Below are 121896 nucleotides of genomic sequence, written 5' to 3'. Positions count from 1 at the left end.
TCTCCCTGGCTGCTTTTCTTTTCTTTTCATTATAAATCTAGCTCTCCAGACACATGTACTGGCTAAATGAATGTTCGTTGACTGACAGGTGGACACCAGCTTCCACATAGGCTTCAAGTTGTGGAGTTCATGCCTTGAACAAAGGTGACAGCAAGACGGGGCGGTAGTATTTTAAATCTACTGGCAGTTGGGTCAAGCCTAAAAGAATAAGCATCTTTTCCTAATGTGTCCACCCCCAGGGCAGCTCTTTCCTAATTGATGGGTTTATGGAGAGGGTCTTTTTTTCTGTTCTGTCCGCCCCTAAGGGATACCTTTACTAATTCCAAAGAGCTGTGATGTTGGAGTTCCCTAAGTCAAGATCGACTTTGAGGAGGGACATCTCATATAGAAAACAAAATACAGACAACCACCTATTAAAAAACAACTCATGCAATTAATGTTTCCTGATAGCGTACCCGGAGATCAGGCACCCCCTAGAGCCAATCAGAAGGAAAGTGGTGGTCTGGGGATGCAGTTCAATGGTAGAGCGAGGCGCTGGGTGCAATCTTCAGAACGGAGATTAGAAAAGAAAAGAAAAAAGGAGAAGGCGGTGAGACACTACTTCACCTTACTACACAGATGAAGAAACATCTTAACAGAAATTAGATCACTAGTCCCGAATCCCTAGCTTGGCAGAGCCTGGGAGCAGCTCTGCTCGCCCGGGAATCCTGGATACTCTGAAACTCTCTCACGGAGTCCAGCTGGGCACCTCATACACACCGTTCTTCAGAGACCTGCAGCAGTCAAGTGTACCCAGGTCCTCCTCCAGGACCTGCACTGAACTGCTCCTCGCTTGTAGGTGTGAAGACCCCCTTGTGGAAGAAGGAGCTGGAGGAAGAGACTTGGGCCAGCGAGGCGGCGCAGGAGAAAGCGGAGGAGGGGTCGGAGGAAGACGACCAGAATCTGACTGCAGATAGCGCGGCAGAGGACGCGGAGGAGACGCGCCAGGCAGAGACCGAGGGCCGTGAGCGGCTCTCGGTGTCCTACTACCCGCTGCGCCAGGAGTCCAGCACCCAGCAGGTGGCGCTGCTGCGGCGCGCGGACAGCGGCTTCTGGGGCTGGTTCAGCCCGTTCGCGCTGCTCGGCAGCCTGGCTGCTCCTGCTGACAGGTGAGGGTGCTCCTCCGCCCCGCCCCAGGACCCGGGCGCTGACCCCAGGTAGGAAGGAAGGCCCAGAGCACTGAGAGCTCGAGTCCCCCGCCCGCAGGAAGCGGAGCCTCCCGGAGGAGCCGTGCGTGCTGGAGACACCGCGGCAGTCGCGCCGCTGGGGCTGTGCGCGCTGCGAGATCCTTTTCTGCAAGAAATGCAGGAGCCTGCACAGCCACCCGGCTTACGTGGCGCACTGTGTCCTGGAACACCCGGATCAGGGTAAGGCGGAGACCGCTGGGGGCTCTGAGCAACCCCTCTCGCAGCCTTTATCCTCCATCCTTGCCTGATCTCAAACTCCTGGCAACTTCTCTCTCCCCTGAAGCAAGCCCCCTCCAGCATGTTCCACAGAACTGCCCCTTCTCCGAGCCTCTGTCCAGAGCGCCCCACTCTGGCGAAAAGTCCCACTGTACGTGAGGGGTTTCCACCTGTCATCTAGCGGGGCTCTAGGTTATGCTAGGTTTACATGGGGGAACCCAGCATAACCTGGAGCCCCACTACTATCATAGCGCCCTCGAAGGCACCCAGCCTTCACCACCACCTGATTCCGGTTCCCACACAGTTTCACATGCATTTCTTTCAGGTCCTCCTAGCCTGGTGAGCAGAAGCATCTCCTAGAGAAAGTAACCTCTGGGTTCCCTCATCCCTCTGAGAAGTTGCCCCTATCCCTCAAATCATTCAATAAAACCTCTAATCAAAGTGTCAGTGCCTTGAAGTGGGGGCAAGGTGGCTTCAGGTAGGAGTAAGGAAGATGGGACCCTTTTTCCCCTCCCTGGGTTCAAGTCAAAGAGAGAGGGGCTGGCAGGGAATCCCCTCTCTTGCCCCCCAGGGACAGGGTAGTACAAAGCCCTTGTATCCAAGGACAGTCAAAGGCCAGTCTCCCCACTGCACAGAGAAGAAAGACAGGCACAGGGCCAGCAATGCCCCTGGGGAAGGAAGGGAGGAACCCTGCCAGACCGTTCTCCCCTCCCCTGGAAGTCACTTGCTGAGGTCAGTGTGTGTGCACAGATGAGGCACTGGCAGGTGTGGAGGGGAGGGAGAACTAGATGCTAAAATAAATGCTGAGCCTGGCTGAAGCTGAAGACGGAGGCTGGGAAGTTGGTTTCTTCTCCAGGAATCCCAGCTATTCTTGGCCAGACAGCAGGAGCTCTGGGAACGCTGTGTGTGTGGCCTGAAGAATGGGGCCATTGTGAGCACAAAGCCTCCCCCAACCTGCACAACCCTTTTGGAGGCTGCATCCCGAGGGCCTGCAGCAATTCAGAAACCCTGCCCCCACCAAAAGCCCTCTGACCTCACCCTGCAGGACACACCCAGTTCTCCAGCTGGGTGTGTGTGTGTGGCGGGGGAGGAATGAGTACATTTTGCTTTTTGAGCAGAAGAAGCCCCCATCCACACATAGCTGGCTATCCCAGTCTTGGATGGAAGAGCATTTTACTACAAGTTAGTTACATATAGTAGAGGGACTGCTAAAGTCCAGCATCCTTGCCCACCTGCTCTCACTGGAAAGGATGGAAGAATCGGTCCAAGGAAGGTTGCTTCCCACCTCAGGCCAATCAGCTAGAAGTGACTTTTTAAAAATTTTTTAAGGAGTGACTCTTTATTCTTGTCCTAGACAAAAAACCAGAGCCCTGGAGATCTATAGCAGTGTCCCTCTTGTTCTGCATCCTGAACCGCTGAAGGGCCCCTGAGATTAGAGACCCTGAGCCTTCACCCCATCCAAGCTTACTGGGGTAAGACACATGACCAAGAACTGAGCCAAAAGACCCTGAGAAGAACGGGACAGTCTTGCAAAATAGTCTCCAACCTCTGGAGTTTTGCATCCCTCCTGGTTAGATCCCAGCGCTGTCTCCTCGCTGACAGAACCATTAGCAGAAGAATCATAATCTCTGAGGCTTGGGAATGAAAGAGGTCCTTGGGGAAAAGAGTCATGGGGTCCGGGACCCTTTTTTTCTTCCCCTGGATTGATCCCACCCCCACCTCCACGTACTGGGAACAGCAGTGTTCTCCCAGGAACAGAAGCACACAAACTTCCTGGTGGAGACTCTGCTGCCCAGTCTTCTGCAGGGAGGCTGGGGCTTCCAGTTCAAGTTCTGCCCCTGGGGCAGGGATGTGAATGGACCCTCAAGGCACTAGGGTTCATTAGCTGGTGGGTTGCCTTCAGAACAGGGTGCCTCCTGAGTTGGCATGCCAGCAGCCCATCCAGGGCAACTCAGTGGCCCAGCGGCCTGAGGTGGTCACTCGCAGTTTGGTTTGGTCCAGGCGCCAGTAGCCGTCATCTCTGAAGAAAATGATGGAGCCATCCTTCCTTGGCAAGGCACCGCTGACCTCTTCAGGGACACCCTTCCAGTCCTGCAAACTGCGGGGGTAGTAGGGCTCCACTTGCAGTCCCCCTTGGGCCAGCACATAGTAGCGGGCACCCTTGAAGAGGACAATGCGGTGCAGAGGAGGGAAGAAGAGGGCCGCATCAGGATGGCGGGGCAGGCTCCCAGTCCGGCACAGCTGTGAGAAACCCCACATTGACTTGGTGCCCCGGAACCTCCAGCATCGGCTCCCTGTCAGGCATTGAGAAAGACAGGGTGAGTTGGAGCCCACAGGTCCTCACCCCAGCTGTGTCTCCCTTCCTCCACGCAAGTTGGAGCCCAAGGTTGTTGGTTAATGGGGATGATCAAAATGGATTAAACTACAAGTTAGTTATAGACAGTAGGGGGGCTGCTATAGTCTAGACTTCCAGCAGGTGTCAGCAGAGAGCCAACAGCCCCAATGAACCTACCAATTCCATGTTGCAGGGAAAGCTGATTGGGGCTTGGAGTGGGGGTACGGTCCCCTCCCCAGGTGAGGAATGGAACACCAGGAAGGCTTGGAGCTTTCTTCACATCTACTAATTATATGAGGGCTAGGGTTTGTTTTGTTCACGGCTATGTCCCCAACACCTAGTGGTGTGGTGCATAGAAGGCACTCCACATTGGTTTTATGAATGAAGGAATGAATGAATACTTTACTAAAGAATTACAGCATATCTAGCAACAAACTGCACACTCTTCAGTCATTATTTTTATCCTCCTTCCCCCCCAAAACAAGGTATTGTTTTCCCTATTGAAATTCAAGCTCCCAAAATTAAGTGACAACCCCAACTTCACACAGGATTCTTTCCCTGGAATTGCAGAGCTCAAAACCAGTCCTCTGTTTCCCTCTAGACTCTTCTCTAAAATGCTCCCAGGATAATTTCAATCCTTGCTGCTCTCCACTCCATCACTGAGAGGAATCTCCTAGTAGTGTCTTCCTGGGGTCACAGGTTCAATGTGGAGTAGACTCTTCCAGGGACTCACTGCATGAGACTCCTCCCCTCTCTTGACCTTGGGCAGGACACCTCCCCTATCTAAGCCTCAATTTTCTCAGCTGCCTCAAGGCTGGTACCTTTGAAGAAGTAGAAGTCTCCATTCTCCAATGACACTGCAGCAGCCTCAATGTTGGGGGGCAACCCAGCCCACCTGTCCTGTAGTGGGCGGGGCTCTGAGACATTGCCGTCAGGCGCCACCTCCCAGAAGTAGCTCCCTTTAAAGATGTACAGTTGTTGTTCCCCATCTGCTTGGAGACAAGAGAGACTTGAGGAACAACCATTGACCATCTTTCAGGGAAGGTACTATCCAAGAACCCAGCTTCCCAAACCAACGAGCAGAGGGTGTGGTGTGCACAAGAGGGAAGTTGGGAGGAGATGTGGACAGGAGGAAGTGGTGCTTTGCTTTGTGTGAGCTTGCTGCTGTGCAGAATGCTTGTAGCTTGGGATTTATGGCTTCTGTAATCCCTCCCTGCACCTTGTACTCCAGTTCTGGAACCATTGGAGATATGGAGGAAAAGGAAAGAAAGGAGCCAGGCATGGGTGGGACCATCTTACCTGCAGTGATAGCATCGAAGGAAGAGTGGCAGTATTTAGGACCCTGGATTTCAGGGTGCCTACCCTGGGAGTTATGGGGATTCCAGGCCTCAAAGTCGGTGAACAACTTTCCTGGGAGTTGGATGGCCATTGAGCCCCCTAGGGGCTTCCCTTTGGGGATAAAGAGAGAAGAGGGAGAGAACAGACTGGATATGTTGAGTACTCAACCTTCCCTTTGGTTCCTTTCATGATTATCTCATGTGAGCGGCAGGGAGACTTGTGGGAGTGGAGGTAAGAGTTGCCCTGGTTGTTGGTGTTAGTAATAACACTAAACCCGCAAGTCTTGTCTCCTACCCAACAACCTGAGCTACAATTGGAGCAGGGAACAAAGCAAGGATTTGGAACCAAGAAGGGCAGGGAATCTTCTCCAAATCTTGGGCAACACAGGTGGCATGATGGCATGGCTCAGGGCCCCAGGCTATGATAACTACAACAATAATAATTACCTTACTATCTTTCATTTATAAGAGGAGTGAGGCAGAAATTTGGGATCAGCTCCTGAATCCTGGTCTGCAGTTTCCTAGCTTTGCCACCTTGGGCAAGTTATCCTCTCTGAGTCCCATTCTCCCTATCTGTGGATCAAAAGATACTTCCATGTGCTTGTTTTGAGTTCAAGTACTTGGCCTGTGGTAAACCCTAATAAAATTGCAGACATCATTGTGACATCGTGCAGATTATCCAGGCTGCAAAGTATGTTCAGACCCACTAGCACAACTCTAGGCAGGGTAAGCAGGGCCTCTATTATTCTCCCTCTTTACAGAAGGTAAAAGTGAGGGCTCTTAGAGGGGAAGTGTTTTTCCTAAAAACAATTGATAATCAGGAATGGCCTCCTAGCTCTGCCCCTGGTTCTCTGAGGCAGGTCCCAAAGCAGTAAGTAACACTGCCTGATTGATCTGGCCTGGCCTGCTCTGGGGGAAGGACCTTATCTGAGCCCACTACCAGGCCGAGGCTCATGCTGGGGGAACAAGGGCATCAGCAACACGCTGAGGGCAGCATTGAGCCAGCGGGGTTGTGGGGAGGGATGAGGGTTTTGGGTTCTGGAATGGGACAGAGGTAAACTGACTTAGTTCTGGGTGAGGAGCAGGGATATGATGCCAGAGGAGCTGCCAAAGCTTGGGTTTGGGCAGGAATTCAGAAATTGGAATGCAAGGGAGGAGGCGGCGGAGAACCGCACCCAGGAATTGATTGGGACTTATGGGGAGGTGGGAGCAGAAGACAGGATTTTCAGGTTTGAGGGGAGCCTGGGGCTTCAGGATTGGGAAGGACAGGGACCATTGGGTGACAGGAAACCAGATTCCTGCGCTTAGGATGGAGGACCCTATTTGAGGAGTCAGTGTCCAAGGTCTGGCGGCTTGCATCCCGGGACAAGGGCAGAACCAGAAGCGGGGCTGGGAGGCTCACCATACAGGCTCTGCACCGCCAGCACGTCGTCCCAGCTGAGCAGCGCGTCGCGACCCAGCCTCTTGTAGTAGGGGGCCATGAGCGCGCGCGGCGCCGGCGAGTGGGTGAGGCCGAGCGTGTGGCCAATCTCATGCGCCAACACCACGAACAGATTGCGCCCGCGGCGGCGGCTCAGGGACCAGCGCTCATCCAGATCGAAGTGCGCTTCGCCGCGTCTGGGCAGGAAGGCGTGCGCTAGGGCGCCCCCTGCAGGCGGCGCAGAGGATCAGAGGAAGCAGCGGCCCACAACTCCCTCCCCGACGTACCCGAGCCAATCGCAAATTCCCTCTTAATGAAGTCTGGTAGCAGCCCAAGTGTGGAGAGGTAGGCAGATGACTAAGCTATGCGGTGTGAACTTCTAAGAGGCTCCATGGTGTAGATTCAGCTTGGGGATAAACTGCATAGATTCCAATTCTAGTTTTACCATTACTACCTGTGTGACCTTGGACAGGCAACTTAACTTCTCCTTGCCTTAGCTTCCTGATCTGAAAATGGGAATGGTGAAAATGAGCTTCTTCCTCAAAGTATTGTGAAGAATATGTGCAAATGCATATTCTTACTTAGAACAATGCCTTGCACATACATGCTACATAAGAATTATTTCAAAAAGATCTAGGAGTAAGGAATGGTGGTCACCCTGAGAAGGGAGCATGCTAGGTCCTTCCATTGTTTCTTTCTTTCTTTCTTTCTTTTTTTTTTTTTTTTTTTTTTTTTTTCCGGTATTGGTAATCGAACCCAGGGCCTTGTGCTTGCAAGGCAAACACTCTACAGATTGGGCTATCTCCCCAGCCCCCATTCTGTTTCTTGATTGGTATACTGGGTATATGAAAGTTCGTCAATCTGTAAACTTAAATGTGGGTACACTTTTATGTGTACGTATATTTTCTGAGTATATGTATTCTTGCTTTCTCGCCCTCCCAGAGCTCTTTGGGTAGCCCCTATCTTTCTACTTGTCACAGGAGTGAGCAGAGGGAGTTGGCTGGATCAGGGATTTTAGTGGAGCCCACATGCAGCCTAGATCCATGGTCCCACCTCTCACAATTCACTTTCTGCAGGAGCAGTTGACTGACACAGGGGTCAGCACATTGCTCTTGATAATGTTGGTCTAGAAGCTTGTTGAGGGTCTTCTGGTTTTGCCTTCTTGGAGCTCAGACCAGCTGGGATTGACAGGATTGGGAGACTGACATTAAGAGGGCCTTGTGGGGGTAGAGAGTCAGCCAGGGTTAGGAGGAATTGGAATATGCTTAGAGTGGTTTCTAGAATGATACATGCCACACAGCTCTCATTGAGAGATGGAGGGACAGGTCTCAGAGAGGAGAAAACCTTTTTTGTCAAAAAAGACAAAGCACCTATCCCAAGTCAGAGAGCTGCTTGGGGAGTCCAATGTTCTGATGCCTAGACAGAGCCATCTTAGCTCCTGGAACTCTGGGTATGGGAGTAAACATGTCATGTAGATATCATGAGTGACATGCATTACATGTAAGCATGTGTGTGTGTTACTTGTGGATTCTCGCAAAGTCTAGATTTCTTGCAGTCCTAATCAGACTCCCAGGAGCAGGACCTGGCAGTGGGCCTTGCTACAGGTGGGTTTGATGGAGAGCAGGAAAGTGCAAGGGAGGTGGAGGCCCAAGTTCACAGGCCACACAGGGCTTAAGTCCCCACCCCAAAGGGGTCTGATCACACTTCCTTTCCTCACTGGGAAAGAGGAGACACCCTGTGGCGGGGACGGAGGGAACCATTTGTGGCTAGGATGTGAAGCACTTCTGTAGCTATCCCCAGGTAGAAGGCCTCTTACCCTACAGCAGTGAACTGGCGGGCAGAGGGTAGGAGTGGGGTAGTGGTGACTTCTGGTTGTTTTTTAAGGGTTTGATCTAGAGAACAAGAGAGGCCCAGGCCTGATGGATGATGGGACCTCAGAAGATTCTCCTGGAATAAATAATACTCTTTAGAATTTGCAAAGTACTTTCCAAGCAGAACCTCATCTGACTTCCCTACAGACATGTGATGTGTAATAGGGCAGGGACTACTGTTTGCATTTTATAGATGTGGAATCTGAGGGCTCTCCTAAATGGGGTGTAGCTTGGCCATGGCCATGGGGAGAAGGGATGTTCCCTTGTCACCCACAGACTGCCTCTCTTAGTTGGGTTCCCCTCCTGTCATATGGGTGAGGTTTGGTGTCAGCACCTGGGCCATCAAAAGCATTGTTCAGCCCATCGTTGTGGTCCCCTTGGAAGAAGGTGAGGCGGATGTCAGCAGGGCCAGTGGCTGGGGCCTCCCAGAACTCCAGCGCCGAGACGTTGCTCCACAACTGGAAGGCAGCACGCACGGCTCCCCGAACTACTGGTTCAGGCAGGCGCTCAGGCCAGTTCACCAGGCGATAAGAGAGGTGCTGCTTGTACCATTTGTTGCCTGTCAGCCAGAAAGGCCACGTCAGTCACACCTGCTGCTGAGTCTGAGCCTGGGTCTGTCCCCATGCACCCAGTATAATGGGGCAGGGCAGGGCCTGCCCAGGGAGCCCCTGATCTGGTGTCCCCATCACACCACTCGTACCCCCCATCAGATCACTCGTGCCCACCCCCATTTGACTGGAAGATACAGCCCCTGCTGAGGGGAATGTTCGGACTGAGAAGACTTGCCCTGGAGTGTCCCCAATCTAGTGGGGAGGTCCCAATATGATAGAAAAGGAGTAGCCTCTACCCAGGAAAAGCCTCTACCTGAAGAAGTCTGTCTGAACCCCTGGTCCGTGGTCTTATTCTTTCCCACAGCCAGGACTGAGTCTGAAAAAGCTCTGTGTCTCTTGCTGGCAACAAATCTCTGCCCCTGCCTCCAGTGTCAGGGCAGAGAAGCCGGAAGGTCACATCTGTGATTGCCCCATCCACTCTGTCCACCCCTCACACCCTCCAGCCATCTCCCATAGGCTCCACCCTGCTCTTTCAGGGTCTGGGGCCTGGGGCTGACCAGCAACCATTAAGACCCATTTATTTGAGTCCTTCCTTGCCCTCTTGCCCTCCTCCTCACTTCGTCAGGGACTCTGGAGAGGTCTGAGGTGAAAACAAATGAGAACAAAGGGTGTGTTCTGTCACTGACCCAGGCAAAGTTTCCCATCTCTGCTTAGTTAAGAGCTTCTCTCCCTTTGCCCCAAACCTCAGTTCCTCCATGAGGGCTAAGGCTCTGGCCTCTGCCCTAGCCCTAAATCAGCTGAGCTGGGCCTCTCTGCAGTTCACTGGGCACCCAGGAACACGGTGACCAGAAGGACCAGCCCTGCGTTTCTCAACCCTGCAAACTCAGGTGCTAAGACTGTGACCCCCCACACGGAAGACTTGCAGCTTGAAGACAGGACTCCTGGGCCCAGAGTGGGGTAACTGAGACCAGGGGAAATGGTCTGCCCAAAGTCACAGAATGAGTGAGTAGCTGAGCTGAGCCCTGACCCCTAATCCAGCGCTCCTTCCATGGAGAAGCAGGACCATTTGCTAAGACTCCAGCCTTTGTAAATCTGCCTGAACATCAGTCCTTCAGGTCAAAGCAGCAGCCCTGCATGAGCTAAAATTCTCCAGATGGAAGGAGAGAGGCTGGGCTCCCTTGCCCTCCCTACCCATTGGAAGTGGGGGAGGGGCATGTCCCTTCTCCCACCCCAGAGCTGAGCTCCATTCAAGGCAATGCTGCCTCCCTGGATTTGTTTGGCCTGGCATCCATCCAATCTCTGCCTCCCAGCCAGTGAGCAACCCTCAGAGAAGGAAGAGAGAATAATTCTAAGGAAGGGAGGGAGACAGGGAAGGCAGTACGCTGGGGTCCAGAGACAGCAGTAAGAGTTCATTATGTACCAGGAACACTTTGCTAGACTGTAAGTCTTCCCTAGACACAGACCAGCCAGAGCTGGGCTCCTTCACACCTTGCTGCAGGCGACTGACTCCCAGATTCCTCTCAAGAACCTTTAATCCTTTAGCAATATGTGAGGTGGCTGCTTCTGCTTTTTTTCTGTTTTGTTTGTTTGTTTTGCTTTGTTTTGATACGTGTCGAGGATTGAACCCAGGGGCACTTTACCATCAAGTCACATCCCCAGCCTCTTTTTATTTTTTACTTTGAGACAAGGTCTTGCTAAATTGCTAAATCTGGTCTCAAACTTGCCATCCTCCTGCCTTAGACTCCTGAGTTGCTGGGATTACAGGCATGCGTGCACCTGGCTTCTCCTGCCTGTTTACAGTTAGAGAGAGGCCCTCACTCCATGGGGAGAAAGAACGGTAACCAGTGAAGATGATAGATCTCAGGATAAAACTCCTCTGTGAAAGTATGTTTGTGGGGTGGTGGGGTGGGGAGGATGAATAGGACCAGGGATTGAGAGAAAATGACTACTTCTTTGGGAGTGGGTACATGCTAGGGATGGGTGGCTGGTGAGCCCTCAGGAAGAAAGAAATGGCTCAAGGTACCGTCCTCTTTCAGGTCAGTTCCCTTGAAGAAGTCTGGTCACTTCAGGACCCATCCCAAGTTCTTGGATGGATAGAGCTGGTTTTCACAATGACCCCCAGGCTTCAGTAGTACCAGGCATTGTACCTACTACCCCAGGTCCTTGCTTCAAAGTCCCAAAGGGAAGAGGAAAGGTGGGGGTGGGGAAGCTAGACACTGTCTGGGAAGGACCTTGAAGTCCTAGAACATGCCATGGGATCCTAGTACCTCCGCCTGTGAACTTACATAAATTGTGGAATTTCTCACATGCATGAGTTAAGTTTGAATTTTAAAATAGAAACAAAATTTAAATAAAATCATTTGTATTCACAAATGAAATTCAGATTTAGCTGGACATTCTATATTTTAACTGGCAGCCAAGTGCCACTATCTTCTGTCCAAAATGGATGCTCCAAATTGACTAGGGACAAAGGCACCCCATTAGATCCTTTCTTGGGACAGAAGAAAGTGAAATACAGCCAAAGGGAAGCATCCCCAGAGCTCAGGCCTCCAGTGCAGCTGCTGAGACTGTTTTTGGGGCTACCCCGCTTTCCACTGCACTCTTACAACAAGACTTTCACACTTGGTAGTCAGAGACTGGCTCTCCTTTGGAGCCTAGAAGACCTTCATCTCAAAGGAGGGAGAAGGAGGGAACAAGAATCTAACCCAGGGCCTGGGGCTGGTGTTTCATCTGTTCTACTGGTGCCTCCTGAGCTCACACCTCTCCTTTCTCACTTCATGCTTCTCCTCTGCTGCCCAGAAACAGTGGGATGAAGAACATGTTGACCCAAGGACACCTTGACCCTGAGGTCCAGACCCCATTGCTGACTCCTTGATTTACCAAGAATGTGACCATTCTGTGCAGGGTACCCCAAGTGGCCTGCTATGTGAATGCAGCAGATTGCACGTGAAAACGCCTGGAAAAGGCCACACTCCAACTGCCCACGATTTCCTTATGGATTAACTGAACAATGAAAACACACTCCGTGCCTTTAATCCCATTCATATGAATATTATCAGTAAAAGTAGTTCACATGACCAGTAGTGGCAATGGCCCAAAGTGCTCACAGTAAAATTAACTATACATGGAAACCTGGCAGAAGAAAACCTCATCTTGTTCACAATCACGAAAAAGCAAAAAACTGACCAGAGAAAATTTGACTTCGTAAAAGTCATCATGATAGTAAAAGGGCACATAGCTTGTTATTTGTGAAAAACTGATAGAAGAAGTATCAAATCTTCATAAATCTTAGATCTGTATTATTTGACTCTGGAATATTTGATTTGACCAAAAAAAAAAGGAAAAGGGGCAAAAGAATCAAGAGGAAGAGGAGGAGGAGAATGAGAAAAGACAGGGCTGGGGTTGTGGCTCAGTGGTAAAGAGCTTGCCTGGCATGCATGGAGCACTGGGTTCAATCCTCAGTGGCACATAAATAAATAAAATAAAGACATTGTGTCCATCTACAACTAAAAAATAATTTTAAAAAAGACAAAGCTAGTGCTCGCTTCAGCAGCACATATACTAAAATTGGAACGATACAGAGAAGATTAGCATGGCCCCTGCGCAAGGATGACACGCAAATTCGTGAAGCATTCCATATTTTTTGATAAAATTATGGCATTTGCAGGCAAATGGATGAAATTGGAGAATATCATGCTAAGTGAGATAAGCCAGTCTCAAAAAGCCAAAGGACGGATGATATCACTAATTAGTGGAGGATGACACATAATGGGGGGGAGGGAAGGGTTAGTGTTAGGGTTAGAGTTAGGGTTAGGGAGGGGGGCAAGTATGGAGGAAGGAAGGACTGTATAGAGGGAAAAGAGGGGTGGGAGGGGTGGGGGGAAGGGAAAAAATAACAGAATGAATCAAACAACATTACTCTATGTAAATTTATGATTACACAAATGGTATGCCTTTACGCCATGTACAAACAGAGAAACAACATGTATCCCATTTGTTTACAATAAAAAAAAAATAGAGAAAAAAAAAATGAAGAAGAAAGTATATCATATAAAATGTGCTGTGAGAAATTCTCAGAATGGGCAGACCCTCAGAGACAAAGTAGATTAGTGGTTCCCAGAAGAGCTGGGAAGGAGACAATGGGGAGCTACCACTAATGGGCATGGAGTTCCTATTTGGGGTAATTAAAATGTTAAGAAATTAAGAATTAGGCTGTGACAGTGGTTGCACAATTCTTCAAATTACTAAAAAATCACCAAATTGAACACATTAAATGGGTAAATTGCATACTACATGAATTCCATCTCAATAAAGCTGTTAAAACGTATTTTGAACAAAACAAAACAAAACAAAGATGGATCATGTCTTTGTTGAACAATTGTTATGAAAGAATTGATTCTGGTGAATTTAATATAAGCGAAAAATGTTGGTAGTAGTTTAACTGCCCTTCATAGAAAAATGGATCAAGGAATTCAGCGGACTTGGGTTTGATCTGGAAAGTACTTGTATAATGAAATTCATCAATGTAGGTATAATTCTGATTTAAATGCCTATATTCATAATTACGGTCCTTGTGTCAAAATGTCCTAATTGCCCACCCCTCCCTGCCCTAGGGAAGAGAGGTTACCGACAAAGCCCAGTCCCAGGCTGTTTCCACCTCTGGGCTTCAGAACGTTGGGTAGTTTCAACAGTGCTCACCTTGCTTTGCAAAGCGTTTTTTACGCCTCATTTTGGCCCGGCGTCCAGCAAACAGCGCACTCATCCTCTCTGTCCAGGTTGTGTGACTGTCAGTATCTGAGACCCCACAGCGGGGACGTGTCATCTGCTGCAGGGTGGCATGGTCGAGCACGCCACTGATGGGCAGTTGGGACACCCACTGGAACTTTCTGTCAGGAGGAATTTCAATAAAGGACCAAAAGGAGAGTAGGGGTGGTTGTAGGAGAGAGGACTGACTTCCTGGGTGTGGACTACCCGCCTTCCAGGAGGAGGGGGAAGACAGGCGCTCTGCACCCTGCATGCCCAAGTGCTTCCCATCCCTGCACCTTACCTGATGGCATTGCTGAATTGGGTAGAAGTGGGAGCTCTGGAGACATGTTCGCTGAGGTAGCCGTACTTCTCCAGGAATGCCTGGGGGAGAGAGGAACACCAGCTTTTCCTACCAGCCCCCATTCTTTCCCTTCCCTTTGTATCCAAAAGTCCACAGCACGTACATCCTAGCTCGATATTGCCTCTTGTCCCAAGAGCTTCTGTAAATTACAGCAGAAAGAATTCTGGGCTTAAAGTCAAAAAGACCCAGACTCAATTTCAGGCTACTTTTGGCTTCCTCGTCGTCTTATAGCATTGTTAGAAATCTAGTGGGCGTGCTGGACCCTTATGGGCTCTGGGCTTGAATTCCAGCAAGTGAGTTACTTCTCCTAGACTCAGGTTTCCCAACTGTATAACCAACTTAATAACAGTATTTTCTCTCTAGGGCGAGGGCTAATTACAATAGTGCTTATAAAGCACTTGCCATAGTGCCTATAAACCGAATAGCTATTATATGTGGTATGTAAAATACACCATTAATATGCATCAAATTTGATCTGAATCAGCACAACTTGTCTAGAAAATGCTCAGATATTGATCAGGAGCTGATCAGATACTGTGCCGTGACTAGATTGGGAATTCTTTCTCTCATTCTGGTTTTCTTCCTAAACAATTATCCTCCCCTGCCAAATGTAGACACATTTAAGGCCCTGTGATCATCAATGTGCTTAGCCTCAACCTTATGACTGATATAAAATCTTGACTTCCTCGAGGTGCATGTTTGAATTAGAAACCTGCCATGTCTTCTTTTATTCATGAGTTTGTTAATTAATGCTTGTGTACTAGGGACCCTGCTGGGTATAATGGCAAATAAGACATTCTTCAAGGAGCTTATACACGAATGGATAGAGACAGACAATAAAAACACTTGTACTAAGTAAATAAAGGAGATAAACTGGTGCTTTAACGGAAAAAAAACTGAGTGATATAACTGAGAGTAACTTAGAAACTTCACAATCAGGTCAAGGAAGAGGCCCCTGAAGAGTGAATATTTGATCCGGGGTGTTTGTAAGAATGAGACCCAGCCAGCCACCCAAAGAGGTGGGGAAGGGTGGTGCAGGCAGAGGGAACAGCAAATGCAAAAGCCTTGAGCTAGGATGACATCAATCTGCCTAAGGAACAGCAGGAAACATGGTAAGTGTGAAGAAGCAGGACAGCTATGAAGTCAGAGAGGCGGGGCTGTCGGCCAGGGTAAGGAGTGTGGTTTTATTTTAGTCTTGCTGACGGATTCGTTGTAGGCAATGAATAAAGAGAGGAATCTGGAAGACTTCTGAATTTTTAGCTTGGAAGATGGTGCCTTTTGCTGCCTGAGGATACCAGAGGGAGGCACAGATGTGGGAGGGTGGGAATCATGAATTCGATGGTGTCAGAGTGGCACTGTCGAGTGACCCTAGAGCTCAGAGAAGCCTCCAAGTGCTTCGCCGTGTAGAGGATGTAAAGGCAGGACCTGGATGAGAGCTCTGGGGAACTTAAGACATCAGAGAACATTCCACAGTCAGGGTGACTTTTCCTCCTCCTGTCCTCACAGACCTGGAAGCTGCTCTCCCAGACACCAAGTTCTTGGAGGCCAGGGGAGAGAGTGTTCGGCTCATTATCCTCACCTACCACAGTCCTACCCTGTGGGAGCCGAAGCACCAGCCCATCTCATTGATAAAGCCCCATAGATGTCACCTTGTGTAAAACTGCAGCCCCTCGGCCGCTTAATTCTTATGCAGACACACATGATCTCTTGTTATGTTACCTGTAAAGAGATAATTTTCTGTCTTCCTTGTTCTCTTACCCTCACCTTATTTCTTAACTCAGAATAATTCTGATCATAGCTGTTGGCTCAAGGAAAGGATGCAGCTGGGAATGAGTCTAGACTCTAAGAACTAGGATTGGCAAGCCCCTAGGTATTTGCTACTATCCAGCCTCCTTCTTATGGATTTCAATTACATCTGTCTTCAGTCACCCCTGCTGAAGGTCACTTTCATAAAATAAAATAAAGCCACTTGCCCTAAGGAACCCCATTTTCCAGGCAATAGAATACTTCGCAAGTCAGTTTCATCGTTTTTCTGTGTTATTAGCACTATTGTTTTCTTCTTCTTTCCCTTTATAAATGTACACTATTTTTAGTTTCACAATGGTTCCAGTGGCTTGATTGAGAGAATGATTTATTGCTCAAAATAATGTGGCATCATAGACTAGCCCCAGGGCTTGAGATTGAGATTCTCTTCCCAATCCTGACTCTGCTAGGTGTCTGGGAACAAATTGCTTAACTTTGTTGAGCCAGTTTCTTTATCCACAATGTGAGAATAAGGTAAACCTCACAAGATTCTCAGAAGGACAGAATAAAACAATGCATGCTTAGCATAGCGCCTGCTACAAAGTAAATGCTCAACAAATGTCAATCTAGAGGGAAAATAAGCAAGAGACTTTGGAATGCCACCCATCTGTAAGATGGAAACTGCTTTGAACAAGGCAGTTATACCTCTGGTCTCAGTCCAGGGGCTTCTACCTCCTACTTGCCTTACTCAGCCAGGTGCCGGTCCTCTTCCTTGCCCTTTCCCTATTCCCTGGTGAGGATGGACAGCGGGCTTTCTAAAGGAAGCCAGGGAATTAATGTCTCCTTAGAAGCAGTGTTGCTGGGCAAGTCACTTGGGAGAGACTGGGTCACAGGTCAGCCTGGCTGGCACGCCCTTATTCCTCTCCCCACAAACCCACCCAGTCCTTATCAGGGAGTTGGCTCCCATTCTGGAACTGTGAAGCCTTGGACAGGGGGAGGGAGGGAAATAGTCTGGCGGCTCCCATTTCCTGGCGGGCTGCTGTGCAGGGTACTCTGGCAGGCAAGGTGGGGTGGAGGCCTTTTCCAGGGGCCCCATCAGAGGGAAGTTCTGGGCTCTGGGACCCTGCCATTGCAAGGCAGAGCTGAACTCCCAATAAACACAATCAGCACGTGCCCAGGACGCCAGCCAAGCAGAGGCGTCCAAAGAATGGGAAAAGAATTTCATATTTTCTATTTCCATAAAAGCACTAAAGTTTTAAAATAGAGATTATCAAGATTATGGACTCTCCAACTTAGTTTATACTTGATGTGCATATATTAAAATTTCTCTAAATGACATTACACCGGAAGGGGCTCCTTACCTCTGTCACCACTGACAGCTCTAAAGTTCTGTTGGAGGTGGGGAGGCAGATCCACATGCCTCTGCTCCTGGAGCTGTCTGTCCCTAAACCTCTTCTGTTACATTTGCTGTGCCTAAATTTTCCCCTGAGAAGGTGGGAGAAACACCCAACTCTGCATGAGAGAAAGAGTAGGGGTGTGGGGCCGGGGCAGAGGGTGGCAGTGTGGTCAGGGTCCCAGGAAAAGACAAGGACTGGCAGGCAGAGCTCCTGTTTGTAGGAATCATTTCTTCTCCTGGCTTTTGTTTTCTGGGGACTTGTCCAGTGTGTGTTTTAGGGACTTGGAGGCCGATCAAAGGTCATCCCGGCCCTATTCTCTGAGGTGGTGCCCAGGCTGCTCCTCCCTACCTCGAAGGACGTGATTGTCTCCTGGGGAGCCCAAGGCTTGAGCTGAATGGAGAGGAAGCTGGAGGGCTTGTCCCTGGGGTGACTCGCCCTGCTCTGCCCTCAAAGCCTGTGCCAACGCCTCGCCCACTTGGTTAAGGATGGGGCCACTTTCCTGGGGAGTTGCCTCTGAAAGTCCCTGGGAGTGGCTGTGGTGTCAGGATAAAATGAAAACGGTTCCCTTGAAACCAGCCAGGCGGGTGGGACGGTGACTCTGAGAGGTCTAGTCTTGCATCTGTCCTGACTTGTCCTGGGAGGGTGCATAGAGCCCAGTCCATTCAGTGCCTGAGGCAAGGGGAAATTCTGGTTGGTTCTGAACAGGAAAAGACCAGCAATGAGGTGTAGCCAAATGAATCCTAGGCCTGAGTCAAGAACCCTGAGTCACTGGGCTGGCAGGGCCAGAGCCCTGGACCCAGAGGCTTGAGCTTTATCCACTGCCAACTGGGGGTCCTTGGGCAAATCCTGCACCTCAGGTTTGTCTTCTATAAAACAGTGGGGTGGGGTGTACTAGAGCCCTTGTATATATATTCCTGCTCTGTTATTGTAGCCTTGCTTTTGAAACTGCCTAGCTGTGTGAATTATGAGTTACTTAACGTCTCTGTGCTTCAAAGTAGAAAAAGAGGGAAAGAATGCTGCTTTACTTTTCTTACAAGTGCATCATGAAAATTTAAGAAGATGCCTGGGGAAAGCTTCATGACAGTTGTCCTATTAAAAATGTTACTTATACCTCCGTGGCCACAAAACTTTATTGCTGAAAGGGACTCATTCTCCTAGAGACTTCTTCTGCATTAAAGAATTTTAGCAACAGAAATGAAACCAACATCGTGTGTGTGTGTGTGTGTGTGTGTGTGAGAGAGAGAGAGAGAGAGAGAGAGAGAGAGAGAGAGAGAGAGGGGATTGAACGCAGGGGTGCTCTAGTGTGTGTGTGTGTGTGTGTGTGTGTGTGAGAGAGAGAGAGAGAGAGAGAGAGAGAGAGAGAGAGAGAGACTGGGGATTGAACGCAGGGGTGCTCTACCACTGAGCTACATCTCAACCCTTTTTATTTTATTATGAGATAGGGTCTTGCTAAGTTGCCCAGTTGGTCTCCAATTTCAATCCTCCTGCCTCAGTCTCTTAAGTAGGATTACAGGTATGCACCACTGAGCTGGCTGCAATCAAGAATTTAAAAATCGCAAAATGGCAAACTCGTGCAGAAACCATGTTGCTTCACCTACATTGTAGGTGCATTTCCCGATGATTTTTGTTTCTCCATAGTGACTCCGCAGGTCTTGTATAGGCTTTGGTACATGTGTAGTATTATTAGCCAAGTCAAGATGCAAGGGATGATAGCCGCTTCCTGCCCTGACATGTTCTGTACATAAAAGCATTTTCTGGTAATCAGGAGCACAATAGACTCTTGACAACTACAGAGTTTTTAAAGGGATTATGCCTTTTTTGAGTCTCACAATCACCTTGCAAGAACATAGATAGGATAGGTGTTGTTATTCCCATTTTAAAGATGAGAAAATGGAGTCTCAAGGAATACTGTGTCTTGATAGAGTGTCCTAGAGAGTGATAGAACCAATACTTGAATTCAGATCCTCCGACATCCAGCTCAGGATGTTTTGTTTTGTTTCAAGTGACTCCAAGGCTTGACACCAACTGGAGAGGGCCCAAGCTGCTCTCCCTGCAGGGGGCGACTCTAAACCAAGAGGAAGGTAAAGCTGGGGTGTTTCTGTTTGCCTGTCTCCTGCCTCCAGGGAGGTCCAGGGGCAGAACAGAGGGAAGAAGCTGGTCAGACAGTGGACTCAAACAGAGGTTGGGGCCCCATCTCCCACCAGCACCCCAAGCAGGTCCTGCAAGCCTCAGGTACTCAACAGGACTGAAGAGTGGTCCTCCACAAAGGCTAGCCTCTGCTTCAGGAGGCTGCATGCCTACTCATGACTCTCTTTCTCCTCTCCTTCTTCTCCTTGTCCCTAGTCTCAGGTTCACGAACTCTGTCTGGGTGTAACCTAAATACCTTTCATAGTATTCTATTCCTTTTTTGCTTTTCTGTCCTTAAGGCAGTTGGAAAATCCTAGTTGACTAGCCTCTATCTACATCCCATTCATAGTCTTTATACTATGAAGCAGCTATACTATGTGGACTCAAGGATCTTACTAGGCCTACATGTCTGAGTTTGGGGCATCAAAAATGCCCTCACCAATGTCGAGTTTAGGGAGAAGTTGTGCAACTGACTCTCCCTGCCACATTTCTGCTTCCATGACCCACTCTCATTAGACTTGTTTATTTTTAAACTGACTTAAATGCTTTTCTACACCAACTTGTGGTCCTCTGGGACCCTTTGGAACCTCTTCTAACTTCTATTCACCCTGTACCCATGAGTCACTATGCTGAGCTCTGGGGAATGGCTTCCGCACCCAGGCTTCTGGGTTTCTGATTCATAAAAGTCAAATGAATGGCTCTGGGGTGTGAGAAACAGACACTGCATCTCAGGGTGAATATTTCCCGGGAGAAACAAATGATCCAGCTCATTGTAGTACTGGAACACTAGAAGCAGCTGAGTGGGAGGCAGGTCTTGGAACTATTGCCTAGTTGTTCTAAAGATGGTCCAAGTAAAGCAAATGGTAGACAGATCCTCTGGGACAGTCTGTCACTAAACCATAGGACAGGGCCTGGCTGGGAATGAGAGGGGGCTGGAGTGATGACATCATTCATTAACTTTCAATCTTGCAACTCAGCAGTGGAGGCTCTTCCTACTTTTCAGTACTGTGAGCAGTTCTTGCTTTCCTAAGTGGGTGACAATGAACTTGTTCATAGCACAGCTTTGTAAGTGGTAAGCCTCCTCCCAGGCAAAGCCCTGTGTGGAAAATCCTCAACTTTATTACTTGGTGTGCACACAGGGGACACATAAAGTCACCCACCCACACAAGATGCAGGGACATACCCAGTGACATGGAAACACAGACACATTCAGACAGATGATACACACACACACACACACACACACACACACACACACACACACACACACAGGCATGGACAAATAAATATACCAAAGCCAAACAACACTAGAGCTAGAGGGAATCTTAGAAGTCATTTAAGAAGTTCTCAGGGTATGGTGGTGCACACCTGAAATCCCAGCAATTTGGAAGGCTGAGGGAGGGGATTCCAAGTTCAAGGCCAGAGTGAGCATCTTAGTGAGACTCTGACTTAAAATAAAAAATAAAAAGGACTGGGGATGTATCTCAGTGGCAAAATGCCCTAGGGCTTAATCCCTAGTAAACAAAAAAAAAAAAAAAAAAATTTTTTTTTTGTCCTCTTATTTTACTGAGGAGGAGCTGCAGCCAGTCCAGAGAAGTGAAGCAACTAGTGTGTGATCACACAGCTTGTTTTATTTCTTTCTTTGGGTTCAAGCTGTTTTTTTTTTTTTTTAGTTTTTTTAAAGTAAAAGTTCACATCATTTATCTCAAGCCTTTCTGCTTTTCACTAGAGGCATTTCAATCTCTAGAGTCTCTCTAATCACTGATTTTATCCCAAAATGTTGATATGGAATGGGTTTTCATTGTTACTTTACTTCAAATATTTTCTGATTTCCCTGTGGTTTCACTGATCTGTGGGCAATTGAGAAGTGTACTGTTTAATTTCAAAATATTTGGGACTTTGTTAAGTATCTTATTGTTACTGATTTCTAATTTAGTTTTGCTTTGGTCAGCAAACATAACCTGCAAGATTTCAACTTTTGAAATGTATTGAGACTTGTTTTATGGTCCAGCATATGGTCTATCTTGATAAATATTTCACATGCACTTGAAAAAATATGTATTCTGGCTATTTTTTTTTTTTTTTGTATCAGGGATTGAACCCAGGGGTGCTTAACCACTCAACTGTATCCTGCAGCCCTTTTTAATATTTCATTTAGCCTAGTGCAGTGATTCTCACCTGAAATCCCAACAGCTCCGGAGGCTGTGACAGGAGGATCACAAGTTCAAAGCCAGCCTCAGCAAAAGTGAGGCACTAAGCAACTCAGTGAGACCCTGTCTCTAAATAAAATACAAAATAGGGCTGGGGGTGTGACTCAGTGGTCAAGCGCCCCTGAGTTCAATCTCTAGTAGCCCCCAAAAATAAAAAAATAAAAACATATTTTATTTATAGACAGGGTCTTGCTGAGTTGCTTAGGGACTCGCTAAGGTGCTGACACTGGCTTTGAACTTGTTATCCTCCTGCCTCAGCCTCCCAAGCTGCTGGAATTATAGGTGCACCTTCTCACCCAGCTTATTCTGGCATTCTTTTCAATTTCTGTGTTCGAGGATGACCCTGGTGTTTTTCACAAAAGGCCGTGGTATATATAATAGGCTTACCTGCTGGTGACAGTCTTTTTTTTTTTTTTTTTTTTTTTTTTCTTTTTGCGGTGCTGGGGATTTGAACCCAGGGCCTTGTGCTTGCAAGGCAAGCACTCTACCAACTGAGCTATATCCCCAGCCCCTTCTGGCATTCTTAAGGGTAATTTTTCTATCAATATCAGTTAAATCAAGGTGTCTGATCGCGTTGCTCAAGTCTTCTAAATCCTTACCAATTTTTAAAATCTCCTTATTCTACTCAAGATTGAGAGAGGGTGTTAAAATTTCCAATTATCTGGTCACAAAAAAAGATCATGTTCTAGATGATTTATATGGAATGTCCAGGATATGCAAATATGCAGAGGAAAAAAATTAGTCTGCTGCAGATCTTGTCAAGATCTGGTTTTAAGTTGTGTATATGTGTGTAATTTCCTGAACCTGTTTAAGTATATACTTAGCCTAATTTAGTCCACTTGGAGTTAATATTGTACCAATATTATAATACTTTACACTTCCCACTTGACACATTCCATTTCCTACTTCACACCTGACACTTTCGATTCACAAATGCATTGATCCACAACTGTAGAGTTCCATCCCCCACCCTGTTCCTTGTGCTACTATCATAACCTTGGCCTGTGTTATAACATTCAACTTACGATGCTATTTGTTTGCTTTGGACAGTTGGCTTTTAAGGAAATTATGACATGGGAAAAAGTACTTTATGTCTACCCATTTCTAGGCTTTGTTCCTGCGGGGCTTACCCTAGGACGTGGTCCTCACCCCTAACGGCATCACTTAAGTTTCAGGTGGATACCTAGGGTGTTAAAGATTTTTCCATTTTGGCTGGGCCAACCTCCAAGATTTTCCAGAAGTGCTCAACTTCTAGAAACTTTTTTCTGTTCTCAGTCACATAGCAGTGGTTCTCTGGTAAGTGCCTCACATAGTCTCCAACTACATATGCCACCACAGTCCTCAGGCAAGGACTCGTAGTGAGCCCCCCACCTGGGCATGTGGGAGTCCCTTCAGTGTTCTTCCCTCCTGCGTGGGACACTTCTCCAGAGTCCAGCTGTGTCCAACAACCCTGAGCTCTGACCTATGTCACCTCAGCTCAACACGACTCTGTGCTCTGCTTGGGGTTGAGCTGCCCCCCTCCCCTGTTGAAGTCAAGGAATTGTCCTAAGAGTTAAGAGCTGGGGTGACCTGAGAGTTTCCCTTATGTGATGACTGTATTTCCCTAAATGACCACAGTGATCTCTCTCAGGCTAGTGCTCTTCTCACCACGTACCTTTCAACACGGTTCTCACCAGGTGTGAGGTCTCTGTGGAACCTGGGTGGGGCTTGAGACTGCTCTAGCCATTAAAGTGCACCTTGCTTTGCATGGTGGCACAAGCCTGTAATCAGTTTGGCTATTCTGGAGGCTGAGGCAGGAGTATCGCAAGTTCCAGGTCAGCCTGAGCAATTTAGTGAGACCCTGTCTCAAAATAAAATTTAAAAAGGTCTGGGGATGTAGTTTAGAGATACAAAGCCTCTGGAATTCAACCCTAGTACCACTAAAGGAAAAAAAGAACGTGATACTGGGGGCTGGGGATGTAGCTCATTTGGTAGAGTGCTTGCCTGGCAAGCACAAGGCCCTGGGTTCAATTCCCAGCACTGCAAAAAAAAAAAAAAAAAAAAAAAAAAAAAAAAAAGTGATGCTATGCAATTTCTAATAGGCTATAAGAAGGATGCAATCTAAAGCTACCTCTCCCCACCACCCGAACATTCATTCTCAGGACCCAGTCACCATACTGTTAGGAAGCCCAAACTAGCCTACAGGGACAGAGCATGTGGATAGGCTCACAAGGAGAACTGAGGCCTTGAAGCCTTCAGTTGACAGCCAGTATCAGCTGCCAGATATGTGAGTAAACAGCCCTCAGATGATACCAGCACCAGATACTGCAGGGCAAAGACAAGCTGGCCTGACTTGTCCTATTCAAATTTTGACCCTCAGTGTCTGTGAACTTAATAAAGGATTATTTTACTTCACTAAGTTTTACTTCACTAAGTTTTGGGGGTAATTTGTAATGTAGCCATGGTAACTGTAACACCATCTCTTAAGAATTGTAGCCCTGTGCTGCCCATTTTCCAATGCTGAAAATAGTTGCCTTACATATTTTGTCCAGTGTTATTGTTGAGGGAAAGCTAGTCTTCAAGCCAGAACTTTAATCTGAAGCTCTGTTCTCTAAAAAAACGAGAAGGATAATTATAATATCAACAATATCAGTGAGAGCAACTTCTTTTTAGAGACTGCTTTCTGTGTACTGGGTACGGTGCCGAGCATTTTACATACATGATCTCAATGAAACCACACAATGATCCTGTGAAATAGGCATTATGACCCCCTGGTTTGCATGCAGGTCTGGAAGCCAATGCAATCTCTCTCTCTCTCTCTCTCTCTCTCTCTCTCTCTCTCTCTCACACACACACACACACACACACACACACACACACACAAATTGCATATATATAGATATAGATATAGACATAGATCTATAGATATGTATATGCATAGGCATTCTGAGACACACATGCACCCGTTACACATTTCCAGAGCTTTTTATGCTTTAAAAATATTTCTTGTGCTCAGAGTAAAAATTCCTTTCCCCCAGTTTATGCTAAATAGATTGAAAAGGATTCAATCTGCTAGACAAAAAATTTCCCAAGCATACCCCAAGATGAAATCCTCCACCGTCATGGGCAGTAGAGATATTGTCTGTTCCCCTGCCAAGGATTGCCCAGGACACAATTTGGGGATGGGTGGGGTGGGACTCTTAACAAGACTTGGACTAGTAGGCAGAAACATTCTCCCGGGGCCTCAAGGACTCTGCACTTGATGTTGTAAGAGTTTAAATTCGGGGAAACAAAATGATTTCTTGAATATGCAAAAGTAGAAGCACAGAACAAGAAACCAGCACTTGGTAGGGGAGGGGCTGAAGGAGTCCAAGGGAGGATCTTCCACAACAGTGACCAGAGCAGGCTGTTGGAGGGAGGGGTCACAGAGGGCCCTCCTCATCCTGCAGGTTTCCCAAATTCAGTTTGCCCCTCCCAAAGAAGGGGAGTGTGGTGGATACTGAGAATCTCTCAACTGGCAGTTTTAGGGCAGAAATGAAGTGTTTAGAGGAGCAAGAGTCTCAGGACAGAGGGCTGGGTTCAGTAGTTTAAAACTTATTTTCACTTCTTCACCTCTTTTTTTTTTTTTTTTTGCGGTGCTGGGGATCGAACCCAGGGCCATGTGCTTAAGGCAAGCACACTACCAATTGAGCTATATCCCCAGCTTCACCTCTTTTTAAAACAGGGGAAGCATGTGTCCTATTCTTGAGAAGAGATAAGAACACAGAGATGCTTCCTTGGAGAAGCAAGAAATGACACTGTTGTGTAATTACAGTTACTTTTTATCAAGAAAACAGACACCTAAATCTATCCCCAGCCCTACCTCACAAAAAGTTCCCCTTGTGCAATGGACAGTAAGCAGTTGAGTCCACCGTAGGAAAGTGAAATGGGAAAACTGAGATTCACTTTGGCCTCCATGTCCACTTTCTCACGTTGTCTTGAAGCATTTTTTAAAGCTCCCTATAGGCGCTTCTCCAGAGTGTCCTATTCTTAGCCATTTTACAGATGAAGAAACTGGTTCTGTGCAGTTTAAATGGATTTTACAGATGAAGAAACTGGTTCTGTGCTCTTTAAATGGCTTGCCCCAGCTGGGCAGGGCAGTCCAGGCGGGGAAGCCCGCTCTGCTCGCGAGTTCCAGCCAGCCAGCAATACCCTCTCCATCGCTCTCCCGTCTGGGCTTCCCCCTCGCCCACCACAAGTGGGACACCCGATGAATGAATGTCAAGTCTGCTCAGACTAGGCAGTGAGGGTGGGAATTCCTTCTCAGCTCTTGTCTCTCTGTCCCGTCTTTGTCGCTGTCCTCACTCCGGTCCCCAACCAATCAGTGCGGATCCGCGCTCGCCTGTGTGGTCCCAGCCCTGGCACGGGAAAGAATTGTGTCCCGGCTCTTTGTGTGCAAGTGTGAAGGGGGCGTAGGACAGCGAGAAGGTAATGCAGATTGTCTGCTCGCAGGGACCGCCAGGTGGCCTGTCTACAAAGTTCTGGCACGTCTCGAACCAAAGTTCTCCTCCTCGCCCCGCACACAGCGCTTACCTCTGCCTCCTTGCGTAGCTCCCGGCCTACGCGCTCCGCGGGCTCTGCGTCCAGTACGCCCCACAGCAGCAGCTGCAGGGCGCGCAGTAGGAGGCCGAGCCGCGCCACCATATCACCGGCGCTCCAGTTCCCCCGGCGCTGCGAGCTGCGGCGCGCAGGGCACCCGCCGGCGGTCAGCTGTGCGCTGATCCCGGGGATGCGCCACTGTGCGCCGTCCCCGCACGGACAGGGACGATCCCTGTCCCCAATCCAAGCAGGGGTTCGCACTGTTCCAGCTGTGCGCGCTAGGCAGTTCTTTCACTGCGCTCGTCCGGGGCCGACCGGAGGTCGTCCAACCCCAGTAGTGCCTGCCCACGGGTCCGCCAGCCCGAGGACCGCGGGAGGGAGGAAGGGAGGGAAGAGGGGCGGGAGTGCCCGGCTCGCGCCCCACCCACCCTTTGCCGCCGCTGGAACGCGCCGCGGTCCCGGAGCCTCTTCCGCTGGCTGCACCGCCTCGCCCTGCGCTTGCCGCCGCCCAGCTCACCCGTTCTCTCCCTGCCACCTTCAGTTGATTCGGATCTCTGTAGGGAGGTCCGAGGAAGAAAGGTCTGGCAATTGTGACTACTTAAGACTTCGACGGAGAGGGGTCCTGGCCTACCTGAAGATAGTTGATAGTTTCCATTAGAGTGAGTCCCTGGAGTGTAGAAGGGACCCTGGGTTTGGTCAGGACTGGGTTTGAGTTTCAGATCTGCTTCTTTGGTAGCCATGTGAATCCTGCACCAACCACCTTCTGGATGTGTGGTCTCGGGCCAGTCACTCACCCGCTTTTCTTATCAGTAAATGAGGATAATAAGATACCTTGTGATTGTTAGGAGGATTTCGTGAGCTAATAAAGCCTGTAAATAACTTGAGTGTGGTGCCTGGCATCGTGCAACACACACTTAATAAATGCAGTCGTGTGATCTTTAGCAAAGGATTTAACTACTTCAAGTGCCAGTTTCATTGTCAAGAAAATAAGAGCAGATAACATTCAGTTCCCAGAATTCTGGGGAGAGGAACGAGTATAAAATTCTCTATATATCCCATGCAGTTATTATAAGACTGGAATGAAAAAATTTTCATGAAAGCCTTCGCTAAATTCTTACAGAACAAAAGTAAACTTTTCATTGTCTACTTTTCCAATTGAGGGCAGGTTCTCTTTTATCCTCAGTCACTCATCTGTAAAATGCAAATGAAACAATCATATTGACCTTTGGGGGTCCTTGTGGGATCCCATGAGTTGGTGTATGTACAATCTGAAATCTAAAAAATGCCAAACCAAAGTAAAGCAGGGTTCTAACCCTGAGGCTTGGTAGGACCATTTTGTGCTATTTAGAAAAAGTTGGGTGGAGAAATTGGAAAATGTTCTTTGAGTAGACATCTTAGAAACAGGCATTCTTTTGAGGACACTAATTGGAAACAGCCTCCCGCTTCTCCAAACAGACCAATAAGAAAAAGGGGCCTTCCATGCTATATACATACCAGTGCCAGGGATTCCACAGGAGCAAAGAGTTGAGGTTGGATTTCTTTGCCCATCTCTAAGGATGCCCCTGTGCACATCTGTAAGGAGCATTCCTTACTGGGTGGACATCTCTGAGATGCTGGAGGAGGCTTGGGCCTTGCCCTCAGAGAGCTTCCAGTCCTGCTGGGTGGTATAGAATGAAAGTTCTCTGCTAAGGACATAAAGTATTGTAACAAAGCTGCTGGTTCAGACACAATCCTGTGGTGGTCCCTGGAAGAGATTCTGAAGGGGAGTGGGACAAAGTTGCTAGAGCACTTAAAAATATAGGATCCTAAGTTAAACCTGAGTATCCCATTAGTAACAAATAGTTGTTTAATACAAGTGGGTGCCACTCAATATTTGGAACATATCTAAACTAAAAAAATATTCATCATTAATCTGAAATTCAAGTTTAACCAGGCTTCCTCTATTTGATCTGATAACTCTAGGGCGGGTGTATATAGGTCACACGTATGAAAATGGCATATGGTGGCCTTGACCAATGGATAAATTCTGACAGCCCAGAAAGCCCTACTTTGGGGCAGAGAGTTCTGAGAAGCATCAGCTGGTAAGAATACTGTGGGCCAAGAGGAAGTTCAATCTGGGCTTGCCAATTATTTCTCTAAGCAGAATCTCTCTATCCTTCTTACCGCAAACCTCAGAGGTTCTCTATATAGCTTCACTGCAAAGAGAGAAGAGGGAAACTGTGGTTCTCTAATAAGGCTGCATATCTGGGGGGAGACAGGAACTGATCCTGCCTTTTTCTGCACTGCAGGTTAGTCCCTGTTCCTGTTAGCACCACTGCTGCATTTGAGAGGTGATTTCCTCTGTTTCCCTTTTGTCTCCTTGGTTATTTTATCACATCTTGGCCTTTTCCCACTCCTCTTGTGCTTGTGGTCTCTTTGAGGTGCCATCGGACTTGAAGTGCCTACAAGAATTTAGGCAGAACACTTCCCGCCCCACACTCTACACTCACTCTGGGCTTCAACCTTGCCTTCCACAGGATGTCTCCATTTCCCAGGAAGACAGAGTGTTTCCCGGGTTGGAGCTTGGGTAGCAGGAGGCTTTGGTTTCCTTCCATTTTCAAAGATTACTTATGAATCCTCAAGCACCCAAGTCTGTGATCTTCAAAACCTAGAAGACCACAAACCCTCACAAATGACTATGTGGTCTGTTTTTACTTTCTAGAACACAAACTGAGCCAAATCACTTTGAACTTTGTGCATGCTGCGGGGATCGGAGGGGGATCCAAGGAGGAAAGAAGATGAGAAAAGGCTGGTCAGTTGATTGGAAAGAGGCTCACTTCACAATGAGAGTATCTGGAGAGGGATGGAGGGAGATGGCTTTGGAGCAGGGATATTCAAACATGCTCCAAAGTTGACCCCCCACCCCCGTTCAAAGCAATACTGTGTTGAAAAGCCCCTCTGTTGATCCAGTATCATTATTTCTTCCTGTGGTGGGAGTGAGAGAGGGGGTAGGAATGGGAATGAAGAATCCGAACAAATAATAATGATTAACACTTGTTGCAAAAGGAACATATGCTGTATGTGTGGTTTGTGCTTCACATAACTCATGTCATAGAAAGCTACTGTTATAAACATCCTTACTTTAAAGATGAAGAAACTGAGGCACAGTGATTATATCCTTTGTTTGCAATAAACTTAATAATGGAGCCAGGATTCAAACACCAGATCTTGGACCCTTAAACATTATACTATCTTGCCTCAAGTCCAATTTATAGAATGGGATTCTTAGGTCATTTGAAGTGAATCACCTAGAAGCACTTATTAAAAATTCAGATTCCTGGGCTGGGGGCTCAGTGGTAGAGCTCTTACCTAGCATATGTGAGGCCCTGGGTTCAATCCCCATCATTCCTCTGCAGCAAAATTCAGACTCTAGACCCACAGAATCACTAACTACTAATTACCAGTGTCTAAGAGAAAGACATCTCTGGATTTTCTAACGATCTGGTTCTCACCTCCCTTCCCACCCCATCTTGGTTGAGTTGTTTCTAACCAGCTTGGCTGGCAGTCCTTTCTACACCTCCTCTTCAAAGATTCTTTCCCCCTCCCTTCCTCCTTCAGCACTGGGGTTTGGCTCAGATCCTCAGTGCCTCCCAGCCTTCCCAGAGTGGACAGGACTTCTGAGGAACTTGTGCCAGGGTCTGGGCATGTTGTCTGCCAAGGGGAGTGGTTGGCAGCTGCCACTTCTGCTCTGACAGAAGACCACAGCAGGATCCCTTGAATCAGGCAGGATGTGTGAGTCTGGACAAAAACCACTAGGCCTCAGTTTCTCTCTTGATAATAGGAGGAACAATCAGCTTTGTCTCTGCCCTTTCCTCCTTCCCAGGAAGTGTGTGGAAAACAAAGTAGATTTTATCAGAAGGAATTCTGGGCTTTGGAGAAAGGCACTCATGGGAAGACCAACCTGAGGAAACCACAAGAATAGGAAGAATAGAGGAACAATGAGGACAAGAGATGAGCTTGAGAGAGCTGAAGAGAGACTTTCCCCAGAGTCCCGAGGATATAAGAGGCATGAGGACCTTGGCTGGGATCATTTGGATCATCACTCACTGCGGCCTTCACATTTGTGACTATAATGCAATTCCAGAAGCCCTGACTTTCTGGCAGCCACTCTGCCTGTGGAAGACAGATGTCTTCTCTCCAGCAGATGTGGGTGTGAGCTTGTCAATCTGGGTCACATTCACAAGTGTACCTGCCTGCCTTTTCCTGAAACACACACACACACACACACACACACACACACACACACACATACACGTGTTTGGAAAAAGCAAGAAATGTGGACTGAGACAGAACTGGCTTTAAATCTTGACTTTTTCACACTGTGCCCTTTGCAAGTTATCCAACCTCTCTTGAGTCTCTGCCATTTTAAAATGGGACAAAGAAAATTCTTGTCTTTGTCTACTACCCTGACATGCTAGGGGGAGCAAGCTAGGCAATTAGTAACTTAAATTCCATGAAGTGATGGATAGTGGGTATACAGACACAAGTGTACACTGGTGTATTCTGTGCACAGGTTCACACTTGAGCACACTGGCATTCAGATGACACACCAGAGCCTGCCCGAGCACAGTCACAGAAACACCTCACTAGGCAATGCTCACTGGCTCAGAGCAGCCCATTTCCCCTAACCCTCATCATGGTTTAGCAAGGCGTCAGCCTCTTCTGGTTTGTTTTTTACTCACACCAGGACCCAGGGGACTTGCAAGGAGCACAATAAAAGCCTAGCCAATCTGGCACTGTGCCCACTTCCCTTCCATATAAAGGCTGTCAAACCACCAGGCATCTGGCCTGAAAGCCTGGGCCAGGACCTGCTCAGCATCTGCTGCTTTGCTTAAAAGACCTACCAACAGGAAAATGTCTGGTTCCTTTCCACCCCAAACAGGAAGCGCCTGCCACAGTCAGGAGGACAGGGCAGTCCGCTCAATTTCAAGGAGCCTCCAGCTGCAATGCTGGAACCTCAGGGTAATCATCCTGGAAGCCTGCTCTCGAGGAAGGCCACAGGAACAGAGCTCCAGGGACACCTTCCTGGAGGGGTGAGGTGGTGACAATGGCTACACACTGCCTGCGGCACTTGGCACTAAGTGACTGTCATTCTTTCAACAAACACTTTACTCATGGAACACTTACTTTGCATCCCATGGGAGATACAGGAAAGTCCTAGATAAGTCTTGAAGCTTGAGAAGTTTACAAACAAGCCAGAGAGACAAGGCATATTCTTTTTTTTTTTTTTTTTTTTTGGTGTTATTCAGTCATTCATTCATTCAATGCAAGGTTTTTTCTTTCCTTTAAAAAAATACTTACCTTTTCAGGCACTGTGCTAGGCACTGGAAATTCAGAGAGGAATTATGGCACCCAGTCAGAACAAACTGGCAAAATAGGAAAGCCTTGAATTATGTGGTACAGCGGTGAGTTCCATAGGATTTCACTGTGATCTGGATTTTACTCTGGTCTGAGTGATGACTTCTCCCTGCTTCTCCTCTTGCCTATGACAGTCGACTGCATTCTTAAAACAGAAGTCAGAGAAATCCTGGTAAAATAGGTCAGGCCTTTTGCTCCCTCTAATGGCTTTCTTTCTCACCCTACATAAATCCACTGTCCATACAATGTCCTTATAAGGCCTGCAGGGCAGTGGTGGAAGTGTTGGGAAGCTACACAGGAGATGGAGGCAGCTCAAAATTATCAGTAGCAACAAGACTCTTCTAGTCATAGGCTGGAGGGACAAGAGGAGGAAGTGGGTTCTGGAGCTCAGGAGCCAGGGTCACCAATTAAAACTGGACTCTGGACATCCCCTGAGGTAGAAGAGGAGAGGAATGGGAAGAAATAACCCTCTTTCCTCCTTTTCTTCCTCTTTCTTTTCCTATCTAATTTCCCACCAGGTCTCCCATTGGTTGAAAGTAACTACTGTGTGTGCGTGTGTTGCTGGGGATGCAGCCAGGCTTGGAGCATGCTAGGCAAGCAATCTACCACTGACCCACATGCTCCACTCCGCCTGAGGGAATTTCTGACACTGAAACAACACAACTTGCAGGGGTGGCTTCTTATGTGAGGACGTGAGGAATGGATCAGGGCAAACGGACCCAGGACTAAGATCTTCTTAGAGACATTCTGCTAAAGCTGATGTGTAAAATATACCTGCTGTCTTCCTTTAACATGTAGCCTGGGGCCAGGATGTCAAGGGAGCAGGATCTGGTGGTATGAAGAATAACTAGGTGAAGATATAAGCTTGTTGCAGATAATCACCCCTAGGGGAGTCATCTGTGAGGCAAAAGCCTGGAAGGCAGGAGGGTACGGAGTCAATCTGAGTAAGACTAGATAGAAAAAGACCCTTGGGAAGAAGCTCCTGAGCAGTGCAGACGTGGGAGGAGTTCCCTGTTTCAAGTTTGGGACATCTGGGACACTGTGACCAGATCACTGAACTTGGCTCAAGAGCCTGCTAAGAGCTCTGTTTCTGTGTCTAATTGGCTACAGAATTTTACCTTTCTGAGCTTTAGGGTTCTTATCTACAAAACGTGAATAACAACAATCTTTATTTCACAGGCCTGTACAGAAGGTTAAAAGAGATAATGGATATAGAAAACTAAATGTTACTCCTTCAATTAACTTCTGAGGAAGTTCCCTGTTGTTTTCAATTTAATGTCCAAACTCTTCCATAAGGCACAGAGGTTCTTCAGAATGTGGTTCTGCCTACTTCTTTCACTCTGTTTATTACCACTCCCCATCCCTGCAGCTCCACGGATGAAACAGAGGGAACCACTCGCAATTTCCAAGGCTGCACTCCCCCAGTACAGCAAATACAGGCCCTTTGCTGTTCAGCAAATACAGCATGGTGTCCCTGGTATACCCCTGTTAGATAATTATTCAAAGCTCAGTGTGGCAGGCACCCCCTACAGTCATCCTTCCTCGATATCCCCCCACTGTCACATGGATGAGGTACCCTCCCTTCCCCTGTTTTTAGAACACCTTCTGCTTCCTCCAATCCTAGCACTTCAGCAGTTGATCTGATTTAGCAGTTGATCAGAGACACAGGTTTGCACCATCTCTGTTTTGAAAGTGCAGTTCCTGGAGGAACTTCTTATTTCCAAGGTTTTCCAAGTAGACCTCAGGAAATGGCAGTTGAGTGAAGAGTGAATGAATGGACAGATCATTTAGGAGTCAATGATGAGCAACACTTTCTGCATTTCCTTCTTTAAAAACAATGATAAGAAAAAATAGAATAATACAATCTCCTTCTTTCCCCCATTACCCAACTCTCTTCTGCACATTCTTATCTCTTCTGGGTTGCCTTCCTCAATATAGATGCAAAAAATTCAATGGTTTTTAGTAATGAAAGAATTTTTATTCCTTAGACAGGTGTGGTGGTGCACACCTGTAATCCCAGCCACTAGGAAGGCTGAGGCAGGAGGATCATGAGTTTGAGGCTAGCCTGGACCACGCAGCAAGACCCTGTCTCGAAATAAATGTCTCATAAAATAATTTTTTTAAAGAATATTTTTTTATTTCTTTAGCCTTGCTTGTTTGGACCTGTCTAGAAGGTTCTGTGACCCTCTGTATCTAGAGGAGGGCACAATTACTGCAGACATAACAAGAGGTGACTTCATATTTTTCTTTCTGACCTGAAGGCATGGATTCTGAACTTACTTCTCCATCTCTATCCCAACCTGTTTCTCTTGTTTCTTATCATAATGAATGACATCTCCATCTGACCACTTCGTATGTAGGAAATTCAGAATTCACTTCAGATTCCTCTCTCTGCAATAGTCCCTTCCACCCAAATGGATTATTAACTCTTTCAGGGTCTACCCCTGAGTGTATCTGGGATCTCTGCACTCATCTCCCTCTCCACAGTTACTACTTGAATCTAGGGCACTATGACCTCTCACCAGAATTACTGCATTGGCCACAGCATTGGTCTCCCTGATCTTAGGCACCTCTCACCTCTGTGCATCCTTCATTCCTGAGCTACGAAATACAGATCTGATCTTACTCTTCTTTAAAGTTCTCTGGTGGGTGGTTCCCATTGCCTTCAAGATAAAGTTCAAACTTGAATGTACTTTACAAGGAAAGTCTCAGCTATTTAGCCTCCTACTTTTCTGGCATCATCTCCTACTACTCTTTCCCTGGAGGCTATACTCCACACTTAAGCTTCGATGCTCACTTGTTTTACAACTAGTCTGAACAGATCCTTTGCTCACTTTTTCACCCCGGTCAACTAGTGCTCAACAGCTAGGGTTTGGCTCAGTTGTCACACCCTCTGGGAAAATGTCCTTATTCCCCAGTAGTCCTGCCTGGTTAAACCCACAACAATGATCTGTTACCAGACTTTAAATTTCACCTCGGCCTTTTAGTAGCTGCATGACCTAGGGCAAGTGAATTTCGTTTTATCTGCAACTTGAGGAAAATATTTCATCAGTCTATTGTCAGAAATGAATGGGATGATGTAAGATGTACACAATAGTTAGCTGTTATAGTACTGAAAATAGAGCTTGATCCCCTCCCTTATTCTTAGGGTCAGGTTGCTTTGTTTCTTTCTTTCTCCCCGCCCTTTGGGCAGTACTGAGGATTGAACTCGGCAGCACTCTACCGCTGAGCTACATCTACATAGCTTTTTATTTTTATTTTGAGACAAGGTCGCGCTAGGTTGCTAAGGTTGGCCTCGAACTTGTGGTCCTTCTGCCTCAGCCTACTGAACAACCGGGAGTCCAGATGTGCGCCACCGCGCCTGATGTGACTTCATTTTAATGCACACTTTTGTGCAGGTCTCACCTTGTTTTCTACTCGACAAGGCAGTTATTAATAATAACAGGCCGAGAGGTGATCAGGTACCAGAGCTCGTCACGATTTTCGTCTCCAGATTCCCAGACTCCAAACGCCCCCAGGTGGCCAGCTCTTCGCTGCAAAAAACTACGGAACTAGAATATACCATTTACAATTTTAGGGGAAGAAAGGCCTTTTCTAACCAAATAGTTTGTTTTGATAAGATACCTCCACTTTACCTTCCTAACCTCGAATTATGTCAGATCCCAAAGAGTGCGAAATAGGATTGTAAACAGGACAGAGCGAGTCGGTCCAGTTTTCTCCCCCGCCTGACAATGGCATGGTACATTCTCCTCTCTGTTCCCTCTCAATAATGGTATGGCTCTTGGAGGGGCGAACAAAGAGGGACACTGAAGTCCTCAGACTTCGGAGCGGGGCACTAGTGCATGACCACCCCTTCTGTCGTGGCACGGTGGTATCGCCCGCTGTCCGCTGATTGGCTGCTGGGCTCCCGCAGTCAGCCTCAGCCCGCCGCGCCGCGCTCGGAACAGCTCCGGCCGCCGCGCCGCCTGGCTCTTGTATTCCTTGTTCTCGGCGGGCTCTGGGGGCTCCGCGCCGCGGCCGTTAGTCATGTCGGGTAGGTGACTCCTTCAGCGAGCAGCGGCAGCGGCGAGAAGGGGCCTGGCGGGTTGGGCCGTCTTCCCGCCCACCGGAGGGCCCCGAGGGAAAGCCTCCGGCCTGAGGGAGGCTCGGGTGGGGGGGCGGACGCGGCGCCGCCATGTTGGACTGGAGGCACGCACGCTCCCAACGCTCCCTGACTGCAAATCTCGGCGGGAGCGCTTCGGGGGCCGGTCTTTTGGCCCTGTCCTTGGAACCTGAGGAGACTTTCGACTCCCCGGGGAGGGTGTGTGTGAGTCGGGGGGCGGAGGCCTTCTACGCCACCGTAGGGGCGGGGGGATCCGAGATCAGAGCATCAGCCTGAGAACCGGTGCTTCTGGTTCTCCGCTCCGCCTCAGATCTTTCAGCGAGGCCTCGGGCCAGTCATCTCGCCACCTCGTTCCTCAGTTTCCCCATCCGCGAAGTGGAGCTGGGCCTTCCCGACTCACCCATTCATCAGGTGGGGGCCTTGACGCTCTGGGAGCCCTTTCAAAGGACATTGCCTTACACGAAGTCGTACTTAACGTCATTCCCTGTACAGTAACCACCCGCATTCAAGCCGGGGGGGGGGGGTGTGCATAAAATTCATATTCTTCTTCACTTTCCTCTGTCGTTCTAACTCCAGTTATATGTCCTGAAAGAGCTGAGGATGAGCCTTGTCTGTTATTGATAAGCTCCTTTGCGTAACTAGAGAGCAAAGGAAAGGCATTTTCTTCCACCAAGTAATTAAATTGATAGGTGCCGTACGTTTCGTGGAAGAGAAAAAGAGGCTTTAGTTTCTTTGGGACATCCAGTTGAGATCTTGCTAAACCAGAAGAAAAAGTGTGGAACTTGGAGGGCCTCTTGACTTAAGCAGTTCTAGCAGATCACAGACGGTCCTCCGTTTTTGGTCTACATGACAGGCCACAGAAACCCAGGTATTCACTTGATACATTATCTCGTGAGAGTTAGATATCATTCTGTGTGAAAAACGTTTCCTGAAACCATATGATTGGGGCAGCCTGTTACATTTTTATTAAGAATCAACTTGTTAGGATTTAGAGAAAAACCTTCCCATCCCAGAATCCAGTCTCCCACAAGAATGGAAAGATGTACAAATTAGTAAGATAGATTGGACAGGAGACTGATGTACTTTCCTTAGATTAACGTTGATATTAAGGAGTCATAATTGTTCTTTTTAAATAAAATCTACACACTTGATGGAAGAAGCAATAGCTGCATTAAGGTTATCCCTTGCCTTCAGTTTCTTTCTCAAAGAGGAATAATTTCTTATTTCAAAGTAGACATTTGTGCATCTTTTACCAGGTACATAATTTGTCAGTAGTCTGGTAAAGCTCCAGAGAAGTGCATACAAGTATTTCCTCAGGAGTTGTATAACTTACCTATGTGTAAAGAAAATTAAAATTCTATTATGGTTAAGTCAATCAAGTTTAAATGGATAGTGTTCATTAAACATTTTTGCCTGTTTTGATTCTTAATGTAATTATTGATGTAAAAAATGACTTTTTATGAGACTAGATAATTTTAAAGGAAAATTAAAATTCAGGGGGTTGCATTGTAAAACTCAGACTCTTCTATCATATTAGTGTAGGAGCTGATTAGCACTGATCTTCAGATTACCAAAACACCAGGTGTCACTTAGTAATTTTTTAAATGTTGAGATTGACCTTCAAGTGTTCAAGCATTTCTTAATGTGCTTGTTTCTAATATAACATTCAGATAAAGCTAGAATCTTTAAGTTATGTTTAGCTTTGTAATACTATTTATACATTTTGTAATATGTATAAAAATACTTTTGTCTTCGTATATAATAGTGCTTTTGACTTATTCTTTGATGGGTGTCTAAATTAATAAAATTAATGGTAAACTTCCCCTAACCAACTAATAATATTAATGTTGTGTCCTTAAACATTACAGATTACACTTGTAAATTTAATCTATAAAATTGACTCAGCCACTCCAAATATACCTAACAGGATAGACTTATAAATCCAGTAAAAATTTTTTTTTTTTTGGTACCGGGGATTGAACCAAGGGGTACTTAGCCCCTGAGCCACATTGTCAGCCCTTTTATATATATTTTTATTTAGAAACGGGGTCTCCCTGATTGTTCAGTGCCTCACTAAGTTGTTGAGGCTGGCTTTGAACTCACATTCCTGTCTCAGCCTCCCAAGAGTTGCTGGGATTACAGGCATGTGCCTCTGTGCCTAGCATAAACCTAGTAAAATACAAGCACTTCAGTAATTAATAAATGAAAATTGTAAACATTTTAAGTCAGAGTCTGACATTCAACTACTATTTACAAAGGTGCGTTATCTGAACTTTTGAGTTAAAATCACAGCTATAATATCAATTATGCATAAAAATTATGAAGTCAAGGTCCTTCTCATTCTGCCAGTTTGGTGGATATCCTGAAAATCTAGTGTCCCACCAAAAAAAGGCAAAAAGTTAGGAAAAGAAGGGGGAAGCCCCTGTTGCCAAAAATGAAGCCAACTGATATAACCTCTATCAGGCATAGAGCTGATAATTTGGTAGCTATCCTGGAGAGGAGGGTGTGGATCTCATTGAGATCTCATTAGGTTTTATTGTCCAAGTAACTGTAAGGACAGAAGATGAAACTCTGAGAGTATTTCGTCAGGTAGTGAGAACTGAAACCCTTAAATCCTGTGCTTACAGATTATGTATTTTCACTGAAGGAATGAACTACAAAAATACTTCCTGCTAGCATAAGAGAGAAGAAGGAAGCTTACACAGTAAGAAGTGTTGTCTGATGATTTGTAACCTAGGGCCCATGCTTCACACAATTTGAGTATTCATTTAGGCTCCAAGAAACCTTTAGACAAATTAATTTAAAAATTACTTATTTGTTGATAAGGTCCTTAGTGTTTCTGGTAAAAACAAATGAAAAAACCTTTTCTGAAGAAAGTTTCACAACTTACACAAGAAATCAAAAAAAAAAAAAGTTCTCAAAAAATCAGTTCACAGTTAAAAAAGTTGTGGAACATCAAGGAAATTTTTTCCAAAACAAGAATTATGTTACTTAGAACTCTGAAAATGGGAAAGTATTATGTCTGAAGGTTATTTAAAACCTAGAACAGTCAGTGAATCAACCCTAAGACCATGATGTTAGGGAAAAGGCCACATAAATTTGAAAAAGATGTACTTATTTCTGGAGTTGAAAAAAAATAGTAAGTTTAATGAGACCTAAGCAAAGAAATAATTATGGATATTATTGATGTGATCTGTCTTCCAAATAGTAAATGTGGATGATAGATCTAATCTTTCAGAATTAACTTGGAAGGATAAAAAGATGAAAATGGAAGAAAAGAAACATGGGAAGTAGGTTGGAAAATCCTGTATTATATCTAATAACAAGATTGAGAATAAAATGGAATAATCAATAGTTTAAAAGATGAGAGTTTTCCAAAAATAGATGAACATTTTGAATTAAGCACTAGACTTAAATGAGACAAAAATACATTGATATCTACATAAGTTAATGTGAAAGTGTAAATTATGAATTACCAATAACAAACCTGCCAGACAAATTAGGGAGCAGTTGTAAGATTGGTAATAGCTTTAAAATGTTAAGGGGATAGAAAATAGTGTTTAGAGGGAAAATAGCCATTGACCTTGAATTTTCTCCCCAAATAAATTATCTTATGTGTGGCAAGCATGTCTGTAATCCGAGCACCTGGGGAAATTGAGGCAGGAAGATTACAAGTTCGAGGCCAGCCTCAGCAATTTAGTGAGACCCTAAGCAACATAGCAGGATCCGTCTCAAAAAATAAAAATGGCCAAGATATATATAGCTCAGTGGTAAAATGCTCCAGGGTTCAATCCCCAGTACAAAAACAAACAACTCCAGAAACTATATCATACTGATAAGTACCTCAGATTACAAATACTACCACTTTAAGTCCTTTGTTGAAAGAACTAATAATGTGAAATTCAGGACTGGGGGTGTAGTTCAGTGGTAGAGCTCTTGGATGTATGAGAACCGGTGTTTGATCCTCAGCACTGTAAAACAACAAAAATATATATAGAATCCAGAAGGGTGGAATGGGGTGTAAGAACCAATGTAGAAGAAAAAAGCATGGTAAATAAAGAAATACCGACATACATGATATTGAACGTTAACATGATTTAGAGAGGAAGAATGAAAGTAAATAATAGGTGGAAGTTGTGATTGGCATTAGGGTATTAAAGTTCATGTATTTCAATGGCGGTTGAAGATAATTTTGAACTTTTTCAGAAAAATGTTAAAAATTCAGTATAGTCATAAAAAATGATAATATACTGAATATAACTTCTAAAGCAGTAGGAAAAAGGAGTAAAGAAAATAGAAAAGGAATTAAAAGGAAAAGAAAAACCATGTTAAGTAGAAAGTTCCAATTAGGGTAGGAATAGATAAAAATTGAATAGAAAAATATAACCTCAGTTAAAACACAGAGGTTCCCATTAAGAAAAAATGGTGGGCCGGGGATATAGCTCCGTTGGTAGAGTGCTTGCCTCACAAGTACAAGGCCCTGGGTTCAATCCCCAGCACCGCAAAAAAAAAATGGCTTAGAGAAAATGCTGTTTAGAAATGATACACAAAAAAATATAAAAGAAGTGTTGAAAGTAAAATGGAAGAAGACCAGGCAGACACTACCCTAAAGGTGATAGTAGTCATTATGTAATATTAAAAGAAAATTCATGGAAGATATGTATGTAGTTTTATATGCCTAATTATATAGCCTTAAAAGAAAACAAAATGACAGGTATGAGAAATTGACAAGTCTGTAGTACAGTGGGAAGTTTTAAAACTAATGAGATAAGGCAAGCAGTATGCCAAACATTAATAAAATCTGAATGGTACAAGTAGCAAACAATCTTTTTTGCTATATAAATTGACCCATTTATTATAGCTAAGGATTGTCTTAAATGGTAAGAAATCTACTGGTCTTTCTCATTTTTTTCAGTCTTCTGATAGACTTAACTGTGAGGGAAGAAATGGTGGCATAGGCCCAGGCACTACAGTGCCAGATCCCCACAGCCTGTCTCTTCATCTTGCTAGAAGGAGAAAGTGTTTTTGGTGTGCTGGCTGACCTCAGTTTTCATTTTTCAGAGGGAGGAACCATCACGGTTTCCATATTAATGACCATTCTGACCTTGGTGTGACTAACCATGTTGCTGCAACAGGCCTGAGCCCAAAGAGTCAGCAAACATGATTTGTAGACATACAGTGCAGCCCAAATTTAGAAACTTTATAAATTCTTTTTAAGTGCATGTGGGACATGTACAGGTGTTTGTTCTTTCTATCATACAAAGAATGATAAAGTACCTTTTTTGGGTTTAATAAAATATTTTTAGAGAAAGCAAATAGAAAACCCTATATACTTGGAAGTTTAAAAGCATATCTAAATAATTCATGAGTCCATTATACAAGACTCAAGTAATCTTGATGTATAGTTGTTTAAGATATCTTAACATTTATAAACTGATTTTCTTTGGTGAATGTAAGACATCCATCTACATTTATCACTGAAGTATTTATACTGAGGGCCAGATTTTACTGATCAGAATGCTTATTTCTATATCATGATGTTTTAAAATCAGCTAGCTAAAGAAGTTGGACTTAGAATTTCAGAGGGCTGAAGATTTGAGATAGGGTCACATGATGATATAGGTGCTATATACTTCTGTAGTTTTGCCTGAACCAAAAGGAAAAAAAAAATTTTTTTTTAAATTTTGGTTCATTGTACACAAATGGGGTTCAACTTTCATTTCTCTGGTTGTACATGAAGTAGTGTCACACCGTTTGTGTAATCATACATGTTCGTAGGGTAATGATGTTTGTTTCATTCTATTATCTTTCCTTCCCCCGCCCCCTCCTCACCCCTTTGGTTACAGTTTAACCTGAAGCTTCATGCCTCTCCTGTTGTCTTTTTTAAGTTTCACTCAATTTTTTTCCCCCATAATGCTTTTCACCCTCTGATTTCTGTGCAGCTAATTTCCTTTGCCATTGAATAGATGCTTCTAATCTCTTCATAGTTCAGTAGATTTTGTATCTTTTTCCTGTTTTTCTTTGGTCATTACCAGCTTTAGTCATTAATTACTTAGTCACAGTGATGTACAGTGTTTTCTTTTTAATTCTGCCCTTCACAGTCTTAAAATCTTATGCCCTTCACAGTCATAAAATAGTTTGTGTTAAGATTATATTTACTATTAAAATTGGGGATTAAAAAAATCTTGTTCAGATTGGAAATCTTTATTTACAGACAAGTGGCAAATTTGTTGTCACCCACATCTACAACCAGTGGCAATGTTTTCATATAGCAGCTTTATGTAAATTAAATGAATTTAATTTTGTGTGGGTTTCATAACTGTTGAACAACATTTTTTAAGATTGGGTGAGTTTGGGACTAATGGTCAGCAGTTTCAGTCAGTCATTTTTGCAGTTTTAAGAGTCTCATATAAAACTGATCTTATAAATAAATGAAGTCATACCTTTGACTGACTGGAAGCCAAAAGGACAGAGACTCCTAACAATTTTTTTTTTTTCTTTTTTTTTTGGTACTGGAGATTGAACTTGGCATTTAACCACTGAGCATTTTCACCAGCCCTTTTTATTTTTTATTTGAGAGAGGGTCTTGCTAAGTTACCTAGGGCCTTCCTAAGTTGGTAAGGCTGGCTTTAAACTTGTGATCCTCCTGTCTCAGCCTTCTGAGTCACTGGGATTATAGGCATGTGCCACTGTGCCCAGCTCTTCCACGATTTTTGATGTGATAGGCACTTTGAAATATTGAGAAAAGCTTAAAGTTCAACTTTCTTTTCTTTTTTCTTTTTGGCATGTTAATTCATGCCTTCCTTGGTAATTTTTATTGCTAAAATGTAGACTAGAAGTAGGTATTACTAACTTAGTATACTTAGTTGGCTGAGTCCCTGAAAGCTTGGTAAAATTAAAGTAACTGAGCAACTTTTAGCAGGTATTTGGAAACCCTTTTTTGGTGCTGACAACCACAACAGTCCAATATAGAGAAATGGTGTATGTTGGGTGGTAAGGATATGTAAGTAAATATAATCCTGGGTATTTATCTTGTCAGAATGCATGCCTTTCCTCCTTTTTTTTGAACCTGATTAAGTTTTAACAGGTATCTTTTCATATATAAATATAAAATGCGGCTTGAGTTTTGGGTTTTTGTTTTGTTTTGGTATTGAGGATTGAACCCAGGGGTACTCTGCCACTGAATACATCCTCAGCCGTTCCCCCCCACCCCCAACACTTTTTTTTTAAACCTCGGATAGAATCAGATTTTGTTTTTAGAAATTGCTGGTTGCAGCATACTACATAGACCCCATGACCCTTGGTGAGTTGCAACCTGCAGTTTGAAACTATACTGCAGCCTCCCAGCACAGGGATTAGTTTTTTTTTTTTTTTTTTTTTCCCAGTACCTTTCTCAGGCTTTGACCCAAGCCAGCCCCATAAGCAGACACCTGGGAATGTTTGAGTGTTCAATTCCATTGTGGTGACCCCCATCCCCTGCTCCCTGGTGACTTGGGCAGGATGATCCCTGGCCCTTTTAATTTTTTTTAATTTTGAGGAAGGGTCTTGCTAAATTGCCTAGGTTGACCTCAATTTGGGATCTTCCTGGTTTAGCCTCCTGACTTGCTGGGATTATAGGCATTGGGAATTACAGGTATGCACCACCAAGCCTGGCTTTGGACTTTTTTTTAAAGAATGTGTTTTAATTGATTGTTTCACATTTGTTCTTTTAGTTCTTGTGACCATCCGCACTCATTTATAGAACAGTTTTCAAAGATGTAGTTATGTTAAACAAATGCTATTTGAATAGATTTCTCCTTGTACAGTATTTAATTTGTAGTTTTCATTTCTGCAGTAAATTTTGACATTTTCTTGCCACATTTCATCCACATCAGCTAAAGTCAGTCTTAGGGGACAACAGTTTCAAGTAAGATTTAAAATTGTTTTTATGTATTTTAGATTCTGGAAGTTACGGTCAGTCTGGGGGTGAACAGCAAAGGTAAAGTATACATAAATTTTTAACATGAAAGGCTAGAACTGAGAAAAATAAGATGAATTTTGTCAGGCTTTTCTTTTGAGACTTGGTATTTGAATGTCTTAAGAGAATTAAATATTAGTATATTATGGGGAAGAGAGTTGCCCTGTGTAAATATCTGGGAAACATTCCATTTTTAAAGGACTGTTTACAAACAATAAATATAGATTCCTCCTGGAGATTAAAACAAATCTCCTGGATATTGTAAAGGTTATGTTTTCTTTAGGAAATTACCTAGAAGAAGTAATTATTAAGGGGATTTAAGGAATTGAACTATTAATAGGTTCTTAGAAAAAACTTTTCATTTTTTGATTGTATATAATATGCTAATGTATTTCTAGAGCAGATTTTCTTGATGTACTATGTTAGAAATGTTTAACGTACAAGTCCACAATACAAAGAAAGTTTATATGAATGTGTATATTTCTCTTTTACTTACCAGAGTAAAACCTTCAGCTTATATTATAAACAGTTTTCAGCCCAGAATGAGATATTCAGAATAGCATGTCAGATATCTTCTGTCATCAGATTTTTAGAAAAAAAAAATTTTTTTATAGTAGTAGACGGACAGAATGCCTTTATTTTATTTGTTTATTTTTATGTGGTGCTAAGGCTTGAACCCAATTCCTCACACATGCTAGGCAAGCATTCTGGCTACTGAGCTACAGCCCCAGCCCCTGTCATCAGATTTTAAGCTTCCTAAAAACAAAACTGATTCAGATTTTTTTATTTTCATAAGTAATGTTTATCTCTTAAGCATTTGGCAAGTGTTTATTTAGTGAAATGTATTTTTTAAAATTAAAGAATTCTCAGCATGTAATAGCTCTAAAATAATATTTAAAATTTTTTTTCAAATGTTTATTTTTCTTTGGATATTAGTCATGTACAGAAAGTTTATTACTTGCTAGAGCTCACATTCTACAGAATTAAAGAAAATTCAACTCCTCGGAAGTTATATTTATTCATTCAGTCAACAACTATTAACTACTTTTAGATTCTGCTATGACAGTGGGAATACAGTATAACTTCATCCTTTGATAATACTCTGGAGGTACATATGCCTCTAATTAATGAGGCGTTTAAACTGGACTTTTGGTACCACATATGCCCTTTCTAGGAAGCTAAAGATGTTTAAGTAAGGCAAGTGGTAGGAGGAAATCTGTCAGAATGTAATTAAATTGATTAGTGTTAAAAAGTTCTAATTTTTCTGCTTTAGATATTTATTATGTATTATCATGTAGTTTTTAGAAATAACTCATTCTTAAGTGTTATTTGTAAGCGTGTTGTTTAACTGTAAATGTCTGTACATGATTTAAATATTGGGAAAATCTGGACCTCTGCTTATACCTGAGATTAAATAAAAACTTGCCTATTGAATGAGACTTGTCAGTACCTACCTTTTTATTTTTATTTTATTTTTTATTCCAAAGCACAATTCTCTTGAGATTCTCTAACACTGGTGAAGTTCTGTTTTTTTTTTTTTTTTTTTTTTGTTTGTTTGTTTGTTTGTTTTTTGGGTTTTTTTTTGGTGGGAAATTATCAAAGCAAAAATTTATGGTATTTGACTTCTTCAAAATATTGAAGAAGTCTGGGAATGACTTCCATTTATGTCTTAAGTCTTTGGTCATCACCTTTCACTTTAGATTCTGAGACAGGTAGATTGACAATTCTCAGAAAAGAAGCTTGTATTTGAGTAGAAAGTTGAAAATGAAGGCAGGGTTTTTCATTTAAATTTTCAAATATTTTAAAGCACATTTCTTTCAAGAATTACATTTTTCTTTTACAGTTATTCTTCCTATGGAAATCAAGGCAACCAAGGCTATGGACAAGCACAACAAGTAGGTTGAAAAGTAAATTGTCTTCTTCATCAAGTTTTTTTGTTTGTTGGTATGTTTTCGTCTTAAGTAGGTGATGAAACTTGAATAAATTTACCTAAATTTCAGAGCTATTCTGGCTATGGACAAACGACTGATTCTTCATATGGACAGAACTATGGTGGTTACTCAGGTTATGGACAAAGCCAATCAGGTTGGACTGTCTTGTTAAAATTTGCTATTTTAGAGATTGATAAATCAGAACCTTTACTAAGTAATATGCCTGCCAATCTTTAGGTTATTCACAGTCCTACGGTGGTTATGAGAATCAAAAGCAGAGCTCATATGGCCAGCAATCATATAATAACCAAGGACAGCAAAACACGGAATCATCAGGAGGGTAAGAAAACAGTAAAAGTACTGAGGTTGTGTTGGGCGGTGGAAATAAACAGCTTTCACTACCAAAATCCTAGCTTTAAACTTCTCAGTACCTTTTCATTTCCACTTGATTTGTTATTTTCTTTCTGCATTGTGAATCAAATCCAGGACCTCACACATGCTGGGCAAGCACTCTGCCACTGAGCTCTGTCCCCTACCCCCTCAATTTTATTTTAGGTCCATTTGAACATCTTACATTTTCAGGGACAAAAATATTAATTCAAAAAAGTGCTGAAACTTTTATAACTGTATCAGATAACCCTAGAATTTGTTTTGTTAATATAGATAGGGGAAATTAGCCAATGAGTTATAGGTTTCATAAACTTCTAAAAATTTCAGCTTTGAAGAGCTTGTACTTATTTTTAGTAATAGCAACTTTTATTGTGCTGTTTTCTTTAATTTTTCATTCCCTAATGTAATTGATCCTCAGATACCACTCTGAGATACTGTTAGTACTTGTTCCCATTTTATAGAGACAGAAAAATTTTAAGATTTGAGTTCATTAAGTTACACAGCTAAAAAATGAGGCAGAAACTGAGGTCTCTAGGGGTTTTTTTTTGTCTTCAGTGAAGGAAATTATTCTAAGTGAAATTCAATTAACGCATTGGGGAAAGATTTGTGAGGTCAGATTATCAGTCTTACAGATATGAGAGAGCTTTGATTTGTGAGGTCAGATTATCAGTCTTACAGATATGAGAGAGATTTGAAAAGTAAAAAGAGTGCAATCATAGGGAATGAGTAAATTTAAGGAGAATCCTTTTATGAAGGACAAATGTTTAAATTATGATGTAAATGCAGATTGAAGAGAAATGTTTGGTTTGACAGCCATTTGAAAGTAAAGGGCTAGGACTTGGACCATAGTTTGGTTGTGCTTTGGGTAGGGAGTTGGGGAATATAACAGCCTTTAGTAGATTGTTCTGATCCTCTGACGCAGAATAAGATGTGACTGTTAAGTTATGAGACCTTTTTGTTCTTTTTTTCTTTAAGTAAATGTACTAAAACTCAAATCCAATTAAGTGTTGACTTTTAATATTCCCATAGTGAGAGCTGGTAATTAATACAGCTATGTTGGTCAGAACATCCTTAGGATTTTACCTTTTTGATGCAGGGTCCCACTGTATTGACCCTCAAACTCCTGGGCTCAAGCAAACCTTCTGATTCAGCTTCTCGAATAGCTAGGACTACAGGTACTTGCCACTGCACAAGTTTTCCTTTTGAATTGCCAAAAATATGAAAGCTGTCGTTGGTTTCATATAAAAAATGACATCACAAAGCAAGTCCCTATAACTCATCAGACTTAAAATATGAATGATTTATTATTGTTTTATTAAGATGATATAGAGTCAGTGTCACTATTATAAAAGAACTCATCACCTGTGGCATGTTTGTTAAAAAGAATTAGACACGTTACTGTACTTTGTAACATCTTTTTTTTTTAATTTAAGGAGAAATGAAAACCATTGTTATTTCTTACTTTACTACAGTTTTCAAAGGTGTGGTTTCTCCTGTAATGTGGCAACTGTTTTTTGTTTGTTTTTGGTGGTACCTTTTCAGTGATAGTGAAATTGTCTTTTTTTGAAGGTCATTCTGTTTGTGATAAGGAGACTTTGTAGATAAGAGTCAAGTAATAGCCATGAGAAAATTGTAGTAGATAATGAGTTCTAACTGATCAGACGTTTTATATCAGTCTCAGTCAACTTGCAGCAGTAAGCATAATCCTGTAAAATCTCTCAAGTCATTGATTTCTGTTTAGCCAAGGTGGAAGAGCGCCTTCGTATGACCAGTCAGACTATGGTCAACAAGATTCATATGACCAGCAGTCAGGCTATGATCAACAGCAAGGCTCATATAACGAGCAGTCAAATTATGATCAGCAGCATGATTCCTATAATCAAAACCAGCAATCATATCATTCACAAAGGGAAAACTATAGCCACCACACACAAGGTAAGATATATTGACCTCCTTTTCTTTTTCCCTCACAGAATTATTTGTATATTGAGTTTAGATTAAACAATCTACACAGGATTTTATTTGATTCTGAAAATTTGGAGTAACCTTGAACATAGATGTTTTCATCATGGCCAAAGAAAGCATTGTTAGATTCGTCTTCCTTAAAACCTGTCAGAGACTCCCCAGTGGTCTCACATGACTTTTTTCTTTTTTTTTTTAATATCTTTTTTATTTGTCAATAGACCTTTACTTTATATATGTACGTGGTGCTGAGAATCAAACCCAGTGCTTCATATGTGCTACGCAAGCACTCTGCCATTGGGCCACAACCTCAGCCCCTCACATGACTTTTTGATGGCTGATTATGTAGATTTGCTTTCTTGTCTCAGTGAACTCTGATCATTGACAGTGTTGCTGCTGACAGTTCTTTTGGTGATGGTGTTACACTTGATTTGGAGAAATTATTCTATATTAGCCTTTTTTAACCTCATGTAAGAAGGATTAGTCATTATTACCTTTTGTTCCATAGCTCTCTGTATATACCACTGATATTTAGGATTCTTTCCACACTAGGAAAATGAATGACTAAAGGGCAGGTTCTGTCTTAATTAATTTTTATACCTTCTGTGCCTAGTTATGGCTTCATCCATGATAAATGCTCAGTGAGCATTTGATGATTTCCCCACCAATGTTGAGAATTGAACTCATGGCCTTGCACATGGTAAGCAAGTGCTCTACCACTAATCTACCTCCCCAGCCCTGTTGAATAATTGGGCTGTTGAATGACTAAAAGTGGAAACTCATTCACTGAGTATCTTCTCTCAGTTTGAAAATCCAGTTGTCTTATTTGTACTTGATGTACATTTAAATATTTTTGAGGTAAAAAAGTAATTTTCAAGGTTAAGACTATGCTATTAAGTTACTAGAATTCTTGCACCTAAGGTTGTATTTTAACTCAAACCATTCCACATAGCCATTTTGCTGTCTAATTTTCCAGCAGAATGGAATTTGAAGCAGGTACAATTCCCAAACACGTTTAATTTCAGATGATTTTATGATGATTTGCATTTGAGTTCTGTGTACGTGTCTTCCCCAAGAACATTAATGTGTGTTCTGAAAAGCCATTTAATATTGTTACATGAAAATTTTATCAGAAATAACAGTAGTTATTAATTTATGTGTGTAATATTTTCTGTTTTGTAGATGACCGTCGTGATGTGAGTAGGTATGGAGAAGATAATAGAGGATATGGCGGGTCACAGGGAGGAGGTAGAGGGCGTGGGGGATATGACAAGGATGGAAGAGGTCCTATGACAGGATCAAGGTAAGTATTTAGATATAGATGCCTGTATTTCATTCTTTCTCTCTTATTTGGTGTTTGCTGGTTTAATTCTGGTATCTAATTTAGTTAAAAGGCTTTTAAAGGATTATGTTGTAGAAAAGAGGGTAGAAATTAAGAATTTGTTTTCAGTCTTAAGATCTCATAAATTACTTTAGAATAGACTATGTTGACAGTTATTTTATCTGGTGTATGTTAAAACACCAGTAGAGAAAGTCATTTAGTGAAGTTGTGGTTAAACCACTGGCCTGAGTTTTTCCTGCTGGATCTACAATATAAACTTTTTTAAAAAATGACTTTGGGAACTGAAGATTTTATATATAAAAAATAAAAGGTAAGTTAATTCTAATTTGGTAGTCAGACTATTCCTTGATCTTGAATTCCCTTGAAAAGGGAAAAATACTAGGTAGAGTAGAAAGGTGGGATTGGCAAGTGGGAAAGAGATTGAATTATAATTATTTTGCCCCCTTCTTAAGTAAATATTGAAATAATTAGTGAATTGTCACATACCATTGTCTATTTTTTTAATTTATACTAAGCTGTGGAAAAGGAATGACTTCTTAATTTAGCTTTTCTTTTTCCCATTACTGGTATCATTAGGTTCTGGTGTTTACTTGCAACATATGTTAAGAAAACTGGTTTCAAAATTACTTTTAAACTGTAAGGTTAGCAGTTCATTAAAACAAAAATGAAAAAGTAGTTTACCTCTGCAGGTGAGACTTACAATAAGATTGCAAATTTGTTTATAAAATTAACAGGCTTATTAGAAATTGAAATTGTCAGTGCCCTGTTACTGATACTTAATAGTATATCAGTACTGGCTCTCTTGCTCCATAGGGGCTTTCAGTCCCCTGAGGTAATCTTAGAAACAAAACCAGTACATATAAATTGCTATTTCTTCAAGTGACCCAGAAATTTGTTTCATTGACTTGTATTTCTCTATTTTTTGTATATAGTGCTTTGATATTATGGAAAAAGCAAGGTCTAAACACATTTGAAAAATTTTGTGAGAGTTGAATTTTTAAGTCTTTTGAATGGTAGTCAGTTTACAAGGTAAAACAAATACTTTGTATACCCCTTCATTATCAAAGAGCAATGTGCCATCATCATGGATATAAATGAACTTGGAAAGTGACATGGTATTTACTTTCTACCTGATAGCCTCCTTCCTCCCTCAAACAGAATCCTAAAATAAGATAACCATCAGATAGATTTGATTTTTCAGGGTGATATGTTTTAGATAATTGACTGCCTTGGAATGCGGTACATTTCACAGTACATCATAGGTTAATTTTCTTCATAAAGAAGTTATAATTATAACCTAATTATCTATTAAACTATGACAGTGTTTAACTGAGATGGCAGAATTCCGCTCTTTAGAAGGAAGAGCGTGAGGAATAGGTAGAGAAGTCTTTTATAAATATGTTTTCATCTGTGAGCAAGAATTCAAACACGGGTTGAAAGGACCTTGAAAGTTTCTCCTGATAGGAGTGAAAGAGTACCTGAACCAACCTAGGGGTCCCATTTTTAAACAGTATAACCTCCTTGGTAATATATTTCAGTATAATTTGTGACCCAGATACTAATTCATGAACCTAGTATTTTATTTTCAAACCTTTTATTTACCCTTGGGAACCCCTTCATACAAAATCTTGTGCAGAATTCCATTGTATATCTGGTCAATGTGATGCTGATCTGGTTTGGGGATAAAGATTGGGAGAGGGAGGGGTCTGCAGTTCCCCACCCCTGCCCCAGTAAACGCAATATGCACAAAAGGCTTGTTTTAGAAATTTCTATGGGTGATGATTACTCTCTGTTGGGTTGGCAGATTGTGTGAAAGGCTAGATAGTAAATGTTTTAGGCTTTGCACACCACGTGTTTTTTTTTTTTTTTTTTTTTCGCAACTCCTGAGCCCTGCCCTAGGAGCATCATAGCAGCCATAAATAATGTATAAATGCATAAACAGGGTTGTGTTCCACTAAAACTTCACTTAGAATACTGAAATTAGAAATTCATTCATGTTGTTTAATATGTGCTTTTTAGATTATTTATTGGGATAAAGCATTTTGAATTTAAATATAAATGCTTAGTTTCAAGACTTTCATACTTGGGTTTGCATTTAAGTACAAAAAAATACCCAGACATTTTTCATTAGTCTTCATCAACACTCCATTTGTGTTTCATCTTTCTTAATAGTGTGTTGAAAATTCCTGCCCTTTTAAGACTAACTGGGATTGGTTGTATTTATGTTTAAAGAAGTAGGGGCGAAGTTTTGGGGTGAGGGTTGAATGTGTTGTCAAGGATGGGATGCTTTTAGACTTAAATTCTATAATGGCTTGACTGGAGAAAGAATTCAGACTGAAAGCTATCAGTTTTCCAAATATGGAAGAGAGACATGAGAAGATTTTAGATATTCTAGGAAAACTAATTTTTGTCTTTGAAAAAGCAATTGTAGCAAAAAAGATTGAATTTCTTACTGTCATCTATAATTAACATTGACATCTTACTGGACTAAAATCTAAGTCTGTAAATTCTTCTAGTGTTTTTTAATTTTAACATTATGATTATCCTTTTGCAAATTGCAAGAATGTCTTAAATAATTGTTTTTCATTATTAGTATGTCATCAAGTTAAGTAACTTCCAGGGTTTCATAAGTTGAGCCCAAAATTATTTCAAATTTCTGCTTCTTACATGAATGATACTTAGCTCCTTTTTTTTTTTTTTCCCACATAAGGGAGTTTATTAAGCAAACAGAGTGTCTCCCTGCAGGGTAAGAGAGAAAATGAGAGGAAAAGAAAGGAAAAGAGAAAGGGCGTGCATTAGAGAGAGCGGGAAAGCAAGGAGGAGAAAGAAAGTGAGTCAGGGGGACAGAAAAACAAGGGAAAAAAAGATCCTTAGCTCCTTTTAAAATGTGTATGTCCTGGTGACAGTCTAGAACAGTGATGGCCAATACACATACCATGTGGGCCACAAATATGAGCTTTATATGTCACTTAAATTTTTCTAACAACTACAGTAAAAAGAAAATAATAGAGGTCTAGAGGTATAGCTCAGAGTAGAGTGCTTGCCTGGTTTGCAGTAGACCCTGGGCTCAATCCCCAGTACTGCAAAAAAAAAAAACCCAGGTGGAAGTAGGTGAATCTTTAATAATAGATTTTAGTTACTCCAATATACTTGAAATATTTCATGTAATAAGTATAAAGTTCTTAATGAGATTGTGTACTTTCTTTTTTTCATCCTAGAACTTCAAATTCCATTTTAAATTTCGTATGTTTAGAACACATCCCATTTTAGAATAGCTACATATCAGGTGTTCAACAGCTGCAGGTAGCTAGTGGATAATGTTTTGGAATATGCAGTTATGGAATGATAGATTCTTGACCTCCTAAAATGTTGATGAATACTGAATCTGGAAAGTCTTTTTTTCCATGCATATATGGAGTGGTAGGAAATAATAAATAAACACAACTACTATTGAGAATGATACTTAAATGTAGTGAGTCATTTACATTTGGAATTAATTTTGTCATTTCCTTACAACTCAAAAAATTGTATTCTGGATTTACTAGTATGTAAACTGAAGCTCAGCGTAGGTTTTTAAATTAGTTAAAATTTTTAGCTAAGCCTTTTCTCTCTAGGTACAGAATTTTCTAGGAATAAAGGTTTCCTGTATTATCCTTTTATTTTTGGGTAGTTTGAGTCTTGAATAGATAATTTTGTTTTTTAATTGAAGGTTGGGAATAGCGATTGTCAATGAACTTTTTCTTTCTTGACAAGCATATGAAATTGAATCTGATGGCTTTTTCTATGTATGTAATCCTATAACAGTGAAAGAACCCTGCATCTGCCCAGGGTAAGCTGCTCATTTTGGTTTTGAATTTGGGAGAACCTTTTCCAAATGAGTCAAAAATATGCATCTAGTTTTCTTATGCAGGGTGTCCTCAGCCAATAAGAGTCAAGAATGCTTATGTTATGTTTCTGTTAACTGTCTACTACTTCATCTTATAATGTCCTTCAAGAATTCTTGATGTGTACACATTTTTGCTTTTTCTGGCATTGAAACCAAATTTGTTGGTGGCAACATCTTGATTCATTGTTGAAGTATCTTGTCTTAATTTGCTGTGAGGCCTTAGTAGTATGTAGAAAAAGGACTTGCAATTTGACTGTAGACTTGAAAGAAAGATTCTTAACCACAGACATACCTTGTTTTCTTTTCCCCCAGAGGTATAGACATATTTAGGAAAGTAGACACAAATTCAGGGGAGAATGGGGGTGATCTCAAAAGAGATACCTGTGGGGTGAAGTAGACTATGCATTCAAGGGGAAATGTGGACTATCTCCAGAGGAAGAGGCAACCTCTTCTGTTAGTATTTAATAGTGACTACTACTTGAAGTTTATTTATTTAGTATAATAAATTTCCTGATGAGGGAATATATATTATGTAATAGAACTAAGCGATATAAAGTTAACTAATAAGTTACTTGAGGATCTTATTAAAATGCAGATTCTGGCTAGAGATTCAGGAGGCTGAGGCAGGAGGATCACGAGTTAGAGGCCACCCTCAGCACCTTAAGAGTCTCTTGAGTCTCTTGGTTTGAAGATTTCTTTTTCTAGCATACTATGATATTTCCATATTTATAGTTATTGTTTGGAAATCTTCAGCTGTTTTATTTTCAAAGGAAATGCTCAGTATGGACGACAAAAATATGGAGGAATAGGGCATTAAAAACTTATTCAAATGTCATTAGTTTTATTTCCCTTTCTTAACTGCTCAGGCATGTCCTCTTTTTTAAGATTGTTCAAATTTATATTGTTGGCCAGAGTGAAGGAACTAGGATGTTTAAATATGAAATTGCATAGTTTTGTTTCATTGTGGCTGTGTAAAGTTGGTACTGTTTAAATATCAGCAGAGTAATTTCTAGCACTTGGTTGTAAACACATGATTTCTAGTTTCCCATTTTAAGTCTCCGTTATTCTGAGAATTTGAACCTCCTGACAGAAAAATGTGGGTTTGATATTTAACAGTTTAATCTCAAAAAATTCTGTTGGTTTCGTTCATTTGTTCTTTTTTGTTTGTTTTCATTTCTTAGAGTTAGCAGTGATACACACACACACACACACACACACACACACACACACACACACAGTGATACATATGTATGTACATGGATAATTTAGGAATGTAGAGGAGCTGGGCATGGTGGTGCATGCCTGTAATCCCAGTGACTTCAGAGCCTGAGGTGGGAGGATCGCAAGTTTCAGATCAGCCCCAACAATTTAGTGATAGATACTCTGTCTCAAAAATAAAACTTAAAAATGGGCTGGGGATGTGGCTCAGTGGTTACGTGTCCCTGGGTTCAATTCTTGGTACCAAAAAAAAAAAAAAAAAGTTGTGGAAAAAGCAGTGGTCTTCAGAGACTCAATACAAAATAGTATATGTGTGTGAAGGGCCCAAGTTTAATATTATGTACGTAGCCTTGAAATAGCCTTATTCTTTTGGTTAAAAAGGCTTCCTAATAATAGCATAAAAATTAAAAACAACTTAAAATGCATATGTATATACTTAAGTTGTTTGCAAGAGAAAATATATTTACATCAAGGTAACGGATATATTTATTATGAAGGGAGAAAGTTTCCTTATTTAGTCAGAGTGGTTTCTCTGAATGGTTCAGAAAAGCCACCTAGAGGGTAGGGTAATCACTGAAGCAGAGACTTTTTAAGCAGTGAGACATAGTGTATTGGTTTAGCTTCTTGGGCTGTAGTAGAATAAGATAAAGTAAATCAGATCACCATTTGAAAATTGTGTGTGTTGTTTTCATGTCAGCATATGAAATGGAATCATGTCATTCAGTCAAGAAAAGCAAACTTTTGTTGGATGGGTATTTTTAAGGGTTTCTTGGGGTCTGCTGCTGTTGCTCAGTGGCAGGGTGCTGGCCTGGCATGTGTGAGGTACTGGGTTTGATCCTTAGCACCACATACTAATAAACAAATACAATAAAGGCATACTGTCCATCTACAACTACCAAAAAAGATTTTTAAAAGTCTCTTGATTAGAGAAGAGTGTTTTAGATCTCTTATATAAAACTACGTGAACAAGGACCCCTGATTTATCTGGCAGTGGAAATTTGCCAAATAAAGTTGTTCTATGGGCAGCTGCAACATTTGGAGTATGATGTATTCTGTCTGTAGTGTGCTACAGATTAGGTATACAGAACATTTGGCAGCATGAACCTCAATAGCTGTGATGTGAAGAGATGTATATTATAGTGGGTATGGAGTAAGAAGGGTAATTTTAAGTTATGCTTTTTTAAGTCCTTATTTTACCAGATTTCTGAATGATTTAAAATTTTAAGACTATTTTCATTCAGTTTCACTTTTGTGTATATTTGTTTATCACTTTTTTTTATTCATCTCATAAAACCCACAATTTGATATCACAGCAGAATCTAGTACTCAAGTTTTTACCTCTCTTGTTCTATCAGAATCTTAACTTTGCTTTATGTTCATCTGTTTTTTTATTTATTTTTCCTCATTTAGAAAATATGCCTTTGGAAAGAATGCCCACTCTAACTTAGCATTCTTCCTTCAGTGCCTCCAGCTTTAAGCTATTGTTTGAATAGTGACCTTTTGGCTTCGGGTTGGGAAGACTTTACAGTATGGGTATATTACATATGTTATATAATAAACTTGAAAAGTCATCTTGTGGAAATACATCCTTGGGAAAAAACACTTAGATGGAAGCAACATTTTGAAGTCTATAATGGAATTTACTGGAAAGTTAGCAGTGCTACTGTTTTCCTAGGCTCTCTACTTGTGACAGTTAAGTGTAGATTGAGCCCAGGGCTCAGCACATTAGAGACTTAAGGAAGAAATCATTTCTTCAATTTTTCCTCTGCAGTGGTGGTGACCGCGGTGGCTTCAAAAATTTTGGTGGTAAGTGCTGAGTATCCCAAAATGTTTCAGTGGAAATGCTATATAAATCTAAAAGCCACCAATATCCCGCAGACGCAGTCTAAGCCCTTTTTTACTCTGTTGAGGCTGGTGTGTGTTGTGTGCTTTTTAAAAAAAATTATATATGTATACACATATATATATCAAAGTAAATATTAAAAAGTCAAAGCTGATTTCAAATAGTCCATGGGTTTCTATGCATTGTATTTGCATGAGCGAGTCTGTGGTGACCAATGAGTGAGAACTTCACTGGATTTTGACTTTTTTTTTTTTTTTTGTAAAGGTAGCTGACAAGGTATTCTTAATTATTAGGGTTTTTCAATCAACCTTCATAATCAGAGCTTAACAAAAGTGAAACTAGCATAATGCCAAAGTGGCAGGTGTTGACTTGACAAGTTTAAGGAAATGTTGACATTCATCTTGATTTAAACTTTCAGTAGAACTTAATTTATGTAGTTACTTTGTAAATCTGTGATGGTTGACTTTCAGGGATTTTGAAAGTATTGACTTTTCATGACTTGGTTATTATTAATGTTTATTTTTATTATTTCAAATGAGTTGCCTTAAATAGATTTTCTTTTTTTCCCCTTAGGTCACAGGGATTATGGACCAAGACCAGATGCTGGTAAGGTTTATGGTAGTTTGTGATTTTGCAGTTAAGAAAATGTTAGTTTTGCACTTTTTCAAGGGAAAAGTGTATGTTTGGAGTGATTAGTACAGAAAGAAGATTTAATTTGATAGTGTTGCCAGAACTGGGAAGCATTATTTCCAAAGGTTAGAAAGAAAAATTCGGGGGATTAATGGGATAGTTTGCTGGGGAAGTTGCTATGTTTGTACTTTCCCAGGCTCTACTTTTTCTTCTTTGAGGAAATACTTCAATTTTTACTGCTATGAACATTAATTTTATTGCAAATTAGATTTAATGAAAGAATTGGTGTCATTGGGAAATAGATAGAAAAACTGTGTTTAAGAAAATCCTACATTGGGTTTTTTATTGGGCCTAAGAAACCTGAGGTCGTCATGAGAGAATTGTCATATTCTAGGTAGAGGTCACTAATTTGAAATGGCTTTTTATTTTTAAATGCATTCAAGACAACAGATTTACTCATGGAACCTTTTGAAAGTTATGATTTAGAGGTTAAAAATCTACTTGAGACAAATTTTTAATATATATTGAAATCAGAACTTTTGTTTTTATTAAGATGCCAAAGTATTCTATATGGATGGCAATTACTGAATTATCCCTTGATGGACTGAATTTTTGTACATCTTTCTTACTTTGTTGTACTAATCCAAAAGTATGCGTGTAAGGTAAGGTGTGTGTACAAGGTGCCCCTACCCTCTGATGTGTACAAGGCTTATCGCAGTGAAGGGGAAGTCAGCAATTCTGTTTGGCTTGCTTGGAAGTCCAAAATATCAGATTTGGGGGAATTTTGTACTAGAGAGCCTTAAAAAAATTGATCTGTCATAAAGGATTAAAAGTTCAGAGAAAGGAATGTTAATTTCAAAATAAATCTTCATTTCTTCATGAGCTTTAGTCCTGAATCTGAATCTAAGGAGTGAGATTTTTAAGACCTTCCTTATTTGGTCTATAAGTATCTCACAGAGTGTTGTCATGATGTACTTTACTTGAAGTTTGGTTATAAAAATTGATCTACCATATAATTGTTGCATGTTCATGTAAGATTCTTACATTGGTCCTTTCATTTTGGTCATAGAAACAGTTATACATCAAACAATAAATTATTGTTCTTGATTACTGAACAGGATGTACTAACACCAAGGAATATGTAAAATTAATGATTATCTTTTCCTCCTAGATTCAGAATCTGATAATTCAGATAACAACACAATCTTTGTGCAAGGACTTGGGGAGGGTGTGTCTACTGATCAAGTGGGAGAGTTCTTTAAGCAAATAGGTATCATCAAGGTGAGTAAAAAGTATGGCTTTTGTTGAAAATGTCATATCCTGGTTAAGGTACATAAATTATACAGGAAGCCTGTATACTTCAATATGGCTCATCTCTTAAAATCCTCTGATGGACATGTTCACCCTTATCTGCAGTCTTTTGATAAATTTATTAAGATTTTAATTTTTGCTCTTGTCTATCTTTGTACAACCCACCTGTGCTTTAGCCTTAGTCCTAGAGCTTTAAAAATAGTTTCTGCCTAACTCTTGAAATTATGAGAAGCAAATAAAAACATTCTGAATGCAGACTCAAGTCTTTGGTATTTAATGTTTGTAATGCATATTATCCCAATATATAATGTGTTATTTTATAATTAGTTTTTGTTAATTTAAGTATCTTGGTCACTTTCACGCATATGTCATCTCTTTAACTAGAAAACCTTTACAGAAATAATAGCACTTGCTTGAAATCAAACAAGTTTACACTTTTTTGAAATCAAATTATAGTTGTCCTTCTTCTGGTGTCTGGAATTACTCCTTTTGTCCTTCTTGGGGAGTTAAAATGTTTTAAGAAATTACTTAAACATGTAATATTTAAGAGGTTCACATAGTTTTGACAAAGTACTACTTCTTCCTTGTCTTCTACTTCCATCCTAGCCAAATCCCATTATATTCCTTAGTGGTAACCTATTGATTTGTTTGATAAACATTCTTCCTGACTTGTAGCTGTTTTACATGGCATATAAAGCATTATCTACATTTAATTTTTATATGTTTAAATAAATTATACATAAACAGTATACATTGTGTGTGTGTGTGTGTGTGTGTGTGTGCGCGCGCGCGTATGTGTATGAGTGGTGGGAATTGAGCCCAAGGTCCCAGTTTAGTAAGCGCTCTGCTAAGTGACAGCCCCAGCCCTTTTAACATTACTTGGTTTTCACTTAATATAACTTGTAGAGTTTTTCTTGTCCAAATGTATAGATAACTTCATTTTTATATTAGGTGTGTAGTATTTTGTAGTATGGATATGTAGATTCCTTTTAAAAATTAAATCTTTAACTAAATAGTACTTGATCAGTTATTCTTGAAATGCTAACACCAGCTTGTTTTTTCCTCAGACAAACAAGAAGACTGGAAAGCCAATGATAAATCTTTACACAGACAAAGACACAGGGAAGCCAAAAGGGGAGGCAACAGTGTCATTTGATGATCCCCCTTCAGCTAAGGCAGCCATTGACTGGTTTGATGGTATGTCTCATTCATATAGTCATACGTAAATGTTTTCTAGTCTGAAAATGAAAATATGTTCTGGGAGAAAGTGGTCATATTTTTTCTACTTTTAGAGATATTAAGAATGCAGGCCAGCCATGTTAGTTGGCACATGTCTGTGATCCCAGCCACTAGGGAGGCTGAGACAGGAGAATCTTGAGTTCAAGGCCAGCTTGGGCACCTTAGCGAGACCTTCCCTCAACGTAAAAAGGCCTGACGTGTGAATTGGTGCACTTGAATAATCCCACTGATTTAGGAGGCCAAGGCAAAGGGGGATGACAAGTCAAAGGCCAGCTTTTGCAATCTAGTGAGACCCTGTCTCAAAATCAAAAATAAAAGTAAATGGGGATGTACCCAGTGGTAAACTGCCCCTGGGTTCAATCCCCAGGACTGGAAGAAAAAGAAGCCAGAGTGTGTATTTATCTTTAGTTTATTTCCACATATCACGTGTTACTCGTGAAGCTTAACCCTAAGGTATAGAGAGTTGGCCTGTTGATCTTTTAAAATTCAGATAGGTTCTCTGCAAATGTGAAATTAATGTATACATAGAAGAAATAGGAAGACTTCCCCCATTGAAGAGAAGACAATATGGGAAAGTAGAGGAAATGAGTAAAATATCCATCATCTCCATACAGAAAATGTGAATTTTCTTACCAGAATTTTAACATAAAAAGCAATTTATCATGATGTTCCACATGCTTTTATTTCATGTTTTTTTCATTTAACATTTTAACAGTTATTTCTTCATGTTATTACAAATTTATTAATTTTTGTACCCTAACTTAATAATAACTAACATTTACTGCATGTTTATAAGATGGGCACAATTTTTTTTTTTTTTTTTTTTTTTTTTTTTGGTACTGAGGATTGAACCCCAGGCCTTGCTTATGCTAAGCAGGTGCTTTACCACTGACTTAGACTCCCAGACCTCAGCAAAATTCTAAGACCTTTATATGCATTAACTCAGTTTAATTCTTATGGCAACCATATTAGACACTATTCCCATTTCACAGATGATAAAATTGAGGCACAGAGAAGTTAAGTAATTTCTAAGATCACAGAGTAAGCGGCAGTGGCAGGATTCAAACTCGGGCAGTCTTGACTTACTGTCTCCAAAGTACTTAACTATGCTGGATTGACAGATACTTAAGGTCCTTTTTACTTAGGAGATTTTTGTACCTGTGTCTTCCAGAACCCAGTTGTATTTCTTTACTTATTCAGAGATGAGGTTTTGATTCCATCTCACCTCTGTTTTCTTTACTTTCTTTTTTAAGCCAAGTCTTTTTTTTTTTGGTATTAGGGATTGAGCCCAGGGATCCTTAACCACTGAGTCACAATCCCAGCTTTTTTTTGTATTTTCGAGACAGGGGCTTGCTGACTTGCTTAGGGCCTAGCTGAGTTGCTGATGCTGGCTTTGAACTTTTGATCGTCTTACCTCAACCTCCTGAACTGCTGTGATTACAGGTGTGCAGCACTACACCCAGCTAAACTAAGTCTTCTTATGACTTAGAAGACTGATGACATGATTTGCTGCTTATGTCAAAGTGCTTGTCATATCATCTGACATCATGGGAAGTTGCCAGCTATAAAAACTAAAGCTTTGGTCGGGAAACCAAGGCCTCTGGATTCATAACTATTTTGTGAATCATTGAGTACTTTTCTGGTTCTCTTGTTTAATGTAAAGTAAAAAGAGTAATTCTTATCCCTAAGACACTAAGGCATCAGAATATGTATGCATGTATATAAATAATTGCATGTATACATATTATTTTGAAAGACTTGCAAGTGGTGGTAAAACAATTTCAAACTGGTACTCAAGTGCATTTGGTGAAAATCTAGTTACTGTGGCAGCTCTCCCTCTCATGATCTGATCCTCCCCCTGCCAAAAGGTAGATATAGTGAGCAGTGCATATACAAGCACATATGTGAATATGTAGGCTCACATGCATTCCTTCCTTTCATAAAACAAATTTTGGCATACTTCATCTACTGTTCTATGATTAGTTTTTCATGTAAAAATATGTGTTTTTGTTTTTTTTTTTTTTTGCTTTTGTTATTTAAGCTTAAGAAGTGGCTATCATGTTAGCTGTGTTCATTTACGTTCTGTGTTACGCTTTAGTAGTTAACTTTGTTTGAAACACTACCATGTTTGAATTTCTGTGAGGGCATGTCAGTTACTCCTCTGAAACTAAAAATTCCCAAGATAGTTTTATGGGTGTTTGTTTGTTTTAATTTTTCTTAATTGTAGTTGGACACAATACCTTTATTTTATTTATTTATTATGTGTTGCTGAGGATTGAACCCAGTGCCTCATACATGCTAGGGAAGTGCTCTACCACTGAGCCACCACCCCAATTTCCAGTTTCATGTTTTTCTTTGGAAGTGGAGCTGTGCAGTAGTATTTCTTCAAAACCATTCTTTTTTCATAGGAAAAGAATTCCATGGCAACATCATTAAAGTGTCCTTTGCCACCAGAAGACCTGAATTCATGAGAGGAGGGGGAAGTGGAGGTGGGCGGCGAGGTAAGATTACCTGATGCTTTTAGGTCTGGATACTATACACAGGGTTTAAAATTGAATTCTTTTCTGTGCCTGCTTGCATGAACTTGGTATTACTCCTTTCTCTCCCGAGGTCTTTTCCTTTTTGTCTTAAAATGAGGGTGAATACTGAATAGGGTATTAGGTAAAGAAGGTATCATAATAGCTAAGAAAGTAGTGGGAGAAGGTTGTAGTAATCCCTGTGGTGAGTTGCATAGCAGTTTATTGCTCACCTAGAAATCGGGAACAATTATTTAAATGACATCTACTTAGGTAGTTTATCTGATGAGATTTTATGCTCCCTGACATGGCTTCTTTATTTGATTCATTTTCTCTAATTTGGCTTTTGCTTACTTAGCATTTATCACTGAGATTCTCAAACCAAGTAGAATATCATAGAAAGTGGACATTGAAGTTTTTTTAATGCATTATTTTACACTATAGTGTGTTCCTGATGTCGTTTCATTTTCTACATTTCTTGTTTTTTTTTTATTTTTTATTTTTTTTTATTGTAAACAAATGGGATACATGTTGTTTCTCTGTTTGTACATGGCGTAAAGGCATACCATTTGTGTAATCATAAATTTACATAGAGTAATGTTGTTTGATTCATTCTGTTATTTTTTTCATTTTCTACATTTCTAATTAAGGCCTCAAATCAGAGAATTACAAAGGCCCACTGTAAGGGGGTTTAATTTTGAGGGCAACTTCCCGAGAAATAACGGGCACTTCTTATTTCTATTATCTGGTACTTTTCCTTTGTGTCGTCAATGCCTGCTACTGATTTTTCTCCTGTATGTACCTATTTCCCCCCAGGCAGAGGAGGATATAGAGGTCGTGGAGGCTTTCAGGGAAGAGGTGGTGACCCCAAAAATGGGGACTGGGTTTGTCCTAATCCGTAAGTATCTGATTTACTTTGGTGGGAGTAGAGGTTGGGTTTGGGATTGGAGGGTGCAAGAAGCAGTTCTGAATCTATTGGAAACTATCTAGGAGCATTTTATTTTCTTCATTTCTCAGGTCATGTGGAAATATGAACTTTGCTCGAAGGAATTCCTGTAATCAGTGCAATGAGCCTAGACCAGAGGATTCTCGTCCCTCAGGAGGAGGTGTGTTAGTCCTTTGAGTCAGCTTTTTAATAGCAGCTACCTGGTGCTTGTCTTCTGGCTAGCATTCAAGAAACTCTGCCCTCATGGTTCACATTTTTACCTTACAGATTTCCGGGGGAGAGGCTACGGTGGAGAGAGAGGCTACAGAGGTCGTGGGGGCAGAGGTGGAGACCGAGGCGGCTATGGTGGAGACAGAAGTGGGGGTGGCTATGGTGGAGACAGGAGTGGTGGCAGTGGCTATGGTGGAGATAGAAGTGGGGGTGGCTATGGTGGAGACAGAAGTGGGGGTGGCTATGGTGGGGACAGAGGAGGTGGCTATGGTGGAGACCGAGGAGGAGGCTATGGTGGAGACCGAGGAGGTGGCTATGGTGGAGACCGAGGCGGCTACGGAGGAGACCGAGGTGGCTACGGAGGAGACCGAGGCGGCTACGGAGGAGATCGAGGTGGCTACGGAGGAGACCGAGGCGGCTACGGAGGAGACCGAAGTCGGGGGGGCTATGGAGGAGAACGTGGTGGTGGTGGTGGTGGAGGCTATGGAGGAGACCGAAGTGGAGGCTACGGAGGAGACAGGAGTGGTGGGGGCTATGGAGGAGACCGAGGTGGGGGCTATGGAGGAGACCGAGGTGGCTACGGAGGAGACCGAGGTGGCTACGGAGGCAAAATGGGAGGAAGGTGAGTATTAAAGTATTCTTGTGAACCTTTTTACTTCATTGCTCCTAGATTTTAGGATTTGAGTCCTTTTTGTCACATTTTTTTCATTTATTCAACTTATGTAAAATTTTGCATTGGCAACTTTTTCAGGATGGAGAAGATCCAGTTCCTTGTTCAGCAATTTCTAAAATTGGTTTTGGAAATTCTTACTCATAAACTTTTATATTTGTGTGTGCACATATATGTATATTATTTTTTCTCATTGCTAAAGATAATTGAGATTGAGAGATAACTTGAAACTGTTAATCACGTGTTCTTAATCTAAGTGAGGGGAGAGCACACTTTTCATAGGTTCTTTTCAAATCATGTGGAGTATGCCACAATTGTTTCTTCAGAGATTCTGGTACCTGTTCCAGATGAAAACCACTGATAGTGGGAGTGTGTTGTGCATATAAATGGTGTGGAGTCAGAAAAAAAATTGAAGACCAGTGATGTAAAATAATTTCAGTTATTGTACTAAGGATCTATATGCCAAAGGCAGTATGGGGTAGTGAGAGTAAGAACAATATTTGAATAAGAGCATGGAATTGGGAGACAGATCCTCTTGAGTTCTGTCTTCACCACTTAATATCTGTGTGACCTTAGGCAAGTTACTAAACCTTTTGAAGCATCAGCAGTCTCATCTCTACAATGAGCTAATAATGCTCCTTTGTGGAGTTGTATTGGATTATAACAGCTGGTCCATTATAAGTATCTACAAATGATAGCTTTTAGTAATTATTAATAGCCCAATTACCATCTGTTAAATACTTTTTACTATGTGGTAAGTACTGTGAAGTGTCTTATTATATACTTCAGTTATAGTCCTTCTGTCAATTCCCTGAGATAAATGTACCTCCCATTTTACAGTCAGAGACATTTAGTAACTTTTCCAAGGTCACATAATAAAATTCTTTTCCAGAATGCACATGAGAACATGTTTACTTGCTTATTCCACTATGCCACTCTTCTGTTTGCAAATGGAAATCAGCACAGTCTCTGATCAGAAATATTAAGATGGTTTGGAGTCTTTATTCTTGGTGGAAAATAGAGTGATAACAGAGTTCCTTCTAGGAACTTCTGACTCTTAAAGCTGATAAATCAGACATTTATTAAGTACCTTCTAGTAGTATGGAAATATATTAGATATATTTTCATCATTACAGAAATTATCTAGCCAATGCCAGTCACTAATAGTACTCTGAAGAAGTGTCTGATGGTCCCTTGGTAGAAAATTAGAATTTAGTGTGTCTCTTTATTTTTCATTCCTAGAAACGACTACAGAAATGATCAGCGCAACCGACCGTACTGATGACTGTTTTGAATGTTTCTTTGTCTCTGACATGATCCATGGTGAAATTGCCAGAGTTTTGCCTGCTGCTTTCCTCGTGGCCTCTTCTTGGGTAGTGAAATTAAGTGACATTTGGATTTTTATTTGGTGGGAGGGCTAGGGCAGTTTTTCTTTTAGAAATGTCCATTGAAAATTCCCTTTTTAGTTTCCATTCTTCCCAACCCTTGAAGCTAAGTGCATTGTAAAATATTGCCAAAATGGAAAGTGTTTTGTAATACTGCAATAAAGGCTGCTTGTTTTTGTGGACTTTTGTACATACAAGTGCATTGTTCTCTCATACTCAGGATGAATTTACAGCACTAACTGTAACCCCAAAGAATTAGGAAATGAATTTTACTCCAGTAAATTAAAATTTTACTTTGAATATTTATTGAACTCCTACTCTATTTAGAAGAGTAGATCCCAAGAATAACTACAAGTCGGAATCACCTGAGGAACTTGTTAACCCTAGGTATGTTGGTTTAGAACTTGGTGAGGTGTGGGGAATTAGTGCTGGGAATATTTATTTAGATCAAATTTTGATTTTGATATAATTCTCTTAGCACCATTTTACAATTGAGAACTATTTATTTTGGATAGTGTTCTAGATACTGGAAATCTTGAATTCTAAAGAATAAGCAGGAAGAGTAAGAGTTCAGCAAGACACTGTATGTGTATCTTACTTGCTGTTTATTAGAGAATTATTTATCCTAACAACTATGGATAAGGCACTGAATCACATGCTGGATACATTGCTTCTCAAGTAAATGGCATAGTTTGATAAATGATCCAGTGTGTCCATGGTACTTTGAATGCTGATTGGAAGGACACTTAATCCACTTATGGAGTAGGAAAGTCTTGTTGAGTAAACGTGGAGAACAGTGTAGTTGTGACTGGAGGAAAGATTTTAAGAGTGGACATGGAAAAAAAGACTAGAGAGGTAAATAAGCAAGCTCTATGATAAGGTTCTTGCATTACATTTTTCACCTGGCTCCAAATGGAGTTGTTAGAAGATTACAAATGGAAGTGACTGATTTGATTTGAGAGGCATCAACTGAAATGATTATTAGTGCTGCCTTACGAAAAGGCTGAAGACAGAATAGTAAGTCAGGTGAGAGATCGTATTGACCTGAGTTCAGATAGTGATGAAGGGAAGGAGATAACTAAATAGATTTTTAGAAGTGAAGAGGGAAATTTGATGGAAGTTAGCTGGTTATCAGTAATATTGGGGAAAGGAGTGAAGTTTCTGGCCTGGGTAGATGTGATTTTCATTGAAGTAGGAAACAGTTTTCTGGGTAAGATGGGAATTAATTCAATTTTGGGTATTTTGAGGTTGGGGTACTTGTAAAACTTTCAAGTACGTCTGACATCCAGTAGGAACCTGGATGTCTAGATCTGCTGCTCAGAAGATGACGTTGAATGCCGTGCCTCCCTTACTTTCCACCTTACTGACCTGTCTGCTTTGGTAGCTCCTCAACTTGACCGTGTGTTAGATATTTCTTAGGGTTTGTTCTAAGTACCTTTCTCTTTTCTATTTATACTCACTTTTAACCTATGCAAGTTTATTCAGGCTGTGGCTTTTTAAGCCATCTAATGCCAAATTTACGTCTCCAGTCCTGACCTCCCTCCTTAAATCTCTTCTAGTTGATTACTAGACCTTTCCATTTGGATATAAAATATGTACTTAAAACTTAACATGTACTGCGATACAACCTTCATCATCTCCTTGCATGCAAATCAGTTTCTTTTTAGTGTTCCTAATCTTAGTAAAGGTCTTCACTGTCCACCCATATTAGATCCAAACTTAGAATCTATTTTTAATTTCTCTTCGCCATCTTGCACATTCAGGTTCTTTTTATTTTGTCTCCCAAACCCTGAAGCCATTTTTATATTCTTGGTTACAGTCCTGGTACGAGCTACAGTCATCTCTTCTGGACAGTTTATTATTCATAGGTTTCTATACATAATCTTGCCCCTCATCTAGTTTTTTTCATAGCAACCAGATGATGATTTAAAGATGTAAGACCATATGTCATGATATTTTAAATCCTTTCGATGACTTTACATTGCACAGACTATAATAATTAAGTTCCTTACCCAGATTTATAAGGCCCTATATGATCTGACTTCTCTTCACCTCATTCATAATATTTATTCAGAAAAGGCTCCCAGACAGACCACTCCAGACGTGGGAACTCAAGAGATTTTATTCAGCAGACTAACAGTGTCTGCTCTGAAGAGAGAGAGCATGGCAGGGGAACTTCACTTGAATAGTTTAATTTCCCGGGCTCCTTAAGTACGATCGGGCCAATTCCTGAGCAGTTAAAATTTGCAGGCTACGGATTAAGCCAATGGCTGCTGAGCACAAGCTGACAGGTGGACCAATGGCTGGCTAGGATGGCAGACAGTGCTGGGGGTGCTGTTATGCCTCCTTGCCTTCTGCAGGAGGTGTGTGCCCAACTGCCCAGGAAGGAGGGCCCCTGCGAGGTTGTTAAGGTGCGCTGGTCGTAGGCAGCCCAAGTCCCAAGGCTAGAGCCAGGCGGCAGAGCGCTGGGCTGGCAGCAGCTGACCTACCGAGCCGCATCCGCTCGCTGGGCAGCTCACTGAGCACTACAATACTTAATTTACTGGGTCATAATTAAGTTGCTTACCATAACTACCTGTGGTCATAATTCTTTTTTTTTTTTTGCGGTGCTGGGGATTGACCCCAGGGCCTTGTCCTCACAAGGCAAGCACTCTACCAACTGAGCTATATCCCCAGCCCAGTCATAATTCTTGATAGTGTCAAATATGCTTTTGATTCAGTGTCTTTGTACATGTTTTTGGTCTGGAATTCACAGATATTCCCATGACTCCATTTCTTTCACTACAGTGTCGAGTTAAATTTTATCTTTCCATGTCTTCCCTGGCCATTATATTGCCTCTTACCAGTCATTCTCACATCACCTTTTGTAGTGTCTTTATAGTACTTAATACTATGTGAAGTGATCTTGTGGTTTTTAATTTCTTTCTCCCTCATGAACTGTTCACTCCTCTATTCCAGTGGTTAAACAGTGTCATTCATAGAGCAGGCTTTTAACAAAATTTAAATGAATGAACCTATTACAGATTTGAGATTCATCAATGTATAAATGAGAATTAATGAGAATAGATATGATTAAAATAAAACTGCCTAGACCAGTAGCTGTCTATGAGAATTAGCTACGAAAATTTTGAAAAATACAAGGTTCTACTCCAAAAGAAATAGAGACCTGGGCATTTGAAAAAAGAATTGGGTGATTGTAGTTATGGGAGATAGTATGTAGAAAGAGGAACTTTGGCTAGAACTCTAAGAAATATACTTTAAAAAGGAGAAGAGAATCCAGAAACAGACTGGGGATAACCAGCAAGGTATGGTCAGTAGAACCCAAGGAAAGAGTGCATTTTAAGTAGGGAGAACGTAATGGTGTCAAGTGTTCAAGCCAGGCCAAGTCTTGTAAAGGATAGAAAGCCTTAATTATATTTAGCAGTATGAAAATTGTAAATTATTTTAGTGCAGGGATTCTCATGCTTGGTACTATTGACATTTTGAGTTAGTTAGGTCCTCCTTTTGGGTGGCTGCCGTATGTATCATAGAAGGTTTAGCTGCATCCTTGACGTATACCCACTAGATGTCAGTAGCAGCCCCTGCCTCCCAAGTTGTGATAACCAAAAATGTCTCCAGACACTGCCAGATGTTCCCTGTGGGGCAGAATCACCCCTTGTTGAAAACCACTGCCTTAGTAAAAGCAATTTTGAAAGAGTGTTGAATTCTGAATCCAAACTGAAATGAGGTGAATAATAAAGATAGGTAATGTGGATCAACTAAAAATCTTAAGAATGGTTAGAGGTAGGGTGATGGAAGAGGAGGCAGCAGCTAGATAGAGATTGGGGCTGGTGAAAGGTTATTTTTAAGGTGGTTGAGAATGGAATGTTTTTACAATGCTTAGAAGGAGGTGGACATAATAGAAGTTCAAACCCCTTGAAGGAATAGCATCTACAACCAGGGCAGAGCATTTTCCTTGTAAGAAGAGAATGTATCTTCCATTATAATTAGAGGTGAGGATAGGTTCAATTGCTGATAATAATAACCAATGACTAATATTTAGTAGTTTACTCTGTGCCTCTCACTCCTGTAAGTAGTTTATGTCTTATTAATTTGTTTAACTATACAATCATATGAGGCCAGAAGGTGTAGAGTACGTTTCACAGAAGTATATAGTGTAAATGATTTGGATTGTTATTGGAAAGGGACTCCAGAGGGTACAGTGAGGAACAGAATCACTAAAAGGTGAAGCAACTTGCCGAAGATCACATATCCAGTAAAGAACAGAGCTAGATTTCTTACCCAGGCATCTGGCTTTATAGCCTGTCCTTTTCACTCTATTAACAAGGATGTTTATAGCTGAGGTATACTTGAGGTAATTCCATCTGATGTCATTTTTTTTTCCTTCCTCTTATGATGACAAAGTGCAATGACCTGCTAAAAGTTGAAGGCAGTGATATGGAAAGTTTGAAGGACTAAGAGATGTGAGAATAGAAAAGAAGCCTCAAAATAACCAATGGGAAATTGGGAAGTGTTGGAGCTAGGAACTCATAAAATTGCTAGGCAACAATATGACTTAAGGCAGGAGAGAGGTATGTGGGGTATGATTCTGCATGGACATGTGATTTTTCTCCAGCTTTGATCAGCAGTGTGGTTTTAGGAACAAAAGCAATTGGAATCAATGTACAGGTTTTACTGGTCAAAGAGATGCTAGGGTCAGAATGGTTGATGAGTGGGGTCCAGGAGAATAGGAAGAAAAAGTGTAAGTGGAAGTAGTAAGATTGTCAAGACCTTAGTGTTATATTCAAAGAATTTGTAGTAAGTATAATAACTGGACAGGTTGAAGGTTTGAATCAGGCAGTAGGGTGTTTAAATTTGGGAGAGGAAGCGATTCCTGAGGATGACAAGTTACGTAGCTGAAGTTCATGGAAGGGAAAAGTCTATAATTGAGATCAAGGGCAGAGGGGTTTGTTCAGAGGAATGTCATTAGGGAAATGCCAAGGTTGAGGTCAAGCAATGAAAAGAAATGGGGAAGTGGACCAGAGGGTGGTATAGCTGGTTGAAGAGTAGGACCCTCATAGAAGCACTGATTTTTATATAAAGGTACAGGATAGTGGTGACATTGGAAAGAATGTAGAAAAATGAACATTATCTGAGATGTCAGGAAGAAGGCTGGTCCAGAGGGCAGGATGTCAGGTTGATGCCTTTAGTTAGCCATCAGCGGAAGCATTTGAGATAGGAGAGAGAACTGGAGAGGGCTTACATTTTGTATGGTGTCCAAGGATCAGTTCCAGTGGGTCTTAATAGTTGAGATGATTAGGCATCTTGGGACTCCTAAAGAAGGGGACCATTACTTGAATTAAGTTTGCTTCTAAATGTTTTTAATCTAGGTTACTTTGGTACTGGGATGAACACAATGGTGATGAACCAAATGGCAGGTGTTCTGTGAAGAGATTTATACTCACTTTTGTCTAAAGTCTTGTGGTGAGGACTGGTGAAATTAGGATTCATAAGGCCATGGATCCACCCAGACAAGTTTGTTGATGTTGCTCATGGCCCAAAACTACAGAGTGGACAAGACAGGAAGACTCTTCTCTATCTTTGGACTTTGTGCCACTCTATAGAGGAGTCCCCAGGCAATGTTGCTTATATGCTAGAATAGCAAAATCACCCTTTGAATTTTTACTTAAAACCCCAAGGCAAGACACGAATCTAGGAGTGGTGGGGCAGATAGAGAGATACAGCTGAGCAACACAATATACTAAATTCGGAATAATTGTTTCATCTGCTCTAGAGCCTGAGGTGTTGGGAAGTGGAAGAGAGTATCCATTTGACCTCTCTATGCTTGGCGGGAAGAACTTGACCTCCCATGAGATCATTCCATTATGATTTTGGGAGTAAATGAAGGTGGCAGGAGACAGACTCATGTGACACTACTGAAGAAAGAAAGAAAAGGAAGGAAGTTTATATTTGAATGTTTACCATGTAATGCCAGGCACTATTAGTCTTTATATTAACCTTCACAGATGCTCTCTGAGGTAATAGGCAAGATTTTCTTCATTTTATAGGTGGTAAAACAGTATCAGAAATGTTAAATAACTTATCTAGAGTCAAAGGTCTAATAAGTCATGGGCCCTAAGATTAGATTTCAGATTTGTCAAACTTCTAAGTCTGGACTTTGCCTTCTGGAAACTGGTGGTGACTTGTTGGGATTAATGTGGTTGGTCTTTTTGGCAAAGGAAGACTGAAACACTAGTAGAAATAAGGGAAAAACTAAGGCTATTTTATATGGTAAATAGGGTCTCAAAGGGGATGACCCTGAGGGTTGGTAGAAAGCAGGTATGTACTTAGCAAGCAGGTGCTGCAGAAAGGTTGGTTGGCTGTAATAAAAGCTTAATTATCTCCTAGATACCTTAGTGGGCTGGGCTGCAGGGAAGAGGAAATGTTCCAAGAACTAAGCTTCCCAGTATGTTCTACGTTTCCCTCAGCAGCCCCTCTAGGCAGAGACTCCGTTTTCTAGCTTTGTCATCAAATTCTGGGCACAGATAAGGACTTGATTTAGGGAGGCAGACTGGCAATCCAGAGAAGCTGTGGCTCTGTCCTTCCCTCTTTCCTGTGATGAAACGACATGTGACTGACTGCATGGAAAGAACCCCTTATCAGGAGTGAGGAGACCTGTGTTCTGTGCAGCCTCTGATGAAGAAACAGCGATGGTGATTCAGAGAGATATGGTAGGTATATTGATACTCCTTTATTCATCAAAGAAATATGGATTCTTTTCTCAGAGAAGCTTAGGAATCATCCCCAGGGAGAAAATGGGGGTTAGGCCCAAAAAGCTGACTTACTTGTTCAGAGGGAATGTCATTTAGGGAGATGCCAAGTTTGAGATCAAGCAATGACTTATTTGGAGGTTTTAGCAAGGATTCTTAACTGTTTCCTTATCCCTGGCTCCCAGGGGCCTGTGGTCTGTGGCCTTTCTTCTTGTGGTTTAGGGAAACAGGGTGGGAAGGCAGGTAACTTTTTCTTCTGATCTGACTTGGAGCTGGACTTTGCAATAAGCAAGGGGTTCAGCTTAGCAAGTCGAAAATCTTGAATATTTAACTCTTCTGGGTTCTCAGGCTCCTTCCAGAATCTTGTAGGCTTCGCCTTCTCATTGGTCTTAGGTGCTTCATAGACATAGAAAACCTTGTTCTTCAGCATGTTTTGGATCCAGGGGTCAGTTGAGGCACAGAGAATTAGTGTTTCTTGTAGCTGCATTGAAACAAATGCCTTAGGGCTTGCTCACCGAGGACTCTGGTTGGAAGGGGAGGGGTTACCCAAGAGAGGGGATACTAGCCACAGGCCACTATGGCCTCAAGTACAGTGTCTGAGAACTTATCCCTCTTCCCTCTTAACAAGGAGGAATTGGTGAGATGAATAGAAGAGATTTGGAGGAAGGGGAGAGAAGATGAGAAAGTGGCAGGAATGTCTTACGCTTTTCTTCACAGCCTGGTTCTCTTCCGTGTCTAACATATCCATGAGCAAGTAGAATACCTGTGAACCACGGATCCCCAGGACACCCTGGCAGAGGCAGAGTGAGCCTGCCTAAGTAGCCAGTCCCAGGAAAACGCCCCATCCTCTTTCCCATTCTAGTCCCTGTAGGATGACCCTGTGTCCAGACAGAGGAGGAGGTGATGTTTCCCAGCTGAAATAACCCCTTCCTTACCATTTTAGCCACTGCATAGGGTTCTATTTCCCATTATTTATGAGGAAGAGTTGAGACAATTTATGCAATATTCAATAACACCCATCTTCTGTCCCTTATCCTGTCCACCTCCAAACCCAAAGAAAAATTTACCTTGAACTCTTGAGAGGGCTGGGATTCTAAAATTAACAACTCCCCAAACTTGACAGCCCTTTCCACATATCTCAGGAATTGGGTCAGAGAAGCAAAGCCCACTTTACCAAAGAAGTGACTGCTTCCTGGCGTGCAGCAGCATTTGGGTCCATCAGTTGCCTGTGCAGAAGGGAGTAAAAATGTCCAATTAAGGGGGAAAGTAGGAGACTGGCTGCTTCTCAGGCCCAGAGTGAGTTGGATCTAATGCTGATGTGCAATGCTAATTTCATTTCCCTCTCTCATTTCTCAGGATGGGAAAGGAACTGGGAGAGGGAAAGTAGGTACTATAGTTTGCCACAAGGCACTTGTGATCAGGACTCACACCTATCCAGAAATATTTTCAAGTTACATTAATTTGAGCTTTACTGCAACCCTGAGTATTAATAGTATTAATAGCCTGTTTTTACAGATGAACAAAACTTCTAGGGTCAAAGAGTGACTTAGCCAGCAGCACAGGCAAGGCTCTAAGCCAACCCATCTGTTCCTTTTCCGTAGCCTACCGTTTGGCTCTGGCAATTCCCAGCCCAGGCCACTCACTCCTCCATCAAGTTCAGCATCGTAGGCTTCATCTTGAGCTCTTCTGCAGTTTCAGCCACAGCCTGCCTCATAGCCTGCAGGGGGATCAAAGTGGAACAGCAGAGAGGGAATGCAGGGGTGTGCACTAAAGTACTGCACAAACCTTTATTGAACACTTCCTTTTTGCTATGTAGGGTGTGCCTTGAGTGCAGAGTCTGATGGAGGAAGCAGACAAATGAATAGGCAGCTGCAGTACTGTGTAGGTGCACAAGGGCTTGTGATTTAGTTTTGGGTACTAGGAAGATTTCTCCCAAGGAGAAGGTGATGCCTCAGCTGAAACTTGAAGGGTAGGTGGGACTTAACTGGAGTAGGGAGCTTGTGCAAAAGCCTGGGGGCAAGAAAAAGTGCAGAGGACAGGGAGTCGAAACTAGTTCAGTAGAGTGAGGTGACCAAACTGGGACTCTAATTTAGAGTAATAATACTGACACATTAGGTATAAACTGGGACTTGGTTGTCCTAAGCATAGCTGACATGGGTCTCTGAGGGAGAGCATGGTGAGAGATGAAGCTAGAGAGGTAGGCAGGGCTCTAGTTGTGAAGCAAAGTAAGCTATCGTGAGGGCATCAGGGGCTACTGAAAAGTTTTATGCAGAGGCGTGACAATGGGCTTTATATTTTAGAAAAATGTTTACAGGAGTACTGTGGCTGGTTCTGTAACAAGCAATAGTATTGATAAAAGTAAGGGAACATAGAAGATGGCAAGGTTGAATCTGATTGGTGATTTGGAAAAACTTTCCATAGTGGGTGTCATCTGGAAAGGTCTTGAAGGAGCAACAGCATTTTAATAGGTGGAAGACAAGGGAGTTTATAGTATGAAGCAATTTTTTTTTTTAACCTTCTCTAAGTAAGGGAGGAATGATTCAGGGCATTTTGAGCTGAGGACTGTCTTAGTGAAAGGCAAGGTGGTTTGAAAACATGGTGGTGTTAGGGGAATGAAGTGGGTTAAGATGAGTGGGGGTAGTGTGGGAACCAAGGTCTGCAGAGAGGGGAGAGGAGACAGGTTTGGGCAGCCTGGGCTTGGGAACTATGATCTCACAAGGAAGGGTTCATTATGTGTCTTCCTCTTGAGCAGGTCAAATGTGATTTCCTCTAGTCCATGTGCCTGGATCTCTTCCAACCCAATGATCCTGAGCATCTGGGTGGCTTCAAAGCGGTCCTGAGGGTAGGGGTTGGGGATGTATGGAGGATAGGCCCTCCCTTTCTTATCATCAAACCCTGTCCAAATGCCAAGGAAGGAAGAGTAGAAGGCAGCCCAGATCTCACCTCAAGGATAACAGCAGAAGATAACTGGTCCAGAATGGCCCTGATGACCGCAGCTGAGTGCACATGCATCATCTTAACCAGCATCCTAAGTGCCTGTGAGGGGTAAGGTGGGACAGGGTATACAAGTGTATGCTTAGAAGTGTCTGAATGGCCAGATGGATTTGGGAGCTGGGCCTAGAGCTCGTGGGGAACAGGTCGGTTCCTTCTGCCTCTTCACCTCTTGAGTGAAAACACAAGTTTATGTATGCACGTATGTGCATGTACATAAATGAACTCACATATATATCAAATATACACAGACCTGCACATTTATATGTCCACATAATCCTATACTTATGCAAAAGTATATTCATAAACAAAGGCCCCTTCTGTGCTTCCAGCTGAAGCGTATTTTCTTGGGATGAATATGACTGGATCCAATCCCCACACAAGTCAGTAGTGGTCTCTGTTTCCCCAGTGCCCCCCAGAGTCCAGCCTCCTTCCCCTCACACCTTCATCTGCTGGGTCTTGGGACTTTGGCCCAGGCACTGCAGCAAGAACTCTTGGGCCATTTTGTTGCCAGGTCTCAGGAAACCTAAGCACAGGGCTGCCTCCAGGGCTGCTTCATGTGATGACTTCTTTGTCAATGTCTGCAGCACACACAATAGGTTTTCTTCATCCCCGACTTGAATCCTCTGAGAAGGAGATAGTAGTTGAAATGGACAGTTGGCGAGGCTATGTCTTCAGTCAGGCTTCATGCTTTATAAAAGGGCTTATTACTTCTAGACCAGTCTCTCTTCTCTCTAAAAAAAATTTCATGCCACTGCATTATTTCACCCAATTCACCTTATTTTGCTGCCACTAATCACTTTTAGGTCACTTTTACGTCATATCTCCTTATTTCTTTCTGTCTCGTAGAGGGATCACTGTTACTTTCTTTAATGCTTCTGCTATCTTAATTCCTGGTATTTAAAAAAAGTATATGCATGTAATCGATCCAACAGCTCTCCTCCAATAGCTTCCTCCCTCTACCTCAGCCAATAATCCCACAGAGAAACTTAGTCATTATCCATCACGGCAACTTCTCCATAATCTCCATTTCATGGATACCACTATCCACGGAGCCTGCCACCTTTTCACTGCTCCTCATCTTCCCTCTATTCAGCTTGAATTCCATGGTTCTGCTATAATCATTCCCCTGACTCACCCTCATCTTCTTTACCTACTCTTGCTTCATTGTACTCCCTTAACAGAACCATGATGCTAGTTAAATCCAACTTCCCACTTTGTGCCTGCACTTTCTGGAGAAAAATAGTCACAATTCATCTTGCTACATGCATGAGTGCAAACTTTAGGTATATCCTTTTTTTTTTTTTTTTCACTTTTTGCTTTCTTCCGAGGTGCTGGGGATTTGAACCCAGGACCGTGCACATGCTCAGCAAGCACTCTATAGGCTGAGCTATTCGCTCACTCCTTTTTTTTTTTTTCCTTTTAAATCAGTAATCACAGTTTTTTTCTGGGCAATTTCCTTTCCCTTTATCTTAATTCACACCCTTCCCTCTGGAGTGTCTAACACTTTTCCTCAATTTCAGTCTCAGCTGATGTCTTTGCTTTCTATTTCACCAAGAAATAAAAGCATCTAGAAAAGGACTCCCATATATACTACCACTACTTCTTTCTCACTTCCTCTTTCTGCTCTTTGCTATGAACTATACCAGTCTCTTCAGTTGTGGACAGATCTCATCTCTCACCTACTCAAAGACATAGATGCAACAACTCTTCCCATTCTCTTTAAAATCATTTTTTAAGTTAATGGATTATTTTCCTCAGCGTAGAAACTTGTTACATTTCTCTCTGTCAAATCTCTTAAATCCACGGCAATCAGTCCTTTACCCCTGACACCCCATGAAAATGGTTCAGTCAAGACAATCAGTGATCCTCACATTGTTATATCCACATATCAATTCTCAGTGCTTACATTTCTTGACAAGGTCCTTCCCTTGACATATATTTTCATTTGATTTTCAGAATTCCACACTTTGTGTTGTCTTCCAACCTCATTGGGTATTTCTCAATAGTTACTAGTGTCTTCTCTTTTCTCTGACCTCTTAACATTGGAATGCCCCAAACTGAATTTGTAGTCTTAAAAATCTCATGTAGTTTAGTGTTGTTAAGTGCCTCCTGTATGCTCACAAATCCCAACTTCATTCTCTAGTTCGAACTTCTCTCCCAAACATATCCAACAATTTACTTGCCATCTTCCTTGGAGTTACCAAAAGACATCTCAAATATAACCTGTCCAAAATTGGACTTTGGCTGTTACCTCCAAACCTGTTGTCTGGAAATTCCCTTAACCTTAATTGATGACAATTCTGTCCTTTTAGTTGCTAGGCCCAAAACTTAGCTTTATCCTGATTTTCTTACTGGAGCTCATGTTCAGTCCAATAGAGTTTTACTTACATCTCAAACTTAATCACTTCTTAGTAACTCCACTGTGACTACCATGGTCCAAGTCACCATTACATCTTACCAGGATTGTCTCAGTGGCCTCTAATTGTTCTTTCTGCTTCCAGTTTAGATCCCTTACACCCAGTGCTTTTACAACACAGCAGTCAGAGTGAACCTTTTGAAATGTAAATTAAATCTTGTTACAGCTCTGCTCAAAAACTTCCCTATTCTACTCAGAGTAAAAGCCCAAGTACTTAAGTAGCCCAAAAGGCCATAGACATCTAGCTTCTTGATTTAACTTCTCTGACCTGACCTTCACTTCTTGTTGCTCTCTCTATTCCTATTACACTTCTGCTTCACCAACTTTTTGCTTATCCTTGACCACAGCAAGCACACTCCTATCTTCATCTACTGATCCTCTTATGTTCAGCATGTCTTCCCTCAGACATCTGTCAGGCTAACCCCCTTCTTTATGTCTTTGTTCAAATGGACCCTTTAAATCAGTCCTTCCCTATTATGTTTAAATTTCATTTCTGGTCACCCTCCCCCTGCTGTATAATTTTTCCCATTGCACTTGTCACCTGACGTACTATGTAATTTTCTTTTTTTTTTTTTTTTTCTTTTTTGGTTATTTTGTGTCTCCCTCCACTAGAATGGAAGCTCCACAAGGGCAGGGATCCGATTTAGTTTGCTGATGTATCCTAAGGGCCTATGATAATGCCTGGCATGTGGAAACTATTTATTATATATTTGCTGAATAAATGAATGAACGATGGATTCTTTTTCATATGGAGCAGTGATAGAATCAAAGAAAGAGGACCCTAAATGGTGGGGGGGACCCAAAACCAAACTGAGAGTAGTATCAAGAGAATTCATGTGGTTCTTGTCCCCTATTAACAGAGGTTTTGCTCCAATAGGTTATTTTAGAGATAATAATGGTTACCATTTAGAGTTTTTTTTGTTGTTTTTTTTAAGAGCATTATAATTATACATAGTTCCATACCCCTTTTTAAATTTTTTATTTTTTTATTTTTTTTGCGGTGCTGGGGATCAAACCAAGGGCCTTATGCTTGCGAGGCAAGCACTCTACCAACTGAGCTATATCCCCAGCCCCAAACTTTTTATTTTGAGACAGGGTTTTGTTAAATTGCAGAGACAGGTCTTGAACTTGCAATCCTCCTGCCTCAGGCTCCAGAGTTGTGGGATTACCAGTGGGCGCCACCAGGCCTGGCTTGATGGTTACCATTTAAAGAACACAGGCAGGGCTGGGGATATAGCTCAGTTGCTAGAGTGCCTGCCTTGCAAGCACAAGGCCCTGGGTTTAATCCCCAGCACTGCAAAAAAAAAAAAAAAAAAAGAACGCATGCAAACATATTATGTCACTTAATCTTTTCAATAATGCTGCAAGACAATAACTATCTCCATTTTAAAGATGAACAAACTGTGGCTCTGAAAGGTGGTTTTTCAGAGGTTGTCTGACTATTAAGTGGACAAGCCATATGCTTCTATTCAGCTCCAGAGGGGACTCCAGAAGGACAATGCTTTATTAAAGCTGAGGGGTAGATCACCTTTCTGTCCCAACCCCCAGTCAAATTGTTTTTTTTTTTTTAAATATATTTTTAGTTGTAGATGGACACAATTCCTTTATTTTATTTATTTTTATGTGGTGCTGAGGATCAAACTCAGTGCCTCACACATGCTAGGCAAGTGCTCTACCACTGAGTCGCAACCCCAGCCCCCAAACTGGTCATTTACCTTGACCTGCTTTACACCAGTTATAGACTCTTATCCCAATCACCTTGTCTTTAGGGGCAGCAGCCCAGGAATTCAGAGCTGCTCGTAGTCCCATCAGAGTCTCCATCCTTCGACCCTCATTTTCCCCCTTCAACTGTTTGATGAAAGCCTGGATCACATGCTTATTCAAGCAACCTGGACAGGGAGGGTTCTCAGATCAGGGCAGAACTGCAAGGGCTGCTCCTCTTTCCAAGGACCCTCTGAACTACACTGTATTCTCAAGACAGAAGTTCCCAGTACTAGGTTTCAAGGTGTTGCCAATTTTCCCAGGACACTTGAGCAAATGACTGAGTATGAACACAGTTCCAGGAGGTCTCTTCTCCCTCTCCAGTCCACTCTCCCTTTTCCCTCCACCTTCCTTTCTCTACTCAACAGCACCTAGGTTAGTTCCCAGGCCCTGCCAAATGCTAGGTTGGAGTGGGTGTAAACTCCACTCCCTTCTGCCCTTCCCCAAGGAGAAAGTGGCTGCATTTTTGCACCTCCCCGAGATCCCCTGCCCAGGGAGAGGACAGACTCACCCAGGATGGCCAGGGTTCGATAGGCCTCATACTTCACTTTCTCTGTACCAGTTTGGGCCTGGTGGTGGAAACAGCATCAAGTGATGGAATGTCAGCTTTAGGGATCATTTCAGCTTAACTTTTCAATTTTACAAAAGAGGAAACAGACCTAGAGAACAACCTGTGTGTGCTCAGATAGAGTACAGGCAGGATGGCACAATGAAAGGGATCCTGAACCCGGGAGTTAGACATTTGTTCAAATCTCTATCTGGTATCTAGCAGCTACTTGACCTTCAGTAAAAATACTTGGATTCTCAGAGCTTTTATTTTCTTATTAGAAAATTACATACTAAAAACTATTCCTAGTGTTGTAGAATTTAAATGAGATTATAGATAACAATACCTACTCCTGGTTGTAAATTGAAATATAGGCCTGGAGTATTGTTTCAGTTAAGAACCCCAGTTCTTTCCTGTCTATTCAGTGCAGCAGCTTTTCTGTTAGGCCAAGGAGGTCTTCAGATTTCCCCTTTCCTCAAGCTGCTCTTTAAGGAAGCCAAGGGCATGAGATGGGAACATGCTACACCTGGTAGCTCTTTCCCGACCGGATCTGACCTATCAGTCTGGCATCCTGGGGAGCCTTGTCTTGTGCCTGTGTGCATACCCTCTGCACACTTCAGAGGCTGTTTCCTCCTTTCTTGAACTCCATGCAGCCCCAAGACTCACCATCTGCCACAGTGCCTCCATGACAAACTGGTCTCTGCTGCCCAGGCACCCCAGAGCCTGCAGAAAGAGGTTGGAGGAAAGGGAAGAGAGGTTGGCCTCTCAGAGTTACTCTTTTGGACATGGCTGGAGTTTACACTTGGAACACTACCTCTGTACCCACCATACATCTCCAGCTGCTTTTGACTGTCCAGCTCAGCCAAGCTCTACCTGTAACCACCCTCCTCCACCCTTGCCATTTCTTACGTGTGCTGCATAGGACTGCTCCTCCTCTCTTGGAGATTTCAGCATTTCTGTAAGTTCCTGCCAATTATTCAAGGCAGTCAGTGGAAGGGAAGAGAGAGAAAGAACTTCAAACTGAAAGGAATTCAGCCAATGTACCCCCTTTCCCCTACCACCCTCTGCAAAGGCAGTCAAGGACTGAGGACTGAGGGATGGTGTGAGCCCTAGGTAAAGGCACCCACAAGGAGGGAGTCTCCGCGTTCTCCTTCCCACCATGGTACTAACCTTTAATCTTTGCCACTTCTGGGGGTCACTGGTAGGTTCAAAGGATCTGGATCCCACCTGATATTTTGGAACCAACTTGTTCATGGGGGTATAGAAGTTTTGGATGTGGGTACCTTCTTTGAGATACCTGAGTGAGAAATTGCACAAGCATCTTTGATTCCCTTGCTCTTTCCTCAAGTCACAACCCCACTCTGCCACAGGGCCTCAGTCCAGATCAATTCAGATCAGAGAAAGACAAATGAGAGCACAGTGATATCCACCCAAGCCAAGTGATATCTACCCCAGTCCTCTCTGGGACCTGTGGGCAGACTTGCTGCCTCCCGGTCCCCAGGCCCACCCTGTTCTTGTCCTTCCTTTCTTTCCTAGATATGGAAAGTATGAAGAAAACACACCTACTGTTGTCTCTCATTTTCCATAACATCTTCTGGTTCTCCCGCTCCTTTCGCTGATCATACAGGGTGTGCCAGTGTGCGTACAAATCAAAATTCTTGGAGTAGCAGTAAGGGACTAAGTTTGGCTTGCCCCGGTGCTGCCGCCAGAACTCTGGTCTTAGGGGAAACTCTTCTTTTGGTGACTGGAGGGTGCAAGTGCAGAGTTGTTAGAGGGGTCCCTAGGTTCTTACTTGAGTTCTGGGGGTCGGGAGGGGAGAATAGAGGGAGAAGAGGGTGGGGTGAGAAACACGCCCTCTAGTTTCCCATCTGAGCTGGAGTTATAGCTATCTCCTAACTCATTGTGTGACTTGGGCAAGTTACTTCACCCTGCCAAGGTCTCAGACTTCTCATCTATAAAGTGGAGCCAATAATCCTTGTTCTTCTGAGTCACCTAGCTGTGTGTCCTTGAGTAAGTTACTTATTCTCCTTGTGCTTCCCTCATCTTGCGTGTAAAATGGAGTCATAGTTACTATCACATAGCTATTACTACTGCTCAGAGAATTAAAGGGTATAATCCATGGCAATCATTTAGTACTGAAATGTTCAATATGAAGCCACTTGCTACATATGGCTCTTGAGTCCTTGCAATGCAGCAAGTCAATTACATATCAAAAAAGATAACAATTTAAATAGACTGTGTTAAGTAAAATACGCTATTAAAATTAATTTCACTTTTTCTTTTTTTTTTTAATTCACTTGTTTCTTTAAAAAAAAAAATGAGACCTCTAGTAAATTTGATGCTGTTTTTGTGGCTTTCTAAAAAAAAAAAAAAAAAAAAAAAAAAAGAACAAAGGAGGACCAGATTGCAAAGCAACCTGTAAGTTGATCTGAATACTGTTTGGTTATTTGAGGATCTTAAAGCATTTTGAAAAGGTCATTTGGTTAGGGACATGAAAAGGTAAGAGTTGGGTGATATGGACTAAAGGTGGGGAAAATACAAATGACTGCTCATTCAGATATTTATTGAGTATCTGTATCTGCTAGGGATGTAGTTATCTTTCCTGCCTTCATGAATGTAATAGGTTAGTTAGGAAAGCAGACTTTCTTTAGATAATCTATCTCTTAACCATATGTGTGTGTGTGTGTGTGTGTGTGTGTGTGTGTGTGTTCCTGCAGTACTGGAATGGAGCCCAGGACCTCATTCATGCCATACTGCTCTTATCACTGAACCACACTCCCAGCTCTTAACTACAGCTCTCCTGTATGGGGGTTTGGGGTGGGTCAGGGACTTTCTCTGAGGATTTGACTGGGATTCATCCTTATCTCTTCTCAAACCCCCTATCTTTACAACATATCTCTCTGTGCAATAGGAAAAAGGGACTTCAGTCATAGGTTTTTAAGTGATTGTCATGATTTCAGAAAATGGAGCACTGATTTATGGTGAATAGTGTTTCCAGATTTAGCAAAGAACAAGCAAAACAAACAACAAAACAAAAACCCAAATAGGATGTCAAGTTCAAGTTCAAGTTGGATTTTAGGTAATGAATGAAATATTTGGGAATTTGAAATATACTTATACTAAAAAACATTCATTGTTTTTCTGAAATTTAAACTTAATTGGGCCTTCTGTGTCAGAGAATCCCCATGTTAACGAATAAAAAAGACTCCCATTAGTAAGCACTCCCTGCATGGCGCAGGCCTTGTAGATTTTGTGTCATAGCAACTCTGCAGCAGGTGGGCAGGGGCTGGCCTATGGCAGAGGAAGCTCCTGAGGCTCAGAGAAGAACGTGACTCATCTAAGAATGTCTTCTGTGAACTAGTCTGCATGGAAAGGAGTAGTTTGTTGTTCCTTGTGCTTTGACACATCTCTTGGGGTGGCCAAAATTAGAGGTCTTACCTGGTAGTAGGACAAGGGCGGTAGAGCACGAGTCATGGCTTTTCTGAGTTCTGGCAGGAGGATAAGAGTATGTATGCATGGTACAATAAGACAGCATGCAAAGTGGCTTAGAAATACAAATTAAAACCACCCTAAGATTTCATCTAAGTCCAATTAGAATGACTATTATCAGGAACACAAGCAATAATTAGTGTTGGCGAGGATGTGGGGAAAAAGGCATACTCATACATTGCTGGTGGAGTTGCAAATTGGTGCAGACACTCTGGAAAGCAGTATGGAGATTCCTCAGAAAACTTGGAATGGACCCACCACTTGACCCAGCTATCCCACTCCTCAGTTTATACCCAAAGGACTTAAAACCAGCATACTATAGTGATGCAGCTGCATCAGTGTTCATAGCAGCTCAATTCACAATAGCTAGATTGTGGAATCAACCGAGATGCCCTTCAATTGATGAATGGATAAAGAAACTGTGGTATATATACACAATGGAATACTACTCAGTCATAAAGAAGAATAAAATTATGGCATTTGCTGGTAAATGGATGAAGTTGGAAAATATTCTAAGTGAAATAGGCCAAGCTCAAAAAACCAAAGGCTGAGTGTTTTCTCTGATAAGTGGATGAAGATACATAATGAAGGGGTGTGGTGTGGTGGGGGGGATGAAGAATAAAGGAACTTGGGATGGTGTAGAGGAAAATGGGGCAGGAGGGGTTGGGGAAGGAAAGATAGTAGAATGAGACAGACAGTATTACCCCATGTATGTTACATGAATGGTGTGAATCTACATTGTGTACAACCATAGAAATGAAAAGTTGTACCCCATTTGTGTATAATGAATTCAAAATGCAGTCTGTAAAAATAAAAAAAATTTAATTAAAAAAATCATTCAGGCATTTGTTTATTCAACACTTAGTGAATACTAGCATCAGATATTTTGCTAGATAATAGGGAGGTAAGAAAGTAAGGCGTGATTCCTGCCCTTAAGGGGCTCATAGTCTCACAGTACAGGACTTTGCTACTCTACATGTGGTCTGTGGGGTGGTGGCTGTGCCCGAGCCTGGGGCTCCTCCTAAATGCTGATCTCAGCTCCCCCTTAGACCTACTGATCAGAATTTTAATTTTGACAAGATTCCAGGTAATTCCTACATGATTGAAATTTAAGAAACACGGAGACTAGCAGGGTATTCTTAATCTGGGCTGCATAATAGAATTATTTGGGGGAACTTTGAGCATGTCTAGGCCCCAGGCAAGCCTAATTGAATCAGATTCTGTGGGGAAAGGGCCTAGGCATTTTAGGAAGCTCCCAGAAGATTCACATGTTCAGCTAAAGGTAAAAACCACTGGTCTAGTTCAGTTTCTCAAACAAATTTCAGTCTCTCAAAAAGTGTGTAAGAATCACTTTGCAGAGCTTGTTTCAAACACAGATTTCTGGAACTCTTAGTATCATTTCTGGGACTCTTTATATCTGATTCACTGGATTTGGGGTGGGCTCTGATAATTTGCGTTTCTAGTAAGATGGTGGTGCTCTTGCTCCTGGAACCACATTTTGAGAATAAAGGAAACAGAAATGTTTCTTAGTGATTAACGGAGAGAAACAAGTGTTACACCTCACAGGCACCTCATCTAACCTGGCTGGAAAGATCTGGGAAGTTCTCCAGGGGAGATTATACACAAGTCAGTCTTCATACAAGCTGGAGTAAGCCATACAGAGAAGGGGAAAGAGCATCAGGCGCAGGGAACATCTTCTGTAAAGACTTGGTGGCATGAGAGTTGGGGCGGAGAGCAGGGTGCAGGTGTGGGAGCAGAAGCTAGGGAGACACACAGGGTCCCAACTTAAGAGGACCCTGTAAGCCCTGCTGCGGAGCTAGAGACTTACTTTGAAGGCTGCCAGGAGCCATCAACATGTCCAAAGGCCTGCCCTGACCTTTCTCATGGATTTGCTGAACTCAGGCCCCTGCCTGGAATGGGGAGCCCGTAGCCTTGCTTTTTCAGGCCCCTGCCCCTGGCTCTCTTCCTGTTCCTTCCAGCCTCACCTTTGTTCCTGTATTCATAGTCTAGCCATGGGTGCTTGATCATTGACCTGGCGATTTCAGAGATATCTCCTGATTTTTCGTAGGCCATCCTCTTATCCTGGTGGGGTTAGAGGGATTCTGGGCAGCAGGGAATTCAGGGCTGTAGGGGAGTGGTGGCACGACTGGAGGAGACCTGTCCTCTCGAACAAGAAGGACCACCGAGGTAGAAGCTTCCAAGTGTTAGCAACCAGATCGCCTTGGTAAATAGAACACTCAAGTTCCATTCTTTTTTTTTTTTTTTTTTTTTTTTTTTTTTTTTTTTTTTGCGGTGCTGGGGATCGAACCCAGGGCCCTGTGCTTGCAAGGCAAGTACTTTACCATCTGAGCTATCTCCCCAGCCCTCAAGTTCCATTCTTGAGACCCACTCCTGGCATCTAATGGCCAGTGGACAGATCTGGTTACTTGACTTATCTGAGCTTCACTTTCCTCGTCTGAAAAGTGGAAAAGTCATGCCTGTCTGGCCAACTACGAGGGCTGTGGTGAGGCATAAATTAAAAAAGAAAATCAAAGCATTCAGTGAACTGTTGGGCTCAAGTAAGCCCACATTAGGGGCAGGGGTTGTTCTCAGGATTTGCCATCAGGAAGATGGCTGTGATGGATAGCCCCTTTTATACATACACTCCCTCCTTGGTTGTAAGAGACAGTACCAGCAGGGTGCAGTGGTGCATTCCTGTAATTCTAACTCAGGAAACTAAGGCAGGAGGATGGTACGTTCAAGGCCTACCAACTAAGCGAGGCTCTAAGCAAGTTAGCAAGACCCTGTCTCAAAAAAATAAAAAAATAAAAAGGGCTGCTTGTAACTTAGTGATAAAGCATCCCTGGGTTCAATCCTGAGTCAAAAAAAAAAAAAAAAAAAAAAAAAAGCGTTGGGGACAAAACAAGCAAACAAGCAAAAGGATACCAAAGATCTGTCTTTCCTGCCTCCCACTTTTGCATATGCTGTTCCCTGTACCTATCAGTATTTTCCCTCCCTTTTCTACCTGTTAAACTTTTACTCATATCTTTCAAACGCCATTTGAATGTTCCCTCATATTAGCCAGGTGTGGTGACCTATGTCTGCAATCCCAGCTACTTGGGAGGCTGAGGCAGGAGGATTCCAAGTTCAAGTGCAGCCTTGGCAATTTAGTGAGACCCTATCTGAAAAATCCCATCTGAAAAATTAAAATTAAAAGGGCTGGGGACACAACTGAGTGATAGCATACCCCTAAGTTCAGTCCTTAGTACCAGAAAAAAAAAGGTATCTCATCTCTGAATTCTCCTCCCCAGGATCCCAGCCCCACCCCACTCAGTGATGTAATTGCCCCAGCCCACATGTCGCCACAGCCTTCTGTACAGTTGTTTCTTTTTAGGTGTTTATCATATGTTTACTCTGTTCATAGGGCCATATTCCTCACTGAACTGTGACCTGCCTAAAGGTGAAGATTGTGGCTTGTGACTATGTACCTCTTTATTCTGATCTCCCCACCCCACCCTCAGTGCCTACCACAGTGCACACAGCAGGCAACCCATTGTAGCAAAAGTACATGGGCCATCAAGTCATCAGACTTTACATCACCAGAAAACTGGCATGATGTACTTTGATGTAGTGTTTTGAGAAAGACAGCATCACCCCATGATATGCCTACAAAAATGTTTAACCTAAATCTAATTATGGGTAAATAATCAGATAAACCCCAAATGAGAAACATTCTACAAACATCGGATCTGGGACTGGGGATATGGCTCAGTAATAGAGTATTTGCCTAGTATGCACAAGGCCTTGGGATCAATCCTTAGTACTGGGGAAAAAAATCTGAACTGAACTGAAAATTATCAGTGTCCTTATGAAAAAATGAAAAAAATATGCTAAAGGACACAAAAAAAGACATGAGACACATAAATCCAATATGTGTACATAATTGTATCCTGATTTTTTCCATTAGTGCAATTTACTTTTCTTTTTTTTTTAATTTGTTATTTTTAGTTGTACATGACAGTAGAGTACATTTTGATGTATTTATGCAAACATGGAGTCTATCTTATGCTAATTAGGATCCCAGTCTTGTGGCTGTACATGATGTGAAGATTCATTGTAATGTATTCATATATATTCATGGGACAGTTATGTCAGATTCATTCCACTATCTTCCTATTCCTGTCCCCCTCCCTTCCCTTCATTCTAATTCATTTGTCTACTCCAAAGAACTTCTATTCTCCCCTTGCCTTTGTTGTGTGTTAGCATTGGATCCTTAATTTTAAAAAATAGCTATAAAGGACATTATTGGGACAATAAGAGGAATCTGATGATGGATTGTATACTAGAAAATAATATCGTGTCACTGTTAAGTTTCCTGAGTGTTTTGCTCCTTTTGTGATTCTGTAGACCGTTCTTACTATTAGAATATAGATACTGAAACTTTTAGGGGTTAAGTGACATCATCTCTGCAACTTTCAAATTGTTCTGATAAAAGCATATATACAAAAGAGAGAGGGTGGGGGGAGCAAATATAGTAAAAGGTTAATATTTGAATCCAGGTGAAGAACACATGAATGGATTCTTGCAAATTTATGTCAGTTTGAAAATTTGCAATTTGAAGGTAAAAAACAAAAAATATGGCCTTTGGCATTAGACCTTACTTTTTGGGGGGGGTGTAGGGTTTTGTGGGCAAATCATTTCCTTCTCTTGCCATGTTTTTTCTTCACTGTAAACAGGGCTAATAATAACAACTACTCCCCATAAAAAGGATGATGAATTTGTGAGGCTGAGCCCAGGATTGGTGCATAGTGAGTGCTCAATTAATGTTGCCTATATCTGTTGTCAGTATATATTCATGTGAAGGGAAACATAGTTGTGAAAGTTGGAGTACTTCACTTTAGAGGTACTGGTATGGTTGTGAAAACCACAGAATGCCTCATTCTCCTGATTTGAACGACTGGAAACTTCAGGATTGCCACTATCCTGTTCTAAGGACAAGGGTGGTAAAGAAACCCACTGGGGATTAGGTAGAGGGTAGGCTAATGTGGAAGGGCCAACCAAAGTTTGAGGAAACAGGGAGGTACCACGACAGGGAGACAGATAAATTCCTGGGGCTTGGGGCTGGGACATAGTGACTGTTGTCCCTTCTACCCAGTGGATAAGTCACTCCTTAGTTACTTTGCCTGCTCTGCCTGCCATTGCCCACTCCTCACCACTCCTCAGAGAGAGAGAGAGAGAAAGAGAGAGAGAGAGAGAGAGAGAGCTTTTGCTCCCAACCTTGCTCACTGGGTGGGCCATGGCCCCCAAGTCTAGTGTGGGCAGCAGATATATTCAGACCTGGACCTCTGTTGCTTAGTGCTCATGGGGAAGGAGGGTTCTCAAGGAGGAAATCAATCCAGGAGCCAGCTTTGTAATTCACTGAAAATTTTAATGAAAAGCTGATTTCTGCCAGATCTAGTGGTGTGGTCCCAGTTACTCAGGAGACTGAGGTAGGAGGATCACAAGTTTGAGGCCGGCCTGGGCAACTTAGTGAGACCCTGTCTCTAAAATTAAAGGGCTTGGGATCTAGCTCAGTGGTAGAGTGCTTGCCTAGCATGTTCCATCCCCAGCACTGGGTAAAAAGAGAGAAAATAGCTGATTTCTTATGTTGGATAGTCAGCCCTCCTGAGGGCCTAAGATGGCAACTTTGGCCATGGGAGAGTTCTACAGGATCCCAGTCTTCCTTCTTTCCTTGAGAGGCATGCTGACTTCCTTATCTAGTCATAGAACCATAGCCAAGCCAAGGGACTAGAGACTTCCTATTGCCAAGGCAGGACCTTAGTAACGCCGTCAGGCTTAGGTCAGGGAGTCTTTTCTAATTGCTGCTGTGTGGTAGAATCTCCCCTCCAACAGGTAAGTGGGAGTGGGAGGCTGGGGAGTAGCTTCCCAAGGTGGTTAGGATGAGAGCAGGAAGCAACAGATGAGTTGACACGAGCTGAGGTTCAAGGTGTCCTAGCTCATCTCCAAAGAGTTGATGTACTCCCGAACCCATTTCTTCTCTGGGTCGGCACACACCTGGCGGTTCCTTCGGGTGACAAAGCTGTGGGAGAGGAGAAGAGAGCGAGACCTTGTAAGTACCAGGACAGCCAGTTTAGGGGATGAAGTGGATTGAGGCATTAAAGGAGATGGTGATGGGACTGGAGTATGGCCTTTTTGGAGCTCTCTGAAGTTTTATTTCTTTTTAGAAAAAGATATTTCTTCCTCTGTTGGGTCTAAGGGCTCCAAGCCAGAAGCAAACTTGTATACATTGTGACCCCCACCCAGGCACATGCAGCCTGCAATGCTAAGGGGATATGGAGACTCTGGAGCCCAGGATTGAACTGGCTAACCATTTGCCTTTTCTCTGCACTTCCCTTTTCCCAGGCCCTGTGCGGGTGCTCACCATGCAAAGAGAAAAAATGTTCCCCAGGATGTGCTTAAGAAAAGTGCTTAAAGGAACACATGATTTTACTGTAGACAACACAGTGCCTGGCACAGAGTAGACACTCGACAAATGAACCCATGAATATATCTATGCACAGGTGGGTGAACGAAAGAACGAGTCTTCATTACACTACTTAGTAGTTGGATCACTGTGGACAAATCACATAGGGACTCTGAGCCTATTTGCTAACCTCTAAAATGTGGATAGAAATAATTTCTGCTTTGCATAATTGTTGTGGATCTCAAATGACATAATGAGTTTTGAAAAAAAATACAAGAATAACATGCGTGTATAGTTATTGTTATTGGAATGCTATGAGACCTCTGCTTTAGGGTGGATTAGAGCAAAATGAGACCAAGGTCCTGGTCCTGGACCTTGGCCCAGAGAGGTTGAGGGACTTGAGATTGGCAGTGCCAAAATGCTTCTACCAAATTACCAACCAGAATGTAAAGGATGTGAAGGTAGGAGGCCTTATCTCTACAGGTGTCGATGGTATAAATTGGAAGTATAAAAACTGGGAGTCATGAAGGTCAGTTCAGCCTTGCCTCTCTGCTGGGAGCCTGGTTTTTGGTGGGGCAGACTGTGGGCTGGGTAGGAGTGCTACCCATTAACACATATTTTGGGGTGGGGGCAGCCCTGCCTACTTGGCCCTTTTTCATTTTGGCTTCTCCTTTAGGATGTGTTCCTACCCATTACTCTTATTTTAGGGGGGATTTGAACATGTGTTTTACTTAAGTTAGTATATCTGATTAAATATTTTAGAGGTTCTCATAGGAAGAAAATTAACTATTGGGCAGCTATCTGGAAGTTTATTTTAAAAATCTTATTGAACCACACAGTATGCCATATTATATGGCCTAACAAAGGAATTAATTATGTATTCCAGGCAACAAAGGTAATTTGTAAATCAGACTGTTTTTGCAATAACTATCATATTTTAAAAATACTGTGTGTTCCCTAGAATGAAGAATTATGCTCAAATATATTCTGATATGCTATGTGCCTACCTCATTTAAATATCTTTTTCATTCTTATAGTTTGATTTCATTCTTTCTATAGGCATCTATCCATATGTCTTTCAAAGTCACTAACCTTGTGTAATTCTGATTCCATGTCTAACAGCATTTGAACTTTTTAAAAAATTTGTGGTAAAACACATACCATCATCTTAATTTTTTTTTCCCCAGGATTAAGCCCTGGGCCTCATACATCTCATACATATTAGGCAACTGGTCTACCACCGAGCTACACTCCCGGCCTGTTTTAACTCTCTTAAAGTATATTCTGCATGTGTTTGTGCCCAAATATTTTCAGACAAAGTGAAGGTTTAGATGTGTTGTGAGAATGAGGATTTCTGGTTGCTCTTTGGGCTCTATTATGGATACTATTTGTTCTCAGGGCAACTCTTCTGCTGTTTTGAGCTTCACCCAAGATCACTTGTCCATCTGTGTCCATGGTGAGCAGAGCTGATGAGGAAAGCAGTGGAAGGGGTGTTCTTGGCTCTTCTGCCTCCCCGCCATTTGTTTTCTTATTGGAAAGGTGTGGAAGCTTCAGACATAGACCCTGTCCTTTTCAGCCCTCTCTCCTCAGCACCCTTAACCTGTGGCCAGGAAGTCAAAAGGTCAGGAAACCAACACCTGAGGTGAGCCTTGCCCAGTCTCCACTTCCTCCTCCTTGCAGCATGATACCAAAGAACAGGTACCTTGCAACCGCTTCCTTCCCTTCACCCATTTTCAGGACCCTCTACTTGTCTGACTTCCTTCCTTCCAACTTCAGAGCTGGCAATCTCAATTGCTGCCCTTTTCTCTGTGTTCTTTCCTGAGTCTTGGACCCTGGGGCCTGGCACATAGTTGGTGCTTAATAGATATTTATTGAATGAGCAAAGAGATGAATGGATTGCATTCATTTCTTAAATTTCGCTTATTACTTTTATGTATGTCAGGGAGTAGTTGAAGCATTTTTATTCTCATGGTGACCAAAGGAGGGAAATGCTTCTATCATTCCATTTTGGTGGAGGAAATTGAGGTTCAGAAGGTTAAGTGAGGGACCTAAGTTTACCAGGTGGCATGCATGGTTCTGATATGGCAGACCTGCTCTAGGGCCTGTGCTCACCAAGGCAATGCCACCCTGCCTTGTTTGTATTGGAAGGCCCCTTCCTCCTCTAAGAGAATGTCCTCAGCTACCAGCTCTTTGTTTACTTTACACTCTCCTCCATCCCCCAGCTGTTTCCACAGGGTTGTCTTGCCTCCTTCCTCTTTAAACAGCCTGTCCTTGAGACTTAAGGGCATTCCACTCTTCTCTAACTATGTAGGCAGAGTTCTCAGCTACATTGTCAACCTCTCTCTCCTCTTTGGCCCTGACCTCAAGTCCATTGCCTTGGCTAATTCCACCTCGAATGTTCCTTTCTCTTGTCTCTCCTTTCCTCCTCCTTCCAGTACCACACATCTGGGTAGCTACAGTAGCATTTTAACTGGACCCCAATTTTCTAGGTTTTCCCTGTTCTGGCTCATTTTACACTTGACAGTTCTGTTTTTGCTGGTTTTCTTGACATCCGAGGGGTCCCCTTGGCTTCCCTACGTGGAGTCTCTACACAAACCAAAGTAGAATCCTGCAGGCACACACTCTGCCTGGTGAATTCCACCCCACAGGCTTCTCCTGCCATCCCAATCGTGCCCAACAGCACCTTTTGCAGCAACCTCTTCTAAATCCTCTCTCCACCCTTGGAACTGGACACATTCCCTCTCATCCTGCGTGATGTTCTTTGAAAGGGTACTCTAGTCATTGCTGTGTCTGTCTCATTGCCTATTAGATTGTGAGCCCATAGGGCGGGGATGATGGTTTTATTAATCTCTGCCCATAAGAGATGCTTAGGGAATAGTTTATTTCCTTTTGAAAACTATTCATTTTCAGAAATAAAATTGGTAATGTAAAATATTACCAGAATATTTTGTTTCACCAGGCCCCAAATCCACTTTTGAATACCTATAACTTTGCATGTCATGAACATTTTTTTGGGCTAAAAACTTGGAATTTTCATAGGAAATTTGATGATAGCCCCATTTTTATCCCCCTTGCCTTCAGTACTAGGGAATGAACCCAGGGCCTTGCACATGCAAGGCAAGCACTGAACATCTTCAGACTTTTATATATATATTTTTGAAAATTTTGAGACAGGATGGCCTTGAATTTGCAATTCTCCTGCCTCAGCTTCCCAAGTGACTGGGATTAGAGGCCTGCGCCACTGGGTCAAGCCCCATTTTCAGTCTCTTATCATTTTCCATTTCTTAAGCAACTAAGGAGGCTCCAGAGACAGGCTCTGTCCTCACTGTGCAATCTTGGAGAAGTCAACAAACCTCTCTGGAGTCTCAGTTTCATTATCTGAAACATGGAATAGTGCTTACCTGTCAGGGCTATCATGTGAAATTTAGAAGTAATGTACATAAGGCATTGGCACATAGTAGGCACTTCCCATTCAATAGGGACTATACATTTCCCCAAATGTATCAGCTTGCATACTTAAAAGTGAATCTCTCTCTTTTTAAAATTTCTTCTCAAATGAAAAGCTCTTTTTTTTTTTTTCTTTTTTTTTACTGTTGCTATTTTGTTTTGCTTTGCTAACCCCTGAACTACTTAGACCTCCTCCCCAGTTCCTTTGAGGTCCAGGTTGGTTTGATTAGGTGTGGGATGTGGGGGACTCTAGGGTTCTTCACTGGAAAGGAATGATGGAGTCTATCTTCTCTATGTCGGGGCATTTCAGGCTCTTTTCAAGTAAAAGCTGCACCAGCAAGAGGAACCCAGGACCTAGCCCAGGAAGTGGGCAGGGTCCTCCAAAGACACCTTGTCTAGTTCTTTTACATTGTAGCTGGGAACCCGGAGGCTAAAGATGGAAGCACTGTGGCTCCTTGAGTAGCTGGAGGATGGGTGGGAGTGGGTGGGGCACCCTCTGAGAGGGTGCCTGGTATTGGAGGGATTGGCTCTGGGAGCCAGGTCATCCCTTTCTCACCCCTCTGGAGGAATCCATGGGATTGAGACTCACACGACTGCTAGATTGGAGCACTTGCTACTGGTGTAGAAATAGTCCTTGACGTGGTTGCGGGGCACCGGGCGGGAGATGAAGGCAAAGCAGCAGGGTGTGGTATCCGAGGCATCTGTGAGAAAGGAGGAAGAAAGGACACCCCCCTTCATTCATTGCCAGTGCACTCTGGGCACTGTGCTGCTATTTTACATGACTGATCTTGAAAAGACTGTTATCCACCTTGGAGGAACTTGGTAGTGGAACTTTGTAAAGGCACTTGGTAATGGACACACAGTAGCAGAATAGAAATTCCAAAAGAAGCCTGAAAGTATCTCTTCCCTGTCAATTGATCCTTGAGCCAAGCTTATATCCTTTCCTTTATATCATAACCCACTTCCCTGGGCTCTCAGGTCATGCTGGGCCTCCTTCTCCTCTGTCATGGGTTCTCTGCTCTCATTCTCACCCTTCCAGAATCCCTGATGAATTCAAAACTTGATTTATTTGAAATCAAGGTGGGTGGGTTTGGGAGGAATTGGTTCCAAAGCTGGCTCCTTGGCTCAGCCAAGATCCTAAATGGATTCAGAAATTTGCATATTGCGTCCTGGGAGTCCTTGATGGGGCTGTAGGAAGAAGGGCTTCAAATAGAGAACCTCTTGTTAGTCAATTAATAAGATGCTGTTGGAAAGTGTAGTTGTCTCTTCCCAGCAGAGCAGTAGTATTTATCCCAGTCGGATGGAGTTGGATTTGAATACTTCCTAGGTGGGTGTGCCCTTAGGCAAGTTATTTAACTTGCCTGGGCCTTTGTTTCCCCATCTGTAAATCTAGAACAGCTACTCAGAGAATATTTGTATAAAATAAAATGACAGGTAAAGCAATCAGCACAATCCCTCCACAGTAGACTTTTAATTTGTTTTAATTATTCTTTCACGAGCCCCATGTTTTTTTCCATCTGTGAAATGAGAGACCATGACCATCTCAGGAGGATTTTGTTGAGAGTTTAGAATTTTCTTAGAAATCCTGCTGGGGACAGGAAGAGTCATTCAGTTTTCAAGGTCAGTCCAGCTTCCTCTGCCTACCAATACTCCCAGCATCAGACCACACTCAGTGAACACCTACAAAACTCAAGGATTATAGACCTTGGAGACCCAGAAAAGTTGACTAGGGGCCCTGCCACAAGTGGCATAGAGATCTATCAGAGGTAACAGGACATCTGGGTAAAACAAAATTTAAGAATGTAAATAACATGATGCAGACAGTATACATGCGATAGTTGAAAAGAGGGCAAGAGCTGGAATAACAGGATGGGGTGGACCTTCTAGGCAGTGGGTGGACCTACTCTGTGGTGTCAGGGCGCAGACTTACATGGGGAGGCAGATGCAGGAATGCAAAAGGCGGCAGCGGTGAGGATGACAGCCAGGGTAGCTGCGGTGACCTTCATGGTACCTGTGGGAGGAGGCTGTGGGTGATGCAGGTGCTGTCTCAGGAGTCTCTGCAGGGATCCTCTGCAGCTCAGGCTGGCTTTTTATAGGACTCAGGGCCAGTAGAGGGAGCACCCCGCCCCCAAGGGGAGTTTCCAAAGTAGTGACCAAGCACTAGCTGATATCATAAGTGAAATTGCATAAATTGGAAAAGAAAACTGAAATAGCCTCTGGAAATTTGAGTCTATTTCCTGCCCTCCCATCCAGAGTGAGCTCATCAGCTCCCCCTTGACCAAGTACCGCGATGGAAACCTCTTCTGCAGGCATCCTCAGCATCACCTCCAGGGCAGAGTCTCCCCTAGAGAGTAGGAAGCTGCTATCGTGGGAGTAAGGGGGTGGGGTGGGCATGGTTAGGACAGGATCAGAGCCACTGGATCTTTTTGGTTTCTTTTACAGGTCCTGCCTGTGGGTGCTGTTCTACTGGGGAGGGTCCTTTGGACATATAATCTCCAAGGGAGGTGAGGGAACCCACTCTGTGACTGGAACAATGGATCTGAGCTGGTTAGTGGCAACTTTTTCACCAGATGTGAGTTGAATGATTCCTCCGTGGGAGCCATTTCTCCACAAGGGCTTTCTTGCTTTCATCAGGACCACAGGGTCGTCCACCTTTGCATGCTGGATTGTTCCCGACAGTTTAGCCTGGGTGGGGCTGAAAATGGGCTTCCGAATTAAGAGAAAAATGTTTATTGACAGTAACAAAAACAAATTAAAAAAAAAAATGTAACCCAGTACTGAGAATATTTTCTTGTTAGGTACTGTCACATGTAATTAGTGGCTGGGGTTGACTAAATCACCTTCCTTACTACGGCAGAGCGGTCATCATTGTTACTTTAAAGAACGGAAACTGAGGCTCAAGGAGGTTCTTTGCATCTACGGGGGCCCACAACCTTTAAGTGGGCTCTGAGACCAGATTTTTTTGGATGCCTGTGTGGCTCACATCAGGGAGGCAGCCCTGGAGGCCTTGTAGATGCCAGGTGCACTCTACCACTGAGCTACACCCCAGCCCCAAGAAGTCTTCCTTTAAACAGAGAGGTCAGTTGAGCCTAGAGAGGTTAAGTGACTAGCTGAGGGTCATTGCCTATTAGTGACAGAACTCAGTGTTGAACCCATGACCACTTTCTACTACACTCTATTATTTCTAAAGAAATCCCCAAACTCTTGCCAAGGCAATTTTCCCCTGGGTACTCTGTTTCCTTTCTTGGTATCAGTTTCCTTCTTTATGGAAGAAAGGAAAATATTTCCTGGGCACCAGATATGCTGAGTTGGGACACTAGCTGAGCAACCCACACACAGATGGGACAACATGTTCTCATCTATGCATCCTAATGAACCTTCCTACTGTGTGTAAGTGTGTCTGTGGGGGACTGGCGATGAGTTGGTAGGATAGTGGTTGAATGGGAATAGGCACAGGGAATCTCAGGAGCATTTTTCTTCCCTTTTGGTGGTTTTAGTGGATTGTGAGGAGCAGGGAAGGGGGAAGATCATATATATATTTTTTTTTCTTTTTTTTTTTTTCCCCATTCCTATCACTCGCTTCCTCTTGTGCAAAATCAGGATTTGGACTTGACCTACCAAGTTATCTTTAAGTTATTCTCTGGCTTTAATGTGCTGATTCCATGAACAAATGAGAAAGCCTGTGTAAACAGTATGGAACTTGGTACCGGGTGGGGGTTCAATGAGTGGCCACTCTCATTACTATTCACCTAGTACTTTGTGTTCCTGAAAATTAGGAACTCCTTCCTGTGTGACCCACTGCACTGATGGTTGAGAGGATAAGGGACATAATGCCCAGGATGTGTTTAGGGGGCTGTGAAGTGAGGTACAAATAACATGGAGCCATTCCTGCCCTCCCTGTCCTTTCAGGGTGCTTGGTCTACACTGCTCAACACATTGCTGCTGAGAACTGCTGTGATGCAGGCACTGTTTTAGGCACTGCAGACACCCTGGTAGGCAAGGTGTTCAAAGACCTGCTTTCTGGGGCTGTTGTGTGTGGGAGTAGGCTGGGGAGGGAGACAGACCACACACAAGTAAATATATATACTCCTTAATTGTGAATCATCTTTCCACTGGTCTTAACTCCAGGAACACAGTATTCCATCTTATGCCTTTTCTATTTGTCTTTTAGAATCTCCCCTTGCTTTTCATCAACTGTCTTGGATATGATACATGCTAAATCAATAACTTCATATAGCATCTTCAAAATCCAGCTCTGAGCTGGGCATGGTGGCACATGCCTGTAATTCCTGCTTCAAGGGACTGAGATAGAAGGATCCCAAGTTGGAAGCCAGTGTGACACCAGTTTTCCTGTCTTAGTGTGACCTTGTCTCAGAATAAAAAATATAGGGCTGAGGAGATAGCTCAGCTGGTAGAGTGCTTGCCTTGCAAGCACAAGGCCCTGAGTTTGATCCCCAGTACTGAAAAAAAAAAAAATATATATATATATACTTATATAAAAGTTGTAGGGCAACCCTGAGTTCAATTCCCGATACTGAAAAAAAAAAGTTCAGCTCTATTACTTATTTCTATGTATTTTTAATAAAAAAATTTAAGATGTACAACTTGAAATTTTGATAATACACAAACATAGTGACATGATAACTGCAGGCAAACAAGTTAACATATTCATCTCATATAATTACCGCTTTCTGTGCATGTTGTGCATACCTTTCTCTTAGTAAATTCTCAGTATACTATATGGTATGATGATCTATAGTCTTCATGATGTAGTTTAGGTCTCTAGACTTATTCATCCTATATTATTCCACCTCTGTCTGCTTTGTCCTATCCCCTACTTCCCTGCCTCTTGTGACTACAGTTCTACTCTTCATTTCCATGTATTCAACTTTCATTAAGATTCCACAGATATGCGAGATCATGCAGTATTTTTCTCTTATGGCTGGTAAGAATGACTTTGAATAAGTTTTCTTACTGCCTTTGGGCCCGAGTTTCCTCATCTGTAAAGTGACCAAACCTGTTTTGGGTAATGGAACCTTTTGAGAATCTGATGGAGGCTGTGAATACTTTCACCAATATATAGTGACCTACACTTGTTATTTGGCATACAGCTGGTTCATAGACCTGGCCAGCTCATAGATGAGCTGCTCCAGCTCACAAGGCCAGGTCTCATCAGACCTTTTCCATAAGTCTCACTGAAGCCATGCACACATCCTTCCAGTCGACTCCACCCCTCCTGTCTTGGCCCAGACTTTGATTTCCCTCTGTCATTCACTCTTCCTAAGCTAATCTGACTGCCAGCCAAGTTATATGCCGACCTAAGCTGACTAAGCATAGGCAGGGAAAGTGAAATTCTATTCCATTTGAATTCCAAGGCTTTGGTCACATGTGGAGTTTCCCCAGGATGGTGTCGGTGGCAGTTCTGGCTCTTCTGGCTACTCTTAACAAAATGCCTGAAGCAGGGAATGTCCACACATCCTTTAGGAATCTGGTCCCCCCAAAATAGCCAGAGGCAAAGCCATTTCTCCTCATGGGCTTTAATTAGAGAACTGTTCCCCTGTTGATCTCTCCTTCTCTGCCCTTCCCACCTGGGACAGGAAGCCCCTGCCTCACTCCTCTGTTTCTGCAGGACCCTGCTTGGGGCAGGTGCTCTGCTTGGTGCTGGCTGCAGGACCTGCAGGAGGCAGCTGTGCAGAGGTTCAAGCTGGGATCTCCTTGCAGGCTCAGGGGACTTACCAGGTGGTGGCAGGTCCAAACCCCATCCAGGACTATTTCTACTGCCTCCTACCCTTGCCTTTTGGTCCAGCTCTGGATCGTTCTTTCTGTGTTTTCTTGCTCTGCCTCTTTTCCTCCTTTTCTTCCCTTCTTTTCCCTCCCTGTCACCAAATGTGCGTTTGACTATGTCAGGGGTGCTGACTTTAACAACTTGTCACCAAATGTGTGTTTGACACACACCGAGGTTCTGACTTTAACAACTGTTTTCCTAGTTCCAACCACATTCAGACGGAGGGCTGCAGCTTGGCCTCCCCCCAGTCTTCTCACCTTCCCCACACAGGACAGTGGCTGTGCACACCCACTTGGTCTCTGCAGCTGGAGACCACATGTGGTGTGTTTGTTGCTGGGAACGGTGCTCATCTGCCTGGGGTTACTGGAGGAGCCCACCACAAATTACCTTAGGGTGGGGTGGCCCAGGGAGCAAGGCCCTGGGGAAAGTACTGGTTCTTTCAAAATTGCTGAATGGCAGGTGACTTCTGGTCCTACTCTTCTAATACATCAGAGTCCATTTTTGCTGCTTTTCCTCTTTTTCAGCTTTGCTGCTTTTCTTATGTGTGTTGGCAACTTCCTTCCCCTTTCTTCATGCACACTGCTTTAAGAAATGTTCTTTCCTTTACTCTCTAGGAATTCTTATTGCCAGAGGATTGCCCCTCATTTCTGCTGTCCCTAGGCCCCAGCAGAAAGCCTGGAGGTTGAAATTACTTTTTAAATGTCTTTGAATGAATTATTAACTTGTATATACTTTGGTTTCTTTTCTGAAAATGCAGCTAAGTATACCTAGCTCTTAGGATTCCTCAGAGGATTAAATGAGGTAATTAATAAACTGTCCAACATCATTTCTAGCACAAAGTAGGTGCTTGTAAAACAGTTCCTTCCCTTTCTATTTCCAAATTTCCAGTATTTCTTTTTTTTTTTTTTGTAAACTTACATATATACAGTTGTTGATGGACCTTTATTTTATTCACTTACTTTTATGTGATGCTGAGAATTGAACCCGGTGCCTCACACATGCTAGGCAAGCGCTCTACCACTGAGCCACAAGCCCTTTACTTTATTTTTTTAATGTGGTGCTGAGGATTGAACTTAGTGCTTTCCACATGCTAGGTAAGCGCTCTACCACTGAGCCACAAGCCCAGTCCAGGTCTCAGTTTTCTTCCCTCAATGTTCTTTCCTTCTCAATGAAGGTCCTCATCTCAGACGAGAACTAGGAAGCCTGGGGGTCGGGGCAGGGAATTGGACAGGGATTTTCCATGAGCTGTCAAGTGCCATGCTAGACCCTGGCAGCTTAATTTTTATTAGGGAGAAATACATAGAAAATGGGGATGACTCAGACTTGCCTTGAGATTTTCTGTCACTGTGCAGCAGACCTCCGACACTCAGCCTCATCCTCTGTCCTTCACTGGATGTCTTTCTCTCGAATCTGGCCATGGAGTGAGGTGTGCTCCCTCCTTCTTTCCTTTCACAGGCTAGTATATAGACTCTTTTTCGGAGTTTCACAGACAGGCTTATAAAGGAAGTGACAAAATTTGGGCACCTACCAGTGCTCTAATTGCGGTCTGTATTCCGTTCCTTTTTAAAGTTGATCCTGGAAGTCCCTTGGCTTCCTGTCCATTGCTTCTGATCTCTGCTGCTTCCCTTCCCTCTACCCACCTCCCTCAGCACTTAGGCCTGCAGAATATTCTGACTAGAATATTGGGTATCTTAGAACCTCCCTAGACATTTGCATTTTTGAGGAGTTTCAGCTTGGGTGAGGAAGTCCTCTTGGGAAAATTTCCTCAAATTAGGGTTTGAAAATTCTGTTCCTTAGTCATTTCTTTTAGAGTCAACTTTGAGCAGCAAAGAGCAGGAGCAAGGGACTAGAAAGTAGGAGACCTGAGTTCTAGTCCAGGTCAGATCCAAAACTAGCTGTGGGATTCAGTTAAACCATTTGCCCTTTGTGGGGACTCAGTTTTCTCATGTGGGAAATGGAGGTCTGAAAATACTATTTCTGAGGACTTTTCTTCTTTTGGTTAAAAGATGAAAAAGTAAATGATTTCTAGTACACTAGAGTGGGATTTGGGGGGCAGGCACCCTACTGCTCCCCCAAATCAATTTGCATGTTCCAACTAATATTTCCATCATCATCTTGCTCTGCTACTAAGGATACACAGTCCTAGGAGGCTGTGAGATGACCAGCCAAGTTTGTGTCATTTGCTTGCTTCTTGGCTGGAAGAAGATAGAGCATCTGATTTTCAGGATCACTGAGACTGTATCCCCGGTGGAGGTAGTTCCACAAAAGACATCAAGATGATATTGGGAATGGAGATTGCTATGAAGAAAAATAAAAACAAAACAAACAAGCAATATGACCAACCATTACCCCTGCTGACTGGCTACCCAGCTATCCATCTATCCATTCATTCATCTGCCCACACATCCATCTATTTATCCATCCAACCATCATGTGATGATACCCAGTGTGCTCTAGAAGTTATGCCAAGTACTTGGATATAGTACATAGTGTGAGGTCACCAATCAGAAACATCTCAAGAGTCTCCTCACAACGGATTTACCTTGCTGAAACAAAGATATTCTGGAGGATTCAAAAGAATATTTCTAGGGACACGACATGTCATTATAGCTATGGGCAGATGAGATTTTTCTGTGAACATCCCATACCACTAGGAGACTGCTTATTGTGGATCAGAGTAGAATGAAACCAAGATTAGATACCAGAAAATCCGGGATGCCTCTGGTCTCTGCTTCTCTCTAGCAGTGGGCAAGTCATACCCCCTTTTCCTTTTCTCTAAATCGAGAAGAATTAATGCAAGAATCTCTGCCTGGGAGACCTCACGGAATGTCTGTGGAGGTGAAGCGAGTTAATGGGTGTGAAAGTATTTTCCAAGTACAAAGAAAAAAACTGTTTCACAATGGTTCTTCCATGTCCAGAGGGCTGACATAGCACCCATTCACTGCCCACCACTCCAGTGGTGTCTCTGGAGAGGATCTGTTGAACATTTCAGTTGCTTGGGCTGATAGGTGAATGTCCAGGTAATCACTGTAACCCAGAGAAGGGAACAGTCAGGCCTCTGTGAGCCTCAGTAGCCTGGAAATAGCACCTGGATGAGGATGTAGGTGTGAGACTGGGCCTGCTTGTGGGTGGTAATGAATGCCCAGGGGAGGCTCTGAACTGTGTGGGAGGCCCAACTATTTTTGCTCACAGTAGGAATAAGTGGGATTCTCCAAATTGTAGCTGAGTCAACAGAGGAGACCACAGCTTGAGGTTAGAGGGTGAAGCTTATTGTTTGGAGGAATTATCCCTGGACTTAGAGGATTCCCCAGGACCCTGAGTGAAGCATGTCACTTCTTTGAACTTCTTTTCTCATCTGTGAAATGGGTGACTTGCCTGCAGGGAATAACCTGTTGGTGGTGCTGGCTCCTTTTCTGTCCTTGTCCTGTGCCGAATTGCTGGACCAGGCATTCATCTGACTGTCCCTCAGCTAATCTCTTCCACCAAGAGGTCTTTTCTTCATGTAAAACTCACTCCATTTGCTGCCTTTCCTTTCGGGCTATACATTGCTGTAACCTCTGTAGGCTGAGGATAATCCATTAGAAACTTAAACCCACAAATTGTATTTAATAAACAGTAACAATCCTAGTTCTAGGAATTTATCTTACAAATGTATTCACACTTGTAAAACTTGATTGCTACAAGGTATTTGTGGTTTGTAGTAATGAAGATTAGAGGCAGTTAATTGTCCATCAGTAAGGGACTGATGACATAATTCTGTAACTCACAGGTAATGGAATGTCAGGCAGCACTAAAAAGAATAAGGTAACTCCCTTGTATTGTCCTTGAAGAAAAAAGGGGCAGTAAAACACCTGAATGGGGCTGGGGTTGTGGCTCAATAGCAGAGCACTGGCCTAGCATGTGTGAGGCACTGGGTTCGATTCTCAGCACCGTATATAAATAAATAAAGAAAAAGGTTCGTTAACAACTAAAAAAATATTTTAAAAAAATCTGAATGCCCCTTTCTGTTCCCCCAAACCTTGCAACACTAGGGAACAGTGAGAGCAAACCAGCCTAGCTGGGAAGTCCAGCTTGAAGGACACAGGCTCTATCTTAGGCACACTGGGAACGAGGGTGAGTTAGTGCTATCTGTAGAAAACTACCTACTTGCATGTATAGCAGGACAGTTGCTTCTTGGGATGCTGGTCACACAAGCAAACTAAGCAAGCTAATGCTGATGATGTCACTGTTTCTGCAGCCTAAGATATAAAACTCCTGGTGGTGACTGGGGCAGAACTGAAGGCACTGAGGAAAGGATACACACCACTCATCCATCCGGCCACCACTGGACCAAACGCCACGGAGGGAGAGGAGGCAGGGCTTGGCAAGGCACCGTGAGTAACAGGTGCTCTCTGTCAGCCTGTTGCCACAGAACTCTTTTTGGAGCAGTTACTGGTCTCTTGAAAGCTTTTCCCAATAAATCACATCACTTGCGCCCTGCCTCTAGGCAGTTTCTTTGGCCTGCCTGCAACCTACCCCGGTGCCCTGGCATGACTGGGCTGTGCACGTGACATCCGTACGTGCAGACGTGGAATGATCTCTAAGATAGAGCAAGCAAAAAAACGAAAAACAAATAAAAAAACAACAAACAAACAAAAAGCAAGGGAACAGAATGGTCTACATGGTATGCTTCAACACCACCCTTGTGAAATGCATAGGCATCTATTTTGAGGTGGTGTAAGAAGCCAGTAATGGCTACCTTCCTGCGAAGAAGGATGAAGGAGGGAGTTCTGGTGGATGGAGGGAGACTTCCTTTTTCTTATATATCAAGTTTGTAAATTTTGGACTTTCTGTCATGTGAATGTTTGATCCATTTTAATGTCATGTCCTGGTGTTGGAGAAAGAATCCCTCGGGAGCTCATGCAAGTCCTGGAGCTTCTTCTGCCCCTTGTATGGGTGGGAGCTCAGGCTCTGCAGAGAGGTCCTCCAAGGTCTTGTGACCGTCTCGGCCCCTCACCCCACCCTTCACCACACTGGGGAAACAGGCTTTCAGAACCCTATTTTGACACCCAAAATACCATCATCCCCTAGAAGAAGAGTCGGGGGAGGGAGGGCAGATCATTATCTCCTCTGACAGAGGGTATTGCATGGGGAGAGAGCACAGTCTTCAGAGTTGCACAATCTTTGGTTCATGTTCTAGCCTCCGCCATTTAAGCTGTGCAAATTCAAGTGACTGCCTTGCTTTTGCTGGACTGTTTCTTCATCTGGGAACAATGCCTGGCACATGGTAGGTGCTCAGCAAGTGGGAGCAGTTGTGCTCCGTGGGTTGGAGGGAAAATTCCCATGGAGCTTCATCCCTGTCCTGGAGCTTTCTTGCCCCTGAGACCAGCATTGTCTGCCCTCAGCTGCTCTCAGGAGAGGTCCTCTGAGATGCCTGACTCACGCAGTGGCTCCTCCCTGTCCCAGTCCCCTCTCCCCAAATCCTCTGTCATATCAGGTAATGCCTCATACAAGTGTTAATTTAGTTTTTTAGAGGAGAAGAAGTTTATGTGGGGCTCACAGTTTCAGGGGCCCTAATCCATAGAGGGCTGACTCCATAGCTCTGGGCCCAGGGTGAGGCAGAACATCACAGCAGAAGAGTGTGGCAAAGGAAAGCAGCTCAGGACATGGCAGCCCAGAATATAGGTATTTATTTATATATTGAATCCTTACGATGAGTCATCAATAGGTAGCATTATCATCCCCATGTCACTAACAAAGAAACCAAGGCTCAGAGAAGTCGAATGGCAGAGCTGCCGTGTGAATCCGAAGTCCAGCGAGACCTCAGGTGAGTGAGTTTCCTTTTCCATGGCAGCTACCCCTCCTCTTGCTCCTGTGAGCTGAGCTGTGGCAGGGTTGCTGCCACTGAAATTGGGACAGAACTGATGCTTCTGAGAAAGTGATAGGGAGAACCCCGGTTAGAAAAGAGGAAGCAGAGGGGCTTTTCTGACTCAGGAGTTCCACTGGAGGGCCACTGGGGCAAGCCCTGCCATTGTGAGATGTAAGCAGACTCTGGAAACGCAGAGCTGGTCACCCAGCGGGGGATTTCTGGAGCTTGGGTGGGGAGGAAAGGGCTGCCCTAGAGGTTGGCAGGAACTGTCCTATGGTAAGACAAGAAAGGAGGTGGGCGGGCACCCAGCCAGTCCTGCACCAGCAGCCACAGGCTGCTCTCCAGCCCAAGAGGGAGAAAGGCAGCAGCCCACTGTGGGTCAGCCTCAGAGTGGAAGGAGGGAGCTGTGACCAGATCAGGGCGACACCTGCCTCCCTCTGTAGTTCTCCATCCAGAAACATAACTGACAAAAAAAATTAATGGCGAGTGTGCACGGAACACAAACATATCTGAGATTCAAATGAAAAAGATTTAAATCCTTATAAGAGATTTGAGTGATATGGAAGAACTCAGAGTTGTAAAAGGAATCTAAATCTACAAACTCAGCTTGACAAGAAATAAATTTCAGTCCTATAACTTAATTTGATGTACACTTTTCCTGCTGGCCTAATAGGAAGCTTTAACCTCAGCCTTTCTGGATCGGGTTCAGGTATTTGGGGGCCCATGGGATTATCTGTCTCCCCAAGTTCTTGCTGAACCATGCTCCCTGGAGTTAGCATAGCTGTGGGCTTTCTGGAAGTTTGAGGTCACACTTGAGGAAGGTTGTGGAAACCCTGGCCCATCTGCCTGGAGGCTCCCCACAGCCCTGGAGGCTTCCCCCTGCCTCTGCTGGGACATGGATGCAGCATCTGCCTCCCTCCAGTTCAAACTGGGAGGCTCTTTGTGGCTTGGAAGACAACTTCCCTCCTCTGGCGAAGACACTGAATGTATATCCTCTTATTCTCACTGCAGGACACTCAGGATTCTAGAACACACAAGCCAGAGACAGTTCCGCTTTCTATCCTGCCTCGTCTCTCCCCTGAGAAGGGCAGAGATGTATACACTGGACTGTCTTCTCGAATGACAGAAGGGGAAAGTGGATAAAAATAGGAAAATATCTCACAAAAATTTCCTACCAGAAAATAAAACATGAAAGCCCATCTTCCCATAGCGCCCTCTTTCCCACAGTCACTTTTAGGAAGAGTCTGTCCTTCTTTTTCACACAGGTAGATTTGGTGACCTGTGCTAGTCCCTAAGAGAGTGATGCTCCTCTACCCCCAGGGCGCTTCCCTGCCCCTCCCCAGGCCCATTTCACCTTTAAGACGGTTCCATGCTAGTGGGCAGCAGAGGAGAGGGGGGCATGGGAGCTGGCTACATCAGCCTGCTCCACATGTTGTCACCTCCCTTCTTACCCACAGGAACACGGTTCCCCAGGGAGCAGTACCAGTCACCACCTCTGCTTTGCTACTCTCTTAGTCCTCCATCTCATTAAAAAAAAAATTGTTGAGGTATAACTCGCATGGACTGGGGTGTATAAAACCTGCAGCTTTAATGGATTTTTATACTTAAATGTTCTTATGTAACCACCAGACCACTCGATTCCAAGTAAAGAACACATTTGGATCCACAGAAGCTTCCTTTTGTTCATTCATAGTGAAAATTCATGCCCCAGAGGTAACTAGTATTTGACATCTTGACAGTTTAGATTGTCCTTGAATGTCATATTAATGGACAACGTAGTATATGTTCTTATGGTCTGATTCTTTTGCTCCAAATTGTGCCTGTGAAACTTCTTCATCTTGTGCTTATCCATCGTCTATCCTTTTCATTGCCATGTAGCATTCCACTGCATGGATACACCACAATTACTAAAGCTAAACATGATCTTCTCTGATTTCAGGTCTCTCGCACCCTCTTTTATCTGAAGGCAGAACTTCATGACATACTGCTTGTTAGCCCTGGACTCCAGCTCTCCACTCCTCTGCCCCTGCCTCTGAATATAAAGGACGAGACTTTCTATTTTTTCCTCTTGTCTCTAAGTCATATTTTCCTCTCTCTGAGGCAGCATTGGCTTTATATTTTCCCTTAGGGCCCCTTGATAAGGGACAGGGAGAGAACTCATTTACTGAGGAGGAGCTCAATTCGAGCTCTGCTGCACTTGGAAGAATGGACTTTGTTTTTGTTGGACTTTGTCAGAGAGAGAGAGGAGAGAGAGAGAGAGATCCTACCCCACATGGGCATCAGTAGATCAGTAGAAGGGCTCATTAATTTTTGGTTGAAAGTGGCAGAAATGTAATCAAAATAAGCTTAATCAAGCCAGGTATGGTGGTGCATGCCTGTAATCCCAGTGGTTCAGGAAGCTAAGGCAGAAAGATTGCAAGTTCTAGGTCAGCCTGGGCAACTTAGCAAGACCCTGACTCAAAATAAAAAAATAAAAAGGACTGGGGATGTGTTTTAGTGGTAAAGTGTCCCTGGGTTTAATCTCTAACCCTGAAAAAGCAGAACAAAACAAACACAAAAACCACCTCGTCAAAAAGGAAATGACTCATGTAACTGGAAGATGTGTGAGCAGTTCAAGCTTCAGGCCCAGCTTGATCCAAAGCTTAAATAATGTCTTTAGGAACTTCTTTAAAAATTTCTAATAATGTATATTAATTGTACTTGTTAATGGGGTTCAGTGTGATGCTAGTGCATGCAGTGTGAACTGATCAATTCAATCTCCCTCTGTCTTCTCCAACCACTTCCCAACCTGCAGAAATCACTATTCTACATTCAAGTCTACTTCCTTTTGTCTGCTTATATACAAGAAAGAACATGCAGCACTTATCTTTCTGTGCCCACCTTATAATGTCCTCCAGTTCTGGGGCTGGGGGTACAGTTCATTTGGTAGAGTGCTTGCCTTGCACAAGGCCCTGGGTTCAATCCCCAGCACTGGAAACAAAAAAAAAAGGAAAAAAGAAAAAAGAAAAATCCTCCAGTTCTATCCATTTTGCTGCAAATAACAGGATTTCATTCTTGTTTATAAATGATGTTCCATGTGTCTTCAGGGGATTCTTACATTCCACTTTTCATTTCTGTTCCTTCTATATATTGACCAATTTTCTTCCCTGAAGAGGGACTTCCTCATGCAGAGGTGGAAGAAACGGACAAAGCCACATGTTAGGTCTCCTTGTTCTAGCCCACCCAATCCCAGTAAGGAATGAGCTGCTTTCTCCCAGTGTTCCTTAGCAGTCTTGGGGAGGGATTCCACTTGGCCTTGTGTGGGTCCTGTGTCCCTCTCACAGGCCAATCTCTGTGATCAGGCTTGGGAGGAGCCCAGGAGCACACCCTCCTGGGGGGGCAGACGCTAAACCGCCCACATTCGCCATGAGGGGTGGATGTGGGTCAGGACCCACTTCCCTCTACTATCCTGACCCTTTTTCTCTTGTAACACTACCAGCAAGAGGGTAGGGGACATATCAGACTTCCCTGAAAACTTAGGGGAGATGGTGGTTTATATTGCAGCGATACAAGCAACTCAGAATGAAATATTAGGCACCCTGGTCTTAGATGTCTTCTGGTCTCCCTCTCACCTGAAATGTTGTACTGTTGATCAGTCTCTTGTGTTGACTAGTCTTTTCTCTTGTTCCCAGCCATCTCCCTTACTTTCTTTGCTTTCCTCACTCTCAACTTCCTGTCCACTTTAGTCCCTCCCCACCCCCACTTTTTAAAAAAATATATTTTTAGTTGTCAATGGACCTTTATTTTTATTTATCTATTTATATGTGGTGCTGAGAATAGAACCCAGTGCCTCAACACATGCTAGGCGAGCGCTCTACCACTGAGCCACAACTCCAGCCCTCCCTTTCTCTTTTCTTTCCCACTCCTAACCCATGTCCTAAGATTCCTATCTTCCATTCAGCTCTTCATTTCGCCTTTCAAGGTATTTTCCTAAACAAAAACAATCCACTATTTAAAAGCAACTCTGGTGCCAGTGGTTGAGATCATTGGAGTCTTTATCTTCTTTTCTTACCTTCAGATGATATCAGTTTCAATGTCAGAAACTGGATCCATTGTCAGAAACTGGGTCCATTGTAACTCTGTGGGCTCACTTCTTATGATTTCATGAAACTCATGGGATGAAGAATCTGGCTGCATTTTAATTTATTACTACATGCCAAACCACAGCAGCTCCAGATAGGAAACAAACTGACTCGGTTTCGAAACTGGTTGTGACCAAATTGAAGATCTGCTCATCCGATGGACTGACAATGTGCTATTGATGCAACTGGAGTTTAAATTGTACTCATGTTGACAATGGGTTTTTATTGTTTTTCTTAACATCCGAATGATTCACAAATGTAATTTTAAAAAAAGGACACCAGGAAAGATTTTGTTGTTAAGCTCTCATTACTGACACAGCCCCTGTCGAGGTACAAAGTGAGGGATGTGACAGCCATCCTCACCCTGGCCTCCCACAGCTGGACTTGCTGATCTCCACCTGCAGGCTTGGTTGCTCCTTGTTAAGCAGATCAAGGCTGACTTGGGAATACCCAGGGGTTGAGGACCTTTTTAAAGTTAGACTCTCAAGGCAATGACCCAGCACTTGTTTTAGGTCCAAGTCATACAATTCCCCTCCAGGTATCTTGTACACCTTTTGGCACAGGAAAGGTGCTTAGTAAATAACAATTCTTACTATTCCCCATGTCCTTCTTTATCTCATCACTGGTTCCTGATAAAAGAACATGGCTTCTACTTATTGAATTCCTGTTACCTTTCTTTTTTGTCTGTTCAGGGAGGACTGAAGTCTTGTTTTGTCCTGAATTCCAAGCCTGAGGCCTTCTTGGATATTCGCAAACCCATTTACCAATTGTACATAGCAGTTTGCAGGACAAGACTTCTGGCTTCATCCCAAGAGACCAGAAATTACACGATCTGGTCCCTATGTGCTTCCCCAAACTTCCCTAAAGACCAAGAACTGGTCTTGCTCTTGACACTGCTTTCTAGGAGCCTGGACTCCAGACTAGGAGAGTTCTTTGACCTACTTTTCCTGAAAGTAAGTCATAAGACCCTCACACCTGAAGAGTCCTTCCCTGTGCCTGAAGGTCAGGAAGATCTGAACAAGCAGGCCTTGTTTATAAAGACCCACCCCAGTTTATTGCCTTGAGAACTTGCACTCTTGTCCTTCAGTCATACCTCTGCATGACTGTTCATAAAAATAGTTTTCTATGGGTCTTTGGGTCTTAATTTTTGATGACTATTGTCTCATAAAACTTTTATTAAATAAATTTGCATGATTTTCTCTTATTAATCTATTTTGTCTTAGGGGTCTCACTTATGGACCTTGCAATAATGATAAAGATACTGCTTTTTCTCCCTACAATTCGTATACAGATTTTTCTGATTCCAAAGTTCCCCTTCAACAACTCCTATTTCATAACAAATAAAACTCAGACCCCTCTGTATGGCATTCGAACATCTTGACAATCTGTCTCCAGATGACCTCTTCAACCCAAACTGGCCAAACCAACCTGTGACTTCACCCTGAAACCATGGAGTGGAGAGGAAAAATATGAAAGAATTGGGTACTGTAGAGAAGTGATATATTTTCTTTTTTTAAATTTATTTTTATTGTAAACAAATGGGGTATATCTTGTTTCTCTGTCTGCACATGAAGTAGAGGCATACCCTTTGTGTAATCGTACTTTTGCATAGGGTAATGGTGTTTGATTCATTCTGTTTTTTTTTCCTTCCCCCCCCCCCCCACCCCAGTAATATATTTTCCTTACCCATTGCAGGGTTCATGGCTGATACCCTAATAACAACAGATAGATTAACAAGAATAAAACGATGAATTAATTTAACCAAAGTTTTATGAGACATGGAGACTTCAGAAATGAAACCCTGATGATCTAGGGAAAACAGCATTTTTATGCTTGGGTTTGGTGAACGATGGACAGTCATGTAACAGTCTGAAAAGGGGGTGTGATTGATTGTGATATACTGGGAGGGGCTTAGCAAGGTCCCTTCAGATTCTTCTTGGCCTCCCAGTATGGGGCAGGAGCCTCATGGAATGAATGTCTTATGACCTGCTTTTGGGGATGTAGGTCAGAGAATTCCATTATGCCCATGCTTCAGGGGAGAAAGAAGGTCAGAGAAAGAGAAGGTCAGAGAGAACTTTCATGCCTGTGATTTTCTCAATTTCCTTCAGCTTAGGGTTCTCAGTGTGCCAAGTGCTGTACTTTGGTGTAGTGCTTCCTGTACCCCATCAGTATGTTTCCCTCTTACCAAGTATGTGAGCCTGAGAAGTCACCGCATCTCTTTGAGCCTTGATTTCCTCACTCACCCTATGCCCATTTCTGGGGAACATTAGGTAGGGTGTTTTAGGATAGGACAAGAGACAGTGAAACATAGGAGACTTTCTTTTGGATTACTATGAACCTCGAGGGAGATCACATGTGTTCTTTATATTGTAGGGGAGGAAAAGATCATTATTTTCTGAGTTCTTATTTGGAGAAATATCCTTATAAGAAAAGACAGATTAATCTGCGGAAAACAAATTTAATAACAGATATACCTCATGCATATATGGGAGATTCCCAGGGAAGAATGACTCTCTGAGAGATGGCTTCACATCTTTTGCTGGAACAAAGAACAAAGCTTGTGGGGAAGACCCAGTTATTATGACCAGGAAAAACACCATCAATCAAGGGTGAGTTTTATTATGTAGAATTGAGTCGCTGTCTTCTCCTCTGATTGAGTTTCTAGTGGTTTAGAGTCGTTCTCTTCCCAGTGTAGGGATACACACCTTTACACATAGAGTTTTTCCTTTATAAATATAAATTTCTCTTACAAAAGGGTATCTTCCTTTTTTTTGCAGAGCTTCTTCTGTGTCTACTGTTTCCCAAAATAATCAGTTCAAACTAATTTTTGCAACAAAAAGGCATGTTTAGGTTGATGTATTTTGGTCTCCTAGTCATATTTTGGGTGCTGTGTCCTGAACCTCATCTGTCTGTCTGTCTATCTATCTATCTATCTACCCACACACTGATTTATTTGATTGATCTCTCAACAAGTAGGGCCTGTCTTATAAATAAAGAAAAATGAAGCTAAGATTATAATAGATTTTTCCAGGATCTTGCTTTATGCTAAAAGGAATTGTTGTTCTAATTCTTCCCTCCGTTCAGCAACTAGCTAATTTATCTACACCTTTTACTATGTGATTTTATAGTTTTTTTTTTTTTTTTTTTTTTTTTTTACCTCATGACTCAAGAAAATTTGGCTCATGAAATTTGATTTGGTTCACTAACCAAATACTTTAGCAGGTGAGACCAAACAGAGGCTTGAAAAGTATGTGCACAATGGCAATTGTGTCTCTCTTGCTCTGCTACATATGTGAGACTATTATATATCAGCCCCAAGTGGGATCTGTCTCCCCTGGATGCATCCCCTGGAAGCTGGGAACAATGTTTGTTTTTCCTTTTGTTTGAGAGTCTTAATTCCAATGCACCCAGTCCTCTTGACTCTTTCTCCCTAAAGGTTTAAAGGCACCTCTACAGAATGATGTCTTGAGGGTAACCTCAACAATTTACAGTTCATTTAAGTTCTTCCTGGCCCTCGTGGATGGTTTTAGCTGAACTAAATATTCTTAATTGTGAGCACCTAGAAAAGAAGACCATTTGCTGCTTTTCTACTGGGTGCATGGACCAGCAGAAACTGTTGGAAGAGACATTTGCCCATTCTTGTACAGTGAGTTGTAGTGAAGAAGACAGAACAGGCATACTTTTTCTCACCTATGGTAACTAACTTTCCTTCAGCACTTTAAAGGAGCTGTCCCATTGTACTCTGGCCTTCATGGTTTCTGATAATGTCTTCAGTCATTCAAATAGTTGTTTTCCTTGTAACACATCATTTTTCTCTCTGGTTTTCAAGATTTTTTCTTTTGTTTCTAGCAGTTTAACTTTGATATCCCTAAGCATGAATTTCTTTGAATCTATTCTCTGTGGGCTTTTCTGCCTTGAATTTGTAAATATGTTCCTTTCACCAAAGTTGGGAAGTCTTCTGTCATTGTTTCTCCATGTTTTCCTAGTTTGTTCTCTCTCTTTCCTTCTTGACTCCAAGTGTCCATGTGTTAGAACTTTTGAGATTATTCTATAGGTCCCTGAGGGTCTGTTCATTCTTTTCTAATCTTTTTTCTTTTCTTTTTTTTAACTTAGATTGCATAATTTCTGCTGATATATTTTCAACTTTATTGACTCATTTCCGTTCTATAATTAAGACTCAAATAGCCAACCTCCTACTCAACATGACCAGTTAACAAGCATCTTCAAATTAACAAGAGCCAAACAGAACTCCTGATACCTGTTTTACCCCACCAGACTTCCCCTTTCTATGGATCTCATCAACATCCACCTAGTTGCTCAAGCCCAAGTCTTTCTTAATATGTTCCAATCGAATCCCTGATCCAAGCCACGATCACTGTAGCTTGGTCTGCTGCAGTGGTTTCCTAACTAGGCTCCTTGCCCTCAGCAATCCATCTCTCTATCCAGCCAATGTTTCTTTAAACATGTAAATCAGATGATCTCACATGACTGTTTAAACAATCCCAGTGGCTTTTCACTTTTCATGAAATAAATTGCTCACTTCTTGCTCTGGTGTACACAGCTCTGCAGGGCCTGCTTTTGTCTTCTTTTATACTCAGCCTGCTCTCCCCCTCCTTCATGCTTCAGCAACCCCATCCAGATGCCAAGCTAGTGCCCGCCTTAGGGTCTTTGCACGGGTTGTGCAATAGCAGTAGCTACCAGTCGATGTTGAGAGGATTGGGAGGTGAAATGAGGAGTACTTAGCAGATAGCAAGTGCTCCACAGATGGACCTTTTTATTCCTGTATCTGATGTTCCCTTGGGACCATAGAATATGAGTCAGGAAGGAGCTTCTCCTCATTGTGAAGATAAAGGAACTAGAGGTTAGAGAAGAATGCTGATGTGCCCAATGTCACACTATGACACATCTGGCACTAGAACTGGGGACCATATTTTAGACAACACAACAACAACAACAACAACAACAACAACAACAAACCTTCAAATCCACATAAGCCTGAGGCTCCTACGAGTATGGAAAAGGTTGGAGTCACCTGACTGCGGAAGCAGTAGCTCCAGCCCTGAAGATCCTCTCCCCTGACCTGGGCTACATGGGGAGCCTGGCCTCCAGGCCAGTGTCCTCTTACTCCTGCCAAGAAGCAATGGGCAAAAATGCAGAAAAGTTCTTTGAATCTCTCCAGAGTCCAGTATTTATTAGCAGTACTCTTGTCTCTCTGTCTACTGCTATTGATCTGTTTTACAGATGAGGAGATTGAGGCTTAGAAGGAGTTAGTGGTTACCCAACGCCTCAGAGGAAGTGGTAGAATTGGGATTTGAATCTGGATTTGTCTATCCAAGTTTGGATCCAGTGATTTTAGACCATCACATCAGCTATGTCCCCCAAGTGCCAACTCAGGCCACTGGCAACTTTCAATGGCTGCTTGCCCGTGAACATGCACACATGTGCTCTCCCTGGGGAAAGTGTGTTGTGCTCACTTGGCCCACATTAGAGGACCTGATAGCATTTCTAAAGCTAGCCTCAGGACATTTGGCCATCTGATCCAAATCCTCATGGCGTAGAGAGGAACATGCTCTTTTGTTATCCAGAGTTGCTTTTTCACTTTCTTCTCTTTCTGTCCCAGCTGGTTCCCCCATATTTCTGTTTGGGCCTCGTTCACTGGAGCCACCCCTTTCTCTTACACAAGACTGAAAAAAATTCCCTCATAAAGCTTGTACATTCCACTCCCTCCCAACTGGCCACCTCTGTTCCCAAAACTGACAGTCCCTTCCACAAGCTGATTGGAAGTAGGATTATGTGGGTGAGGTTTCACTTGAGGATGTCATGGGCTGGAAACCCCTGTGTGCCAGAATGAGGAAGTGTGCGTGTGTGTGTGTGTGTGTGTGTGTGTGTGTGTGTGTGTGTGTGAGGTATCCATCTTCCTTCCTTGAAAAGATTAGGAATAGCCCTTTATTTGGGAAGTATACCAGGGATTGAAGGCACTCCACCACTGAGCCACATCCCTAGCCCTATTTTGTATTTTGTTTAGAGACGGGGCCTCACTGAGTTGCTCAGCGCCTTGTTGTTGCTCGAGGTCCTCCTGCCTCAGCCTCCCGAGCCACTGGGATTACAGGTGTGAGCCACTGTGCCCCGCTTAGGAATAGCCCTTTTGAAAAACAATGGAATGCACCTATGAAAAACCCTTCTGGTTCTGAACTCCTGGGAGTTTTTGGCAAGATTAATGTTGTGTGCTGAGTAGGGATTTGCTTTTGTATATATAAATACTCAATTAGTCAAATTTTCATACTAGCAACTCAACCTTGAACTCCTTTGATGAACAGAAAAAAAAAAAAAAAAAAAAAAAGACAATGACCTGCCAGAAGCATGGCCCTGTGCTTCCTGTTTTCAGTCAATTTCTGTCCTTTAAGCCTTTGAATCCTGGTTCCCTGACTTTGACCCTGGTGCTGGCTGAGGACTTTGAAACTTCCTATTGGCCTTGGGTATGTACTCTGATGTTGTCCTGGCTCCTGTGTCAGTTAGGCCCTGTCACTGTCCCCACCCCAACTCATGTCTACTCTGGCCTCTGCAAGCCTGACTACATTGTATTTGCTAGTGATTCTCTGAACCTCAGACTGTGAGCCCCTGAAGGGAGGTGTTTGATCATATTTAGCTGTAGCACTTGAGCTCTGATAGGAAGGTGTGCAGAGAGAACTCCTAGAACACTGAGCAGGAGCTCACAGGCCAGGTGGGACAAAAACAGGTTAGCACTGACCTCTTGTGGTAGACAAATGGTAGCAAGCATGTGGGGTAGAGCCCTCGCCTGCCTCTGAGCTCCTTCTGAAGTATAGTGGTGGTACACATTAAGGTGCTTTTGATGCAAGTAACATAAACCAAGATCTGCTAACTCTGGTTAACAGAAAGAAAAGGGAGATACCACAGGTCCACAGGTGGCAAGATAAAATATGGGATACATGTAAAATAGAATATTGCTCAGCCTTAAAAAGAATGAGGTTCTGACATGTTACAACACGGATAAGCCTAGAAGACAGAATGTTCAGGGAAGTAAGTCAGTCACTAAAGGATTCCACTTACAAGAAGAACCTAGAGTAGTCAATTCATAGTGACAGAAAATGGAATGACGCTTACCGGTGGCGGGGGAGGGGAGAAGGGCAAGTTGGTGTGTAATGGGTACAGAATTTCAGTCTTGCATGAGAAGGTTCTGGAGATGGTAGTGGTGAGGCTGCACAACAATGTGAATATGCGGTACACTTAGAAATGATTCAAGCGATCAGTTTTATATGAATGTATATTTTAACGCACACACAAACACACATCCCAGAACCCCCTAAACCAGCAAAAGTTACTCCAGGGGTGCTAAGTGCCACTGTGGCCCTATGACAATTTTTTTTTAAAGGTGGGATAATGGTCAGGCTGCTGGGCTATCTCATGGAACTGAAAGACTAGCCAGACCCCCAACCTTGGGGCAGGGCGGGAAGCAGAGCAGCGCCAGGAACTTCAGGGCAGAAGTTCATAGGTCTCTTCCATTGGGACGCTGCCAGAATTACACCTCTGCTGCAGCCGCAAGCAGTCTGTGTTTCTCAGGTCCAAATTTCCAATCTCTCTGAGTCTGTTAGCAGGGTGGGGGTGCCGCGGGCGGAGGGGCTTGGGCTGGGCTGGGGAGGCAGGCTCGTGTATTACCCACATGACCACCGGGGACAGTTATGAGTCAGTTCACCAGAATCTAACTCATGAGCCAGTTTTCACCAGATAGTTTCTCGTAGTCATCTAGCTTCAGTTGCCTCATTTTTGTTTTAACTGCTCAACAGCATTTTTAGAAAATGTTGGATTCTGTTGAATTCAGCTCCCTGCTTTTGAGCTGGAGAGAGGAGTAGAGAGCAGGGGAGATTTACTGTGTGTACCTGTCCTTGGTGCTACCGAACGCTGCAGTTCCCAATCTTGACAAAATTATCAAGGCAATGTAAGAGGCCCCTGAAAAAACCCTGAGATTAAGTTTCTTTCATATTAGTAGGGAAGAGGCAGAAAGTTAAGAATCAAATTGGCAATGAAGGACACTTTATTTATTTGCAAGCTTAAAAGATCTGGATTGAGAGTTTACCCCCAGCCTCACCTAATGCCCTTTCTCTGCTCTGCATAACAGGTGGAAGCTACAGGTGCACACCTCTGCTTTTGGGTCTGGCATCCTTTCCATGACCTTCTGAGGAGCACCAAACCTGGCGGTGGGGATGCAGCCAGGTCTCTGCTACAGGGTACAAAGTTATTAACATGTGAATATTTCCACCCTGGCCTACCCTTTTCCGACCACCAAATTATGTTTGGGGGGGGGGGGGGAAGAATAATGGGAGAAAAATAGATCCAGGAATGCAGTAAGGTTAACAGGAGAAATCAAGAGTTCTATGGGACTTTTAATAGGCCAAGATCCAGAAGCCAGAGATGGTTTGGTTGGTTGGAAACTGGAATATTTAGAATAACTGATGTGTTGGTAGAAGGTGAGAAATGGGACACAGAGTAAGAAAAGGTGAAAGATTTTTCTCTGAATTGAGACTGTCTTTTTCCCTCCCTTAACTTTGACATTTCCTCCCAAGATTGAGACAATATTCAAAATACTTTTATTTTGATCATTGACCCGTGTCTCTGTGACTGTGCTACTTCAGACCATAGGGCTCCTTTCTCCCTACACCTGGGCTTCCATGGAGGCCTCATCATCATGGGGAGTGGAGCTGGGACTGGCCTTTCTCTGTTCTGGTGATCTTAACTGAGGCCAAGTTCCTGGGAGGCAGCAAAGGTACATGGGAATCTTTGATGTACTCTTGGACCCAGTCGTCATTGGGGTTGGTGCAGACTTCTCGGTTCTTCTTGGTGACAAAGCTGTGGAGGCAGAGTTAGGTGTCATGGGCTGTGTGGAGCAGGTTGGAGATCCAGGCCACATGCCCCCTCCAGCTCACATGGCTCATGTCCTCGACAGCCTCGCTTCAGCTGCCCTATCTGGATCCCCTCAGACTTCCCCACCCTTTTCTCACTCCCTTCCCCACTCACTCTAGACTCTTAGGCTTGGGTTTCATAACGGCTGCCGCTTATTGAACACACAGGTATAAGTGGCAAAATCAGGAATTAAACCCAGGTTCCCGAGATTCAAAGCTTCTAGATTCCACTGCTTCTAACATGGAGACCTCTTGGTCTTATGCAGCCCATTCCTGCCCCAGAGTTCCCCTCCCATCTCCACAGTCATCTTGGCAGGCAGTGCTTACATGATTGCTGGTAGGCGACAGGTGAGGGCCTCTCGGTATCCTATTACCAGTTTCCGTGGCAATACTTTCTCATTATACGTCAGGCAGCAGACAGCTGGAACGTTCACTGACTCGGGGATTCCTGAAGGAATCACATTGCAAGTTGAGCTAGTGAGACCACCAGAGAGACCAAGGCTGCCTACCGCCATCTCCCATCGATTGCATGCCACTCCTCTGATAGCAAAGCCACCTGTTTGCAAGGACTGATGACAGCTTGATGGGCAATAGGGAAAGCAAAAGAGATGAAACCTTTCAGGGACACACACCTGGATCCCTCAGCCTCTGAACTGAGTGTCATCAAATACAAATGGTGCAAAGACTCATCTTTGCTAAAGAAACTGGCTCACTCTTATTTACTTGTGACTGAATTTGGCAAGTATGTATTGGGGTTCTATGGGGTGAAAAGAGCTAGAAGATGTGACCACCACAAGCCAGGCTAAAAAAGAAAGTGAAATGTTAAACATTGCCATAGAACGTGGTCTGGGATAGAAACAGACTTTGGTACAAGGTGCTGTGGAAACAGAGTGAGGGGGACTGAGCCCAGCCTTGGGGTCCAGGAAGTCCCAAAGCAGGGCGTGGGTGCCTGAGTTGGTTTTCAGAAGATGAGTAGGATCTAGACAGACAAAGAATTTGTAGGGTGTGGAAGAAAGAAAGAGGCCTAACGTTGGGGGAAACTCACTCGTGTGTCTAGCCATCGCTGAGCAGTTTGGGGTGCCAGGGAAGAAGGAGTGGGAAGAGATGAAATCGAGCGAGAAGGATGGAACACATATGGACCAACAATGGTGGAATCTGGGCTCCACCCTAGAGGCATTAGAGATGCTGAGGTAGGGAAGAGGGTGTGAGGGATCCATGAACAAGAGGAAAAACGGTACAATTGAGGCCTCCGGCGGTTGGGGTCAGAATCTTGAATAAATGATTTGAATCATGAGCTATTTTCTTTTTTCTTTCTCTTCTTTGCAATATTAGGGATTGAACCCAAGGGCGTTCTATTACTGAGTTCTTTTTAAAATTTTATTTTGAGACATGGTCTCACTCAGTTGCTGAGGCTGGCCAAGAACTTGCGATCCTTCTTCCTCAGCTTCCTGCATTGCTAGGATTAAAGGCAGACACCATCGTGCTCAGCTGTGGGCAGTTTTCTTAATTTCTCTAAGTGTCCTCATCTGTTAAATGAGGATAAAAAGATACTTCTAAGATCATGGTGAGGATAGTTGAGAAGATGTCTAACTCAACCTGGCTCACTGAAAGCTCAGTTGGTGCCTGTTAGAATATAATTGAGAACAAATGGTAGTAATGGCCACTCTTTTGATTGCAAACAGCTTTTTTCCTTCTCTGTGGTGTTTGAAGGATGTTGGACTTGATAGGTTAGTGCTCTCTTGAGTTCCCCTGACTACTTACCAGTTGGAGATACCACCCAGGAAGTCAGGCCAAAGACCAGTCCCCAAACGTGCAGAATGCCAGTAAGTCCCTATGTAGTCTGACCCTCTGTTTCCAACCAGTGACAAACTTTGGGATATCTCAAGAGCGCCCTCTGGCTGATCCATGTTTCAGGTGGACTATTTTGTCTTTGAAGTCTGAACCCACTGAACTAGCCTGACTGACCTCTCCAGAGGACATTGTTGTCCCTTCCTACCCACCAGACACACGCAGTCCCTCCATAAATGACTCTGTGTACAGTTCTTTTATAAGTGATGTTTATGTCCCTGGTTCTCAAAACAGAATTTCCAAAGACCAGGGCTAGTCACCCTGAGTGTGTGGACAGATTGCATGATGCACTTGACCTTTGCTCTTCTGTGTGTTTATGCAGGTCAATACAGGCTTGGGTAGCCCCAAGGGAGAAAAGATGGGCTGGAGCCACCAAAGGTGGCTACATAGAAGGGCTGAGTGTCTTTGTGTCTCCTTAGTCACCAGTCCTTATAAATAATGGCAGAGGCAGCGGATAGAGAGTGGGCAAAGCAAACCCTATTCTCCATAGGTCCCAATTCACCCTCTCTTTAGATAGGTGTGGGAAAGGGGGCCACATCCCCAAACGGCATACTTGGCCATCCCACGGGGACTCATCTTGGTTATCTGGTAGTCCCGGCAATCCATGCCAGCCGCTGCCAGGGAGGGGGGTGTCTAGTGCAGAATCCCCATTTCTGGGCTGGGTCCCAGGTGATGGTTCCCATATTTCACTTACTACACTTATTTCTTCATTCTCTGCTACTTCTTAGGCTCCTCTCCCTGAATCCATCCTCTGGACTCCTCAAGGAAACCTTAACTCAGTTTCCTATACCTGCCCCTCCCCAGAAGGCTCTGGACCAAGTCCAGTTCTACTTACAAAGGGGAGGAGCTGAGAACAGCAACTGGGGCGAAGGCTGGGAGAGGCCCTGGGGCCGATGTGGTCCGAAAGCTGACAGTACTCTTGGTGTCACCTCTCTGCCAGCCACCTGTTCCCCTTTCTCATTCCACCGCACAGGGTCCAGTGAACTCACTTGGCTGGAAGAGAGAAGCAGACGTGGTGGCGAAGACAAGGAGAAGGAAAGCAGCCACCGAGGCCTTCATGTCAGCAGGGCAGCGCAAATCCAGGGAGAGCTGAGCAGAGGTGTCCACCTTGCTGCTGGTTGTCAGGAGCACCCACTGCTCAGCTCTCTGGACTCTGACCGCTACAGAGGTGATGGAGGAGGAGAAACAGCGGCCTCTGTGTTGGTTGAAAGGGAAGACCATGGAGGATGGGCTGGTGCCGCTGAGGTCAGCAGGATTTGAATTCACACGAAGGGGTGATTGGAGGATTGTGTGGCCAGGGGTCACTGCCAGCCACCTTACTTACCTCGCCAGTGAAGAGGCAATCACTACTCAAGGCCACTGTCACTTAGAGAGGGAAGGCCACAAAGGTAGGAGTTGAATACACCAGCAGTACTGAGAACCAGATCTGTTTGCTTTCACTGTGTTACCTACCACCATCTCTGTGTTGATGAGGAAGAGAGGGTTGAACAGTCCCAGTTTCCCTCTGGTGACTGGCCTTTGGGTGGGTGAGCATAAGGCAGGATTAGAGAGAGGCTCCCTGAGGCTCTAGTGGCCTCGGAGAAGGATGGCCCCCAGTCCCAGCCTGAAGATGCGGATTGAGCTCTCGCTCTTTCTTGTCACAGGTTATGCTACTAATGTTCTTATAAAACAGTAAGTCTGATCCCTGGGTCCCCGTTTGTTGTTGAGATGCTTGGTTTGTCAGCGTTTTTATTTATTTCTTTGGACCTTGACCTCGGCAGTGGGTGTTCCAAATACAGATTCACCCAACCCTGCCACCGTGGCCAATTGTGCCCAGCAGAGGGCGCTCCCATACCGTGAGCCTGACAGGCAGCTTACATGGTCGGGAGTTCAGCAGGACCTGCACCCACCCTCATCAGTCCTGGGCTCTGGCTGGATTTGCCGCACATCTCTCTTTCCATTGCCTCAAGACCTGGTTCCAGGTTTATGTCAGCATTCTGTGAGGAGAAAGAAGATGTAGGGGATTTTACTGCTAATGGACTGCGAACTGCAGAGGCATAAGGGAAGTGTCAGGAGTTAGCAGGAGCAGGGACAGGATAGGAAATGTGCAGATCCTCAAGGGGCCTGCTGTTTGGTGTGATTGCTCATAAACAGGAAATGCACATAATACAATTAGTCCTGGTGGGTCCAAGGCGGTCAGTGGTCAGGGAGGGAGGGTCTGTGAGGTGCCCCTTTGACCTCTGTTTATTGGAACTGGGGGGTTGGCGCTGAGGAAGTCTGGGTGTACCTTTAGCCCACTGGCCCCCTTCTGACTGTTGCTTTGGCCCAGTGAAAGGCTGAAGCCCAGGGAGAGGGGTCATGGTCCTTACACCAGGCATTTTCTTCTTCCAAGTACACAAATTTCCTCCTTAGCCCTGAACATAAGTCTGAGAGCCCATTCTTGAGGTACAGACCTCTCAATTTCTCTCATTTTGTCCTTCCTTTCTTCCTTCCATCCATCCATTTGTCCATCCTTTTTTTTTT

At 43.1% G+C, this 121896-nt stretch overlaps 6 protein-coding genes and 1 long non-coding RNA gene across 8 annotated transcripts; 3 read left to right on the top strand and 4 right to left on the bottom strand.

Moving 5' to 3' along the window:
* Positions 1-720: 720 nt before the first annotated feature.
* Positions 721-1568, top strand: LOC306655943 (uncharacterized protein C17orf50; the record flags this gene model as incomplete). The annotated part of the gene is made up of 2 exons (XM_079130718.1): positions 721-1148; positions 1246-1568. Coding segments are annotated over 2 exons (657 nt in total), but the record flags the coding sequence as incomplete, so codon positions are not given.
* Positions 1569-2762: 1194 nt separating this feature from the next.
* On the bottom strand, positions 2763-26525 carry MMP28 (matrix metallopeptidase 28). 2 transcript variants are annotated; one of them, XM_079132102.1, is made up of 8 exons: positions 26092-26521; positions 14004-14083; positions 13655-13842; positions 8740-8964; positions 6517-6762; positions 5077-5226; positions 4599-4766; positions 2763-3736 (listed from the first exon to the last, which is right to left on the bottom strand). In XM_079132102.1, the coding sequence occupies exons 1-8, from the start codon at positions 26200-26202 to the stop codon at positions 3342-3344; spliced, it is 1563 nt and encodes a 520-aa protein (XP_078988228.1). In that variant the 5' UTR covers positions 26203-26521; the 3' UTR covers positions 2763-3341. The 2 variants fall into 2 exon arrangements, with proteins under 2 accessions (XP_078988228.1, XP_078988229.1); XM_079132103.1 differs by lacking the exon at positions 5077-5226 and having other exon boundaries at positions 26092-26525.
* An 8873-nt stretch (positions 26526-35398) lies between these two features.
* Positions 35399-65074, top strand: TAF15 (TATA-box binding protein associated factor 15). Its single transcript, XM_079132099.1, has 16 exons — positions 35399-35527; positions 43535-43574; positions 45397-45448; positions 45554-45638; positions 45722-45824; positions 47616-47809; positions 49019-49139; positions 56054-56088; positions 56699-56731; positions 57927-58036; positions 59134-59263; positions 61714-61806; positions 62638-62719; positions 62839-62927; positions 63035-63599; positions 64890-65074. The coding sequence occupies exons 1-16, from the start codon at positions 35521-35523 to the stop codon at positions 64927-64929; spliced, it is 1779 nt and encodes a 592-aa protein (XP_078988225.1). The 5' UTR covers positions 35399-35520; the 3' UTR covers positions 64930-65074.
* Positions 65075-71454: 6380 nt separating this feature from the next.
* On the bottom strand, positions 71455-81542 carry HEATR9 (HEAT repeat containing 9; the record flags this gene model as incomplete). The annotated part of the gene is made up of 14 exons (XM_079130347.1): positions 71455-72262; positions 72485-72571; positions 72956-73007; positions 73425-73498; positions 74498-74617; positions 74725-74817; positions 75216-75398; positions 78950-79080; positions 79464-79521; positions 80166-80222; positions 80409-80465; positions 80670-80872; positions 80916-81243; positions 81534-81542. 14 exons carry the CDS (start codon positions 81540-81542, stop codon positions 71912-71914), a joined length of 1803 nt encoding a protein of 600 aa, XP_078986473.1. The 3' UTR covers positions 71455-71911.
* A 341-nt stretch (positions 81543-81883) lies between these two features.
* Positions 81884-106681, top strand: LOC306656667. Its single transcript, XR_013762603.1, has 8 exons — positions 81884-81917; positions 89370-89527; positions 102900-103035; positions 103779-103932; positions 104374-104468; positions 104954-105219; positions 105522-106223; positions 106450-106681. It is a non-coding gene; the product is annotated as an uncharacterized lncRNA (long non-coding RNA).
* CCL5 (C-C motif chemokine ligand 5) lies at positions 88826-98746 on the bottom strand. The gene is made up of 4 exons (XM_079132120.1): positions 98614-98746; positions 94808-94888; positions 93467-93578; positions 88826-89046 (listed from the first exon to the last, which is right to left on the bottom strand). Exons 2-4 carry the CDS (start codon positions 94881-94883, stop codon positions 88959-88961), a joined length of 276 nt encoding a protein of 91 aa, XP_078988246.1. The 5' UTR covers positions 94884-94888; positions 98614-98746; the 3' UTR covers positions 88826-88958.
* A 9982-nt stretch (positions 106682-116663) lies between the features above and the next one.
* CCL16 (C-C motif chemokine ligand 16) lies at positions 116664-120630 on the bottom strand. Its single transcript, XM_079132112.1, has 3 exons — positions 120384-120630; positions 117874-117994; positions 116664-117493 (listed from the first exon to the last, which is right to left on the bottom strand). Exons 1-3 carry the CDS (start codon positions 120613-120615, stop codon positions 117331-117333), a joined length of 516 nt encoding a protein of 171 aa, XP_078988238.1. The 5' UTR covers positions 120616-120630; the 3' UTR covers positions 116664-117330.
* Between the last annotated feature and the right edge of the window lie 1266 nt (positions 120631-121896).

Source organism: Sciurus vulgaris (genome assembly GCF_902686455.1).
Source record: "Sciurus vulgaris genome assembly, chromosome: 3".
NCBI lineage: Eukaryota > Metazoa > Chordata > Mammalia > Rodentia > Sciuridae > Sciurus > Sciurus vulgaris.
This window is presented reverse-complemented; position numbering and strand designations above follow the sequence as displayed.

Bases quoted from the DNA above. Each gene is read 5' to 3' on its own strand.
- CCL16 (XM_079132112.1), bottom strand. From the start codon at position 120,615: ATGGTCTTCCCTTTCAACCAACACAGAGGCCGCTGTTTCTCCTCCTCC. The intron at 117,995-120,383 runs GTGAGTTCACTG...TGATTCCTTCAG, and splicing joins TGCTTCTCTCTTCCAGCCAA to GAATCCCCGAGTCAGTGAAC. The intron at 117,494-117,873 runs GTAAGCACTGCC...CTGCCTCCACAG, and splicing joins TGTCGCCTACCAGCAATCAT to CTTTGTCACCAAGAAGAACC.
- CCL5 (XM_079132120.1), bottom strand. From the start codon at position 94,883: ATGAAGGTCACCGCAGCTACCCTGGCTGTCATCCTCACCGCTGCCGCC. The intron at 93,579-94,807 runs GTAAGTCTGCGC...CCTTTCTCACAG, and splicing joins TCCTGCATCTGCCTCCCCAT to ATGCCTCGGATACCACACCC. The intron at 89,047-93,466 runs GTGAGTCTCAAT...CCTCTCCCACAG, and splicing joins TGCTCCAATCTAGCAGTCGT to CTTTGTCACCCGAAGGAACC.
- MMP28 (XM_079132102.1), bottom strand. From the start codon at position 26,202: ATGGTGGCGCGGCTCGGCCTCCTACTGCGCGCCCTGCAGCTGCTGCTG. The intron at 8,965-13,654 runs GTGAGCACTGTT...TCTGGCTGACAG, and splicing joins AAAACGCTTTGCAAAGCAAG to GCAACAAATGGTACAAGCAG. The intron at 3,737-4,598 runs GTACCAGCCTTG...AATGCCTGACAG, and splicing joins AGACTTCTACTTCTTCAAAG to GGAGCCGATGCTGGAGGTTC.
- TAF15 (XM_079132099.1), top strand. The intron at 45,449-45,553 runs GTAGGTTGAAAA...CCTAAATTTCAG, and splicing joins GCTATGGACAAGCACAACAA to AGCTATTCTGGCTATGGACA. The intron at 56,089-56,698 runs GTAAGTGCTGAG...TTTTCCCCTTAG, and splicing joins TGGCTTCAAAAATTTTGGTG to GTCACAGGGATTATGGACCA.